Source organism: Ambystoma mexicanum, chromosome 1p (assembly GCF_040938575.1).
Source record: "Ambystoma mexicanum isolate Mex_15411 chromosome 1p, UKY_AmexF1_1, whole genome shotgun sequence".
NCBI lineage: Eukaryota > Metazoa > Chordata > Amphibia > Caudata > Ambystomatidae > Ambystoma > Ambystoma mexicanum.
Genome location: NC_090921.1, coordinates 720592008 through 720736186, shown reverse-complemented (window position 1 = coordinate 720736186; position 144179 = coordinate 720592008).

Genomic DNA, 144179 nt, shown 5'->3' with positions numbered 1-144179 from the left:
ACTGCCTCTAGAAAGCAACCTAATCAAGTTGAGGCTTGATTAACATATATCAGAACATTGCTCTTGCTTGATAAGGTGTTATTGTTAGGGAGATTTTTAATTTCTATGCCATATTCCTTCACTTGTGAGACCCCAAGCACATCTGGAATTTTTTGATCTGTCTCCTGAGTGAGTGGGAATCTTTTTCCCCACTCACTCACTCTTTTCCTCTGTTTGTGGGAACATTTTGTATCTCTTTCTATACTTGTACTTTGGAGTCATGTTTGCCTCTAAGTGTCTAGGGCATCTAGTTATTTATTTATTTAATTGTTTTTTGTATAACGCCTTACTACCCGAGTTTGGTTTCTAAGTGTGGATTCGGGATTCAAACCTCTCTTGCTTCCAAGACCAGCATGTTGCCCCTGTGTTATCCTCCATTCACATCTAATTTCCTTGTACAGCACACAGCACTTGTTGTGCAGTGTTGCTGGGAGCCCCATGGGCCACCCTTTGTATTTTCTTTTAGTTTCCTTATTTGAGCACAAGTTCCCAAGGTTAGAGGGATACTTTTTATCTTTTACATGTTATCTTTTGAGATCAGCAAACATAACCTTATGTGGAGTGCTTAGGGATTACATGGTATCCCCTTTTCACTGCTCCTGTAACATTTCTGTTACAGTGACAATCATACCTTTATGACTGGTGGCAGTGGATGTATTCTACTGACGTTTGTGTGATTTTTACTCGCAGGCTGGCAACCAAGCCCTAGTAATGCACAGAAGGGTAATCATTCATCTAGAACGTTGGCTGTATTTTTCCCCACCATTTTTAGTGTGCTTGTCCATTCATGGTCTTTCTTTTTCCATCCTGGAAGGGAGAGGTCCTAGTTTGATTTTTGTCTTCGACAGAAAGCCCGCTGAGGGTCCATAGTGTCTGGGAGGACAGGAAACAAGGGACGAGTCCGAAACTGCACACCCCTTGGTCTTCTGGCATGCCTGCCTGGAACCAGTTCCAACTGAGAGGCTGCTGTCCAGAAAGGAAAACCACCCCCCCCCAAAGTTTGAATGGAGCATGTGTGCAGATTTGCTCGGTTATTGGATAAATGGCTAGGATCTTGGAGCTGAAGACAAGCTAACCACTGGAATAGAAAAACCAAAGAGGAAGAAGAGGGAAGAGGTCCGCAGCCACTTCCAGACAACCAGCGATGTCTCCTGTGTAACCCCTGCTGCACGACCCCTCCTTCCAAGCATCAGGGGAACTCTGAAGATGAGGACTTCTTCCTTTGGGCTGATGAGACCAATCAGCTTTAAGGCGTCCTGCAAGACAGGCCATCCCATGATGTATGTGCTAAGACCTTCATGGGCTGCAATCCACAAATACCTTGGTGTTAAACGGGATATCATATCGTGCCTCCTTTATTGTATATATTGGCCTAAGCCCAGTCGCTCTGCGAAGAAAACCGGATTGCAAAGTTCCAATCTTAGATCAACTTTGCCGCCATTTTGGGTTCCTCCGCCATTTTGATTTCTATTCTAAAGTGATCCTGAGTTCTAAAATGGTGGACAGTGTTTCCCGCTTGTAACTGAGCCGTCCTGAACCTTGTACGTGAGTTAATGTATAAACTGTCCGTTGGCCGAATGTTTGGGTTGAGTAAAAAGACCTTGTCCCATGCCTGACTTGTAGACAGAGGATTGTCTGCGCCAACAAGTCTGATCCGCGGACATACATCATCTACAATGCTGGACAAATACTAAACGTGGACACTAGCTCAACTACATTGTATAGGACATGTGTTAAGGCTTATTGTTAAATCCGAGAATACACTGTTGCCATTGTGACTTGTTGATATGCAAACTGAAGATGATCCACATGCATAAAGTTGGACAAACTAGAAGTGAACTTGGCATGAACCCTAGACCGAGTATCATTAACCTGTAGAGGGGCTGGACATTATGATTGGAAATGTATAAAATGCACAACTGTTTAGACGTCCAGTACCACTCACTTCTCACAATGAAAGGGCTGGTATTCGCTGTGATGTACTGAGGGCAAGATAGCTATCTGATCTTTGTTTCTTTGTAAACTGTACAGTTATAGAATAAAGATCTGCAAATCTTTATAAACCCGTGTTTGGTGTATTTCCTTTTGGGTACTCAGCCTCGATATTTCCTTTTGCTTTTACATTGGGACTTCCAAACCAAGTGCAGTGCTTTGTCTTCTGAACAACAAATCCTCCTGACACTTGGTGAACTCCTGCTGGACCTCCACAAGAAGGATTTGACTTTAAAAAAGTCCCTCATCAGACTGTTGCAACAAGCAGGCGCGAAGAATCAATCAGGCAGTAACTGTTCTTGATCTGGTGTCATGGAAAAGGCACCAAAACCACAGATCCACATTGGAGTCCAAATAATCCTTTGCTGGAACCCCCCTCTATCAACTGCTAGTGTGAAAACCCTTCCCTTGTCCCTCCTTTTATCACCCCAACTATGAAACAGGCAACCAGGTCTACAGCGGCTGCATCTTGAAGGCACCCAGCTTCTACTTCTTCATCACACTTCAGGTACTCTGGGACACCTGAGAATACTTAACTAGAGTTATTCTACCACTCCTGTGTGGCTAGGGTTGTGACTTGTGTGTTTTGGAGTTTGCCCAGACATGTTTGCCCCGGCCTACTACTTAGTTGCATTCAGGGAGACTTCTCTGAAGTCCCTGATCCATTTCTTTCATGAAACCTGTTACTTACTGCTAACAGAAGATTTCCACAGGAACTCTTGACTTTTCCACAGCTTGTGTCTGCCTTTTGACATTCATTCTGACCCTGAAAGTGAATCAGAACTAGATAGGGAAGGACTCCTGAAGCCTAGGCTCTGTACAAAGATTGCTACAGTAACTTACCTTGTGTTGGTGTTGTTCTATAATCAGGATCTAGAACAAAAAGGTAACTAAAGTGATATTACTTACTTTGAATTGCTTAAGGCCATTCTGAAAAAGTCATTGCTGAGCTCTTACTTACCTTTGAATTGTTGATACCATTCTAAAAAGTAACTGTAAGCTCTGAAATGTGCTCACCTGCTTATGAAGGGCAGTAACCTAATTTTATTCCTGAAACAGAATATTCAGAGTTGTTCTAACAGTGTTGTTTTACTTATCTTTGAATAGTATTCATTCCATAAGTCGTGTTACACTGTGATATGCCCATGTGAATTATTGATTGGTTTTCTATTGTGTTTGCTGATTATGAGGGCACTTACCTTATTTGAAGAGGTATCTTTGCCTTGTATATATACATATGGAATAAACCATTATCTTCTTATAACTCTAGAGTGCTTTGTGCATGCTACAAGTTCTTTGTACCTTCCTACAGCTCCCCCACCTCCTTAAAATAAGCATGGCTGCTCTGCCACCTACCAGTACCTGGAGTGGTACTGGCCTATACTAAGGGCCTCATTACACGGTAGGCGGTAAGGGTTTACCGGTACCGGTAAACTCTTACCGCCTTACTACGAGGTCCCTTTGCGGGTTGGGGAATTTAACGCCTGCTTTTTACAGGCATTAAAAACCAACCCGCAAAGGGACCAGGGAGCTAATTACGGTACCGCAATTTGCGGTACCGTAATTAGCGCCTTCACCATTCCCATAGAGCCCTATGGGGCAAAAATGGGAATAGGGAAGGGCAATGGGGGAAGGGGGAATTACCGCCCCACCAACCTTGGAATAGGGCGGTAATTCCCCTTTCCACCAAGGCGGTGCCGGTATTTTACCGGCTTGGACCAAGGTGCTAATAGCACCTTGGTCCACCGCCATCCGTGTAATGAGGCCCTAATAGTTGGAGTTTCTGTATTGCCCAAGCAATAGTCTTATAAAGTCGCACTTAGGTGGACTTTAGAAAAACGATCCTAACAGTCATGAAGGCATGACTGTTCTTCTGCCTCTTCCATAACAATTTGAGGTGGCGATGGCAAAGCATTATTTGCAAAGATTGACAACTTTTGTTAGGGTCCACTTGTACCATAGAAACTGTTGAAGAAGCCCTCTGATACTTATTTTAACATTTTGATAAATGATAAAGGGTGATTTTAACGTATTCCCCACATATGTAAAACCATATCACTTTAGAGTGATGTTTTTTGTGGAATTGTCTGTAGTTTTTACGATTTGGAAACATGTTTAAGTCTTTGTAACTGCATAGAGATAAAGTAAAAGGGGTGAGTTAACAAAAACATTGTAAACAGGAAGAAAGTAATAGTGTGGCCTACATTCAGACCACAATCAGAGAAACAAATGGTGATTCACAGCACTGCTCTCATTATAAAAAAAAGAATGGCCCACGTTAGGGAGACCTTTCGACCGGCCTCTGCTAAGTTGATGTTAAAACAGGGTCCCAACCAAAAGGCAGACCAGACCCTTGCCTAATGGTTTCTATGGCAGAGCAGTCATGCTCAACTCCAGGAATGGAGGATGTAAGTACAGATATTCCCAATAGTAACCCTTAGAGAATACACCACACATATATACTGAATGGTACGCATTATGAAATCACACATAGAAAGTACTTGGGGTTACACAAAATAACAGTATGTATGAAAACATGAATGGTCATTCAAGACCTGCCCCATTCAAAAACCTAAATATGTGTCCCCTCGCTGGTGGTAGGCACAATAAATATGGTGAGAAGAAAAAGGGATTCTAGAGAAGAAAAAAAAAACAATTACAAAGTCATGATAAAGAGCTGAAATGAGCTGAAATGCCACACAGAACAGCCAATGCTTCCACATCACCTCTAGTAGATAGAATAAGTGACAAATGTACACTATCAGCCTCATCACGAGTTTGGCGGTAACCCTTAAATGCGGAGGTAATGCTATTACCGCTGCATTTAAGGGTCTGCCAAATCACAGGCTTACCGGATTTACCCCCAGCTCTGAGCTGGGGGCAAATCCGCCACGATTTGCCAATTTTCCGTGCTATTGCGGTAATAGCACCAGCAGTAATATCGCTGAACATTCCCCATTGGGCCCAATGGGAATTGGGAAATTCCCGAATGGGCACAATGGGGAATGTGGACTTACCGTTCTGCCAAACCAGTGATCCGGCGCAATTAGCGCTGGGGGTTTGGCGGTAGGGCTAATAGCCCCGGCGGTGTTAGCGCCCAACTCGTGATGAGGCCCATCTTAATGTAGCTCCTAGGGGGGGGAAATGGATTAATAGCCTACAGGTTGGCACGCAATTAGACTTAAGAGCACCAGAACCATAAGGTCTCACATTCCTAGAAATCCATTGATATAAAAGTACCCCAGACATTCTGTACAGCAATAACACATTGTTAAGAAAGATTTCTCTTTCAGTAGCTTTCCCTCTATAGTCTGTGGACACCCAAACCTGTCGCCTTTGTTTCTTAACCTGTCCAACTTTTTTTTAACAGGGATGTGAAGCCTTGCTCATTTTGTTATGGGCAATCTGATCAGTCCCCAGACTATCTTTTGGTAACTTTTTGACAGTGCACACCGCATCCCACAATGCAGTGCAGTGGGGATACGTTTGTGCCACCCAAATCTTCTTCATTCGTGATGTAGTGGTTACTTTTATATGTGCTTAAAGACAAGCTGGTGTCAGCAATTAACATTTTACCATTTATGCAGTATTTTTAGAGCACACATTCATGGCCAGCACCCCAAAATGGTTATGCCATGAGATCCTTCACCTGCTCCTTCAAGAAGTCCAACCAGAGAGAATGCTTCACTCGGTGCAGGCACTGGTGAGTCCATCGCTTGTTGGGTTTCCTGCCTCCTTTATTATTCTCTGCAGCCAGGCCCCATGTGGGCCTGTTTGAAATACACCCTTTTGGTATGATAATCTCTCCCACCAGCTGCAGGGTCTAAGAAAAGAGCATGGGGAAGGTTGGACTTCCCCCTTCCTGGAGATGACATTGTGTACTCTTAGCTGTCACATTCCAACTAAATATGACAGGGACGGACTGCGCTTTTAGGCTGTGTCCACGCCAGAGTACACAGGTCTATAATTTTGTCATGGAGTGAGCATGGGAAAATGTGTTTGGAGCGGCCCCACACATTTTCCCGAGGTTGGATGACCATCATTCCATTCAATTAAACATTTCAAAAAAGCCCTGGCGAGCGCACACCCACCGTGCGGATGGTCGAATTCCTCACATACACTGTGCCAAATCGCCACCCTAATGGTTCTGGAACACGCAATGCATGACGTCAATCTAGCTGTGCATCTGAGCTTCTGCTGAAATCAGTGAGGAGGAACATTAAGAAATGGCTAAATCTGTAGTTTTCCCAGGTAAAATGTATTTTAAATAGATGTTTGCTTTACAACAAAGACTATTTTTATTACAGGTGGAAACATTTATTCTTGAAGCTAAGTTCTTCAATACAGTTACCGAAACATATTCAATTCTGGAACGTCCAGGTTTATTTGGGGTAAGAAACAGTGTAGCATTAATAACAATAATCCATGCTGCTCACTGAATTTGAGAAGTTGTTCTTGTCCTGATACAGATTTTTTTAAATCTGGTTGGTAACCAGAAATATCTAAGAAGGTTCCTAGTTCCAGAGAAAAGCATTGGTTCCAGATGCACGTTACTTATTTCAATAGGGCATGGCAGGCCACTTAAAAGAAGGAAAAAGAAAAGTTCACCTGTGGCTAGATGTGCATGAATGAGAACAATGCAAGATATCTGGCGATACGTATCCTCTATAGATACCTCTCATGTACTTTTACAGCCCACTGTGGAATAAGAGTCTGTTCTGCCTTCAGATATTCCATGGTTGTGATGTTTGGGTGCAGGACAGGCTGCCGCTTATCAGACTGGGTCAGCAAATTGATGGGCACCACGTCAAAAGTAGCATGGTGCTCCAAACTGCGAATTATAACCCAGTTGGCTGGTCTTTAAATATCAACAGCTCCAAAGATGTATGGAAGAAATGACCCTCCCTTGGCCGATGAGAATCTCTAAATACAGGTTTGTTGGGGTGATTGCGTGCCCAGATTTATACCCAGGAAATGATCCAGCGTCTATAAAGAGAAGTAGGAAATTAACTTTTAGATTATTTTAAAGCATTTGCACAAACACGGGGAACACTCCCTACCTATTGACTAACCCTCAATTTCTCTCCACATTACTGACCACGCACATAGACAAACCAGCCACTTGCACGCAGCTTTTGTAAATTCTTCCCTAAACTTTGAACATCACAAATGTACACCTCTACCTATAACCAACATACTCATCCCCTGGCCAACGCATGCCCACACTATAAGCATAAGGCCACGCCTCTGTCTGGACACAAAACATGTGATGCATCACACACGTCTCACATAAAAAGCTTACAAGCTGGCCGAGGAGCACAGACCACTGCACTCTTGCCTTTCCCTCTCCTCCCAACTACCCAGACCCATCCGCTCTCTTCCACATGCGCCTGAGCGCATAAATACCATGCAAATGCCAGCTGTCCCTGCTACAAATCCTCATAACATAACGTAACATCAAGTGTAGTGGCGTTTATCTGCAGACTTTGAATTACAGTGAAGGAGAGGCGCTGAACCGCTGCATTCGTGAGGCGGGCTAACATGAGCAGGATACAACCGCTGTTTCCGTTTCACTTATATGGTGCCCCTGAAAGGCTTCACAGGTTGTTCCTAGCAGAAAACAGCAAACGTGCCAGATACCTGCTGGATCCTAGCTCCTGGAGCATACTCTCCAATCTCGCTCTGCACTACTCATTTATTCGAGGGCTGCAGGGGTGAACAAATAACTAAAAGTGGCCCTGCAAATGTTTTTCAAAGTGTCCGCATATTGCGTTGTACAAGCAAGCCCAACCACATTGAAGTAGGATTTGGGGAGATCTTACACAAGAATATTTGGTAGAAATTGAAAAGCATCTATTTTTTTTTCAAACTCTTTTTTTATTAAATCAGTTTGAACAAAACATGAGCAAGGATACAATCAATATAGATTCTGTATTCTATTATGAGGCAGTTAGATTCAATCAATCAAGTAGTGTAGGCAAGCACGTAATTAGTCAATGAGGGGCGTGTGCGGTGCCGTGAGTCTTGTAATTTCAGTTAGGGTTCGGTTTTATCCGGGTCAGATATAGGCCTCCAGTAGCTCCCAATAGCTGGCGGCTCCGGTTGGATTGAGGCTGGATTGTCTCTTAAAGGCCGCCCTTTCTAGTCTGCAAGCTTTGGCGAGTGAGTCCGACCACTCAGTGACCTTGGGTGGCGTTGCAGAGAGATGGAAGGTAGGATGGAGAGGTGCTTGGGAGAAAAGGAGTAAAAGACCAGGGTACCCATGCAAAAGAGGCCCACGGTGCAGAGGCCCACTGGGAAATCTCTGGAGTTCTCTGCAGGCCAGCCCACTCCTGGACGGCAGAATTTGCAGATTTCTCTCTAGGGCTAATGTATGTTGCCCTCTGCCAAGGCCAACCCTTTGGGACAAAAAAGCAGAGCTCAATAGGAGGTTTCCCCTTCTATGAAATGAATGCCTATCAGTGTGTCTGTGCCTCGAACATTCAAAGGAGAAACTGCTCTTCCCTAAATGAGATGAGAATGACGGGCAAAGCTGAAAGGCATCATAGTTATCAAGACTGTGGATCACGACCTTAATAATTCGAGAATACGGATAAACCATTGGCTGCTTCTCATCATCTTCCTGGGGGGTCTTCTAACTAAGGGCCCTCATTCTGATGTAATCACTAAGAGAAAGAGCTACAGAGGATGAATATTTGCTTTACTTGCAAGATTCTAAGAAATGTGCAAGTTGGCCATATTTGCAGAGGTGACCTGGGCATGTCTTGCGAGCTGTGCAACAGCATAAATGATTCGCTTGCCAGCCACCGTGCATTCAAGAGAGATGGGAGCACGGACGGGATGCATTACTTGTCCTCACACTTTGAAGAGCATCCCGTCTTCTATCCCAGAGTTCACTCAAAGGCGCAGAAACACACCCTTCCACTCCTTGACTTCTACAGTTGCATGCGCCTGAGGATGCAGCCGTTTGTGCATTGTGCACAACTTTTGTTAGCACCAGTGAAACCGATGCACAAGTGCTTCCCATCAATTGCACCAAAAATGTTTTTGGAAAAGGGGCCCGCAAATGAGGTTGAGCAAAGTGGAAACATCGTTGAAGGAGGGTATTTAACTCGATTGCAGTCTACAGACTGCCGGCTGGAGGGCAGTGCAAAAGAGCGGTGTTGTAGACCGATCCACACCAAGTCACGCTTCAACCGGGCAGTTGGAGACTGGAATCGTTAAAAAAGCCAGGACCTGGGGTTGTGTTTAGGGAAAGGAGCGAAGGAACACAGGGGTGGTCCGAGGTAGGAAGGTTGGTGCATGGTGACCCCCGAAACTGAACAGGTGGAGGGAGTAAGAGAAAGAGCAGCCTTGCGGGGTGCAGCCTTTACTGGGCAGGCCTCTGCAACGTCGCTCTTTGGACATTCAGTTTTAGATCCATTTAACATTTAACTCATCATGGATTTGACCTTGATTTCTGACCCCCAGTGCCTGCCTTCCCCCCATAAACCTGTCACCTCCCTTCTCTCTCATCCTTGAATGATTCTGAAAAGTCATAATGAGAAATGTGTTGACATCTTTTATAAACAAATTAAAATGTTCAGTAGATGTTCAGTAGATGTGGGTGTGAGGACACTAACAGAGATCACCTGGAACATTTAGTAAGGTGTCAGCGGTGCAGTGACGTGGCAAAGCGCGCTTCCTTTTCTTTGCACGCTGCAGGTAGAAGAGGTGCCTCACTGTCCATTTGCTTGAAACAAGCTGGTAAGGCCAGAATAGCTGGACTCACAATCTTGGAAACACAGCAGTTGACATGTCAAAGAAACACCAGATGTTGGTCAAGGGTACATGTCATGTTTCATGAGGTTGTGATTATACAGGTACAAGAGGCACACATTCTAGGAGTGCCCTCGGACCAGCGGATCTACATGCATGCCTGCAATGCACTTCGACCTGGTGCTGGGGGGTGGAAGGGGACGTCCTTATCATCCTCGAGGCTGGACTTCTGCTTAGAGCTTTGCCTGCTGCGGCTGTTAGGGTGCTTAGAGATGCCATTTGCTGCTTGATGCACTCTGCACTGGCTACCAGAGAGGTGCGCCTTGCAGGATAGGATAGGATATGATTGGTTATTTATAACGTGCTTAATACCAAGAGGTTTCTAAGGGCGGACCCGGGGATCAAACTGTGGTGCTCTGTGTCGTCTTACTTCCAAGGCGAGCACGTTGCCCCTGAGCTATCCTCCCGAGACGAGACTACTACCAGGAGATTCAAGGCACCACAGAGCATACTCTGAAAGTCTTTAGGGCTGGGTCAGAGTCTTTGTCTGTGTGTTCTTACCCGGCCATACGTGCATCACTGATTGAACCTCTTTAGAGGTCAGACCCTAGGTCACACCCCAGGCTTTATGTGGTCATTTTGTCTTGGGTTTGGTTTGAGGGGAGGCTTACTCGAGTGCATTACGAGCAGTACTCTCCTCCCCGCCCACATCTCCTGCACTCCCCCCTCAGGACCACTCTTTAATTTGTAAACGTGCACAGAGACGTCATTTCAACAAAATGCCAGTGGTCGCGTAAGTGACATCACATGACCCTTGACCTCTGATGACATCACAGGAAGCTGTTCCCCCGTCGTACTCATGGGCATGCATTAGACCACGAACTTCTGTCCCTACGCCAAAGGAATCAAGACCTATTAACATACATAGCCACGTTCAATAGACTCGCAGTTGAAGCAGAATGGCCAGTGGGGAAGAGAACCATGTTATTTCATCGGGGGTTGTGGGGGAAGCTCAAGGATGTTCTTGCACAAGTAGTGAACCCCCCGAAAGACTGCTCAGAATTCATTGACCTTGTTGTTCAACTGGATCATAGGTTGCAGGACCGAAGAGCAGATCGAACCAGACTGGACCCTCGCCCTATGTATGTGTGTTCAAAGGACAATATTGCCCGCCCAACTGAAGGTTCAGGAGAACCAATGCAAATTGGGGGGGGACAGATCCCCCTTGACTTAAGCGCAAAGGGATAAAAGGAGACAGCAGCAGTTAAGTCTGTACTGTGGAAGTCAGGTAATTTCCTTAAAGAGTGCCATGTGAAGCCACCGAGGAGGACGGTAGGGGCCACGGACAAGGAAGATACCATCAAGGAATCAGAAAACTGCCCAGCCCGGAAATTGTAGGGGTCCACCTGTCGAGTGAAGAAAGTAAACTACAGACCTACCCTTTTGCACTATCTGTGATCTTGATCAATTGAGCGTACATTGACAGTGGAGCCATTGGGAATTACATCGACCAGGATCTTGCGGCAAAGATGGCGCTTCCGTTACGTCCTAAATCAACCACCGACACTGTTACCAATGTCGACGGCACCGAAATAGCTTCTGGTCCAGTATCCCAATGCACTGCAGCTTTAACCCTTCTGTACCAGGATGGACACCAAGAATCTATCGTTTTCGACCTCATTAAGGCACCACAGTTCCGGTTCATTTTGGGAATGCCATGGTTGGTAGCCCACAATCCTCGAATTGATTGTCGAGCAAAAGAATTGGCCTTTCCCGAGACTTGCGCTCACACATGTTATCGCCAAGAGAAACAACCAATAGACACCAGAACCTCCACGCTTGCGACTGTGGCAATCCGCACCCTACCAAGTGAATACCAGGACTTTCAAGATGTCTTTCAGAAAGAACAGGCTAATACCCTGCCACCGCATAGACCATACGATTGCCAAATCGACCTGATTCCCGGCGCACAAATCCCTTGTGGGCGAATTTACGCACTCATAGAACCAGAAAACCAGCACCTGAAGGCCTATCTTGACCAATACCTGGTCAACGGGTTCATCCGTCCCTCAAAGTCTCCAGCAGCCAGTCCTCTATTCTTCGTACCGAAAAGTAGGGGGACTTCAGAACATGCATCGACTATTGCGCACTGAATCAGATTACCGTAAAAAAATGCTACCCCCTGCCACTGATCCCTGAATTGCATGATCAAGTCAAAGATGCCCAAATCTACACAAAACTAGACCTGAGGGGGTCATATCACCTTGTTCGTGTAAAACAGGAGGACGAATAGAAAAACGCTTTTCGCACCAAATACGGCTTGTACGAATATCAAGTAATGCCCTTTGGCCTTTGCAACGTGCATGCAGCATTTCAATACTTCATGAACGATGTCCTACGGGAATTGATTGATGTCTGTGCTCTAGTGTACATCGACGATATTCTAGTATATTCTGCATCAAAGCGGGACCACGTTAAACACGTCCGATCCATATTGGAGAAACTCTGTCAACACCAGCTCTACGCCAAGCTCGAAAAGTGCTCATTCTACGGCTCTGAGGTGGAATTCCTGGGCTTTATTCTCAGCCCGAATTGAATCTGAATGGATGTACACAAGGTAGATGCTATACTGAACTGGCCATCCCCAAATTCATTCAAGGGGGTTCAAAGTATGCTGGGTTTTGCAAACTTCTACCGCCGGTTAATCCCAGGTTTTTTGCAAATCGTGCATCCCATCACGTCATTGCTAAGGAAAAGCAACAAAAAGTTCCAGTGGACAACAGAAGCCGAGGAAGCTTTGCAGGTACTCAAAGCAAGATTCACATCTGCCCCAATCTTACGCCACCCTCGCCCTGATCTTCCATACCTGGTGTAAACGGACGCCTCAAGCATGGCTATGGGAGCCATACTCTCACAAAAGGACCCGGGAACGGACCAGTTACACCCTGTTGCCTTCTGGTCGCGTAAATTCACACCCGTTGAACTCAATTACGCTATCACAGACAAAGAACTCCTGGCCATTAAGTCAGCCTTTAAGGCATGGCGGCACTACCTCTTGGGTGCCGGACACACAATCACCGTAATAACTGACCACCGGAACCTCCAGTACCTAAAAATGGCAAATAGCCCAATCCTCACGACAACTACGTTGGGCTCTTTTTTTTGCTGAATATGACTATGTGATTACATTTCAACCAGGGGTGAAAAACGGGAAGGCCGATGCCCTTTCCTGTATGGGGGTGGAAGAGCAAGGGTATCAGACCCTGACCCAATAGCAATCATCCCGAGTGACAAGCTCCTAGGAATCACAGCAACTATAACTCAGTAAGAATTACATGAAGAAATCCAAAACCCGATGAGTCCGGAGCAATTACAAGCGTGGAGTGCACAAGGAGAACATTACATGATAAAAGATCAGTTGCCCTACTTCAGGAATTGTTTATTCTTACCAAACCAAGAACTATGAGAACAAGTCATGTCTGGTTATCATGATTCCTTGATCGAGGGCCACCCCGGAATTGCTAAAACCCTAGCCAAGGTAAAACGAAATTATTGGTGGCCCACGTGGCGTAAAGACATTATCCAATTCATCCTATCTTGTGGAGTGTGTGCTCAAAACAAGTCATCCAAGCAGAAACCAGCTGGGTCATTAGAACCATTGGAAATCCCACCAGCACCCTGTCACACGTTGTCACTCGATTTTATTACTGACTTACCACCCAGTCAAGGGTTTAACACTATTCTTGTGGTCGTGGCCCTATTTTCAAAAATGGCACATTTCATTCCTCTTAAGGGGCTCCCAAATGCTTCCACTCTGGCAAAGGTATTTCTTGAAGGCATCATACAGCTCCATGGCTTTCCTTCAGTTTTAGTCTCAGACCGAGGTACTCAATTCATATCTAACTTCTGGAGAAAATGCCCAGATCGATATCCGGCTATCCACCAGTCACCATCCCCAAACGGATGGTCAAACCGAGAGGACAAATCAGACGCTCGAGCAGTATCTGCGTTGCATGTTACACCAAGCTGAAGGAAGCTGGTTTGACCTATTATGGATAGCTGAATATGCTTATAATAATTCCCTACACACCAGCACTGGGCAGACACCCTTTGATATCATGTATGGCACCCACGTACTTCTGAGTTGGACGTTCCTACAACCCTGGAAATGCCAGCAGTCAAAACCTTGCACACAACCATTTCTCAAACCTTTCAAAGGGCAGCTGAACACCTACTTCAAGCTAAGAATCACCAAAAGAAGTTTGCTGATCAACACTGAGCAAAGGCCCCCAACTAACAACTGGGAGACAAAGTCTGGCTGGCGTCTAAACACGTGTCCATTAAAGGAACCCAAACTTTCCGTTCAAGATACCTGGGTCCATTCACCGTCACCTCCGTGATAAATCCTGTGGCGGTCAGACTAGCTTTGCCATCAAACATGCAGATTCATCCTGTGTTCCACGTGTCTCTCCTTAAACCTGTTCAACCTGGGACCCGGGTTGCAACATCACCGCAGCCAGTAGTAGTCGCCGGGGAGCCAGAATTCGAAGTCAAGGACATCCTGGATTCAAAGTATGTCAGATCCAAATTATACTACTTAGTAGAATGGAAGGGGTATGGTCCACAAGATAGGACATGGGAGCCTTGTGGGTACATCCATGCACCTTGTTTGCTTAGACGATTTCATCAAAACAATCCAAACAAACCAGGACCAGACAGAAGAGCCACCTTGAGAGGGGCCTTGGGGGGAGTGCTGTCATGATTCCTGCCCCTCATGTCCCCAGCCCTGCAAGATGTCAGACTGGAGCCAGGCCATGATCACCTACATGGCCCTCAAGGGCCTCTCCATCCCTCCAAAGACCCACTTGGAGTCAGACTTGGCACTTGTGGCACCAGACTCACTCACTCCCATAGGATAACATTCAGGATTTGACTTGTAGTGCATTGATGGAGACAAGATGGATGCCCCTACATATTTCGGTTCCCAGAACTGCATGTGCAGTCTAGTCTTTTGGGTGTGGTTCAGCCCAGAGACACCTGGGATACCCAGAGAATATTTAAGCCTCACCCAGGATGAGGCACATGCTTTGTGTTTTCTGCACCTGCAGCGTGACACACACTGTGTTCGGATCGGTCTGCAGTAGGCCTGCATCTTTCTTCTGCGCTCAGCTCCTGCAAGAACAAGAACACAGTTAGGAACAGCCTTACCTTGCGGCGCTTCTGCCCATCATTCATCACTTCTTCTGTTCTGCGGGCATCTTCGGCGGTGTCATTCCCATCCCGGCACGCCACTTCCTAAGGAAAAGGGAAAAGAACAGAAAAAAAGGCATTAGTAAGCATTCAGCAAATCTTCGCTTATTTCTAGAGACTGTACGAGCTTCAAACGCTTACCTGAATCCCAGCCGCTCTAGGGGAACTCTGTCTCCAGAACTTCTCATCCATCTACAAGGGGGAAAAGAGACTCCAGGTTAGCATGGAAACATCTAGAGGAGCCCCATACCACGCTTACTCACCGCATTTCTTCTTCATAACCGGCATCCACGCTGAAAATGTTGCGGCACCTAAAAGACACAGAAAAAGAACTCAGTTCAATACAAATACGAAAGGGTTGCATCGCGCTCTCACTCACCTTCAGCGCTACTCATCTCAGCAGAACATCGCCATCCCCAGACGCCAGCCCTCATCTAAGGAAGGAAAGGTACAAAGTTATAGAACTGTTCAAAAGACTCATTATACTCACCTGTCAGACTCTTGCCAGTGAAGTAACTAGGCAGCAACGAGCCCGATTCAATCAACGCGCCCCTGCGCAGAAAGCAGATGGAGAGCACACTTTCCACGAAAACAAGGTGAGCTGTGGATCAAAGGGAAAGGTTGGATCCCGGGGAAGAAGGGGTTCAAGCACACGGAGGCTATAGGGAGTTAAACTCTACCAATCCTGTGTTTCAGGCCCAGGCTCCAGTCGAGTAGACTCCAGGGAAGGGTTTGAGGTCGTAAGAGGTCAGAACAGGCTGAGTGACATCCCCGTGGATACCAGGTGAGCGTTACATACAGTCACGGGTCCCCTCGTCCACAGGTAGAGGAGTGCCAGATGACGTGGACTTCTCCCCTACCTGCGGACGGGCCTGGGATGGGGCATCCCTTCTGGTGCATGGTGGTGCAGTCACAGTGTCAGGGACAGTGACATGCACAGGCACCTCAACGGTGACCTGTGCTGCCTCCTGCCCCAGCCCCTGGACTGCACCACTTACACCAGTGGTACCAAGCCCACCAGGCCCGAGGTGCGGCTCAGTAGAGGCCTCTTCCTCCTCTGTGCACACCACCAACCTGGATGGCTCCACACCGTCTTCCGCCGTCGCAAGCCCCTGTGGGGGCTCACCCGCACCTTCTGCTGCAGCCTTAGTGGCAGACGCAGCATCAGTCCCCTCACTCCCGGATGATGGTAATTCCTGGGAGGGTGACTGGCCTTGCGTCGCCAGCCGGTGGAGGCATCCCCGCCGCTTTGCTCCATAGCGCCGCCTCCGCCCTCTTCTTCACTCGCCGCTGTGTAGAGGGAGACATAGAACACAAGAATCAGGGTACTGTACAATAGCCCCCTAGACAGGAGGCAATAGCACATGAGTGGCACTGTCAAACATCACTTCCATCATGTCTCCCAACAACACATGGGTCAGTGCAGGCAACACACATGCAGGAACCGGCATGGCACATGCAACAAAAACTTGCATCCATGTCCACCGCACCATAGATACATTGAATGGTGGGCTGAAACCACATGCATCATGGGACATACTGATCACATGCACATGCATCACTGGAGGGTCATGCATCTGGCCCCGTATGCACACAGACACAGTGGATACCAGGATGAGTAGGCTGTATCAGTGATTCAACACATTGACATGGACATGTGTCATGCATCCATGCTGCACACACTACTCTGACACATGGACATGTACATCATGCATGTCTATGGCAGCAGCACACATCTATCACACCACAAACATGTCAAGGTACAGACACAGGCATGCATACATGTGTGCATTCCGCATGCTGCTCAGCATGATGCATTGTAACACATACACCATCGATGTGGGTCACACCTGACTAGACTCACATGCAGCACCATCATTTCCCTGCACACACACATCCATACATGACCAATGTCACACATGCAGCCAAGTAGCTAACTAACACCACGCTTCAACATGCACTGTTTCAAACGTGAATTCATGGCCACTTACCGCTCGACTCCAGATGGGCCTGCATCCTGAGGATCTGGTGGTGAAGCACTGGGCAAATGCGCTCCAGGACCCTCATCTGCTGGGTGGTAAAATGGGCCTGGTTCCCCACTGCATCCGCTGCCTCCAAGAGACACCGGGCCTTTTTGAGGGTCCTGGATTTGTAGTCCTCCCAGCGCTTCCGGACGTGTATGATGTCACGGGGTGCCACCCCTCTGCGTTGATGGCACCCACTATATCCTCTCAGATCCTCTCCCGTCCTTCCTTGTCGGCACGCAATGGTGTGAAGAGGGCATCATAATGCCCCAGAACTTGCTCCACCAGGATACCAACTTCCTTGTCACTGAAGCTGGTAGCCCTCTGCCTCTCTGGCTGGGGGTCGCCAGTGGTCTCTGATGGTGTTTGCCCCGACATGGCGACTTCCAAGGCAGGTGTGGGTGGGCAACTGGGTCCTGGGGCTGGGCTGTGGAGTAATGGAACACCAGTCGGGAGTCTTCTGTTCCAGCAGGGTTGATCACAGCAACTGGACCCCTGCAGATGGCAGATGTGCAGGCACCAAATGGCAGGGCACGGTGGCAGTAGGCAGGCAGCAGCAGTTGGCTTGTGGGAGGCTGCTCGGGGTTCTGGGGGCAGTAAGTCGCCTTTCTGGGCAGGAGCGTGGTCTTCCATGTTTTGTTATGTGGCCAGCTTGATACGGAGTGATTTGGCACGTGAAAAAACTGTACGTCAGCGTGTAATTCAAGGAAAGGCCCTTAGTGCATAAGCGCGTATGTGACGTAACACATGTGGGCGTTTCCCTGCAACGGGTTGAGGGTCCCACGTGGGTTTCCATCGCTCTGTACGTGCTTTCCGTGGAAAGCGGTGCATGTGTTTTCAAGGCTTAGGGGTTCACACGCGATTACTTCACAGCGGGTGGGTGTTGGCTACGTGTTCTTCTTCTACACGCAAGGCAGACGGTGAGTCGCACACACTATTTTCCCACTGCGGGTGTCCCTGTTTGTCGCATACCCCTTTTTTTCTGCCCATACTAGCCTGCGTGTTGATCACGTAAGTATTTTTGGGGTTCCTGGCTGCCACAGCGTACTGCTTATGTTTTTCACACGCACGTGGGCTACAGGGGTCGCTTCCCTCTTTTTCTTGCTTTTATGGGATGCCTGTGCGTTGCATGTCACATCATTTCTCCTAGGGGGCCACAGAATGGGACATTCATGTAGCTGTATATACGTGTTTGTTGTTTGCGCACACTTTTGTTATGCACAGGGATGCTACCACCTGCCTTCATGTGGCGGACATGTTTAGACCTGTGCGCGTCTTTTTTGGCGCACAGGTTTCCCCTGTCCGACTCCATGAATACGTGTTGTTAGCGTGCGTGTGGGCGTAGCGAGCATTTACCTCCCGTACTTCCCCTGTAACACCCACATTTTCACGCGTTGTTCCCCATTCCACGTGTTACGCCCTGTGTTCCGCCCACTTTTCATGTGCGCGATACACGATGTGTGCTTTCCCTGTGCGCATCGCACAGAGCGTTTAGTGACATGTGCGCCCGCATGCGCCACCCACGGATTTGGCACACATCCCAGGTTTTACATGCGCAGCGCGTTCCATGAATCGACGAACGGCTGCATGCGCTACTTTAGCATGCATACGCTGCAATTTTCATACTTGCCATCGCCTTTTCATCGCACATGTATTCCTTGAATTACCCTGTATATTTCCAGCACTTCTCCTTGTGCAGTTTTGTCTGTGACTCTTGGCATGTTAATTCAAAACGAGCATTTGCTATAATTGATATCACATGGCTTGCTGTACAATCATTTCCAAGCCAATCTCTGTGGCACAGTCAGTAAGTTTTGGGACTTGTGCCTGAAAGCTCGGGGGCTGGAGCCAATCCTTCAACTTCAAAATTCTCCTAGTGTTGTGAAAAATATTTGCAATTTTAATTACCGTAGCCACCCAACCATGCAAACCCCGAATGGGGTTTCTAAAATGAAAAAGCAACCGGAACCCAGGACCGAGGGTATTTCCCCGGACTGTCCCGGGAAAACCACGACGTCTGGTCCCCCTAGATGGCCTCACGCTGCACATGTTAAAGAATATGCTTATGTGCTCCAGCCTCTGGGCCTGACTGTTAACCTTTCATCCCCTGATGACATCACTCAACCAAACAATGCTCTCTTGTAAAACTAAGCATCCTGCCCTGTGGATCCCACCGCCCCTGTTGCCTTTTGTGTTCAAAATGACAGTCTGTTCTTCAATAAATACAACGGACGTGCTGGTCAGTGCCTCCGGTCTCCAGGAATGCCAGCCCCTTTGCAGATCTCACGCCTTCTTCCCACTGCATTTCCCTTCCATCTTTTCTGAAGCATATTCCATGTTTGTACTCTCCCACTGTGAAGCCCTGTGATGCTCCTTTCAGCGAGGTCAACGATTGGAGCAATAAGGCCAGCGTGGTCATTTCGCTTGGAGACCCTGCGTCTGCAGGTCAGTGCACGTTCTCTTCTGCATCCCATTTCCGCTCTGCCGGGTTGCATTATTGCTCGGCTCTGCTGCCTTATTTCACTCATGGGATGCATTACTTTACTGCTGGGTTGCATTACTTTTGGCTGAGATGAATTACTTCTCTCCTGGGCGCATTATTTCTCTGCCGTGGTGCGTTGCTCCTTAGACAAATGCGTTATTACCCCAGTCTTTCTACGGTGCATTATTTCCATGTTTAAAATAAATATTTCTTTACTGCAATGTATTGGTTGCCCTACGTTCTTCATTATTTTTCTGCTGGGTGCCCAATTGCCCTGCGACGAGCATTACTCTACTTAATTGTATTACTACTGCGCTGGTGTGCATCACTCCTCTGATGGCGTGCATCACTCCTCTGCTGATGTGCATTGCTTCTCATCTACTTGTGGTATCACTCTTCCACTGGTGTGCATCACTCCTCCGCTGGTATGCATTGCTTCTCATTTGCTTGTGTTATCACTCCTCTGCTGGTGTGCATCACTCCTCCGCTGGCGTGCATCACTCCTCCGCTGGTGTGCATCACTTCTCTGCTGGTGTGCATTGCTTCTCATCTGCTTGTGTGTCCCTCCTCCGCTGGTGTGTCACTTCTCTGCTGGTGCACATCACTCCTCCACTGGTGGCATTGCTTCTCATCTGCTTGTGGTATCACTCCTCCACTGGTGTGCATCACTCCTCCGCTGGTGTGCATTGCTTCTCATCTGCTTGTGGTATCACTCCTCCTCTGCTCTGTATCACTCCTCTGCTGGTGTGCATCACTCCTCCGCTGATGTGCATTGCTTCTCATCTGCTTGTGGTATCAATCCTCCGCTGGTGTGCATCACTCCTCCGCTGGTGGGCATCACTCCTCCACTGGTGTGCATCACTCCTCTGCTGGTGTGCATTGCTTCTCATCTGCTTGTGGTGACCCTCCTCCACTGGTGTGCATCACTCCTCCGCTGGTGTGCATCACTCCTCCGCTGGTGTGCCTCACTCCCCCGCTGGTGTGCATTGCTTCTCATCTGCTTGTGGTATCACTCCTCCACTGGTGTGCATCACTCCTCCGCTGGTGTGCATTGCTTCTCATCTGCTTGTGGTGTGCCTCCTCCGCTGGTGTGTATCACTCATCCGCTGGTCCGCATCACTGCTCCACTGGTGTGCATTGCTTCTCATCTGCTTGTGGTATCACTCCTCCGCTGGTGTGCATTACTCTTCTGCTGGTGGGCATCACTCCTCCGCTGGTGTGCATTGCTTCTCATCTGCTTGTGGTATCACTCCTCCGCTGGTGTGTATCACTCCTCTGCTGGCGTGCATCACCCCTCCGCAGGTGCACATCACTCCTCCGCTGGTGCGCATCACTCATCCGCTGGTGTGCATTGCTTCTCATCTGCTTGTGTTATCACTCCTCTGCTGTTGCGCATCACTACTCTGCTGGTGCGCATCACTCCTCCGCTGGTGTGCATCACTCCTCTGCTGGTGTGCATTGCTTCTCATCTGCTTGTGGTATCACTCCTCCATTGGTGTGCATCACTCCTCTGCTGGTGTGCATTGCTTCTCATCTGCTTATGGTGTCCCTCCTCCGCTGGTGTGTATCACTCCTCTCCTGGTGCTGATCACTCCTCCACTGGTGTGCATTGCTTCTCATCTGCTTGTGGTATTTATCTGCTGGCTTGCATCATGTTTATATTGCTGGGCCTTATGTCTCTGCTGAGTGCTTCAATTTTTCCCTGTGGGGCTTCACTGCGGTACATTATATCTCTACTGCAGTATGTCGCCATCATGGTGCTTAAAGACTACCAGGGTGCATTATAGATTTGTTGTGGAGCATTGTTTTATCTGATAGGTTTAAATATTTCTCTGTCAGGGTTTTATTTGTACGTTGGAGTTCATTTTCCTGTTTCAATTCTATCATTGTCTTTTGGGGTGATATAGTACTCATTTGGGTAAAGTATACGTCTTCTAGGGTTTAGCATTATTTAGCTTCTAGATATTCTACTGCTGTAGGTGTGCCTTTACTGAGGTGCATTACGTCGCTCCTGGAGCAATATTTCCCTGCAGTTGCACCTATTTCTCTTTGGGGTGCCTTTTTTCTCTGGGAGAATAATTTCTCTGATAGTGTGTATTTTGTCTCTGCTAGGTTGCAATATTTCTCTGATTGTGTGCATTGTTTCTCTGAGTGCATTATTTCTGTGCTGGCTGCATCATCTCCCTGCTGAGGTGGATGATTTCTCAGCTAGAATACATTGGGCCTCATTCCTAGTCAGCTGGTCCGGTATCAAAGTGCCGGTATTCATGGATACTACCGGACCAACCAACTGCCGGTTTGCCGGTGGGGCACCTGAGTTACCTACAGCTAAAAGCTAAAATCTGCAGGTAAGGCAGGTGCACTACCAGAAAAAAAAGTCGTCATTACCGGCACCGGTATTGCCAGTAATGATGGCAAATCCCCTCATGGAGTCATATGGGGCTCCACGAATGGGGATTAACACTGTCACTCCGGCACTCGTAATCCATCAGCAATGCACTGGACCGAGTACCGCCAGGATACCGACAGGGTCGGAATGAGGCTCATTGATTCGACCCTGGACTGGAGTATATCCCTTCTGGGGTATATTATTTACCCACTGAGTGGCCTCGTTATAGATTTTCCGGTATTCTGGTGGTAAATCCACCAGGATACCAGCTAATGCACCTACCATTTCCGTCTCCTTATATCTTGGCCAATACTGGGATATTGCAGGCGGCGGAACAACCGGTTAATCCATATGAATCCATGGGGGGATTTGCCGCTATTCTTGGCACCAGCAATACCAGAGCCGAGAATGTCAGCTGGTTTATGCCAGTGGGGCCTGAATTACCGCCAGCACTTGGCTGGAGGTGAGTTAGGTTACCCCCAGTGGCATGCTTGTACTCTGCTGGCCCAATAAAGAGCTTGTGTATGTTAATATCAGCACTTTATTACCACACCAGACGGGTCATGATGAGGCTTGTTGGACCTCATTGTGAGCTGGGCGGTATTCCAGTTTAAATCCCCATTTGTATGAGTCCATAGGACCCTATGGGGCTTTTTGGTGTAATTACTGCAGTGCTAGAGTTGGAGGATTCACTTCCAGCACAATGCTTGAGGTAAATCCTCCACTCCAGGGCAATACTCATAGTATGCCGGAATGTGAACATTGGCGGTAATTCCCTTCCCGCCAATTCTTTCCCGCTCCACCATACTCGTAATGAGGCCCATTGTCTTTACTTTACTGGGGTGCATTATCTCTGCTTTGGAACACTACTTCTTTCAGGGTGCCCTATGTTCTGAGCTAATGAATTATTTGCTGGTGCACACAATTTCTCTGATAGGGTGCCTTATTTTTCTGATTGGCTGCATCATTTCTCAGCTAGGGTACATCGTTTCATGTTGGACTGGATCATATCCCTCTTGTGGTACATTAAGTGCCTGTTGGGTGCCTCTTTCTCTTTAGTGGGGTGCATTATCTCTGCTTTGGTGCACTATTTCTGTCAGGCTGAACTATTTCTCTTCGAGGCGCACTACGTCTCTGGGGGAAATATTTCTCTGCTGGTGTATGCAATGTTTCTGGTGGGGTGCATTCTTTTTGGGATTGGTGGCATTATTTCTCGAGTGACATCGTGATATCCCTGTTGATTTTCATGGTTTCTCTGCTAGGGTAAAGTGTTCAAACACTGCCTGCATTATTCATTTTCTGGGGTCCATTATGATTCTGCCCAGCAGTGTCAATACTCTGCCTGGTTTCGTTATATTTCTGTTGGACTGCATCATTCCTCTGCTGTGATGCAATATGTTCCTACTGGGCAGCATTATTTCTCTTGGGGGGTGCATTCTTTTTCCGCTGGAATGCATTATTTCTCTGCTATCCTGCATTCTATTCCTTCTATGATGCATTATTTCTCTTCTCTACTGCCTCATATGTCTGCCCGTCTGTGTCAGTACCTGTTTTCTTTATATCTCTGCTCGGGTAATTCATTTCTCTGCAGTGATACATCATTTCTGGCAGTGATGCATTATTTCTCTGGTAGGGTGCAGCATTCGTCTGCAGGGGTGCATAATGTTTTCTTCTATAATGCATTTTTTCTCTCATAGGAAGCATTATGTCTCTGCTGGAGGGCATTCTTTCTCGGTTATGATATATTCTTTCCCTTCTTTGATGCATTATTTCTCTACTGGGCTGCATTGTATCTCTGCTGGAGTGCATCATTTCTCTGCTGTGATGCATTAGTTCTCTGGTAGGGTGCAGCATTCGTCTGCAAGGGTGAATAATGTTTTCTTGTCTAATGCATTTTTTTCTCTTCTAGGATGCATTATTTCTGTGCTGGGGTGCAATCTTTCTCTGTAATGATGCAATTTTCCCTTTTTTGATGCATTATTTCTCTACTCGGCTGCATTGTATCTCTGCTGGAGTGCTTCATTTGTCTGCTGTAGTGCATTAGTTCTCTGGTATAGTGCAATATTCCTCTGCAGGGGTGCATTATTTTTCTTCTATAATGCATTTCTTTTCTCTTCTAGGATGCATTATTTCTCTGACAGGGTGCATTATTTCTCTGCTGGGCTGCACCAAATTCCTGATAGAGTGTTTTATTTTTCGGATTGGGGGCATTATTTCACTATGACAGCACGATATCTTTGCAGAGCTGCATGAATTCTCTGTTAGATTAGAATGTTCAAACACTGCCCTGGATTATTCATGTTCTGGGGTCCATTATGATTCTGCCCATCCGTGTCAATACTCTGCCTGGTTTCAAAATATATCTACTGGGCGACATTAATTCTCTGGTAGGGTGCATTATTTCTCTGCTGGGCTGCATTCGTTCTCTTCTATAATGCATTATTTTTCTTCTGGACTGCATTATATGTTTGCTGGGGTGCATCAATTATCTGCTGTGGTGCATGATTGCTCTGGCGAGGTGCATTATTCCTCTACTTGGTGCATTATTTCTCTTCTGAGATGCATACTTCCACTGGTGAGGTGCATTATTCCACTGTGGGGGTGCATTATTCCTCTATTGGGGTGCATTATTTATTTTATGGGATGCATTATTTATCTGATTGAGTGCATCATTTCTCTACTGTGGTGTATTATTTTTCTGGCGTGGTGCATTATTGTTCTTCTATGATACATTATTTCACTTCTGCAATGCATTGTCTCTGCTGGGGTACTTTATTACTCTAATACGGTGCAGTCTTTCTTTTCTATAATGCCTTATTTCTCTCCTGGGCTGCATTACATATTTGGTGAGAGGCAATGTTTGTCTGATGGGTTACATTTGTTCTTCATGGGGTGCATTTCTTCTCTGCTGAGGTGCATTTTTAATATTAATGTACAGACGTTCATCTTGCTTGAATATCAGCCGGTTCGGTGAATGCTTTTTCTGTTTCTAATTATCTAGTGAAGCCTAAATAGCTAACATTGAGTTTTGTGAAATTGTGAGATGCATAAAAAAACATTGTAGTAGCGAAATTAGCATTTTAAAACCTGACCTGAAACTGATGTTTGTTAAAAACTGGCTACTTTACTTTCTGCTCCCAATGCTTTTATTGTATGCATTTTGCTCATGCAAAGAAAATGAATACAATAAACACTGGAAGCAAAAATGAAAAAAAGCATGATTGTTGGTGTTTTTATAAATTATATTATTTAAGTTTGGGAGTTTCATATCTTTTTGGCATTAGTCAGCATTTGCATAAATAGCAAATGTGCTCCGCGGTCACTCCTAATGTACACTCTCATGGACATGATTCCTGTGTTGGTGTGAAAGGTTTCTCTGATTTGTGCGTTACTTCTCTGCTGAGGTGCAATATTTCTGCATTGCGATGCATTATTTCTCTACATGTGTACATTACGTTTCTGTGGTGTATGATATGATATGATATGATATGGCATTTATAAGTCACCTATACACAAGTGTTTCGTAATATGTATCTGCAGAAGCCTATCATTTCTCTGCTAAAGTGGGGTGCAGTATTTCCTTACTGAGGTGCACAGTTTCTTTCGGGTGCCTTATTTATCAGCTAGGGAGGCATATATCTCTTCTGGGGTGCAGTATTTCCCTGCTGAGGTGCATGGTTTCTTCGGGTGCTTTATCTATCTGCTAGGTTGGCATGTGTCTCTGGCGGGGTGCAGTATTTCCCTACTGAAGTGCACAGTGTCTGTCAGGTGGCTTATTTATGTGCTAGGGTGGCGTGTGTCTCTGGTGGGGTGCAGTATTTTCCTGCTGAGGTGCACGGTTCCTTTCGGGTGTCTTATATATCTAATAGGCAGGCATGCATCTCTGCTGGGGTGCAGTATTTCCCTGCTGAGGTGCATGGTTTCTTCGAGTGCTTTATCTATCTGCTAGGGTGGCATGTGTCTCTGCTGGGGTGCAGTATTTCCCAGCTGAGGTGCATGGTTTCTTCAGGTGCTTTATCTATCTGCTAGGGTGGCATGTGTCTCTGCTGGGGTGCAGTATTTCCCTGCTGAGGTGCATGGTTTCTTCGGGTGCCTTATCTATCTGCTAGGGTGGCATGTGTCTCTGGTGGGGTGCAGTATTTCCCTGCTGAGGTGCATGGTTTCTTCGGGTGCCGTATCTATCTGCTAGGGTGGCATGTGTCTCTGGTGGAGTGCAGGATTTCCCTGCTGAGGTGCATGGTTTCATCGGGTGCCTTATCTATCTGCTAGGGTGGCATGTGTCTCTGGTGGGGTGCAGTATTTCCCTACTAATGTGCACAGCTTCGGACAGGTGGCTTATTTATCTGATAAGGTGGCATGTGTCTCTGGTGGGGTGCAGTATTTTCTTGCTGAGGTGCATGGTTAAGTTTGGGTGCCTTATATATCTACTAGGGTTGCCTGTCTCTCTGGTGGGGTGTAGGATTTTGCTGCTGAGGTGCACGGTTTCGGACAGGTGCCTTATTTATCTGCTAGGGTGGTATGTGTAGTTGGTGGCGTGCAGTTTTTCCCTGCTGAGCTGCACGTTCTTCGTAAGGATGTCTTAATTATCTGCTAGGGTGGCATGTGTCTCTGTTGGGGTGCAGTATTGCCCTACGGAGTTGCACGGTTTCATTCCGATGTCTTATTTATCTGCTAGGGTGGCATGTGTCTCTGTTGGGGTGCAGTATTGCCCTACCGAGTTGCACAGCTTCATTTGGATGTCTTATTTATCTACTAGGATGGCATGTGTCACTGTTGGGGTGCAGTATTGCCCTACTGCGGTGCACAGTTTCTTTCCGGTGCCTTATGTATCTGATAGGGGGGCATGTGTCTCTGGTGGGGTGCAGTACTTCCCTGCTGAAGTGCACAGTTTTGTTCAGGTACCTCATTTTCTGACTTGGCTCTCGATACCATTACATACGGTGAGTAGAGGCCCTTTTTTGTGTAATTTTGTGAGCAAACTATGTCTCCTGAGTCCTTATCCCCCAATCCATTCCTCCTCCTTAGCCCCGTTCTCCCTCCTGCAGCCCTCGTTCCCTCCACACTTCCTGGTCCTTGCAGCCCGCCCACCATGCCCTGATTGGCCCTCTGGCCTTGTGTGTTTGGGTCTATCGACCCGTGATTCCTCCGAGGTCCCACTTAGCTCTCGATACCATTGGGTGAGTAGAGGCCCATTTTTGTGTAATTTTGTGAGCAAACTATGTCTCCTGAGTCTTTATCCCCCGATCCATTCCTCCTACTTAGCTCTGTTCTCCCTCCCGCAGCCCTCCTTCCCTCCACGCTTCCTGGTCCTTGCAGCCTACCCACCGTGCCCTGATTGGCCCTCTGGCTTTGTACCCAGGCCATTACTACCCTTCCCAGGGCAGCCCTCTGCCTGTGCAGCCCTGCGGCTAAGGGCCCGAGGCAAAGGGCGGCTCCTTCAGTGACAGCTCCAGATCGTATCTGCAGGTATCCACAGGAGAAGCAAGGTAGCCCGTAGCCTGCCATCAACCAGCACCAACCAAATAGTAAGTGTGGCAAGGATGGGGACTGACGCAATTACTTCATGCCGGAAAGCCCTACCACCTTCACTTAATAAACCTTAAACTTTTTAAGGTTACATTGTACAGCCACACAGTAGGTTTAAATGATTATTCATAGCCTAACAACATCACTATATTGAACCTTGCATGTAGACTGTGTTCCCAACATCATCGATTTTGCCTAATAGCATCAAAGTTGAACCTACAAAGTGTGCCTAATAATGTCACTCTGCCAAAGTTGAATTTAGAAAATCTGCCTAATAGAGTCACTGTGCTAAAGTTGGATTTAGAAAGTGTCCATGATAGCATCACTGTGCTAATGTTTAATTTAGAAAGTGTGCCTAAAGCGTCACTGTGTTAAAGTGTTGAGTTGAATTTAGAAAGTGTGCCTAATAGCATCACTTTGTTAAAGTGTTTAGTTGAATTTGGATAATGTCCCCAACATCACTGAGTGTGCCTAATAGCATCAAAGTTGAACCTACATAGTGTGCCTAATAGTGTCACTGTGGTAAAGTCAAATTTAGAAAGTGTGCCTAATAGCGTCACTGTGTCAAAGTTGAATTTAGAAAATCTACCTAAGAGAGGCACTGTGCTAAAGTTGAATTTAGAGAGTGTCCCTAGTAGCAACACTGTGCTGATGTTCAATTTAGAAAGTGTGCCTAATAGCGTCTCTGTGTTAAAGTGTTGAGTTGAATTTAGATAGTGTGCCTAATAGCGTCACTGTGTTAAAGTGTTGAGTTCAATTTAGAAAGTGTCCCCAACATCATTGAGTGTGCCTAATAGCGTCAAGGTTGAACCTACATAGTGTGCCTAATAGTGTCACTGTGCTAAAGTTGAATATACAAAGTGTGCCTAATAGCGTCACTGTGTTAAAGTGTTGAGTTGAATTTAGAAAGTGTCCCTAATAGCATCACTGTGCTAATGTTGAATTTAGAAAGTGTGCCTAATAACGTCACTGTGTTAAAGTGTTGAGTTGAATTTAGAAAGTGTGCTTAATAGTGACACTCTGCTAAAGTTGAATTTAGAAAACCTGCCTAATAGAGTCACTGCGCTGAAGTTGAATTTAGAAAGTGTCCCTAATAGCGTCACTCTGCCAAAGTTGAATTTAGAAAGTGTGCCTAATAGTGTCACTGTGTCAAAGTTGTTGAGCTGAATTTAGAAAGTGTCCCCAACATCATTGAGTGTGCCTAATAGCGTCAAAGTTGAACCTACAAAGTGTGACTAATAGTGTCACTGTGCTAAAGTTGAATTTAGAAAGTGTGCCTAATAGTGTCACTGTGCTAATAGCGTCAAAGTTGAACCTACAAAGTTTGCCTAATAGTGTCACTGTGCTATTAGCGTCAAATTGAACCTACAAAGTGTGCATAATAGTGTCACTGTGCTAAAGTGTTGAGTTGAATTTAGAAAGTGTGCCTAATAGCATCACTGTGCTAAAGTTGAATATAGAAAGTGTGCCTAATAGTGTAATCTCTAGTAGATCGAGCTGATGGAGTGGATCGAAAAGATGGAAAAGGGATGGAAAGGAAAGAAAGGATGGAACGGATGAATCGGATGGAATGGACCGAATGGATGGAACGGATGGAAAGGATGGAGTGGATGGAGCGGATGGAGCGGATGGAACAGATGAAGAGGATGGAACGGATGGAGAGGATGGAACGGATAGAGTGAATAGAGTGGATGGAAAGGACATAGTGGATGGAGTGGATATATCTCTGTATCTCCTATTTATGCTATGTATATGCTATGTTCTTGTATCACATGTTGACCCTGTCCATCCTGTCGCTTTATATATGTATACCGCTGTGTAGGCCTCCTGTCCTGCTCTTCGTGCTTGGTCGCAAGTGCTTTACTGATAACCACCATATCACACTACTACGTTTACACTCTCCTATACACCATCATTCAGCTAGAACACAGCTACACTATGACACATTCAGCCTAGCTGTTCTCATACTAACATGACCCCACGAACACCTCATAATCCTAATAAAATACAGCTGAGCACATATTGGCTAGCTTAGGCGTCCCCTCAGGCCTAACACAGCCAGAACTCAATCTGGGTGTCCACCCTCCAGACTGAACACATCCAACTGATTTCCTCAGCACCACACCTACCGCTAAGAAGCAGCTATCATGCAACAACCACACCAGCTGCACACATATCTGGTGTGTCCGCGCACCATACAACACTCTCTCTCTCCACTGACTTGAACTGCCGTTCCCGAGGGCGTTCCTCCTACCAGCATTTTGAGGTCATACCAATGACACATAAGGCGCTATATAAATTCCAAGTAACATAACATAACATAACATACTAGGGTGGCATGTGTCTCTGGTTAGGTGCAGTATTTCCCTGCTGAGATGCATGTTTCTTTTTCGGGTGCCTTATTTATCTGCTAGGATAGCATGTGTATCTGGTGGAGTGCAGTATTTCTCAGCTGAGGTGCACAGTTTCCTGTCTGTGCCTTAATTATCTGGTGTGTATTCAAGCTGTGCTCAGCTGCATATTATCTCTGCTAGGTGCATTATTAGTGTGCTTGGGTGCATTCAAGCTGCGCTCAGCTGACTGCTATCTCTGCTAAGCACATAATTTGTGTGCTGGGGTGTATTCAAGCTGTGCTCAGCTGCATATTATCTCTGCTCGGTGCATCATTAGTGAATTTGGGTGCATTCAAGCTGTGCTCAGCTGACTGCCATCTCTGCTAAGTGCCTTATGTGTGTGCTTGGGTGTATTCATGCTATGCTCAGCTGTCTGTTATCCCTGCTAAGTGCATCATTTGTGTGCTGGTGTGTATTGAAGTTGTGCTCAGCTGCATATTATCTCTGCTACGAGCATTCTTAGTGTGCTTGGGTACGTTCAACCAGTGCTCAGCTGACTGCTATCTCTGCTAAGTGCATTATTTGTGTGTTTGGGTGTATTCGAGCTGTACTCAGCTGCATATTATCTCTTCTATGTGCACCATTAGTGTGCTTGGGCACATTAAAGCTGTGCTCAGCTGACTGCTATCTATGCTAAGTGCAACATCTGTGCGCTGAGGTGTATTCAAGCTGTGCTCAGCTGCATAGTATCTCCACTAGGCACACCATTAGTGGGCTTGGGTGCATTCAAGCTGTGCTCAGCTGACTAATATCCCTGCTGAGTGCATCATTTGTGTGCCGGGGTGTATTAATCTGTGCTTAGCTGCATGTTATCTCTGCTGGCTGCATCATTAGTGTGCTTGGGTGCATTCAAGCTGTGCGCAGCTGACTGCTATTTCTGCTAGGTGCATGTTTCACTTGTGTGCTGGTGTGCATTCAAGCTGTGCTCAGCTGCATATTATCTGTGCTAGGTGCATTATTGGTGTGCTTGGGTACATTCGAGTAGTGGTCAGCTGACTGCTATCTCTGCTAGGTGCATCATTTCAGTTCTGGGGTGCATTCAAGCTCTGCTCAGCTGCATATTATCTCTACTAGGCTCATCAGTAGTGTGCCTGGGTACATTCAAGCTGTGCTCTGCTGCATATTATCTCTGCTAGGCACATCATTAGAGTGCTTGGGTGCATTCAAGCTGTGCTCAGCTGACTGCTATCTCTGCTAGGTGCATGCAACATTTGTGTGCTGGTGTGTATTCAAGCTGTGCTCAGCTGCATATTATCTCTGCTAGGTGCGTTATTAGTGTGCTTGGGTACATTCAAGCAGTGCTCAGCTGACTGTGATCTCTGCTAAGTGCATTATGTGTGTGCTTGGGCACATTAAAGCTGTGCTCAGCTGACTGCTATCTATGCTAAGTGCAACATGTGTGTGCTTAGGTGCATTCAAGCTGTGTTCAGCTGACTGCTATCCCTGCTAATTGATATGATATGATATGATATGGTATTTGTAACGCGCCTATACACAAGTGTTTCAAGGCGCGACGAGGCAGGGAGGGAGGGAAACAAGGGGAAAACAGACAAGCGATCCTACTAGGCCAGGTGTCATTCAGATCGCGCAAGTGCAGAGGTAAGGGGAAAAGGAGGAAGTGCAGGGGGGAGGAGGTGGGGGGGGAAGTGCAGTACAAGGTAAGTAGCGTAGAAAATAATAATAAATAATAAATAGAAAGGGCCAGCTGGTGGCAAGTGCGAGGTAAGTGCAGAGCAAGTGCTGGGAAAGGGGCTGTAGGGATACAGTGACAGTCCCACAGTGCAGGGGGAGCCGGGGAGGCAGTGCAAGTGGAGAGTGGCTGGGCCCTGGACCGAGGTTGCTGAGAGTGGCCCAGATGCAGGTTTAGTGCTGAATTCAGTGGGGAGTTAAGCAGGATTAGCAGGGGAGAGGGAGAGAGAAGGCAGAAGCGAAGAGGAAGGTTTTGAGGTGCTTCCGGAACCGGAGATGGTTCTCCTCAAGTTTCAGGGAGGCAGGAAGGCTGTTCCAGAGGGAGGCCCCAGCTGCGGAGAGAGATCTACCCCCAGCTCGTTGCTTCGAGAAGCGGCTGACCATGAGGGAGTTGGAGACGGATGAGCGAAGGGCTCGTGAAGGAAGATATTTAGGAAGAGAGAGTTGGAGGTATTTAGGTCCCAGGCCCCAGAAGGCCTTGTGGACAATGCAGAGGGTTTTGAACTTAATCCTCGCAGCCACTGGGAGCCAGTGAAGAGATTTCAGTCCTGGAGAGATACGGTCCCTGGGCTTGAGGCCAAGGACAAGTCTCGCAGTTCTGTTCTGGATAAGTTGCAGAGGGCGGAGAGTGGAGGCAGGCAGATTAAGATAGAGGCTGTTACAGTAGTCCAGCCTTGAGAGAACCAGGGCTCGAGAGACAGTGAGCTTCTGGGGGAAGGAGAGGAAGGGAAGAATACCTCTGAGGAGGTGCAGCTGGTAGTGTGACTTCTTAGAGACGTCAGATATATGAGGAGAGAAGGAGAGTGTGGAGTCGAAGATGACCCCGAGGTTTTTAGCCTTGCAGGTAGGGGCAGGAAGGGGGCCAAGGGAGGCCGGCCAGAGAGCTGCAGGGAAGGAGGGAGTGGGTGTGCCGATGAGTAGAATCTCAGTCTTACTGGCGTTGAGGCAGAGGTCATTGGCGGCGCACCATTCATGGATAGCAGACAGACAGTCGGAGATGAGGGAAGGAGAGGAGGAGGCTGAGGGTAGCCTGAAAATGAGCTGGGTATTGTCTGCATAGCACTGGAAGTGGGGGCAGAGAGCGGCGATGCGGTGGGCAAGGAGTGCCAGATACTGGTTGAAAAGCCAGGGAGAGAGGTTGGATCCCTGGGGGACACCACAGGTGGAGAAAAAGATGTCAGAGAGGAAGGAGCCCATTTGGACCTGGGAGGGTCGATCGGAGAGGAAAGAAGTCAGCCAGGCCAGAGCCTGACCAGTGATACCCAGGTTATCACGGAGACAGTTGAGCAGGATGGCATGGTTGACAGTGTCAAAGGCAGAGGAGAGATCGAGCAGAATGAGAACACAGGGAGTGTTGGTATCGAGGTTCAGGAGCAGGTCCTCACGGATGTTCAGGAGAGCAGTTTCCGTGCTTCTGGCAGCTCTGAAGCCAGATTGATGGTCATGAAGATTACCAACAGAGTCAGCATGGGGGTTAAGCTGGGAGATGGCCAGTTTCTCCAGGAGCTTACCCAGGAAGGGAGTAATGGAGATTGGGCGATAATTGGCCGGGCAGGAGGGGTCGGCAGAGGGTTTCTTGAGGAGGGGGTGCACAAGGGAGTGCTTGAGGGGGGATGGGAAGACTCCAGAGGCGAATGAGTGGTTGCAGAAGTCAGCCAGGACAGGAGCCAGGGAGTCGATGTGGTCCTTGATGGTTTTGGAGGAACAGGGGTGAACCTGTTTAGACGAGGCTTTCATAGATCGGACTTGTCTGGAGACCTCATCAGCAGAAAAAGGTGGGAAAGCAGAGAAGGAGGGTGGAGGGGTGGCTGCAAGAGAGCAAGAGGAAGAGCTGGGAAGAGAGGGAGGGAGGAGAGAGGAGGAGAGCGAGGACAGGATGTCCTGAGTTTTTGAGGTGAAGTGCGAGGCCAGTGCAGTGCAGAGGGCCTGGGAGGGGACAGGAGAGGTAGAGACTGCAGCAGGGTTGGCCAGCTCCTTGCAGATTTTAAAGAGTTCGGCCGAGTTGTTTGATGCCTCAGAGATGCGGGCTTGGATAAGGGCTCTCTTCTTGGTGAGAACGGAGAGCCGGTATTGCCTTTGGAGCAGGCGACAGGCCAGTTTGTCAGAGGATGAACATGAAGCACGCCATTTCCTCTCTGCCACCCTACACTTGCGTTTTAGGGTGACGAGATCCGAGTCATACCAGGAGTTACATTTGGCTTTGGGCTTCAGGCGGATTCTCATGACAGGGGCAAGGATATCGAGAGTATCAGATATAGAGGAATAGAGCATGGAGAGGGCTGTGTCAGGGTGGGAGTCAGCCGAGGGGGGAGGAGGGGGCGAGAAGGTAGCAGCAAAAGCCTCAACTGACACGCGCTTCATGGGTCGGATGACCGAGAAGGTGGGTGGCAGTGAAGAGGGTGGCTTTGCCTGTGGGGTAGGGAGGGAGAGGTGGGAGGATAGGAGAAAGTGATCACTCCAAGAGAGAGGAGTGGAGAGAGGAAGGGAGAGGGGAAGGTCAGAAGAGATCAGAGCATCAAGAGTGTGCCCTGCAGAGTGAGTAGGCCCAGACGGGAGAATAGAGAGTGAGAGAGAGTTACAGAGTTCGCGAAAGAGACCAGTGGGGGGGGCAGGAGGCATCGAGGTGGATGTTGAAGTCACCGAGAAAGAGGAGTTGGGTGGTTGAGGACAGGAGTGAGGAGGAGAGGTCAGCCCATTCAGAGAGGAAGGAGGAAATTTGACCAGGTGGCCGATAGATAGTAGCCACGGTAAGGGAATGGCTAGGAGAGAGAGAGAGTCGGCAGACAAGGCATTCAAAAGAGGAGTAGGTCTGCGTAGGAGTGACAGTGGCAGGAATCCACTCAGGGAAGATAAGGGCAACACCACCCCCTGAACGGTTGGGCCTGGGTGCATTCAAATTGCATCATTAGTGTGCTGGGGCTATTCAAGCTGTGCTTAGCTGCATATTATCTCTGCTAGGTGCATCATTAGTGTTCTTAGGTGCATTCAAGCTGTGCTCAGCTGACTGCTATTTCTGCTAGGTGCATGCACCATTTGTTTGCTGGTGTGTATTTAAGCTGTGCTAAGCTGCATAGTATCTCTGCTAGGTGCATTATTAGTGTGCTTGGGTACATTCAAGCAGTGCTCAGCTGCCTCTGCTAAGTGCATTATTTGTGTGCTTGGGTGTATTCAGTCTATGCTCATCTGCATGTTATCTCTGCTATGTCCATAACTCATGTGCTTGGGTGCATTGAAGCTGTGCTCAGTGGACTGCTATCTCTGCTAAGTGCATCATTGGTGAGTTCAGCAGAGATCAGTCTCTGCTGAGCTGCCTGCTATCCCTGCTGAGTGCATCATTTGTGTGCTGGGGTGTATTCAAGCTCTGCTTAGCTGCATATTATCTCTGCTGGGTGCATCATTAGTGTTCTTGGGTGCATTCAACCTGTGCTCAGATGACTGCTATTTCTGCTAGGTGCATTCTTCACTTGTGTGCGGGTGTGTATTCAAGCTGTGCTCAGCTACATATTATCTGTGCTAGGTGCATTTTTGGTGTGCTTGGGTACATTCAAGTAGTGGTCAGCTGACTGCTATCTCTGCTAGGTGCATCATTTCAGTTCTGTGGTGCATTCAAGCTGTGTTCAGTTGTATATTATCTCTGCTAGGCTCATCATTAGTGTAGCTGGGTAAATTCAAGCTGTGTTCAGCTGCATATTATCTCTGCTAGGCTCATCATTAGAGTGCTTGGGTGCATTCAAGTGGTGCTCAGCTGACTGCTATCTCTGCTAGGTGCATGCAACATTTGTGTGCTGGCGTGTATTCAAGCTGTGCTCAGCTGCATATTATCTCTGCAGGGTGCGTTATTAGTGTGCTTGGGTACATTCAAGCAGTGCTCAGCTGACTGTGATCTCTGCTAAGTGCATTATTTGTGTGCTTGGGCACATTAAAGCTGTACGCAGCTGACTGCTATCTATGCTAAGTGCAACATGTGTGTGCTTAGGTGCATTCAAGCTGTGCTCAGCTGACTGCTATCCCTGCTAAGTGCATCATTAGTGTGCTGGGGTTATTCAAGTTGTGCTTAGCAGCATATTATCTCTGCTAGGTGTATCATTAGTGTTCTTAGGTGCATTCAAGCTGTGCTCAGCTGACTGCTATTTCTGCTAGGTGCATGCACCATTTGTGTGCTGGTGTGTATTTAAGCTGTGCTAAGCTGCATATTATCTCTGCTAGGTGCGTTATTAGTGTGCTTGGGTACATTCAAGCAGTGCTCAGCTGACTGTGATCTCTGCTAAGTGCATTATTTGTGTGCTTGGGCACATTAAAGCTGTGCTCAGCTGACTGCTATCTATGCTAAGTGCAACATGTGTGTGCTTAGGTGCATTCAAGCTGTGTTCAGCTGACTGCTATGCCTGCTAATTGCATCATTAGTGTGCTGGGGTTATTCAAGCTGTGCTTAGCTGCATATTATCTCTGCTAGGGGCATCATTAGTGTTCTTAGGTGCATTCAAGCTGTGCTCAGCTGACTGCTATTTCTGCTAGGTGCATGCACCGTTTGTTTGCTGGTGTGTATTTAAGCTGTGCTCAGCTGCATAGTATCTCTGCTAGGTGCATTATTAGTGTGCTTGGGTACATTCAAGCAGTGCTCAGCTGCCTCTGCTAAGTGCATTATTTGTGTGCTTGGGTGTATTAAATCTATGCCCATCTGCATGTTATCTCTGCTAGGTCCATAACTCGTGTGCTTGGGTGCATTGAAGCTGTGCTCAGTGGGCTGCTATCTCTGCTAAGTGCATCATTGGTGAGTTCAGCAGTTATCAGTCTCTGCTCAGCTGCCTGCTATCCCTGCTGAGTGCATCATTTGTGTGCTGGGGTGTATTCAAGCTGTGCTTAGCTGCATATTATCTCTGCTGGGTGCATCATTAGTGTTCTTGGGTGCATTCAACCTGTGCTCAGATGACTGCTATTTCTGCTAGGTGCATTCTTCACGTGTGTGCGGGTGTGTATTCAAGCTGTGCTCAGCTACTTATTATCTGTGCTAGGTGCATTTTTGGTGTGCTTGGGTACATTCAAGTAGTGGTCAGCTGACTGCTATCTCTGCTAGGTGCATCATTTCAGTTCTGTGGTGCATTCAAGCTGTGTTCAGCTGTATATTATCTCTGCTAGGCTCATCATTAGTGTACCTGGGTAAATTCAAGCTGTGTTCAGCTGCATATTATCTCTGCTAGGCACATCATTAGAGTGCCTGGGTGCATTCAAGTGGTGCTCAGCTGACTGCTATCTCTGCTAGGTGCATGCAACATTTGTGTGCTGGCGTGTATTCAAGCTGTGCTCAGCTGCATATTATCTCTGCAGGGTGCATTATTAGTGTGCTTGGGTACATTCAAGCAGTGCTCAGCTGACTGTGATCTCTGCTAAGTGCATTATTTGTGTGCTTGGGCACATTAGAGCTGTACGCAGCTGACTGCTGTCTATGCTAAGTGCAACATGTGTGTGCTTAGGAGCATTCAAGCTGTGCTCAGCTGACTGCTATCCCTGCTAAGTGCATCATTAGTGTGCTGGGGTTATTCAAGTAGTGCTTAGCAGCATATTATCTCTGCTAGGTGTATCATTAGTGTTCTTAGGTGCATTCAAGCTGTGCTCAGCTGACTGCTATTTCTGCTAGGTGCATGCACCATTTGTGTGCTGGTGTGTATTTAAGCTGTGCTCAGCTGCATAGTATCTCTGCTAGGTGCATTATTAGTGTGCTTGGGTACATTCAAGCAGTGCTCCGCTGCCTCTGCATTATTTGTGTGCTTGGGTGTATTCAATATATGCTCATCTGCATGTTATCTCTGCTAGGTCCATAACTAGTGTGCTTGGGTGCATTGAAGCTGTGCTCAGTGGGCTGCTATCTCTGCTAAGTGCATCATTGGTGAGTTCAGCAGTTATCAGTCTCTGCTCAGCTGCCTGCTATCCCTGCTGAGTGCATCATTTGTGTGCTGGGGTGTATTCAAGCTGTTCTTAGCTGCATATTTTCTCTGCTGGGTGCATCATTAGTGTGCTTGGGTGCATTTAACCTGTGCTCAGATGACTGCTATTTCTGCTAGGTGCATTCTTCATTTGTGTGCGGGTGTGTATTCAAGCTGTGCTCAGCTGCATATTATCTGTGCTAGGTGCATTTTTGGTGTGCTTGGGTACATTCAAGTAGTGGTCAGCTGACTGCTATCTCTGCTAAGTGCATCATTTCAGTTCTGGGGTGCATTCAAGCTGTGTTCAGCTGCATATTATCTCTGCTAGGCTCATCATTAGTGTGCCTGGGTACATTCAAGCTGTGTTCAGCTGCATATTATCTCTGCTAGGCACATCATTAGAGTGCTTGGGTGCATTCAAGCGATGCTCAGCTGACTGCTATCTCTGCTACGTGCATGCAACATTTGTGTGCTGGTGTGTATTCAAGCTGTGCTCAGCTGCATATTATCTCTGATAGGTGTGTTATTAGTGTGCTTTGGTACATTCAAGCAGTGCTCAGCTGACTGTGATCTCTGCTAAGTGCATTATTTGTGTGCTTGGGTGTATTCAAGCTATGCTCAGCTGCATGTTATCTCTGCTAGGTCCATCACTAGTGTGCTTGGCTGCATTCAAGCTGTGCTCCGCTGACTGCTATCTCTGCTAAGCGCATCATTTGTGTGGGTGGGTGTATTCGAGCTGTACTCAGCTGCATATTATCTCTTCTAGATGCACCATTAGTGTGCTTGGTCACATTCGAGCTGTGCCCAGCTGACTGCTATCTCTGCTAAGTGCAACATGTGTGTGCTTAGGTGCATTCAGGCTGTGCTCAGCTGACTGCTAGCCCTGCTAAGTGCATCATTAGTGTGCTGGGGTGTTTTCAAGCTGTGCTTAGCTGCATATTATCTCTGAGAGGTGCATCATTAGTGTTCTTAGGTGCATTAAAGCTGTGCTCAGCTGACTGCTATTTCTGCTAGGTGCATGCACCATTTGTGTGCTGCCGTGTATTTAAGCTGTGCTCAGCTGCATATTATCTCTGTTAGGTGCGTTATTAGTGTGCTTGGGTACATTCAAGCAGTGCTCTGCTGACTGTGATCTCTGCTAAGTGCATTGTTTGTGTGCTTGGGTGTATTCAATCTATGCTCAGCTGCATATTATCTCTGCTAGGTTCATCACTAGTGTGGTTGGGTGCATTCAAGCTGTGCTCCGTTGACTGCTATCTCTGCTAAGTGCATCATTTGTGTGGTGGGGTGTATTCGAGCTGTACTCAGCTGCATATTATCTCTTCTATGTGCACCATTAGTGTGCTTGGGCACATTAAAGCTGTGCTCAGCTGACTGCTATCTATGCTAAGTGCAACATGTCCGTGCGTAGGTGCATTCAAGCTGTGCTCAGCTGACTGCTATCCCTGCTAAGTGCATCATTAGTGTGTTGGGGTTATTCAAGCTGTGCTTAGCTGCATATTATCTCTGCTAGGTGCATCATTAGTGTTCTTAGGTGCATTCAAGCTGTGCTCCGCTGACTGCTATTTCTGCTAGGTGCATTCTTCATTTGCGTGCTGGTGTGTATTCAAGCTGTGCTCAGCTGCATATTATCTGTGCTAGGTGCATTATTGGTGTGCTTGGGTACATTCAAGTAGTGGTCAGCTGACTGTTATCTCTGCTAGATGCATCTTCTCAGTTCTGGGGTGCATTCAAGCTGTGCTCAGCTGCATATTATCTCTGCTAGGCACATCATTAGAGTGCCTGGGTGCATTCAAGCTGTGCTCAGCTGACTGCTATCTCTGCTAGGTGCATGCACCATTTGTGTGCTGGTGTGTATTCAAGCTGTGCTCAGCTGCATATTATCTCTGCTAGGTGTGTTATTAGTGTGCTTGTGTACATTCAAGCAGTGCTCAGCTGACTGTGATCTCTGCTAAGTGCATTATTTGTGTGCTTGGGCACATTAAAGCTGTGCTCAGCTGACTGCTATCTATGCTAAGTGCAACATGTGTGCGCTTAGGTGCATTCAAGCTGTGCTCAGCTGACTGTTATCCCTGCTAAGTGCATCATTAGTGTGCTGGGGTTATTCAAGCTGTGCTTAGCTGCATATTATCTCTGCTAGGTGCATCATTAGTGTTCTTAGGTGCATTCAAGCTGTGCTCAGCTGACTGCTATTTCTGCAAGGTGCATGCACCATTTGTGTGCTTGGGTGTATTCCATCTATGCTCCTCTGCATGTTATCCATGCTGGGTCCATAACTAGTGTGCTTGGGTGCATTGAAATTGTGCTCAGTGGACTGCTATCTCTGCATGTGCATCTCTGCATGTGCATCATTGGTGAGTTCAGCAGAGATCAGTCTCTGCTCAGCTGCCTGCTATCCCTGCTGAGTGCATCATTTGTGTGCTGGGATGTATTCAAGCTGTGATTAGCTGCATATTATCTCTGCTGGGTGCATCATTAGTGTGCTTGGGTGCATTCAACCTGTGCTCAGATGACTGCTATTTCTGGTAGGTGCATTCTTCAATTGTGTGCGGGTGTGTATTCAAGCTGTGCTCAGCTGCATATTATCTGTGCTAGGTGCATTACTGGTGTGCTTGGGTACATTCAAGTAGTGGTCAGCTGACTGCTATCTCTGCTAGGTGCATCATTTCAGTTCTGGGGTGCATTCAAACTGTGTTCAGCTGCATATTATCTCTGCTCGGCTCATCATTAGTGTGCCTGGGTACATTCAACCATTGTTCAGCTGCATATTTTCTCTGCTAGGCACATCATTAGAGTGCTTGGGTGCATTCAAGCTGTGCTCAGCTGACTGCTATCTGTGCTAGGTGCATGCAACATTTGTGTGCTGGTGTGTATTCAAGCTGTGCCCAGCTGCATATTGTCTCTGATAGGTGTGTTATTAGTGTGCTTGGGTACATTCAAGCAGGGCTCAGCTGACTGTGATCTCTGCTAAGTGCATTGTTTGTGTGCTTGGGTGTATTCAATCTATGCTCAGCTGCATGTTATCTCTGCTAGGTTCATCAGCAGTGTGGTTGGGTGCATTCAAGCTGTGCTCCGTTGACTGCTATCTCTGCTAAGTGCATCATTTGTGTGGTGGGGTGTATTCGAGCTGTACTCAGCTGCATATTATCTCTTCTATGTGCACCATTAGTGTGCTTGGGCACGTTAAAGCTGTGCTCAGCTGACTGCTATCTATGCTAAGTGAAACATGTGCGTGCGTAGGTGCATTCAAGCTGTGCTCAGCTGACTTCTATCCCTGCTAAGTGCATCATTAGTGTGTTTGGGTTATTCAAGCTGTGCTTAGCTGCATATTATCTCTGCTAGGTGCATCATTAGTGTTCTTAGGTGCATTCAAGCTGTGCTCCGCTGACTGCTATTTCTGCTAGGTGCATTCTTCATTTGCGTGCTGGTGTGTATTCAAGCTGTGCTCAGCTGCATATTATCTGTGCTAGGTGCATTATTGGTGTGCTTGGGTACATTCAAGTAGTGGTCAGCTGACTGTTATCTCTGCTAGATGCATCTTCTCAGTTCTGGGGTGCATTCAAGCTGTGCTCAGCTGCATATTATCTCTGCTAGGCACATCATTAGAGTGCCTGGGTGCATTCAAGCTGTGCTCAGCTGACTGCTATCTCTGCTAGGTGCATGCACCATTTGTGTGCTGGTGTGTATTCAAGCTGTGCTCAGCTGCATATTATCTCTGCTAGGTGTGTTATTAGTGTGCTTGTGTACATTCAAGCAGTGCTCAGCTGACTGTGATCTCTGCTAAGTGCATTATTTGTGTGCTTGGGCACATTAAAGCTGTGCTCAGCTGACTGCTATCTATGCTAAGTGCAACATGTGTGCGCTTAGGTGCATTCAAGCTGTGCTCAGCTGACTGTTATCCCTGCTAAGTGCATCATTAGTGTGCTGGGGTTATTCAAGCTGTGCTTAGCTGCATATTATCTCTGCTAGGTGCATCATTAGTGTTCTTAGGTGCATTCAAGCTGTGCTCAGCTGACTGCTATTTCTGCAAGGTGCATGCACCATTTGTGTGCTTGGGTGTATTCCATCTATGCTCCTCTGCATGTTATCCATGCTGGGTCCATAACTAGTGTGCTTGGGTGCATTGAAATTGTGCTCAGTGGACTGCTATCTCTGCATGTGCATCTCTGCATGTGCATCATTGGTGAGTTCAGCAGAGATCAGTCTCTGCTCAGCTGCCTGCTATCCCTGCTGAGTGCATCATTAGTGTGCTGGGGTTATTCAAGCTGTGCTTAGCTGCATATTATCTCTGCTAGGTGCATCATTAGTGTTCTTAGGTGCATTCAAGCTGTGCTCCGCTGACTGCTATTTCTGCTAGGTGCATTCTTCATTTGTGTGCTGGTGTGTATTCAAGCTGTGCTCAGCTGCATATTATCTGTACTAGGTGCATTATTGGTGTGCTTGGGTACATTCAAGTAGTGGTCAGCTGACTGTTATCTCTGCTAGATGCATCTTTTCAGTTCTGGGGTGCATTCAAGCTGTGCTCAGCTGCATATTATATCTGCTAGGCACATCATTAGAGTGCCTGCGTGCATTCAAGCTGTGCTCAGCTGCATATTATCTCTGCTAGGTGCGTTATTAGTGTGCTTGGGTACTTTCAAGCAGTGCTCAGCTGACTGTGATCTCTGCTAAGTGCATTATTTGTGTGCTTGGGCACATTAAAGCTGTGCTCAGCTGACTGCTATCTATGCTAAGTGCAACATGTGTGTGCTTAGGTGCATTCAAGCTGTGTTCAGCTGACTGCTATCCCTGCTAATTGCATCATTAATGTGCTGGGGTTATTCAAGCTGTGCTTAGCTGCATATTATCTCTGCTAGGTGCATCATTAGTGTTCTTAGGTGCATTCAAGCTGTGCTCAGCTGACTGCTATTTCTGCTAGGTGCATGCACCATTTGTTTGCTGGTGTGTATTTAAGCTGTGCTCAGCTGCATAGTATCTCTGCTAGGTGCATTATTAGTGTGCTTGGGTACATTCAAGCAGTGCTCAGCTGCCTCTGCTAAGTGCATTATTTGTGTGCTTGGGTGTATTCAATCTATGCTCATCTGCATGTTATCTCTGCTATGTCCATAACTAGTGTGCTTGGGTGCATTGAAGCTGTGCTCAGTGGACTGCTATCTCTGCTAAGTGCATCATTGGTGAGTTCAGCAGAGATCAGTCTCTGCTCAGCTGCCTGCTATCCCTGCTGAGTGCATCATTTGTGTGCTGGGGTGTATTCAAGCTGTGCTTAGCTGCATATTATCTCTGCTGGGTGCATCATTAGTGTGCTTGGGTGCATTCAAAATGTGCTCAGATGACTGCTATTTCTGCTAGGTGCATTCTTCATTTGTGTGCGGGTGTGTATTCAAGCTGTGCTCAGCTACATATTATCTGTGCTAGGTGCATTTGTGGTGTGCTTGGGTACATTCAAGTAGTGGTCAGCTGACTGCTATCTCTGCTAGGTGCATGGAACATTTGTGTGCTGGCGTGTATTCAAGCTGTGCTCAGCTGCATATTATCTCTGATAGGTGAATTATTAGTGTGCTTGGGTACATTCAAGCAGTGCTCAGCTGGCTGTGATCTCTGCTAAGTGCAACATGTGTGTGCTTAAGTGCATTCAAGCTGTGCTCAGCTGCATGTTATCTCTGCTAGGTTCATCACCAGTGTGGTTGGGTGCATTCAAGCTGTGCTCCGTTGACTGCTATCTCTGCTAAGTGCATCATTTGTGTGGTGGGGTGTATTCGAGCTGTACTCAGCTGCATATTATCTCTTCTATGTGCACCATTAGTGTAGTGTGCTTGGGCACATTAAAGCTGTGCTCAGCTGACTGCTATCTATGCTAAGTGCAACATGTGCGTGCATAGGTGCATTCAAGCTGTGCTCAGCTGACTGCTATCCCTGCTAAGTGCATCATTAGTGTGTTGGGGTTATTCAAGCTGTGCTTAGCTGCATATTATCTCTGCTAGGTGCATCATTAGTGTTCTTAGGTGCATTCAAGCTGTGCTCCGCTGACTGCTATTTCTGCTTGGTGCATTCTTCATTTGTGTGCTGGTGTGTATTCAAGCTGTGCTCAGCTGCATATTATCTGTACTAGGTGCATTATCGGTGTGCTTGGGTACATTCAAGTAGTGGTCAGCTGACTGTTATCTCTGCTAGATGCATCTTTTCAGTTCTGGGGTGCATTCAAGCGGTGCTCAGCTGCATATTATCTCTGCTAGGCACATCATTAGAGTGCCTGGGTGCATTCAAGCTGTGCTCAGCTGACTGCTATCTCTGCTAGGTGGATGCAACATTTGTGTGCTGGTGTGTATTCAAGCTGTGCTCAGCTGCATATTATCTCTGCTAGGTGTGTTATTAGTGTGCTTGGGTACATCCAAGCAGTGCTCAGCTGACTGTGATCTCTGCTAAGTGCATTATTTGTGTGCTTGGGCACATCGAAGCTGTGCTCAGCTGACTGCTACCTATGCTAAGTGCAACATGTGTGTGCTTAGGTGCATTCAAGCTGTGCTCAGCTGACTGTTATGCCTGCTAAGTGCATCATTAGTGTGCTGGTGTTATTCAAGCTGTGCTTAGCTGCATATTATCTCTGCTAGGTGCATCATTAGTGTTCTTAGGTGCATTCAAGCTGTGCTCCGCTGACTGCTATCTCTGCTAAGTGCATCATTTGTGTGGGTGGGTGTATTCGAGCTGCACGCAGCTGCATATTATCTCTTCTAGGTGCACCATTAGTGTGCTTGGTCACATTCGAGCTGTGCCCAGCTGACTGCAATCTCTGCTAAGTGCAACATGTGTGTGCTTAGGTGCATTCAAGCTGTGCTCAGCTGACTGCTAGCCCTGCTAAGTGCATCATTAGTGTGCTGGGTTGTATTCAAGCTGTGCTTAGAAGCATATTATCTCTGATAGGTGCATCATTAGTGTTCTTAAGTGCATTAAAGCTGTGCTCAGCTGACTGCTATTTCTGCTGGCGTGTATTTAAGCTGGGCTCAGCTGCATATTATCTCTGTTAGGTGCGTTATTAGTGTGCTTGGGTGCATTCAAGCAGTGCTCTGCTGACTGTGATCTCTGCTAAGTGCATTATCTGTGTGCTTGGGTGTATTCAATCTATGCTCAGCTGCATGTTATCTCTGCTAGGTTCATCACTAGTGTGCTTGGGTGCATTCAAGCTGTGCTCCGTTGACTGCTATCTCTGCGAAGTGCATCATTTGTGTGGTGGGGTGTATTCGAGCTGTACTCAGCTGCATGTTATCTCTTCTATGTGCACCATTAGTGTGCTTGGGCACATTAAAGCTGTGCTCAGCTGACTGCTATCTATGCTAAGTGCATCATTAGTGTGTTGGGGTTATTCAAGCTGTGCTTAGCTGCATATTATCTCTGCTAGGTGCATCATTAGTGTCCTTATGTGCATTCAAGCTGTGCTCAGCTGACTGCTATTTCTGCTAGGTGCATGCACCATTTGTGTGCTGGTGTGTATTTAAGCTGTTCTCAGCTGCATAGTATCCCGGCTAGGTGCATTATTAGTGTGATTGGGTACATTCAAGCAGTGCTCAGCTGCCTCTGCTAAGTCCATTATTTGTGTGCTTGGGTGTATTCAATCTATGCTAATCTGCATATTATCTCTGCTAGGTCCATAACTAGTGTGCTTGGGTGCATTGAAGCTGTGCTCAGTGGACTGCTATCTCTGCTATGTGCATCATTGGTGAGTTCAGCAGAGATCAGTCTCTGCTCAGCTGCCTGCTATCCCTGCTGAGTGAATCATTTGTGTGCTGAGGTGTATTCAAGCTGTGCTTAGCTGCATATTATCTCTGCTGGGTGCATCTTTAGTGTGCTTGGGTGCATTCAACCTGTGCTCAGCTGACTGCTATTTCTGCTAGGTGCATTCTTCATTTGTGTGCTGGTGTGTATTCAAGCTGTGCTCAGCTGCATATTATCTGTGCTAGGTTCATTATTGCTGTGCCTGGGTACATTCAAGTAGTGGTCAGCTGACTGCTATCTCTGCTAGGTGCATCATTTCAGTTCTGGGGTGCATTCAAGCTGTGCTCAGCTGCATATTATCTCCGCTAGGCTCATCATTAGTGTGCCTGGGTACATTCAAGCTGTGCTCCGCTGCATATTATCTCTGCTAGGCACATCATTCGAGTGCCTGGGTGCATTCAAGCTGTGCTCAGCTGACTGCTATTTCTGCTAGGTGCATGCAACATTTGTGTGCTGGTGTGTATTCAAGCTGTGCTCAGCTTCATATTATCTCTGATAGGTGTGTTATTAGTGTGCTTGGGTACATTCAAGCAGTGCTCAGCTGACTGTGATCTCTGCTAAGTGCATTATTTGTGTGCTTGGGTGTATTGAAGCTATGCTCAGCTGCATGTTATCTCTGCTAGGTCCATCACTAGTGCGCTTGGCTGCATTCAAGCAGTGCTCCGCTGACTGCTATCTCTGCTAAGTGCATCATTTGTGTGGGTGGGTGTATTCGAGCTGTACCCAGCTGCATATTATCTCTTCTAGGAGCACCATTAGTGTGCCTGGGCACATTCAAGCTGTGCCCAGCTGACTGCTATCTCTGCTAAGTGCAACATGTGTGTGCTTACGTGCATTCAAGCTGTGCTCAGCTGACTGCTAGCCCTACTAAGTGCATCATTAGTGTGCTGGGGTTTATTCAAGCTGTGCTTAGCTGCATATTATCTCTGATAGGTGCATCATTAGTGTTCTTAGGTGCATTCAAGCTGTGCTCAGCTGACTGCTATTTCTGCTAGGTGCATGCACCATTTGTGTGCTGGCGTGTATTTAAGCTGTGCTCAGCTGCATATTATCTCTGATAGGTGTGCTATTAGTGTGCTTGGGTACATTCAAGCAGTGCTCTGCTGGCTGTGATCTATGCTAAGTGCATTCTTTGTGTGCTTGGGTCTATCCAAGCTATGCTCAGCTGCATGTTATCTCTGCTAGGTCCATCACTAGTGTGCTTGGCTGCATTCAAGCTGTGCTCTGCTGACTGCTATCTCTGCTAAGTGCATCATTTGTGTGGGTGGGTGTATTCGAGCTGTACTCAGCTGCATAGTATCTCTTCTAGGAGCACCATTAGTGTGCTTGGGCACATTCAAGCTGTGCCCAGCTGACTGCTATCTCTGCTAATTGCAACATGTGTGTGCTTAGGTGCTTCCAAGCTGTGCTCAGCTGACTGCTAGCCCTGCTAAGTGCATCATTAGTGTGCTGGGGTGTATTCAAGCTGTGCTTAGCTGCATATTATCTCTGATAGGTGCATCATTAGTGTTCTTAGGTGCATTGAAGCTGTGCTCAGCTGACTGCTATTTCTGCTATGTGCATGCACCATTTGTGTGTTAGCGTGTATTTAAGCTGTGCTCAGCTGCATATTATCTCTGTTAGGTGCGTTATTAGTGTACTTGGGTACATTCAAGCAGTGCTCTGCTGACTGTGATCTATGCTAAGTGCATTCTTTGTGTGCTTGGGTGTATTCAATCTATGCTCAGCTGCATGTTATCTCTGCTAGGTTCATCACTAGTGTGCTTGGGTGCATTCAAGTTGTGCTCCGCTGACTGCTATCTCTGCTAAGTGCATCATTTGTGTGGTGGGATGTATTCGAGCTGTACTCAGCTGCATATTGTCTCTTCTAGGAGCACCATTAGTGTGCTTGGGCACATTCAAGCTATGCCCAGCTGACTGCTATCTCTGCTAATTGCAACATGTGTGTGCTTAGGTGCATTCAAGCTGTGCTCAGCTGACTGCTAGCCCTGCTAAGTGCATCATTAGTGTGCTGGGGTGTATTCAAGCTGTGCTTAGCTGCATATTATCTCTGATAGGTGCATCATTAGTGTTCTTAGGTGCATTCAAGCTGTGCTCAGCTGACTGCTATTTCTGCTAGGTGCATGCACCATTTGTGTGCTGGCGTGTATTTAAGCTGTGCTCAGCTGCATATTATCTCTGTTAGGTGCGTTATTAGTGTACTTGGTACATTCAAGCAGTGCTCTGCTGACTGTGATCTCTGCTAAGTGCATTATTTGTGTGCTTGGGTGTATTCAATCTATGCTCAGCTGCATGTTCTATGCTCAGCTGCATGTTATCTCTGCTAGGTTCATCACTATTGTGCTTGGGTGCATTCAAGCTGTGCTCCGCTGACTGCTATATCTGCTAAGTGCATCATTTGTGTGGTGGGATGTATTCGAGCTGTACTCAGCTGCATATTATCTCTTCTAGGTGCACCATTAGTGTGCTTGGGCACATTAAAGCTGTGCTCAGATGACTGCTATCTATGCTAAGTGCAACATGTGTGTGCTTAGGTGCATTCAAGCTGTGCTCAGCTGACTGCTATCCCTGCTAAGTGCATCATTAGTGTGCTGGGGTTATTCAAGCTGTGCTTAGCTGCATATTATCTCTGATAGGTGCATCATTAGTGTTCTTAGGTGCATTCAAGCTGTGCTCAGCTGACTGCTATTTCTGCTAGGTGCATGCACCATTTGTGTGCTGGCGTGTATTTAAGCTGTGCTCAGCTGCATATTATCTCTGATAGGTGTGCTATTAGTGTGCTTGGGTACATTCAAGCAGTGCTCTGCTGACTGTGATCTATGCTAAGTGCATTCTTTGTGTGCTTGGGTCTATCCAAGCTATGCTCAGCTGCATGTTATCTCTGCTAGGTCCATCACTAGTGTGCTTGGCTGCATTCAAGCTGTGCTCTGCTGACTGCTATCTCTGCTAAGTGCATCATTTGTGTGGGTGGGTGTATTCGAGCTGTACTCAGCTGCATAGTATCTCTTCTAGGAGCACCATTAGTGTGCTTGGGCACATTCAAGCTGTGCCCAGCTGACTGCTATCTCTGCTAATTGCAACATGTGTGTGCTTAGGTGCTTCCAAGCTGTGCTCAGCTGACTGCTAGCCCTGCTAAGTGCATCATTAGTGTGCTGGGGTGTATTCAAGCTGTGCTTAGCTGCATATTATCTCTGATAGGTGCATCATTAGTGTTCTTAGGTGCATTCAAGCTGTGCTCAGCTGACTGCTATTTCTGCTATGTGCATGCACCATTTGTGTGTTAGCGTGTATTTAAGCTGTGCTCAGCTGCATATTATCTCTGTTAGGTGCGTTATTAGTGTACTTGGGTACATTCAAGCAGTGCTCTGCTGACTGTGATCTATGCTAAGTGCATTCTTTGTGTGCTTGGGTGTATTCAATCTATGCTCAGCTGCATGTTATCTCTGCTAGGTTCATCACTAGTGTGCTTGGGTGCATTCAAGTTGTGCTCCGCTGACTGCTATCTCTGCTAAGTGCATCATTTGTGTGGTGGGATGTATTCGAGCTGTACTCAGCTGCATATTGTCTCTTCTAGGAGCACCATTAGTGTGCTTGGGCACATTCAAGCTGTGCCCAGCTGACTGCTATCTCTGCTAATTGCAACATGTGTGTGCTTAGGTGCATTCAAGCTGTGCTCAGCTGACTGCTAGCCCTGCTAAGTGCATCATTAGTGTGCTGGGGTGTATTCAAGCTGTGCTTAGCTGCATATTATCTCTGATAGGTGCATCATTAGTGTTCTTAGGTGCATTCAAGCTGTGCTCAGCTGACTGCTATTTCTGCTAGGTGCATGCACCATTTGTGTGCTGGCGTGTATTTAAGCTGTGCTCAGCTGCATATTATCTCTGTTAGGTGCGTTATTAGTGTACTTGGTACATTCAAGCAGTGCTCTGCTGACTGTGATCTCTGCTAAGTGCATTATTTGTGTGCTTGGGTGTATTCAATCTATGCTCAGCTGCATGTTCTATGCTCAGCTGCATGTTATCTCTGCTAGGTTCATCACTATTGTGCTTGGGTGCATTCAAGCTGTGCTCCGCTGACTGCTATCTCTGCTAAGTGCATCATTCTTGTGGTGGGATGTATTCGAGCTGTACTCAGCTGCATATTATCTCTTCTAGGTGCACCATTAGTGTGCTTGGGCACATTAAAGCTGTGCTCAGATGACTGCTATCTATGCTAAGTGCAACATGTGTGTGCTTAGGTGCATTCAAGCTGTGCTCAGCTGACTGCTATCCCTGCTAAGTGCATCATTAGTGTGCTGGGGTTATTCAAGCTGTGCTTAGCTGCATATTATCTCTGCTAGGTGCATCATTAGTGTTCTTAGGTGCATTCAAGCTGTGCTCAGCTGACTGCTATTTCTGCTCGGTGCATGCACCATTTGTGTGCTGGCATGTATTTAAGCTGTGCTCAGCTGCATATTATCTCTGTTAGGTGCGTTATTAGTGTACTTGGGTACATTCAAGCAGTGCTCTGCTGACTGTGATCTCTACTAAGTGCATTATTTGTGTGCTTGGGTGTATTCAATCTATGCTCAGCTGCATGTTATCTCTGCTAGGTTCATCACTAGTGTGCTTGGGTGCATTCAAGCTGTGCTCCGCTGACTGCTATCTCTGCTAAGTGCATCATTTGTGTGGTGGGATGTATTCGAGCTGTACTCAGCTGCATATTATCTCTTCTAGGTGCACCATTAGTGTGCTTGGGCAAATTAAAGCTGGGCTCAGCTGACTGCTATCTATGGTAAGTGCAACATGTGTGTGCTTAGGTGCATTCAAGCTGTGCTCAGCTGACTGCTATCCCTGCTAAGTGCATCATTGGTGTGCTGGGGTTATTCAAGCTGTGCTTAGCTGCATATTATCTCTGCTAGGTGCATCATTAGTGTTCTTAGGTGCATTCAAGCTGTGCTCAGCTGACTGCTATTTCTGCTAGGTGCATGCACCATTTGTGTGCCGGTGTGTATTTAAGCTGTGCTCAGCTGCATAGTATCTCTGCTAGGTGCATTATTAGTGTGCATGGGTACATTCAAGCAGTGCTCAGCTGCCTCTTCTAAGTGCATTATTTGTGTGCTTGGGTGTATTCAATCTATGCTCATCTGCATGTTATCTCTGCTAGGTCCATAACTAGTGTGCTTGGGTGCATTGAAGCTGTGCTCAGTGGACTGCTATCTCTGCTATGTGCATCATTGGTGAGTTCAGCAGAGATCAGTCTCTGCTCAGCTGCCTGTTATCTCTGCAAGGTGCATCATTGCTGAGTTGAGACAAGTTCAATCTCTGCATCATGTGTGCTCTGGTGTGCATTTAAGCTAGCTGTGCTCAGCTGCATGTTATTTCTACTAATAATAATAATTAGCATTTATATAGTGCTATAAACCCTCAGGCATGTGAGTTCTTCTTATTAGTACCCACAGTGTGTTGTGCTCATTTATCGACATTGGACGGATGAAAGGCTGAGTTTGGTCCTGACGGGTTTTCTAACCTTCATCGGCAGGCTCTGCACAATACCAAAGGGAGCGCTCTACTCACTGCTCTCTCTCACCTGCTAGGTGCTTCATTATCATGCTTGGGTGTATTCAAGCCGTGCTCATCTGCATATTATCTCTGCTAGGCGCATCATTAGTGTGCTTTGGTGCATTCAAGTCGTGCTCATCTGCATATTATCACTGCTAGGCACATCAATGGTGTGCTTGGGTGCATTCACGCTATGTTCAGCGGACTGGTATCTCTGCTAGGTGCAGCATTTGTGTTCTGGGGTGCATTCAAGCTGTGCTCAGCTGCATATTATATCTGCTAGGTGCATCATTGGTGTGCTTGAGTGTATTCAAGCTGTGCTCATCTTCATATTATCTCTGCTTGCTATATCATTAGCGTGTCTGAGTGCATTCAAACTGCTCAGTGGACTGCTATCTCGCATAGGAGCATCATTTGTGTTCTGAGTTGCATTCAAGCTGTGCTCAGCTGCATATTATCTCTGCTAGGTACATCATTAGTGTGTTTGGGTGCATTGAAGCTGTGCTCAGCGGACTGGTGTCTCTGCTAGGTGCATCATGTGTGTGCTGGGGTGTATTCAAGCTGTGCTCAGCTGCATGTTAGCTCAGCTAGGTGCATCATTATTGTGCTTAGGTGTATTCAAGCTGTGCTCAGCTGCATATTATCTCTGCTAGGTACATCATTAGTGTGCTTGGGTGCATTCAAGCTATGTTCACCGGACTGGTATCTCTGCTAGGTGCATCATTTGTGTTCTGGGGTGCATTCAAGCTGTGCTCAGCTGCATATTATATCTGCTAGGTGCATCATTGGTGTGCTTGAGTGTATTCAAGCTGTGCTCAGCTGCATATTATCTCTGCTAGGTACATCATTAGTGTGCTTGGGTGCATTGAAGCTGTGCTCAGCAGACTGGTATCTCCGCTAGGTGCATCATGTGTGTGCTGGGGTGTATTCAAGCTGTGCTCAGCTGCATGTTAGCTCAGCTCGGTGCATCATTATTGTGCTTAGTTGTATTCAAGCTGTGCTCAGCTGCATATTATCTCTGCTAGCTACATCATTAGTGTGCTTGGGTGCATTCAAGCTGTGCTCAGCGGACTCGTATGCTGGGGTGTATTCAAGCTGTGCTCAGCTCCATTTTATCTCTGCTAGGTGCATCATTTGTGTTCTGGGGTGCATTCAAGCTGTGCTCAGCTGCACATGATCTCAGCCAGTTGCATCATCTGGGGGATATGAAGGAGGATAGCTCAGGGGCAGCACACTGGTCTTGCTGGTCTCCGCCATTAAGCATGCAACAAAAGGTTATTTAATTGATTAATCATTATTTTTAATGTACGGTAAAGGGTCTAGTATAGGGCATGACTGCCATTTAGGTGTCCTCGCTGCACGTGGTCTAGCAATAAAAGAGATCAACTGAGGAATACTACTGGAATAGAGGAAAAGGCAGATATGAATCCTGTGGTACTGGTGTGTAAAAGACAGAAGTGCCCCAGTTCAAGACTACTTATAGCAGTGGGATCTGGACGCACCTTGTGCCTGAAAAAAAGGTTGCTGTCTACACCATTCATATAGGCAGCGCTGATTTCCTGGAACTGCTCAATACCTCATTCAATGAAAAGACAGGGCGGGCTAATTGTATTCATAAACGTCTATTGGAAACTGAAAACACAACCAAATAAAGTTTTCCTAGCAGAATAGAATCAGTGATTGACAAGGCTCACACGATGTATGATATAAGGCACAAAATAATATGTGGGGATCTCAACGCCATTTGCCCCGATACTGGAGAATGAGAAAATCAAGTTCGAAAGTCTAATATAGGCAATAACTTTAACAATTGAGGACCAAGAACCGGGGTCATGAATGGTCAGACTTAATGGAAACCAGGGACCTCTATAATTTCCACTCAACTAACAAGCCAAGCAAATCCTGCATATCAACGTGGGAAAAGGATTAGTTTGGAAGGACAATCGACCATATCTATGTCTCAAAAGATTTATTTGCATTGATAACTTCACTTAAAGTGCAAAAAACCCATGAAAGTGATCATAATATAGTGATATCCTCGTGAAGAGCCCCAGGACCTGACAGCTTTTCATCAAGGCTTCAATAGAACTCTGTGGTCAGAGCACACACCTAAGATTGACCAAAGAAACGATAAGCATTATTACTAAGCAATATGTAGAAGCGAATAATTTAACAACACATCACTTAAACCTTTCTATGGTGGACTATCAACCACTACTCACCCTCTATCAACAACAAAGAAAAACTTGGAGTAATCCCTGTGATCGACATCTTCACACCTACAATTCAACCCTATGGGAAAAGAGAAAAATAATGCAATGAGCCAAGAGAAGAGCAAAAAAACAACCGACCATGGAAAACAAGAAACTAGCCACAACAGCGAAAAAGCCCAATAAGACTTGGCAAATAGGATACCAGCAAGTACTTTATCAAAGGGACACGGAAACAGTGCTTCGCGCTGTGTGCAGTAGACAATCCAGGGACTTCTGGACATTAATAAAATCTATGCCAAAGACCACTGACGCACTCATGTTAAACAATGTTAGTGAGCACAAATGGATAAGCCACTTCACTGACCTCTTCGACCAATCTTGTGGGGCCCTGGAATTAAGTCAACACCCATTGACGGAACCATGGGATTTTGACTATGACAAAGATCTGTTTCTGAGGAAAATAGCAAAGCTCAACAGATCAAGAGCTCCAGGGCCAGATGGGATTACGAAAGTGGAACTGAAATCCAACCCAAAGGAATGGGCCGACTTTACCTTTGATATCATCAAAAGATGCATTGCCATGAAAACAATACCAGGTTGTTGGAAAACCGCAAACATAGTTCCGATCTTCAAAAAAGGCGATATAACCTGCCCAAAGAATTACCGCCCAATAGCCCTGTTGGACGTGGTGGGTAAACTATTTGGCTCATTACTCCTGGACAAATTTCTAGCTTGGGTAAAAGATGTAGGTTGCCAAGACTCTTATCAATCAGGATTCAAAAAAACTTAGGCACCACAGCCAACATAATGTTGATTAGTGTACCAAAGGCTAAAATAATGCAGGGCCACCCAAGAGTCTTTGTTGCCTTCATAGAGCCAGTACAGGCCTTTGATCAGGTCAATCGAGAGAAACTATGGTCAAAACTCTGAAAATGGAATTGCCCAAATTGACTCATGGACCCCATAAAAACCCTGCATTCAAAACATCATTGAGAGTAAGGCTAAACGGAGCAGGACAACTCTCAGAATCAATTAAGACCACCAGAGGGGTTAAACAAGGGTGCCCACTGGCGTAGCACTCTATAATGCCTATAAGGGAGACTTCACTGAGTTAGAAGAAAACACAAGATCTTTTCCGCTAAGCATAGAGGAAGAAAAGATCACATGTCTCCTATATGCGGACGATATCATTCTATTGGACCAAACTGCAATTGGCCTGCAACGCCAGTTAAACACCTTACTTCAGTACACGAAAGACAATGACTTGGAAATCAACACTGAAAAAAATAATTATCTTGGAATTATCTTGGAAAAACATCTAAACGTACTGAAAAACAACAGTGGTACATAGAGGGCACACACCTAGAAATTGTAACAAGCTTCAAATACCTTGGAATAACATTGAACAGGAGGCCTATTGAAACCCCTATGCAGGTGACATTGTTCGCATAGATTAAGACCTTAACTGCGCAAACTAAGGCAACAGAGAAAAAATTAGGACGATTTTCTCTATGGGGTAGAGGCTATGCCAGGAGTGCCTGACAAACTTTGGAATAAACTTGAAGGATATTACTGGTGCAAAGTCCTGAAACTCCCAGTGTCCACACCAATAGCCTCAATTAGAAGCAAATTAAGTCTGTTCCTGGGAATCATTACCAGGAACTCACTTCTCCTATATGGTAAAATACAGCGAACCCCACGCCCAAAAGTCTTCAAAATAATCCAAAAAGAAATGGCAGTAGAAACAGGATGTTGACCAATTGGGAAAAACAGAACAAAAACCTATTGGATGAAATCGGTAGTTCAGGGGAAGAATTGGCAACCCTTGAAGTGACACTGAAGAACAAGTTAACATCACACTTACCACCGAACACAAAAAAAATAAACAAAGTCAGGAATTATCTGATGCAATTCCCAGACAAAATCCTGTGCTCTACATTCCTGAAAGCTCGCCTGTACGTCCTCAAAACCAACTAGATTCTAGCTATCAGAGCACTATCAGCATCTTATGGCTGTCGACATTGTAGAACAACAAACAAAGTTGAAACAATCAGACATCTTTTACTGACATGCCCTGTACTAAGAAAAGAAAGAACCATCTACCTGGGGCACCATTTTCAGGCTTCAAACATTAACAAGGAAGAGGAATGGTGGACCAGAATGATAAGTGGCGAAAAAACGGCTTTGGTCATAGCAACAGCATCACTTCTTCTGATTATTGGCTTGGAGCAAGAGACAGGAATTCTGATTCGAGCTGGGGAGAATAGCTGACTTCTCCTTGAACTCTGAACTTTCAATTGATTTTGACCAGGTCCGCACAGGAAAATTACCTATTCCATTTTAACAGAAATGTCATGATGAATTGATGAATGGAAATCCTTGTAAAAGTTGTCAAGTGACAATTAAGTCAAGTAATTAAAAAAAGAAGCCCCCATGCCCTGAGTGCCAGTGCTATTCTAAGTCTCTTGTGGTGCAGACGCTTAGGTGTATGAGTCATCCAGGTGGCAAAGCCAAGATCGATTGGTTGAAGTTCATGGTGGAGTTCCTGGTGAGCCGGTGGCATAGTGGGTGTGTGACAGGGATAGAGAAGTGCACTGCGGTATGTTCATAGACATTATGAGCAAGGGTTGATTGTATGAGTTGTGGACGGTGGTGCATAAACGGTGATGCATAATGAAGACATGAGATGGTTTGGGGGGGGGGGAGGGACATTAGTGAAAGTGCACCTTTAAAATTCAAGATTCTTTTTCCAGTTTCATTAAGGGAACATGGTGACTGACCTGTGTGAGCTCAATGTCCCCTGTTCTTGGCTGAAGCTTTGTGTGTGTTTAACCCCTGTTTTCAGCCCAAACCTAGGCCAGGGAACACTCATTCCTTGCCCAGATCAGGGACAGTCCCCAGCAGAATCACCACCCCTACACACCAGGCCAGCTCAGTAGGGAGGGGTACTACATCTGAAAATAGAATTGCTGTTAATAGGAGATGGATTACACCTCTACCTTACTAATAGACACAGACAAGGTGAATTTTATAGGGTTCCCAACAGGGACACCTTTTTATTTGTAACAACACTTAAACTTTCTGAAACATTTCTAATCGCCTTCCTAACATTCACCTGACGTGAGTGCCATCTAAATGTGGATCGGCTACGTCAATCCTCCATTCCTTGGAGGGCTCTAGGGGACCAATAATTTGTATCTGACGCAACAGACCCCTTCCTTAACTCCAGGTACCAACTACATGGAGTGCAAGGCCAGACGATGCCCTCTGTAACTGTCCACCCCCTATGTAGGCAGCCTCAGGCAGGCCGCCACATAATCCAACTACCTCATGCCATGGTATCTCGCTTTTACTCCCTTATATTTACTTAATCCTACACCGACTTAACATTCTTACTTAACATTCCCTCTACCAATTTTCCCATTCTACTTCCGCTCTGCTTAACATTTACTATGATTTATAAATATATACTACACTACATAACATTTACAGTATACTTAACTATTTATATACATAAATATACCTAACACACAATGACATACAGCATATAAACCTATAAAACACACTATGTCACAATAGGGGTGAACTGCAGAAGTACCAGTCACCCCTAACAATACCATAGAGCTCTGTCTCTGGTGGTCAAATGAATGGGGCCAGGCCATTTAGGATATATGGCCATGACCCCACTTCTCCTCTTTCTTCTGGGCGTCCTGTGCATGACATGGTGCTTCCCACGATCACCACGTGGCCCTCACTCAGTTAATGTTCTTGGGCAGCCTCCTGCGTGCATGGAGGTCTGCCCATCCCTGCTGCAAACCTGCAGTGCCAATGATCTCCTCAGGGTAAGCCTCATAGGCTGGGGACCCACTCACACTCACTGCCACTCCATGTGCCCATTTGCAGTCTTCAGGGAGGCCCTGCTGCTGTGGGGACCACCTGAGTCACCCATTCACTTCAGTGGAATCCCACTGGCATGGGGATGCTGTCACACTCAACGCCACACCCCTGGCACAATCTTAGGTTCAGCCGGAGTTCCCATGATAAAAGGGATGCCACCATAGATCATCGTCGGGCCTGTGGGATTCCTTTCTTCTCGGCCCGCCCCCTAGCATTGCATCGCAGAGACTCAGGGGGAGGACAGCCAGAGCTTCACCCAAGCTGCCGTGAAAGCCTGGGGCTTCTCTTCATCCAGGCTGCCACAAGGAGGTAGCCCATCATGACTCACAATGGGCTGACTGGGCAGTCCATCTTCGGCTTGGGAAGGGTCATGCCAAGCAGCTCGGCAACACGGTTCACTCTCTGGGGGTTCCCCACAGGTGCGCGTGACACCCTAATGCCTTTGTGTCCTGGGGCACTCGGGTCACGTACCTCTTTCCCCCAAAGAGTACATTTCTTTTTTTTCTCCACTCTCCTTCTTTCTTCCTTCTCTTACTGTGTCTCCTTTTCTTGAACTGTCTTTTCAAATGTAATTTATTTTCAAGCTCTCTGTTAGATTCTTTTCTCCACTGTCTAATCCATTGTTGGGCAGGGTAATTCTGTTGCTTTGTTCTTTTCATTTTTCACTTCAACATTCCATTCATCCCCTTGGTGGGCTAGTTGGATTATCCCAAACTCAAACAAACACATTTAATGGAACCTTATATTGCACCTTGGTGTCTGTGTCTTTATTTCAGCGTGTTCGCTTTGCAGAAAAGCCTGCAGCTCTTACTAGCTGGAATGATGGTAGATCAACCTCTGGAAATTGTGTGGAAGTTCATCCGTACACATTATCCTATGCTCACCGCATGACATACACATAAACGTGTCCACCTGTCATATTTATTTGGGATCTGACAGGTGAAGTACACAATGCATCTCAGAAAGGGGAGGGCCAAAACATTCCTCCTGCCCCTATTTAACTAGCCAAGGCTCCATGGATCTGCCCTGTCTGTTTGTTTACTCTCTGCAGATGGTGGCAGCAGTTAACATAATTAACATACTAATAGAGTATTCTACAAACCGGCCCACATGGGGTGTTAAGCGGCTTCACTTCAACACTACAGCTAAGTCAATGCTTAGTCTGGGATGCTGAGGAAAACCCTTATTGATATATTTTTAGGTCCAGTTCATGTACTCTGGATGACAACACTTATATAACACCCCTCTCTTAGAATACCCCTGACCCCACTGAGCCAAGAAGTAGGTCTGTTTTGCAAATTTAAAAAGTTTATTTGAGAAATATAACAATATATATCTATCACACTTTTATAATACATTAATATTGGATATCACACTTAAAGTATGACAGTGATCAACAATGGATAATGTTCTACTGGTAAACTGATTTGGTTACTTAGAAGTAGTATAGAGGATGAGGTAGCTGAAATGCTTTATGGTTTCAAGGAAATGCAAGGTGGAATAAATGCAGTACAGAAAATAAACTGATATGGTTTCACAAGAGATAATATGTTCACTTTTCCCCTGGTGGCAATTCACCCCCCCCCCTATATGCAATGCAAGGAGATGGAAGTAACACACACAGTCTTCAGGAATACAATCAAATACAATAAGGAATTCAGTTCCCCCCCCAGCAAGCTTAGAGGAAACAGGTAGAAGTTTGAAACACAGGCCCAAAATGCTTTTAAATGTGATGGCAATGGTTGGGAAAATGTGCCAACTGATTTTAATTCCCTCTAGAGATTCAGGGTGAGCGAGAGATGCTTGTTGGTATTAGTTCAGGCTCTCTTTAGCAATGCTCTATGAGTTATTACCAGGTTGCAAAAGGATTTTAACAAAGGAAGGAATGGAGCTGCTATTTTGACAAGTGGAGAAATTGAGCCAAATTGCAAATCGCGGTAAATTTTGCGAGTGCGTAAATCGCGATTGCGGTAAAAGTATAAGGAGTAGGAAGTCGGTTCTAGGCTTGTTGGAAAGCTTAGATTCTAGGAAAGTTAAATCTCGTTCCTAGGACAAACGGTTCCAGAGATACGGACGATTTAATAAAGGTAGATTTTCGGATTTAAAGTAAAACTCAAAATGACAGGTGACAGCTTGCAGCTGCAGAATCGACAGGTGACAGTTGTGCAGCTTTAAAAATGACAGATGACACGATTTCTAGGAGGCTGTTCTAATTAGGTTAAAATAGTTTAGATTAGATTATTTTAACTAAGAGATTGGGTTCCGCACAGTTCTGGAGGAGACTCACTCCTAATTTTGAAATTAATGGGCCTCGTCACGGATCTGGTCAACACGTCCAGCGGCGGTTCTCTCTGCTTGGCGGGTCAATCTGGCACCGGTTCTGCTCACAGCGATCCGGATCTCTGGTTCTGCTCACAGCGGTCTGGGTCTGGTCTGCGGTTCCGGCAAAAGTTCTTGGCAAAGAATTCAAACAGCTCGCCCGGCTGTTGAATAGTTTGGTTAGGTTTGCTGGATTCTGAAGGCCTGCTGAGAATACTTTTGCTTGCAGTGGGCCTTCTAGGTTCAAAGTTCTGTAGTCTCTGTTTAGCTTGGGAGTCTAAGTGTTGGATCTCTGGATGTGAAGTCGTCGGTCAGCATGCTCCGCAGCAAATGGAATTGAATGTCTCTACCTGTCCCAGCAGTCTCTTTTTATGTGCTTTGGAAAGTGGGTGTGTGCGTTGGTCATATCTAAACCTGGCCCTCTCACTTATCATTGGCCAATTCCTCCTCTCTCACTTGATTGGGGGAAGGAAAGGTGAGTCAGAGTGATGCTATAGGTTTTATGGTCAGAGGAACCTCCCCTTGTCAGATTGCACACAAATCTATTTCTGACCCAAACACATAATTATGTATGTAACATTTTTCTAATATTATAGGTCCAGTTAACATATTTTCTGTAGCACCAAACCATACAATCCCTGTCTTTGTACGATGTTGTGTCCACTGATGACAGAATTCTCCCCTCTTCATCCAGATAACAACCTCTAAACCTTTCCAGATTTTACACAAATGTGCACCAGGGATATGGGTTACAGATGATAAAGTGTCAGATTTTTAACATGCATACATTTGGAGTAACAACCTTTTTTCCGCTACTATCCCCAGGAACATACCACAGGGTCCTAACACCTCTTAAAATGAGCATAGAAAAATCACAAGAATAATTATATTATTTATATAATTTTGACCAGTCCGCACTATGAGTCATCTATCTTTTTAAAATTATGCCCTGGTCAAAAAGGGGTGTGGCTTCCCACCTCACATGGTGGAATAACTGGTTTATCCACTTCCCCCAAGCTCAGCTGGCTCTCACAGGCACTGCCCCTCCCAGTTTCTCCCAAGAGTAAGCCATTTTACGACCCCCCAATATAACATTTGCCTGAGCCAAAGAAGGCCCATTGTTCAGTTCCCTGCAGTCCCCAGTCGCCACTCCCCTTTCAATCAACAGGGCCATGTGATCTCCTTTTGGTGGGGCCAGCAGGATGCAGCCAGGCCTGGGAAGAGTTGGTGAACCAGTTCAACTCCTGTCGGGGGTAGTTGCCAGGCAGAATTCCACTAAATGTCACTTTAGTTCCCAGTTTTCTACATTCAAATCCAATTTACATGCAGCTATTTTTTATATATACATTAAATAATTACTTCCTTCAAGTCATTTCAGAATATAGTTTGACATTGTATCCACCTCTTAGCAAGTCTTTCCTTGGCCTGGTTTCGGTTCATTTGTTCAGTTTTACACACAAGTCTGGTGGTTTTAAAACGCCGGCTTTCTGATAGTGGTGAGCACTGGTACTGCATCCATTTTTGACATTAAGAAAATGAATTCCCCACAGTTCTGGGTTGCTTGTGGCAATCAGCATTGCCATTCCCAATGGTTTCAGGCTACTGTGTGTGTAGCGCAATGGTGGTTTTAGGCAGTGCCCTCCTGTGCTCACAACATAGGCAATAATGGGTGGCAGCCTATTCTTCATGTTTTTCCTGTGCACTCTCTGGGGAGTTCTGGCCATCATGATGTTTTCCATGCCAGTACTGCACCGTTTTATGGTAGGGCTTGGATGCATGGGTAAAAACATCGCACAGGGGCCTGGCTGCAGAGGCTAAAACAAAGGAGACAGGAAACCCCAAAACCCCTTTCATATGCACTGTGTCAACATGAAGCCAGCTACCGCCACTCAGTATCAAGGGCAGTGACCTGTCATGTCTGGGACTAAGCATTTTAGAGTAGTCATCCCAGCAGAGTGACCCCATTTAGAAGGTATGAGTATGTGGTTTGGCGGTGACCAAAACTCTTGTCTCGCAACAGCTTCAAGGGAGACCTGCCGCTTTAATCAGGAACCACAGAGAGCTCAATTAACCAGAGAGACCCTGTGATCCACAAAAGACAGGAAGATTGGTGGGATTTAGAATTACATGTTTTCACCTCTTTACCTTTTCTGTTGCAAAGCACTCTGGTTATGACCTCATGCATACAGGAGGTTGTTGGTGGAGACCCAGGATTGGTCATTAAGGTAGTCTTAGCCTACACCAATAACTGTGGCCCATTTGGCTTTAAAAGAAGGTCGAGCCCCTTTTTTGGGCAGATCTGAGGACTTTGCAAGGAGTAATGAGAATAACTCTTTGGACCATGGCTGAAGGTACAATCTGCCTTATAGCTTTTCCACCAGTGAAGGAAGGCCAGGATTTCCAAAGAAGGAAGCAAAATCCCTCCCCTAAACATCTCCCAGGGAACAGAGGGAGATATTGAATCAAGAGTACCCTCCATCAGCTCCAGAACCAGTACCCGGCCAACACACAGCATACCCTGCTAGGCTTTGGAGCAAGCTTCTTAGGAGGGAAGTGCCAGAGAGTCTCTGTACCAAATCAAGGACAAGGCAGTTGCCTGCAAAGCTCTCCTCTGCTTTGGGCCGTCCGCCTTAAAGGACGATGAACTGAATAACCTCAGCCCTTTAAGATGAGTAGCAATTACCCTGCAGATGTTTGGGGATTTAGATTGTATTCATATATCAATAATCAAAACGACTCGGGTAGTTGGCAAAAAGGATAACTGTTTTATTATCAATTATCTAAAACAGTACAATGAACATCAACAAATTTGCTCAGTACTAGTTTCATAAAAAACTGAGCTTATACATCAAATACTCATCATCATTGACGTTGACCTATGTTACTACCAACGTCATCCTACGTGGAAAACTACAAAAACCTATGAGTAACTGTGATAGGCTTTTAGTGAACATCTAAGTATACGATCTATACTTCCCTAAAAAGTATGAATATGTGATTGGTTACTTATCATCTGGTGAGGCAACTAAGACCTCCCTCTAAAAATGACCACTTATGAACGTCACTAAACATTCAACGTCCCATGGACTACACAAACTATAAGACCCTTAATTATGCGGTCCCCTACAATTGGTTGGCACTCTAACCTTTGTCAGTACTTTTCCACCCACGTCTAGCAGCACGCAGGCTGGCCTTTAAGGTGCTGGTGAGCTCGTCTTAACAATAGCTTCCCACCAATTAGCATATCAATCCATCTTCACCTCAGTGATCTGTTTAGTCAAATGGGCTTTGAAGTTCGGCCTTGAGTTTGTTCTGTACTGTGGAGAATTCAGGGGAGTGAAGGCAAGCTCTGCCCTCATGCGTAGGTGTGAGCATCTTGCTCGTCCAACTTCATCCTTCCACGTGACTGAAGACCATGATTTTGAGCTTTCACTGTCTTTAAAATACTATTTTTTAATAGACCTCTGACGTCTTCCTCGTTTGTTCATGTCTTTTGAACAGGAGTTTTGTTCTTTCCCACGATTTGTATCCAATGTTAGTTAACTTCAGCCTGATAAGACCTTGGCTTCTGGACTTGGCTTCATGGCTCATCCAACCTCTCCTTTTCGAGATTCACTTTGTTATTTCAATTTTTGTTAGCTGCAACACATTAGAAATGAGGCCTTCTTTCTAGAGTCTAGCACTGCTACAATACGTAGTGGGAACATCTATTGTTCATATGCATATATATACGTTGGCGCTTGCTGCAATTTATTCACTATTAAGATAGCCTCAGGATTACTTTGTCTGCTTGCATTTCTTTTGCATCTGTACACGTCTAAACTGACTTGATATCTTGATCCATTTTGTGGCATAGGTTTCTTCACCTTGCTCCCAAGATGTCACTTCTCCTTGATACTTTCTTGATGCCTTATTGAATATCTGCATTCTCTAGTCTCTGCATCTTTTCCATGCACGCCAGCTCAGCTCTGTATGATGTCGCCATTAGTCTTTGCCATTAATTTGCTCTGCTTCTTATGGGATTTCCTTCAAATGATCATCTTATTTTCTTGTATGCAGGATCGGTTTTCTCAATAGGAACCTTGCCTCCAGGATTCTCCTAGGTATTAGTATTCCCACTGGTACTGCACGGTTTTTGCATTCAGGCTCCCAACATATAGGCAATATGGTTGAGGTGGGGCTACTTGGCTCCTTCTCTAAAACGACATGAACCCAGTGAAGAAGCTAGGAGGAGTGCATCGACATGCATCAACCAGCGCCTGCATTCAAATACATTTTCAAGCCAGCCAAGCCCCTTGAACTGCAACCGATTGCACCGCTGACTGGTGTCACACTGCAATCGCTAACATTGTCCGAGATGCTTTGACCAGTGCTCCAGACCTGCCAAGCAACACTGAGACAGCGATTCCCGACCCCGAGCCGCCATGCATGCCAGCCTGCAGCCATCCAGCCTTGCTTGCTGTACTGCCGGCTGCTCGATATGCGTAGTTGTCTTCGATTTTGTACTCTGTCTCAGGAGCTGCAAAGTGCCCTGTAACCGACTCCACCCTGTCGAGCACCAAGAACTTCTATCAGTGCAATGTACATTGTGGTTCTGTCCCCCTGGTCCATCTTTGAAGACCCCTAGTGACATTTCACGACCCATTGCTCCTTTTGTGCATAAACCAAGTATCCTTGAACTATTGTAATTAATTACTTTACCAACTATCCTCCTGTCAGTATCCAGAGTGCATCTCTTTCCCTCTTGAAACTGTCTGTACTCTGCATTCCTTTACAGGGCGGGTTGTATTTTGTAGTGTGCTAGAACTGTCTGTGCTGATAATAATTAAGTAGATATTTTTATACAACCTTGACTGGACAGTCCCTTTCATTATTGGGTTATAACTGTATTTTCGCTGTGTTGCAACTAACCAATGATCCACGACCTTGCAGAGATAAGCCTGCCGTTCCATCCATGTTACCAAAATTGGACAAGGAGGTTTATAATTTGCTTGTGCTTCCAATATGTCCTTATCTCTTCTGGTGTACTAGAGGTGTGGGTTGATTGATGGTTTAGAAACCGATACTCATCCCTGGACCATAGGTGCCCCTGAATTTGATTTGTCACATTGGTGGCAGTTGGTTGGATCTAGTTGTAGCCTTGCGCACAGCTTAGTCACCCAATGATAAAAGTACTGTTGCAGGCAATGTTTAGAACACTGCTCCGTATTTGTAATAATCATGGTTCTTGACATAGAGTCCAAGAGAGAGGACTTCTCCACAGCACTAAGGCTAATACACCTGAGTTACTGATCAGCCTCCAAGCTTGGGTAAAAGTGAAGGCGGTTGGGGAGAAGACCCCAGAGGACGGGCTAGGCCCTGTGTGCCAGAACGGAAAAGACCCTCAGGAGGGGGAAGTGGAAAATGACGAGGAAGACAGCAAGAGCAGTATTTCTCGCCAACTATCTGGCCAGGGGGCAAGGGTGGTTTCTCAGCACTCTAGAGTGTCAGTGAGGGCAGGGGCTAGTACGGCATCCTCCTGGTCCCAGGCCTCAGCACAGTCTGTAAATGGCACATTAATTGTTTCCGGCTGCTATTGAGGTAGCTGCTAGAAAGCTCCTACTGGAGGAGAGGAGACTAGTGATAGAGGACCAAAAACAGCAGAAAAAGTGGGAGAAGGTCACCATAAAGTGTGACAGGGACACCAAAAAGCTACACAAGCTGGCACTTGAAGAGAAGGACTAGGCCAACAGATCCACCTCTAGTGAAAGCAGCAGTAGTGGCTCAAACCAGAGTGCCTGGGATAATCCCAGATGGCACATGCCAAAAGACTAAGTGTAGCCTTACCAAGTGGGGAAGCATATTTTTGACTGGTTTGAAGTTGCCGAGCTGGCTTTTCAGCTGCAGGAGGTGCATGAGGTACTGTGGGGTGCAACACTGATTAGTAGCTTACTGACACCAGAGACTAATGCAATTCTTCAGGAAGTTCTGTAAAACCCCAGAACAGGATCTCAAGAGGTTCAGAGAGCTCTGTAAGAAATGTGGGCAGACCTTTGAAGCATTAACACACTTGTCATTGAAATATTTGTGCCGGTGGGAGGCTGCTAATAAAGTTGACACACTAAAGGGATGTACAATTTGACTGTTTGTGAGCATGCATTGAAGAATCGTACTGTTGACCTACACCATCATCTTGTTTTGTAGACTATCACAGACCCTAGGGAGCTTGCAAAGGCTGACGACAGGTTTATGAGTACTCAAGTCCAGAAAAAGGCTCAGGCGAGCACATCCAAACCAGAAGAATAATCTTCAGAGGAAAATGTAAACAAGCATGGGAAGGACAAAGGTCCAACCCTATCCTCTTCGAAGTCGGTCCCCAAAATAATGAAGGGAAATACCAAAACTTTAGTTCAGCTTTACACAGTGAAAAGAAGAGTGCAGGCACCCCTAATACTGTGACACCTGTGTTCTCACCACCCAATGGTTGTTTTGTGTGTAAGGATCCGGGTCATAGGAAAGGGGGGTCCAGCTTGCAAGGGCTTAACCAAGCAAGCCATAGTGAATGTTGGACTCATGGAAGATGCCATCATTAGTGAGGGCCTCCTAGAGGACGACTTCCCATAGGCCAAGGAGTGGCCGAATGTGGATTGGTTACACTGAGTGGAAACGGTACTGGGTCTCCAGAAGAGATTCCAGTTCCCAATAATACTCAACTCTTTTTGGAACATGTGCATATCAAAGGACACAAAACTCCTGCGGTCTGAGACACCGCAGCTAGAATCACTGCCGTCACCCGGCAGTGGGTACAGCCAGGCCAGTATATTGATGGGCCTGTTTGTAGCATCAGTGGGTTTGACGGAAAGAGTAAGTGCCCATTGGCGATAGTAGAGTTCAGCTGGTGAGGTGAAATGACCCAGCGCCGTGTAGCAGTAAAAGGCTCCATCCCTGCCCCATGTATGTTGGTTAATCATCTTCCTGATCCAGAGAAAGTCGCAGCGAATACCCGATCGAGGGCCAAAGAGTTTGCCAGATTGAACACACTCAGAGCCTTATGGCCTGAAGTGCTTACAGAGGGCTTGTTGGAGAGACCGGGCTGGCCGGTAGCCCTTAGTTCAGTTTCACAGTCTGCTGAGTCACCTACATCTGCGGGAGAGGGGCCAGTAGCTACTGAGGACCCTGGTTTGATAGCAGGGGACGACTCAGTGACTACAGAGTTGCCTGGCACAGCGCAGGAAGCAGAGATAGAGGAGCAGGTGAGCTCAGATCTGAAGGGCCTGCCCAAGCTGGATATGTTTGAATCAGCTCGGGGCCCAGATCAGACTGACTTCATCAAAGCCCAGAAAGAGTGTCCCACTATGTCAGGCCTGCAGAAGCAGGCAGAGGAGAAGGGTAAGGGCGAGGCTGATGGCCTGTTCAAAGTATACTGGGAGGATGGACTCCTGTACAGTAAGCCAAAGGACTTTGATGACGAGGGCACCAGAAGGTTGGTGATTCGCCAGTGCCACAGAAAGTTCCTTTTGAATTTGGCTCACCAAATTCATTTAGGCGGCCACTTGGGAGTGACTGAGCCACAGTTTGGCGTAAAGGTTAAGGAAATGTCAGTTCCTGCCCAACTTGTCAGGCTTCTGGCAAGTCAGGTGGTGCCACAAAGGTGCCCTTACTTCCACTACCTATGGTTGGGTGGCCTTTTGATAGAATAGGCATGGATATTGTGGGTCCTTTGGATCCTCAAACCAGCTCAGGGAATAGATACATCTTGGTGGTGGTAGACCATGCCACAAGGTACCCTGAATCTGTCCCTCTGAGGAGCATCAAAGCCCCTGTGGTGGAGAAGACTCTGATTCGGGCATTCTCCCATGTTGGATTCCCCAAGGAAGTCATTTCTGACAGGGGATCAAATTAGCATATATGAAGGCTATGTGGCAAGAGTGTGGAGTCACATATTGGTTCTCTACATCCTTCCACCCACAAACAAATGGCCTTGTTGGGTGGTTCAACAAGACCCTGAAAGGCATTATAGGTGGCTTGGAAGAGCACCTGAGGCGAAAATGGGATATTCTCCTGCCATGCCTTCTGTTTATATACAGGGAGGTGCCACAGAACTCAGTAGGATTTCACCCCTTTGAGCTTTTGTTTGGAAACCATGTACGAGGTCCCCTCAGTCTAGTGAAAGAGGGATTGGAGGGTAACCCTTCATCACCTACATGAGATGTGGTAAACTATGTACTTGGCCTTCGGTCTTGAATGGCAAAGTACATGGAACAGCTAGTTCCACGTTCAGTATTAATACAACATTGTGGTTGATGTATGTCCGCGGATCAGACTTGTTGGCGCAGGTAATCCTCTGTCTACAAGTCAGTCATGGGACAAGGTCTCTTTACTCAACCCAAACATTCGGCCAACGGACAGTTTAGACATTAACTCATGTACAAAGTTCAAGACGGCTCAGTTACAAACAGGAAACACCGTCCGCCACTTTAGAACACAGAATTACTTTAGAATAGAAATCAAAATGGCAGACAGTCCTAAAATGGCGGCTAAATCGATCTAAGATCGGAACTTTGCAACGCGGTTTTCTTCACAGAGCGACTGGGCTTAGGCCAATATATACAATAAAGGAGGCAACCTATGATATCCTGTTTAACAGGATGTCTGATAAGGTCAGAGACACCATCAAGGAGGAAGTTTCCAAGATGTTGTCCCTAGGAGTGATAGAGCCATCCAACAGTACCTGGGTTAGCCCAGTGGTACTGGTCCCTAAAGTTTGCATTTATGTGGACTACAGGGGGATAAGCTCTGTCCTGAAGACAGATGCTCAGCCCATTCCTTGGGCAGATAAGACCATTGACAAGTTTGGTGCTGCCAAGTACATGAGTACCTTTGACCTCACAGCAGGGTACTGACAGGTCGGCTTGACAGATGGAGCAAGAGAGTGGTCAGCATTCTCAACTCCAGAAGGACATTATCAGTTCACTGTGATGCCCTTCGGATTGAAGAATGCCCCTGCCACTTTTCAGTGGGTGATTAACCAGGTTTTGCCTGGGCTGGAAAACTTCAGTGTCAACTATTTAGACGGCATTGCTGTTTTCAGACACACCTGGGAGGATCACTGATCCCACCTGAAACACGTGCTTCATCTGCTGCAGAATGCAAATCTGACTATCAAGGCCACAAAGTGCCAGATAGCACAGGGCACAGTGACTTATCTAGGCCACCTGGTTGGTGGAGGTAAGAAAAAACCTCTCTAAAGCAAAGGAAGAAGCTGTCAAGGATTGGGACGTCCCCACGACATAGATGCAGCTGAGAGCCTTTCTAGGTCTCACCGGGTACTACTGGTTGTTCATCAATGGGTATGGGACCCTGCAATGAAGTAACTTTCCATGTGGGTTATAAAGAAGCTGAAACCCTACATCTTTGGGTTACACTTTACTATCCAGACTGATCACCGGCCTCTTCAATGGTTATTGTCCATGCAAATGGAGAACCCTTAGCTTCTGTGTTGGACGTATTGCTACAGGGATTAGATATGGACATCCAGCAAAACCCAGGCTCCCAGCATGGAAATGCAGATGGACTCAGCTGGTACTTTTGCCTTGATTACAAACCAGACCCTCAGTATGGTGGCGGTTGACATGTGGTGGTCGGCCTCAACATGCGGTCGACATGTTGAGGCCGGGGATGCATGTGAGGAATTCGAACATCCGCACGATGGGTGTGCACTCCCGCCTCTCAGTATCAAGAGTAGCAACCTGGCATGCCTGGGACTATGTATTTACAGTAGACATCCCAGCAGAGGGACCCCATTCAGAAGGACCGAAGACATGTTAAAAACCTTAAAATCCATTAAATCTATCACGTGCACTGAAAATATAATTCCACCAAACTGATCCTAGGGAACGCAAGCATCTTCGCCCCCCTACTCACCAAGATGGTGAATGCTTCCTTTCGGGATGGCCATGTTCCGACTGACATCAAACCAGTTCACCATTAGCCCCTACCAAAAAAACCTGAATTAAATCAAAGTGATCCGGGCAATTTAAGACCCATCACCAACTGCAATTTCATACTTAAGGTACTTGATAAGATTGCCACATACCAACTACAGGCATTTGTCGATGAAAATGACATCTTGCATAGCCAACAATCGGGTTTCCGTGCTGCACACAGTACCGAAACGGCAATGCTTGATCTTCAATCCCACATGTTCAACATAAAAGAGTGGGAAAGCTGGGCTATTGGTGCTACTAGACTTGAGTGCAGCATTCGACCTGCTGGATCATAACCAACTTATATTTGCACTAGAAAAGGGTGCCAATTGTTCCCAACTGGCTCTCCTAAATTCTTTCGGACTGGAAATCAAGGGTTCACTGGGGACAGCTTCCCTTTCGAGGAAAATATCAGCTGTGGGGTACTGCAGGGATCTAGCTTATCGCCACTCCTATTCAATCTGTACATCAGGTTCCTTTGCATAATCCTGGAGAAAATTGGCGTATTTTTCACCAATTACGCTGATGATAACCAGTTGGTCATTGAACTAAGCGGCAACAACCCCCTGGACAGCGCTAACGTGCTAAAACTCTACAAATCAATCGAGCTTTGGATGACAAACAATTGGTTATGTCTTAATGCGAAGAAGACAGAATCCAACACAGCCAGGGCCAAATTGAAGCATCTGTATTATTATTTCTACATCAAAAAGTCCCAAATAAAATTCGTACAGAAAGTCAAAACCTTGGGAATGTATATGGAAGCAACTTTAAGCGCAGAGGCTCAAGTTACGCAACTGAACAAAAGCTGCTCCTACTACTTGAGATTCTTACACAGAATACGCCCCTACTTAAGCGAGGAAAATTCTGCCACAGTCGTAAGAGCAACCATATTGTCCCGGTTGGATTATGGCAATGCTCTTTATTAGGAGCAAACAGGGCATATTGCAAAATGCCAAAAAATCCAAAACAGGGCGGTGAGAATTATCAAAGGAAAAAGGAAAACGGAACACATCAGTGAAGACAGGAGAGATTTACATTGGCTAACCATCGAAGACAGAATCCATTTCAAGGCCCCGACTTTAGCTTATAGGTGTGTGCATGGGGAAAACCTTGGCTTTTCGCAAGATGAAACTGGCTGCCTACGTGCCAGGTCGTGCCCTCTGATCCGTAGCTCAGGGTCAACTTGCAATCACTAGATTTAGAAAAGCAAATGGACTAGGCAAAGCATTCCATACCAGGGCAGCGGTCCTATGGAACAAGTTTCCGTTACCAATAAGATTAGAGCCCTCCTACAGTATTTTTCGCAAAAAACCCAAAACTCACCTGTTTAGATAAATCCCCAAATCAATTCTAGACCCTGCAATAATTTTCCGTTCTACGTTGTCCCGTAGCATGTATGCCTGCGGACTCTGGTGCGGTAGAAATAAATAAATAAATAAATAAATAAATAAATAAATAAAGGAGCGAGTGTGTTTTTGCAGCGGCCATAAGTCAGGTCTCGCCACAGCTTCAAGGGAGGCCTGCTGCTTTCATCAGGAACCAAAGAGAATTCAATTAACCAGAGGGATGCTTTGATACACTACTGACTGGAAGATGGGTGGGACTTATTATTACATGTTTTCACCCCTTTACCTTTCTTTTGCAAAGCACTCTGGTTATAACCTCATGCATTCAGGAGATTGTAGGTGGGGACCCAGGATTAGTTCATTAAGGTAGGCTAAGCCTACACCAATCACTGTGGCCCATTTGGCTGTAAAAGGGGGTTCAGCTTTTGGACAGATCATCTGAAGACTAGGCAAGGAGTAACAAGAACTAATTTGGACCCTGGCTGAACGTACAGTCTGCCTTACAGCTTCCGCCAGTGAAGGAAGGTCAGGATTTCCAAAGAGGGAAGCAAAATGCCTCCCCTAAACATCTCCCAGGGAACAGAGGGAGATACTGAATCTAGAGGACCCTCCAACAGCTCACGAACTGGTACCCTGCCAGTACACAGCATGCCCTGCTAGGTTCTGCAGAAAGCTTCTTAGGTGGAAAGTGCCAGAGAGTCTCTGAACCAAAACACGGTCAAGGTTGTTGCCAGCAACACTCTCTGCCTTAAAGGACGACACGAGCCCAGTGTAGAAGCAAGAAGGAGTGCATCGGCAAGCATCAACCATTGTCCGGCTTAAAGGAAATTTTTGAGCCAGTTGAGCCCTTCAAGTTGCAACTGACTGCACCGCTGACTGTTGTCATGCCGCAGTTGCTAACGTCGTCAGCAATGCTTCGACCAGTGCTTCAGACCCGCCCACCAGCACTGAGGCAACGATTCCTGACCCCGAGCCGCCATGTAGGCCAGAGTCTGCAGCAGTCCATCCAACTTTTCTCGCTGAATTGCCTGCCGATAGCCGCAGCTGTCTCCCGTTTTGAACACTGTTGCAGGATCTGCAAAGCGCCCTGAAACCGACTCAACCATGTCAAGCACCAAAAACCTCTACAAGCACACGCTACATTGTGGTTCTGTCCCCCTGATCCTTCTTGAAAGCCCCTGGTGACATTTTACGACCTATTGCTCCCTTTGTGTTGAAACCAAGTATCCTTGTACTATTGTAATTAATCACTTTACCAACTACCCTCCTGTCAGTATCCAGAGTGCATCCTTTTTCCTTCTTGAAAGTAGATATGTGTATACAACCTTGACTGGACAGTCCCTTTTATCATTGGGTTATAATTGTCTTTTCACTGTGCTGCAACTAAACAACGATCCACGACCTCGCAGAGATAAGCCTGCCGTTCCATACCCTTTAACAAAATTGGACAAGGACCTTTATAATTTGCTTGGGTTTCCAATCTGTTCTTATCCCTTCTGGTGTACTAGCGGTGTGGGGCTCATCGATGGTTTATAAAACGATATTCCTCCCTGGACCACTTGTGCCCCGGAAGCTGATTCATCACACTAACTATAGCACCGGATTGGAATGCGTTGCATGCATGTCTGCATGCATGTATGGGATTTATATAGCAGGAACCATAAGCAGCGGAGTGTTGTACATGGGTAAAGCACCCAGTGGGGTATGAGTAAGGCGCTATAGCTGCACATTGCTGCCCTTTTGGGGTGCATGATCCTCTGCAGGGCTGCTGTATAATCCTGACCTGCGCGTCTCGGGTCACGCTGATTAATCAAAGGCCCCGGGGCGGCTGGTGACACTTCATCCGCGCGGCGGAAGATGATGGATAAACTCCCCTCAGACTCAGCCCCGAGCTGCGGCCAGAGCTGACCATGAAATGAGCAATCCCCCCCCCCCCCAGAGTAATCCGCAGAGCCCTGTGTCCGGGAGGCTTTTCATTTCGTTCTCGAAAGTCCTGGAGAAAGGGGCGGAGGGCGAAGGAAAAGGCAGCAGAATTGGAAGAAAAAAAATCCCCCACCAAAACGTTAATGAGAAGCCTGACGTTAGTGGAAACCCATCAATACTCCCCCGGTGAATTTATTCCATTTCGTTCAGCTTGACAACCGCTGCTTCTGTTTTTTAAAGCAAATCTGCCGTTAAGTAATTCCATTTTTGAAAGACACCCTTAGAGGCTCTCTCTGCTGCTCACAGGCGGGAAGCCACTTCTGGCAAAAGCAGTGCTGGACAATGCGTGTGAGGGAGGGGGACCACTTATTGAGGTATTTTCAATTGTGCAAACACGTCGCCCTTCAGCCACCTCAGAACGTTTCGGCGCACTGCTAGCACTCGATGCTGAGGGGCCTGTTCACACCCAGGGTCAAAGGTTGACCTCCTCCGGAGGTCAACACATGTAGTGCCATTGTATTGAGTAATAGCAGCACTTGATAGTTACAGCACAATATTTATTTATTTATGTTTACATTTATCGCAACGCACCAAGCCTTGAGACATCTAGACGCTAGTTACAGTATAAGTGCGGTATCACAGTCCAAGGTGAGCCAGACCAAAAATAAGGTTGCGACATCAGGTGGATAAAGCCCCACCTCAGAGTGCGGCGGTGCTACGTCGTGTTTGCAAATAGGCATAAATAAATGCAAACGCCGGTAAAAGCCTCTCCTCATGGTGTGGGGGGGGGCTATGTGGGGTGTGCAAATAGGCACAAATAGAGACATTACATTGGTGTGGATGCAAAGACCGGGAAAGCCTGACCTCATGGAGCAGGGGGCTACATTGGACGTACAAACAGGAAAAAAAAGAGACTTTACATTTGTGTGGATACAGAGACCATAAAACGCCTCACCGCATGATGAGGGGGGCTACATCAGGCATACAAATAGGCAAATGTAGAGACATTTGTGTGATTTCACAGCCCTGAAAGCTTCACCTCATGGTGATGGGGGCTACATAAGGCATACAAATAGGCATAGAGACATGTGTGCAGAAGCACAGTCTGGAAGACCTGTTACAGTCTGAAAGTAAAACACAGGGTAGGTAGTCAGACACAAGGTAACAGGTAGTTTGAAAGTGCATGATGCTAATTATTTTGTTTCAGGAAGGTTGCAGTTTAAGTAGTGACATATCAGTTGCAAAGATGTACAGGGCATATGAAATAAAAAACTATGTGAAACAATATGCAGCAGGTTGCAGGCTGGCAAAGTCGTGCCCAAGATGGCCGCCCGCACTTAGAGCACCAGCGTGCCAGGTGCCCCAAGCTGTAGCCTTGGATTGGTTGAAGCCACCATCCCCTGGACCTATTGCAAAGACTGCAGGTTTGGCTGGCCCTCCTCCCAAGGCCCACTCCTAAGGCCCCTGTGTGCTCAGCACAGCTCTCACTTCACCTGCTTTTGGCAGGTGTCACCCGCAAAAAGCATCCAGACACCCTCCCATCCGCCAGCTCATGTGTTTCACCCGCCTTGTAGCCACAGACTCTGATGCATACCTCACACAGGCGCAGTCTTACTAAATGACCCTGCGCAGTGGGCTGTGGGTACAGAAGAAAGCCAAACAGAAATGTAGGGAACAGCCAGAGACTCAAGTCTACTGAGTCAGCACTGATTACCTTCAACTTTCTATGTTGTGTTTATTTAGCCTCATGTGAGAGAGTATGTTTTAGTTTATAAATATAATACAAGATTAATTTGTAACAAAAACGTCACCCTCTTTACAATCAGCTGTCTCACTTGCCAAGCCCCCTATATGCCGATTCACTTCAATGGGCTCTCACCCCACCCCAAAAATAATCGTGTGTTTTCACCCGCCTTGGTGTCAAAAAAGGTTGAGAGATATGCAACAGTGCCCATGAACACATGGTGACTGATGTGACCCTGCACTCTCTCTGAGACTACTGAAAACACTGTGGCACTCTCATTTCATTGTGGATTAGTCTCCAATACTAAACTTCATCCCACCACTCTGTCTTTCACACCCTCGTTCATTCTCACCTGGACTTCCACCCTCACTACCTCTAGCTGTGCCCAGTGGCTGCATTGCATTTTTCATCTGTCCTGCTGGTTTCCATTCTAGCTGTGCCCAGTGGCTGCATTGCATTTTTCATCTGTCCTGCTGGTTTCGATTTTAGCTGTGCCCAGTGACTGCATTGCATTTTCATCTGTCCTGCTGGTTTCGATTCTAGCTGTGCCCAGTGACTGCATTGTGCTTTTTCATCTGTCCTGCTGGTTTCGATTCTAGCTGTGCCCAGTGGCTGCATTGCATTTTTCATCTGTCCTGCTGATTTCGATTCTAGCTGTGCCCAGTGACTGCATTGTGCTTTTTCATCTGTCCTGCTGGTTTCGATTCTAGCTGTGCCCAGTGACTGCATTGTGCTTTTTCATCTGTCCTGCTTGTTTCGATTCTAGCTGTGCCCAGTGGCTGCATTGCATTTTTCATCTGTCCTGCTGATTTCGATTCTAGCTGTGCCCAGTGACTGCATTGTGCTTTTTCATCTGCCCTGCTGGTTTCGATTCTAGCGGTGCCCAGTGACTGCATTGTGCTTTTTCATCTGTCCTGCTTGTTTCAATTCTAGCTGTGCCCAGTGACTGCATTGTGCTTTTTCATCTGTCCTGCTTGTTTCGATTCTAGCTGTGCCCAGTGGCTGCATTGTGTTTTCATCTGTCCAGCTGAATTTGGACTTAGCTGCTGCCAAGTGACTACAATGTGTTTTTCATCTGTCCTGCTGGTTTCAAATCTAGCTGTGCCCAGTGGCTGCATTGTGTTTTTCATCTTTCCTGCTGGTCCTGTCTTGTTCTGTCTCTTCTGCGTGCACCCTTCTGTGTTCCCGCTTGTGTCCCCACCTCCCTTCTGCCCTTCCCTCATTCCCCACCCACCCCACCTCCTCTCTCTCCTCTTCCCCCTATTCCACATCACTTATGGTGCTCTCTGTTTCCCCTATATTCTCCAACTGTCTCTCTATCTACTATCCAACCCTTCTCACTATGTCTGATAGGAAGATGTTCAAAAAGGATATCCTGGTCTCCAACCCAGGGCTCCCTATAGCTAATTCCTACACCAGCGCTTCCTCCAGACAAACCCTCACCAACACCCTCTTTGTTGTTCCTTTGCCTGACCTACGCACTCCACATATGGTCTTGGTGCTCTCTCCTTCCTCTTCCTCTCACATTAATGGTGGCACCCGGTGGGAGTCCCTCCTGGCTTCCTTCCTCTCATCTAAGCTCAACATCAATGTTTACCTGAATGGCACCCTCTTCATCCAAGACCCTCAGGCCAACCTCCATCTCTTTCACATATGCTTCCGGTGCCTCATCAATTTCCTTTCCTCTCCTGCTATCACTTCTCAACCTTCTCTCCCTTCCTCAGCTTCCTTGCCTCCACCCTCTGCCACTACTCTGGCACCCTCTTCCTCCTCCTTCCTCCTCCTCAGCTACCTTGCCCTTTCCTCCTACCTCCTCTGCCCACCCTGGAGCTCCTTCTACACCTCCAAAGTAAGTACCTCTGATTTGTAACCCTCCCCGGAAGTGTTTTAAAGACGGCAACCTTCTCCATATTGCCACTCTCAACTCTCGCTCAGCTGTCAAACACTCCTCGGACATATGCCGCCTCCTGGAGGAACTTGACGTCGATGTCTCAGTTTCACTGAGACGTGGTTCACGGCCAGCTCTGTCATGAGCTTTGACACTCTGCTTCCTGATGTCTACAAGATCCTCTCTGCACCTAGATCCAACCAATCCAGCGGGGTTGTATCCTTGATCTTCCCGGGGTGGATTCCTGCCTCTATCATTCCTATGCAAGCCTACTCCTGAATACCTAGTCTGTAGGCACTCTCTCCTGGCCAATCTCTCACAGTGGCTACTACCTACCAGCCAGCTGATCTGATCTCCCCCTTCCTCTCTGAGTGGGCGGACCTCTCTTCCTCCTTCCTGGCCTCGACCACTCAACTCTTCCTCCTTGGAGACCTCAACATTCACCTGGATGCTTCCTGTCCCGCCACGGGACTCTTTCACAACCTTTGTGACTCCCTCTCTCTCTCTCTCTCTCTCTCTCTCTTTTTATTCTTCACTCTGGCCCAACTCACTCTGTAGGGCACACTCTCGATTTTCTGATCTCCTCAGACCTCCCCCTCTCTAACCCTCTCACCACTCCTCTCTCATGGAGTGACCACTTTCTCCTCTCCTCTCCTCTCCTCTCCTCTCCTCTCCTCTCCTCTCCTCTCCTTTCCTCTCCTCTCCTCTCCTCTCCTCTCCTCTCCTCTCCTCCCCTCTCTTCTCCTCTCCTCTCCTCTCCTGTCCTCTCCTCTCCTCTCCTCGCTCTCTCTCCTGTTCAGGCTAAGCCTACCCCCCACACCGCCACCCACCTTCTCAGTCATTCGTCACAAGAAGCGTGTGTCAGTTGAGGCTTTAGCTGCCACTTTCTCTCCCCCTCCTGCACCTCTTGCTGACTCACACCCTGACAGAGCCCTTTCCATGCTCCGCTATCTCTGATACTCTCAATGCAGTAGCCCCTGTCATGAGGATCCGCATGAAGCCTAAAGCCAAGTGCAACCCCTGGTACAGCTCAGATCTCGTCACCCTCAAACACAAGTGTAGGGTGGCTGAGAGGAAATGGCTGGCATCTTGTACATCCTCTGACAATCTGGCCTGCCGGCTGCTCCAAAGGCAATACCGCCTGTCCTCACTAAGAAGAGAGCTCACATATAAGTCTATGTTTCTGCGGCATCTAACAACTCGGCCAAACTCTTTAAAATCTGCAAGGAGCTGGCCAATCCTGCTGCAGTCTCTACCTCTCCTGTTGCATCCCAAGCCCTCTGCACAGCTATGGCTTCCCACTTCATCTCTAAAACCGAGGACATCCTGTCCACCCTCTCAGCTTCTCCTGCTTCTTCCTCCAGTCTCTCGTCCTCCTTTGGCCCCCCTGTGCCCTCCCCCTACCGTCTCTGCCTTTCCTCTCTTCTCCCCTGACAAGGTTTTGAAACAAGTGCCGATCTATGAAAACTTCATCAAAACAGGTTCTTCCCTGTTCTTCCAAAACCATCAAAGACCACATTGATACCCTTCTCCAGCCTTGGCTGACTTCTGCAACCACTCTTCACCCCTGGAACCATCCCCTCCCCCTTTAGCACTCGATTGTGCAACCTCTTCTCAAGAAACACTCAGCCGACCCTCCCTTCCGGGTAACTATCGCCCGATCCCTATCACTCCTTTCCTTAGCAAACTCCTGGAAAAGTTGGCCATCTCCCAGCTTAATCTTCACACTGAATTTGTTGGTTGTTTCCATGGCCATCAGTCTGGCTTGAGTGCAGCCAGAAGCACGGAAACTGCTCTCCTGAACATCTGTTAAGACCTGCTCTCTAACCTTGACTCTAATCTCCCCTCTGTCCTCATCTTGCTTCATCTCTCCTCTGCCTTTGACACGGTCAACCATGTCATCCTGCTCAATCAGCTCTCTGATGACCTGGGTATCACTGATCAGGCTCTTTCCTGGCCGACTTCTTTCCTCTCTGATTGACCCTCTCAAGTCCAACTTGGGTCCTTCCTCTCCTCTATCTCTCTCTACACCTGCGGTGTTCCTCAGGGGCAGGGCTGTCAGAAGATGTGGTGAGGCCCGGAGCAAAACATTTGGTGAGGCCCCCATACAATATTTTGCACGCGGCCAGCGGCGGCACATCCACAAACAGGAGACTCTGGAAATCTACCCTAGAGTTTGTGTGCAGGATCCCAAATATGGTTTATTAATACAACCCCAAATCAACTACAGCAAAGTTAGATTTCTCCACTGAAGAAAGGTTCATGCCAGACTAACTTTTTTATCATATGAATAAATATATATAAAATGGCATGAGCTCTCCACTGCCCACCTCCAATTCTCTGATGGTCATTCACTTTTCCAAGCAAAGAGTTGAGGGCAGATCTCTTTCTTCGGCTGGGGCCTCCTCCTGGAAACAGCCTCCCGGCCTCGCTAACACTTGAGGAGAACCATCTCTGGTTCCGGAAGCACCTCAAGCCTGTCTCTGCGTCTGCCTTCTCTCTTCCTCTCCCTTGCTGATCACCTGCCTGATCCATGCACTGGTCACCTGGTCAAGCTCTGAATTTGGGCCCAGGTCCCTGTCTGTCCTGTTTCAATCCTGCACTGCCTCTTGGCTCCCATGCACTTGTGGTCTGTATCTGTAACCCTACAGTCCCTCTCTTGCACTTATTATCCACCCGTTGGCCTCACTTATGAGTATCCACACTTGCCACCCGTTGGCTGCACTCTTGTTTCTCCTTTGTTACTGCACTTCTGCATCCTACCCCACCCTCTGCACTTCTCCCTTCCCCCTTCCCTGTTCTTGCATGATCTGAATGACACAAGGCCTAGTAAGATTTATGTTTTGTCCTACTCTTTTTTTTCTCCCTCCTTGCCTTGTCCTGCCTAGAAACACTTGTTTACAGGCACGTTATAAATAAGATATCATATCATTAAGGAGCCCTCTGTCCCTGTGTGCACATTAAAACACACATCATACACAGTGACCAATGATGTACAGTGGAGGCTGGTACATTTCTGAACTTAAGAGGCTTAAATGTTTGTGCCAATTAGGCAGGATCAACAGAGCACAGTGAGGGAGCCCAAACCAAACAAGGGTTGCTTGAGGGGGGTTCTCACTCCCAAGAACATTTTGAAACATTGGGTTAAAAGTATGCATTTTAGAGCACTTTCATTGCAAAATTGGGTAGAAATCCATACAGTTTGCAATTGGTTTTGTATGGAAGTAGATGGAAATTCCCAATAGTTGCAAATCACACATTGTGCATAGGAACATTTTCCAATACATTTCATGCCGCCTTTCCACGCGAGATATGCTAGTATAAAAATATATACTTGCTGGTTGTTCTAATTATGTCTATGTAGGCTGCATCAATATATGCCATTATTACCATGTACAGACTCCAAGCAAGTAAAAATGCCATGCCACAGAAAGTATATCCAGGCTGACTGTGTACCATAAGTGTTATTATTGGCTAGATTGGGCTACATTCAATGTGGGCCAATTTAGCCAAGTAGTATGTTTACTTTAACCTTGATGCATAGTCCTGTGCATCAAGGGTAAAGCAAAAAGAGCACTGGCAATGCTAACAGTTTGGGCATTCGTGTAGGCATGGGAAAGGCACTTCTGTATTGGTATTAGCTGGCCATTGATAGTGCCAGTGCAAAATGGTTTGAGTACCTGAGCATCTAATAGCAGTGCCTGGTAAATGCCTAATACTTATTGCCAATGCTTATTTTTAAAAGAACTTCCGCGAAAGACATGCAGGGTGTTTTTAAATTGAGTGGCCAAAGGAAGACCTGATTAAGACATTTTTATTACACCAGTTGCATGTTTACAACTCCAATGAAGTCATGAACTCTCAGAAGACTCCTTTGAGGAAACACTTGCAGGCACATTGAGGGCAAAGTTTGATGGCAAGGCATGTTTAAAGCTAGCTCAAAGAGTTCCAGTGAGGAGGTGTTTTGAGTGGGGAGTGCAGGAACTCGGTGAGAATTGCCATAGGGATTAGCACGGCCATGAGAAGTCATTTCACTGTTAGCACCTGCATTCATATCCATACATTTTTAGGTAATTGAAATCGTGATGTGGGGTTAGCACTTGCATGCTAGGGGAGTGATTAGAAGGGAAGTGGTGACATGAGACATCTTATTCTCACAGCAGTCCTTAAGTGAGATGTTTCAGAAATGAAGGCAAGAGGTAGCTGCTTGTAACATTGAAGCTTCACCAGAATAGTCTCATTCAAAATGTGGAAATATGTTAGGTGCCCCCACACAAGGAAGTTTGCCCCTTCCTCACAGCCTCTGACGTTAGCGCCTCTCCCAAGATTTGAAGTGTTAGTCCCCTTTCCCCCTGACATTTTAGCCTAGATGCACCTCTGATGCCATGAACCCACTCCTTAATGAAGTGGCCCACAGGCGGCTACATTAAGGCGTGGTGCTGAACACACACTCACGAAAAACACTTTCACCCATGTATTCATCCACCAGTTACGCAACTCCATACATGCATGTATACATAAAACCAAACACAGCATTGACACAAATACCAACATGCACGCATGCATTCATACATACACATATACATACTAATTTAATTTAAATACACATATACACTTTTAATTTAAAATAAAAACAGTTACCTCCATGCACCCTTAAAAAGCATCCACACAGCCGACACGTAGACATGCGAACTCCTCTCCCATCAGTCAGCGTGATCATGCTGACAACATGAACACACTGGCTGACAGTAGAGGAGTCCTCTCCTATCAGTCAGCGTGGTCATCCTGAGCAACGTGAACACACTGACTGGCAAGAGAGAACTCCTCTCCCATCAGTCAGCATGGTCACGCTGAGCAATGTGAACACACTGACTGACAAGCGAGAACTCCTCTCACATCAGTCAGCGTGATCATGCTGACAACATGAACACACTGACTGACAAGAGAGAACTCCTCTCCCATCAGTCAGAGTGGTCACGCTGAGCAACGTGAACACACTGACTGACAGGGGAGGAACCCTCTCCTGTCAGTCAGCGTGGTCATGCTGAGCAACGTGAACACACTGACTGACAAGAGAGAACTCCTCTCCCGTCAGTCAGGGTGGTCAAGCTGAGCAACGTGAACACACTGACTGACAAGAGAGAACTCCTCTCCCATCAGTCAGTGTGGTCACGCTGAGCAACGTGAACGCACTGACAAGAGAGGACTCCTCTCCCATAAGTTAGCGTGGTCACACTGATAACATGAACACACTGACTGACAGGAGAGGAGTCCTCTCCCATCAGTCAGCATGGTCATGCTGAGCAACGTGAACACACTGACTGACAAGAGAGAACTCCTCTCCAATCAGTCAGCCTGATCACACTGACAACATGAACACACTGATTGACAAGAGAGAACTCCTCTCCTGTCAGTCAGCATGATCACGCTGACAACATGAACACACTGCCTGACAGGAGAGGAGCCCTCTCTCATCAGTCAGCGTGATCACGCTGACAACATGAACACACTGACTGACAAGAGAGAACTCCTCTCCTGTCAGTCAGCGTGGTCATGCTGAGCAACGTGAACACACTGACTGACAGGAGAGAACTCCTCTTCCATCAGTCAGCGAGGTCACACTGAGCAATGTGAACACACTGACTGACAAGTGAGAACTCCTCTCCCATAAGTTAATGTGATCACACTGACAGCATGAACACACTGATTGACAGGAGAGGAGTCCTCTCCCATCAGTCAGCGTGGTCACTCTGAGCAACGTGAACACTGACTGACAAGAAAGAACTCCTCTCCCATCAGTCAGCGTGATCACGCTGACAACATGAACACACTGATAGACAAGAGAGAACTCCTCTCCTGTCAGTCAGCGTGATCACGCTGACAACATGAACACACTGACTGACAAGAGAGAACTCCTCGCCCATCAGTTAGCGTGGTCATGCTGAGCAACGTGAACACACTGACTGACAGGAGAGAACTCCTCTCCCATCAGTCAGCGTGATCACGCTGACAAAATGAACACACTGACTGATGGGAGAGGAGTCCTCTCCCATCAGTCAGCGTGGTCATGCTGAGCAACGTGAACACACTGACTGACAAGAGAGAACTCCTTTCCCATCAGTTAGCATGATCACACTGACAACATGAACACACTGACTGACAGGAGAGGAGTCCTCTCCCATCAGTCAGTGTGGTCGGGCTGAGCCACATGAACACACTGACTGACAAGAGAGGACTCCTCTCCCATCAGTCAGCGTGGTCACACTGACAACATGAACACACTGACTGACAAGAGAGAACACCTCTCCCATCAGTCAGCGGGGTCACGCTGAGCAACGTGAACACACTGACTGACAAGAGAGAACTCCTCTCCCATCAGTCAGCGTGGTCATGCTGAGCAACGTGAACACACTGACTGACAGGAGAGGAGGTCATGCTGAGCAACGTGAACACACTGACTGACGGGAGAGGAGTCCTCTCCCATCAATCAGCGTGGTCATGCTGAGCAACGTGAACACACTGACTGACAAGAGAGAACTCCTCTCCCATCAGTTAGCATGATCACACTGACAACATGAACACACTGACTGACAGGAGAGGAGTTGTCTCCCATCAGTCAGCATGGTCACGCTGAGCCACGTGAACACACTGACTGACAAGAGAGCACTCCTCTCCCATAAGTCAGCGTGGTCACACTGAGAACATGAACACACTGACTGACAAGGGAGAACTCCTCTCCCATCAGTCAGCGTGGTCACGCTGAGCAATGTGAACACACTGACTGACAGGAGAGGAGTCCTCTCCTATCAGTCAGCGTGGTCATGCTGAGCAACGTGAACACACTGACTGACAAGAGAGAACTCCTCTCTTATCAGTCAGCGTGGTCACACTGACAACATGAACACACTGACTGACAAGAGAGAACTCCTCTCCCATCAGTCAGCGTGGTTACGCTGAGCAACGTGAACACGCTGACTGACAAGAGAGAACTCCTCTCCCATCAGTCAGCGTGGTCACACTGACAACATAAACACACTGACTGACAAGAGAGAACTCCTCTCCCATCAGTCAGCGTGGTCACGCTGAGCAACGTGAACACACTGACTGACAGGAGAGGAGTCCTCTCCTATCAGTCAGCGTGGTCATGCTGAGCAACGTGAACACACTGACTGACAAGAGAGAACTCCTCTCCCATCAGTCAGCGTTGTCACACTGACAACATGAACACACTGACTGACAAGAGAGAACTCCTCTTCCATCAGTCAGCGTGGTCACGCTGAGCAACGTGAACACACTGACTGACAGGAGAGGAGTCCTCTCTTCTCGTTCAGCATGTCCACGTTGTCAGCTGAATAACGGGAGTCAGCAGAGCTCACTTCTGAGCCCTGCTGTCTCCCATTCTTTTCCTGTTGCGCAAAATCATTGCACAGGCAGAACACTCCCCCGTGTGAATAAAGGACACGGGAGACTGTGCTCCCTTCCACTTAGGAGAGGGCCCGTGAGGCCCCCTGCGAGTGCGAGGCCCGGGGCAGTTTGCCCCCCCTGCACCCCCTCGTGACGGCCCTGCTCAGGGGTCTAACCTTTCTCCCTGGTTGTTCAACCAATACCTGGCGCTCTCACCCACTGCATTGCTGCTCTCTGCTTCAACTTCCAGTGCTATGCAGATGACACCCAGCTTGCTTTCATGCTCCCCTCTGCCGCCTCTTCTCCTTCTCTCATCCCGGATTGTCTGCCTGCAATCCAAGAGTGGTGCGCCGCCAATGATCTCTGACTGAATGCCAGCAAGACAGAGATCCTCCTCATCAGCACACCAGCACCCCTCTTTCCCTTCACTCTCTGGCCAGCCTCCATTGGCCTTCTTCCTGCTCCAACCTGTCAGGCTAAGAACCGCAGGGTTATCTTCGACTCCACACTCTCCTTCTCTCCTCATTTCTGATGTCTCTAAGAAGTCAAACAAACTACCAACTGCACCTCCTCACAGGTATTCTTCCTTTCCTCACCTTCCCCCAGATCACTGTCTCTAGAGCTCTGGTTCTCTCTAGGCTTGATTACTGTAACAACCTCTTTTTTAATCTGCCCGCCTCTACTCTCCGGCCATTGCAACTCATCCAGAACAGGACTGCAAGACTTGTCCTGGATTCAAGCCCAGGGATCGTATCTCTCCAGCACTGAAATCTCTCCATTGGCTCCCAGTGGCTGCAAGTATCAAGTTCAAGACCCTTTGCATTGTCCACAAGGCCTTCTGGGGCATGGGGCTAAAATACCACCAGCTTTCTCTTCTGAAGTATTTTCCTACTTGAGCTCTTCGCTCCTCCACCTCCGACTCCTTGAGGGTCAGTCGCTTTTCCAAGCAACGAGCTGGGGGCAGATCTCTCTCTTCGGCTGGCACCTACCTCTGGAACAGCCTCCCTGCCTCTCTGAAACTTGAGCAGCACCATCTCCGGTTCTGGAAGCAGCTCAAGACTTTCCTCTTTGCTTTTGCCTTCTCTCTTTCTCTCCCCTGCTGATCTCCTGTCTGATACTGCACTGGCTACCCTATGAACCACGGGCCGAGATCCCTGCCCTTCCAGTTGCACACCTGCACTGCCTTCTGGCAACCCTGCACTTGGGGCTGTATCTGAAACCCTAGATTAACCCTACCCACACTACCTAAGAATGCTGTCTGCACTTTACCCCTGCACTACCACTTGCTGGCCGCACTTCTTGTTTTGTTTTGTTTCCGATGCTTTGATCCTATGTCCTGCAATTGCTCCTCATCCCCTTCCCCCAGCACTTCTCCCCTATGCTCTCCCTTGCACTTGCACAATCTCAATGTCGCTGGGCCTAGTAAGATCGTTGTCTTGTCCCCCTTTTCCCCTCCCCTGCCTCGTAGCGCCTTGAAACACTTGAGTAGAGTCACGCAATAAATAAAATATCATATCATATCATATTAGAGGCTGGGGCTGCAAGTGGTGAGTGGGAACAGAGAAACATGTGACGAGTCAATGTTGAAAACGTTTACTGTTGAGGTTGTGTGGGCAAGCTGTTGAAGTGAATGAGAAAAGAGGAGGTGGTTGTTGGCACGGGTGAGTCAAGTTTTTATTATAGGTAGTGGGTCAAGAAAGAAGCATGAACAGGCAATAATAGTGAGCTAGTCTTGTGAAGTTTGGGCTCGGTAGGAAGACATAGAACGGTGTATGTGAAAGCAATGCAGCAGTGCGTAGCCGGCAATGGTTGGGCTTACCTTGGCTACGCCATTAGTAGGCAGGTATGTCTCAACGTGTGCTGACAGGTGCGGACAGGCAAGGAGATAACACACAGTGCAGTGGTAAGTGTCTGCCATTGCCTGTTCCCACCAGTTGCCATGCACCCAGTGGCATATCGAGCACACAGTGGTGGCCAGCATGTAGGATTGCAGGATTTAATTTGGTGAATGGCTCGGAGGTCTGCGGTGTGTGCTCAATGCTTGCATCAATAAGCAGTTCCTTCACCTACCGAGTGCCTCCAACCAGCTTTTGTTCAGTATGGCTTAATTTAAGGCCACTTTCAGCTCCATATGCACAGCTGCTGCATCACATGCACAGGTGCTGCCATCTATGTCTAGGGGATGCATCATATGGTGTGGTACCGCCGCCACAGACTGCCTCCTTTCAACTGGCACAACCAAATACACCATATCCAGGTCTAGGTGAAGTTTTACTTTGCTTCTAAGAAAATGAGGCCATATTGATAACTGGCCAATGTTTTGGCACTATTCCGGACAAGCAAACTACAAGTTTGTTGGTGGGGTGTCCTTATTTACCTCCAGCTAAAAGCTGGAGATATATCAGGTACCCCACCGGCAAAAATTCCAGTGTTACCGGCCCTGGTATTACCCGCGCCGGTAATACAGGCATTCCACCATGGAGTCCTATGGACTCTGCGGAATGGGGAAATACTTACCGTTGCCAGCACCTGTAATTTGCCGGTAATACCAGTAGATCAGGTGCTCGTAATGGCGGTATTACCACCAGAATACCGGCAAACATGTAATGAATGTCTTAAATTGAAATCAGGCTCAAATGGGTAACAAATGCAGCATCAACTGGATAAACTAAGTAAACACGTGGAGGAAAAACACAGCAAAGACGAAGATCCTAGTGTTGGAAAAATCGAAAAAGTAAAAATTAAATTTTGAGTGTAAACTAGACCAAAAACGAATTGAACGTTTAAATACCTGGGAATATTGAGGAACAGTAGCTACATCGAAACTCCCGTCACTGATTCCGTGTGGCTGAAAGCTAAATCTCTGGTATATCAGGCAATCATATTAAACAAGAAACATGGTCGATTTTCAATGGTTCCTGTCATGGATTCTTATCAAATGAAAATTGTACCGACTCTCACCTATGGCTCTGATGCAACATTGAGGATGCCAAACAGGATAGGGCCAATCTTGGAGGGCATCTTTTGAAAGAGAGTTTTTACCATTTATACGTCATTTCCTATTCAAATCCTGCGTAGAGAACTCTTTTTCCAATCCTTGAAAGCCACAGTGGAATGGAACAGACTGGCCTTATTTAGGAAGTGTCTCCTGGGCTTTAACACACCAATTATGGAACTTTTTCGCAAAGAAATTGCAAAAGGGACAAATGGGGCACTGTAAGCATGGATGGAAGGAAACCAGGCCAAACTGAGGGAACTTGGGTCCACTGAAGAAGAGATGAAAACAAATCCATCTAAGTTGAAAACTAAACTTGGGGAGCAGGACTGGATTGTGACCCTAAACGAGGCCTCTGCCTATAAATTGCACTATCACTTGGCTCACAGGGTATGGGCATTGGACGAGCTACCCAAATATTAGGGTTACATTTCCGTCCATATACCACAGGGACCGATACCGCTTGCTCAGGTTGAACCTGCTGCTGACAAATGAAATAATTGGGTCAAGGATGCCACCTAAATATCCGAAAGATTTCTGCTTGGAAAGGGGTCAAGCAGAAGCAGTAAAACATCTGCTGTTGTTTTGCATGGGGCTGACCAAATAAAGAACAAAGCATTTTAATCAGCATCTAAAAGATGAGTCAACTTTGACCTCGGATGGATAGTGGGCCTTTCTTTTGAGTGGGGAAAAGGTGTCAGTGCTACTAACTGCAGTAGCATTCATGAATGAGACATTGTCATGGTGGAAATGTAAGGAGTGAGTTTGGGAATAGCTGTGGGGCAACTCCATCTCCTGGCCCCGGATCAAGCTATTAATCAGTGTGCTCCTTAGGGTAAAGTGCCCACCCTCCCTCTCCTTTCTCTTTTTTCTCTTGTTTTCCTGTTTTAATGGACATGTCACCAGGAAGAGCTGGTCATTTTGCAAAAGTTTTGAAATTAATTAATGCTAATTAAATAAAAGAAAAATATAAACTAACAAGTGATGCATGAAAAGAAAATCTAGCGAGCAAATTCATGTTTATTGATTCAATAGCCAGCTTGGTGTTGAGGAGTTTCTGGAATTATGACTGGGAGACGCCTTGTCAAATTTGGCCCTGGCCTGGCCGATGCAATACTGGTTCTCGGATCTTATGTAACTGCCCTTGGAAGACCCACTCATCTTCCGCGAGGCTGAGTCTGCTAACAGACAGCAGCGTCAAAACCTGCATCATGGCCCAAGCTCCCTGAAGCTGAGAGCATGGCTCCTGAAGCCTGCCAATCTGGAAACATAGACATGTGTAAGGCGACAATCCAGTCTGAGGAGTCTAGGAGCTCTGCACACAAAAACAACAAGGGCATTGTATAGCTGTGCTTCCGAGTGCAGAAATTACATAGAAGCTGTTAAGAGAAAGTGACAATCATTTATTTTATTTTATGTTTTTAATCATTATGGGCCTGGTCCTTATACCACCTTCCAGCCCCTTGGTTTTGGTCTCCCCTTCCAAAACCTCAGATACCTGATAATGCTCTTTTTATTTTTGATTTTTTTATTTTATTTGTTTGAATTGATTTAACAATTTTTACAAAAAAGACTAAATCCATTTAAATCCGTCCATATCCATATTGATACCTAAAAAGAAGGGTGGGGCAAACTAACCAAGTCCTCCTCCCTCCCTAGTAAAACACGTAAACAGAACCCCTTGTTTACGTAGGTCCAGTCCCAAGCCATTTGACTTCTCTTCGATGATGATGATGCTGAGTCTCTATTTCCACCTCTCGAGTTATAATGAGTCATAATGTTTTTTTCTTTATTCACTTTAAGCTTTTGCTTTCATTATTTAAAACGGCTATAGGGCCCGCCTCTCCCAACATGTTTTTCAGTTTTGACCTTGGGGCGAGTTCCCTCGCCCTATCTGCCTTTTTGCTCCAGATCAATACTTTTAATAAAATAAGTTACCCCTATCGCGCATGGGGTATCATCACCACTTGTCAAGATTCTCCACCATTCTGTTTCTGTTAAAGTTGTGAAGGCTGACATTTTTGCCCCAAGGACGTCTTTCTGGCTTGGTAGGTTCCTTCGCAGCTAGCAGGAGATGCCTGCTTGATTCTACTTCCTGTTCCTTTTTACAGAATCTGCATTTATTCATAGAGGTTTGTTTTCTTATGAACAGACCTTCATTTGTTTTTAACTTCATTTGTTTTTCAAACGAAATCGTAGGAAGGTCCTACTACGGAGTTTATACGGGAATGTTTCCAAGTAACTTCTGATATCGTTTAGTCTCCTTTCCGTTGTCGGGAAGGAATTTGTTATTTCATAACCGTTTGCCGTTACACCTGTGGCAATCCAGTCCAGTTCCAAACGTTTTTTCGATACGCTATCCGGGTTTCTAACCAGCTGTTCTGTATTGACATCAATTCCCTTCAGTAATTTGATATTTAGATTTTTCCACTCATCCAGTTGTTTAATGCTGTTATTTTCCATTTCGCTTTCCACCAACTCCAGGACCTTTGGTTTCCTTTCCCTTCGGCGGGCTCAAAACACGTTTCCCAGCTGTAGGAAAACAGGGCACCTGTTAGTGTCACAGGCACAGGGTACTCTTTCTGGAGGTCTTTACCGGCCATGGCAACTCCCGGTTCCTTTGACCTGGGTGAGGATATCCATATGAATGTTTGTAGGAGCTCCAGCATTTCCCCACCAGGCCTTGATCATATGGCTGTCTTAAATCTGATGTTCTCTTGTATCCTTTCTTTGTATGAGCCCAGGTTTATGTCTTGCATCAAGGCTTCCTGTGAAGAGTTCACTTTGCTGGCTGTGAGCACGACACGTGGAAAGTGTAATTGAGAAAATGCCCTCCTCTGCATTTAGTTAACACTTATGGGGCTCCTCTAGGTGTAATGATAACAGCACACTGAATCGTGTGTGCTGACGGCACCTGCAGCCTCTGGGGCACTGTAGGGGGTTTTCATGACCTGACGCTTTGTCTGATCAGCCTACTACTGCAATGACCCTTATGGGGGTGCCATATCGGGAGATCCAGTGAGGTTGCCACAGCCAGGGAAAAAGGCGAGGAGCGCCCCCCCCCCAGTCATTGCCAGATCCTAAGAGCATGCCTTCCATCAATTACCCCTTCTCCATGCAACCTCAAAAGCTGAGGAAGCTGGTCCAGGCTCGTTGGGGAACATTATATCGAACCCATCAAATAATGAAATGGTGCTAATTTCATTGGCACCCACCCAGGTCCTCTCCTCAGACCCAGGTCCTCCACCTTCCAGTGTACCAGGTACTGAAGAAATCTTTGGCATTCAAGAAAGTCCAAAATGTCACTAATCCCATATTCATCTTGTAGGAGACAGTTATGCAGCAGCCATTGATGCAGGGAATTCTTTCCCTCCCCAATCATAGCCCCACACCAATATTCATTTTCAGTTCAATCTAGACCGTCTGTGATTCATATAGAACCACGTAGATCCCCCACCCTTTAGCAATAAGTAAGCCAAGAACCAGCCCAGTGTACAGGAAGAATATTTTTTTTTTTAATGAATAGAAAAATTAATATTTGGACAAAATCACAAATCACGGCGCCTCATTCCATGGCCCAAATGCTTTTTCTTTCCTACCAATTCACTTTTTTACACAAATTGAAAACACTAGTTGCTTCAGGATAACATGGATCACAAACTCGCTAACCCCACAACATGTACAATCAAAATACTTCGCAGAGGTTCACACATTTCCAGGGCCTCTCTGTTTTATCCAAAGAAACAGCTTTTTCCTGTTTTGCAAATGTTTGAAAATGAATTGCTGGCAGTCCAAAATGTGTTCAATGCTCTGCATTTTTAGGCCCAGGGTGGCCAGGAAAATTCACTTTTGTCTTGGGGCTGAATCTGAACAACAAAAATCCCTCCTGCCCTTTTTATGATGTCACTCCTAGGAAAGAACCGGGAAGAGTGTTTTTTTTCTCACAATTCAACTTCTTTGAGGGAGTGTGTCCCTCTCTCTTTTCCTCCTCCGGGAGAGGTCGGTCTGGTCTCCACCTCCTGATTTTGGGTTCCAGCTGTATGGTAATGGAACCCCTCCCTCTTCCCCTTTGTTCCTTTCCCGGGTGACAGGGGTTCTCCCAGAACTCCACTTCTTCTGGTCCGCAGGCTGGATGGAAGAGGTGTTAATGTTGTAAAGAGAGGAGTAAAAATAATTGTTAAGTACTTTTGTTCAAACCTTCATTCCCCGGATGACGTTTCAGAACAAGACATTATTTGTTTTTTAATCACAGACAATATTCATTAACAATCATGAATCATAAATTATCATTTGAATATAATTACTCACCTGCTATATATTTTAGTTTCCAATGCAGGGTTTTGATCTCACCTTCATTTCTCAGATGGTTCCTCTGGTCTAACTTCAGTGGGTTCCTCAATCACTATTAGAGCTTGTCTGTGATGATAGCCTTTTAAGTGATTGATATGGACTCACTTCTCTTCCATCTGTTCTCATTTTGGGATGCAGATCCTTTAGGCATTAGGTGATATTTTGTCCACAATTTAAAAACTACCATACCAGGGTGGAAGAAATGTCTGTTCCTTGGTCTGATTTCTCTGGCAATTGTACAGGTAATCCTTGTCACCTACCTTGTACTCTTTTATTGTGGTTTTCAGGTCATAGTATGAATTCATTCACTTCTCTAAGTTACACTGCAAATAAGCAAACGTGTGCTGGAGGTGCATCCTTAGGTTCTCAATTTAATCATGAGTGGTGGATGCATTTATCAGTGTCTGCTCCTGAGTTCTATAGAGCAGATGCTGAGGTAACACCATAATCTCAAATGGAGACATTTTAGTTGCAGAAGATGGTGTAGACCTAATAGGTATTAGGACAAGCGGTAATTGAATGTCCCAACTGGGTCCAGAGTCAGCCACAAACCTCTTCAGTATGCTTACAATTGTATTATTGTATCTCTCCACCCCTTCGCTCGATGCCAGCATTAGGCAATGTGGAATTTTCTTTCTACCCCTAGAATCTCCACATCTTGGTCATCACATCACTAGTAAAATGACTTCCTCAGGTCGGCTGAATTCTTGACAGGAGGCCAAAACAAGAGAAGATGTGGTTGATCATTAGCTTGGCAGCTGTATCAGCCTTACAATTCGGGGTAGGAAGACATTCTACCCACTTTGTAAACAAGCATATTATGGTCAACATGCAAATCTGACCAGGCCAGTGTCATTCCCCTTTTTTGTAGGGGAGCTCTGTGTGGGAGGGAATTTGGCTGAAATTATGCACACACCCCTTTAGAAATATGTTGAGGTCCTGGCCCATGTGTGTCCAGTATGCAACCTCATGCAAGATTTCCAATGTCATGTGAAAACCCCTATCACCAGCAGTGGCCGCGTCATGTGCATAATTCAACATCAGGCTCAGGAATATGCTAGGCACCCCCCACTGTTCACATACAGATAGGCATATCCGTAACAACAAACTATCTTGGATTCATAACAATTTGGAAAATGTCATCAACAACCGGAGATCTTCTCTACCTGTGTAATCCAATTCTGTTAGAGGAAAACACATGGGGTCTTCAGTGTGCCCATAGCATTTTCCAATAGTAGGGTCCTTTTTTGTGCAGTGATTAAATCTGCACCCGGGGTATCTTTACTCCACTGAGGAGTTGAAAGTTCACTGTTGGCATGAGTTTGAGACCTGGTCACCGCTATGACTTCGATTTCACCCAGCACGGATTCCGCCTCTATGAAATCCCCCTGCAGAGCTCCAGTTTTATCTAGCTGGTCAGCCCAGTCATTCCCAATCTTATCCGGCACCTCTATTTAAGAATGACCTCTTATCTTCTTCTAATAGATGGTAATCTCATTAGGGGACACCAGATCATCAACAAACTGAATCAATTTTCCATGTTTGAATGGTTTGTTATTACCACAAATCATGCCTCGATTCTTCCAGTTTATCTGGTGTTCCACAAACCCATTCTTGACATAACCAGAGTTGGTGATTATGACCAGTTCTTTGAGTTGGTGGTGTACTGCAGTGAGGATGAATTGATGTACTGTCATCAACTCTGCCACCTGACTACTTCAGGGTCCTATTTTAAAACCAGCAGGGGGCTCTAGGGTCTCATTCAGCCAGGCACTGCCAATGCCAGCCACTAGCTCTATTTTTCACGTTATTGCCAACATGGTAGTAGCACTCCTCCACACAAACTGTGGGTATCCCCTGGCAAGTGCCTTCTTCATAGAGGTTGTGTGGGGAAGTTAGGTACGCCTCCATATTGCTTTTGGTCCTTAGATGTTTGTCCCTGAGACAGTTTTCTTGAGCACAAACAGGCAATTCAGCCTATCCTTGCACCAGAGGGCTCTTCCTGTTTTGGCCATTTCTGACCTCCACAAGAAAGCCTAGCATGGACAGAATCCAAGAAGTAATTCTGCAATTTCTTGCATTCCACACCCTTTTCCTTTCAATTTGTAGGTACTTCAAAGGTTGGTGAGGAGTCTCTACGATGTTGTGCTCCCATGGATGAATGGTCGGTAGTTTTTCAATGCCATAACATTGCCAGGAGTGCCTTTTTCAAGTCATTGATTTTTTCTTCCACAGAGGACAAAGTTTTGCTCGCTATTGCGATAACTTTGTAAACTTTGTTGTTGATTTGGTACAATACCACTGTTAGGCAGGTATCTGAAAACTCTTCTTCCAAGATTATTCTTGATGGGGTAAGCCAGACAAGGAGCTTGGGAAAGGCTTCTTTTCAGTTAACTGCTTCAGATTGTTCCAGACCCCACTCCCACCTGACTGCAGCATTTCATAAATGGACCACGGTCGAGTGAACACTGCATCATTTTCAATGAACTTTTGACTATAATTGGTGAGTCCAAGAAGGCTTCTTGAATCTTGCAGAGTAGTATGGTCTTTTAATTTCAATAAGGCTAACACTTTGTTTGCCTGGGGGTTGAGACCCTCAGGGTTGATGTCATGCCCTAAGACGTTCACTCAGGTCTTACACTACTGTGCCTTCTGAAAGGCCAGTTTTGCTCCAACTTTCTTCAACTGGGCCAGCACATAGCGAATTTCTACAATATGTTCTTCTACAGTTCAGCTCTTGATAAATACATCATCTTCATAGGCCAGGTTTGCCCTTTGCCCAAGTCGGGCATGGCCAAATGCAGGAAGATATTGAACTCATTTCCAGAGTCTATGTATCCAAAGGGTGTTTGGGTCACTGCATATTGCTGCCCCCGAAAGGTAAAGGCAAGCTTGTATTGGTTTTCCCTACTCACGGGTACTGTCCAGTAACCATTGGTCAAAACAATGGATGTGTACACTATTTACCCTTGGATCTGCGCCAACCCTTGATCGATTTAAGGAAGTAGCCACCTAGTCATGTGGACTCATGTGTTTACCTCCCTGAGATCTGCACATAGTCTCAATTGAAAAGACTGCCTCCCTGAAGATTGTAAGAGACATGAAAGCGCTTGGAGGAGAGGAGCAAATGAACTGTAGCAGGTATATAAATCTGGGAACTAGAGTGCGCGCCTCACCCCCTCTTTTTTCTACATGCTCTCAATTGCCCATTTGGTTTTAGTATCCCCAGTACCGGGTTGTTAAAGGTACTGTGGATCAGATGAATTATCCCACGGTATTCCAAATTCATAAAATAATCTCTGTGAGTGACTCCATGGAAGCAAAAGGTACCCAGTATTGTTTAACAAATACTGGAGCCATCTCTGGGTCCGTGGGTATGGCAGTTTAATGGATAGATGTACGTCCAAAATCATTTAAATCTACTGAAAAGATATCGTCAAAGTCCAGGAACACCTGTTTCAGTTTTCGTCTTTGTTCCTCAGTCTCACAGGCATCAGAGAGATTGATCTGTTCCTTGACCATCTGCCTGAAACCTGGAAATACCTTGGGCTTTGCAATTTCAGTGGTATCCTCGAGGTGGATGGAGAGATCTCTTTTTCTGGTGTTCACCTGGACATGAGGTACCTTGGATTTGATTTTGTTGTTAACTCTAAATACCACCTTGTGCTTACTGATGTCACAAGGAACCTCTTCCACCCCATTTGGGCATGAATAGAGTACCAAGGAATTCCCCCCATGATGGGTAACAATATGTTTATAGAGGAATACCATACCTGACGTCAAATCAGTAGTGAGGAATTGTCACACTTATTTAATTACCTAAATAAACAGAATACTGTTGAGCATCAACTGCCATTCTAATATAGCTGTGCCCAATGTGATACTTTGGTGGTCCCTGTTTTCCACCAATATTCAAATTGTGTTGTGTTCTAGATCCCCTAAAGGGGTTTGATGTAGATATAAGCCATGTTGTTGGAGGTAAGAGTTTAAGTTTATATAGGCGTGCTTATATTTGAGGTTCTGTCCTCACTTAATTTTGAGGGTAATACTGAATTGTCACACCGGTCCTGGGATGGTAACCTCTTCTCCCCATTGTACTTCAACCACATAAGGCATTAATTGAGCTGACCGGAATGCCCTTTCTGTGTTGTAAAAACCCATGGGGTTACCCGCCAGTTATGACCATACTTTGTTGTTGATTAAATCCAGACTAATAGCAAATCGATTTAGTATGTCACTTCCCAAATTAAAGTCAGAAGGGACATATCTAACAACCCACCAATTGTGTTCTAGAATTTTGTTGCCAATGGAAATTTGTAGCATACACATGATAGTCAGGAAATGCATATAATTTGCCATTTCTAGACCCACTTTCCATTTATCAACCAATTTAAATTTTAAATATGGGAAAGTTCGGATCTTTTTGGAGTTTCATGAATAATCTTTCACTGATTAAGCTTTTTCCATTATTCATACTATACTGAAAGGTCAACCCCTATTCTGTCCAGGACCGGGGAACTATAATGACTACAAACAAGAATGTTTCCTGACAGGAAAGAAACTTAAACATACACTATTTCTTCTACACTATTTCTTCTTATTTACAAAAACCTCTCTGGTTGGTGCTCCAAGTTCTTACTGGTCCTAGTAGTCTTATTTCTACTACAGGATTCTGTCTTCTAACGTAGAAGAACCACGCATATGTACATCCATATGATTTTCTTCCTTGTATCTAACCAGGTATTTATTTTGCTTCTATTTTGCATGAAACTTTGAACAATAATAAAAATTATGAAAGACAGATAGTAATAACATAAACACTACATACAATGTAAATAATATATATCCTAAATGGGGAATGAAGACAGCACAGGTTACTACAATGTCAAACTAGAAATTATATCGTGCCTCCTATTGCTATGAATATATGTATATTGGCCTACGCCAAGCTGCTAACAAGCTGCTTATAAACTACATGTGAATAAACTCGCATTGCAAGGCCCTGACCTTAGAAACCATGTAAACTGTCATTTTGGATCAAGCCGCCATTTTAGGTTTTCTTGCTCTATAAAGTCACCATGTGAGCTAAAATGGTAGCCTATGTTATTCAGAACAGAACTTGATTGTCATGACCTCTGTACAGCTAATGTATAACTTGCCTGCAGGCCACTTGTTAGGGTCATGAGCTGAGACCTTGTCCTTCTGCTGACCTGTGTGCAATGGATTACCTGTATCACCGAAACTGATCTATAATTGAATGAGAACACCTGCTTAACTATATTGTATACATTAAGTCCTGCATTGTAATGTTAGGCCTAGAGCATACATTATTACCATTTCTTCTTGTTAATGTATAAACCTAAGATGAACTAGATTTGACCTGGCAAGGGACCCTAGAGCAGTAACTTATTTATGGAATGGTTAACCTGAAGAAAGGCTGGACAACAGGCTGGAGAAATGTATAAAAGCCTGACTGTTTCAATGAATATTTGCACTCACTGAGCACACCGAACCACGCCGGAGTTCGCTGTGTTGTACTGAGGGTCGATAGCTATCTGAATTTTGTTCTGTTCTTTTGTAACTGGATTCAGTATAAAATAAAGTACTTTGTATGTTCCTTTGTAACCTGTGTTTGGTGTGTTTCCTTTTTGGTTACCCTGCCTCATATTATTTCCTTGTTTTCACAGTTGGCGCCCGGAATAGGGACCCTCAAGATTGATACCGGATTATTGAAGGTTGACGCACGCTATCGGACCGGGATCGGACGGTGTGACATAACGGGCCCGACTGAACGAGACGCGACACCTCAACAGCGCTGCACAATCCGTTCCCTGGACGATAGCCGTGTGGTCTGAGACGGCATCTTGACGAGGGTCAACTTTTTGAGGCGGGCAGATTTGCTGAAATCACCATACACAAGGTCAAATTTGTTAGGTAAGTCCTTTGTAAACCGATCGGTCCTCCTTAGGTTTGGTCAGGTGAGTCGTTACCCGACTCTTAATTCAACCCTGACAATTTGAATTTGGCGCATTGTATCTGCAGACACAATTATTGACCAGGTAACACCGAGTATTTGAGAAATGCCTGGGAAATTGTCTAGCTGCTTTAGGGCATTATTCCGCAGCGATGGACAATCTTTGGAATTTAGCCGTCCGGCACCGCAGGAGGGGTCACCGGCATGTACTATGTACTGTAAGCATGGCATTGGAAGTGTAGTATTTAATAAAATTTGGCACAGACAAACCAGACATGCCTCTGAACTTCAGTGGCCAGTCAATGGTAGTTTTGAGATCCCTCGTATTGAATATTTAGAGTCAGTCTTGTTAAAAAAGAAGGCCAGACCTGCAGCATTTGATGTTTTGCAAAATTGGAAAAGAGAAGCGTTGCAGCAGCTTAAAAGTAGGGAAAAACATGTGCGCCGTCATAAAACAAATGCTGAAAAGGCGTTGTTATATGATCAGGACAAACAGTCTGAGTCGGTTAGGAATATGAAGAGGGCTTTCTTACTCGGTATTCAGAAAATCTATCCTTCTAAAGAACTTCATGTTTCTGATGAGTTTATCGACAAATTGTTAAATGAACGAAGGCCTGGTGCCTCTGCACCACCTCCGTATGTTCCTCTTCCTCCTGCTGTACCTCTTCCTGCTGTTATTCCTGCTCTTCCTGCTCAACCTGTTGTTCCTATTCCTCCGGTTGTTGTTCCTCCCCCTGCTCCTCTGCCTCTTCCCATTGCACCAGTAATAGTACCTCCATTGAATTTGCCTGCACCCTCACTCCCAAGTAGCTCTGTACCACTTGGGTGCGGGGTCGAGGATTGTTAATCGTAATACTGTTCCTACAGAAAAGAAACATGATTTGTTTGCATGGGCTAAGCATTGTATGGAGAGAGATGATCGAGCTAATGTTCTTGTCACACTTTCTAATATGGATAATTTTCCTGAGAAAAATGTTTTCATTGAAGGTTTAGAGATTCATTTATGTGTAATGTTGGGTAAATTAAATAATGCAGACCTCCCGCAAGGGTTGAGGGACCTGAATACTTTAGCGTTTTCAAGAGACACTGTGGAGAAGGTACATGAGCATGTTGAGAGGATATTTGAGTATAGAAAGGAGTTGGAAAGGTTACGGAATGAGGATGACGAAGAAGAAAGTATGTATGTGCAGAAACGATTTCTTCTGTGTCGTAAATCGACATCTGAGGAGGCGCGAATTTGTACAAAAGATGCGATTAGATGGATTTCAGACATATCGATAACTCCAGTTGAGGTATATGACACATACAGTCAATATACGCTAGAAATGCAGAGGAAAGTGATTACAGGTAATGGTAGAGTACCTGCAGGGTGAATGTTTAAAAAGAAAGGTTAGTTGTCCCACAGAGTTATTGAGCATTTATAAGAGAGCTTTTTCACTTGACACTTCTTCAACTGCTTTAGCGCTCGACTTAGCTCTGTTGCTTAGTAAGCGTCCGGAGTTGCCTACTTCTCAGTTGCCTATGAGAGAGGTTCCTCCGACATTTGTCCCAAAGGTTAAGATTCCTGCTAATGCTGCAGCAGGTACACCTGCTGTGGACATTCCTGCACATTATGTATCGCAGTTTGTTCACGTCCCGTTTTCACGACAGGAAGTGAATACTATTAGACAAACTATTCCTGACATTAGGAAAAATCCGACAGGGTTCTATAAAGAGATAGAGTCCGTTTTGCAGTCCTCAGTGTTTACCCTAGGCGACATTGATTTGCTATTCCCTGTACTCCTGCCTGTAGATTTATGGAAACAAGTTAGAACTATAGACGATGTACCAGGGTTGGGAGATACATGGGCTAACATAGTTAGGCTTGATGGGGAAAGGCCAGCTGGTGAGAGACCACCTCAGGTGATACTAACTTTGCCTGACAGAATCATTGCAAAACTGAAAACTATAATCCCCGAAAAGAGAATTATTTGGGACAAGCTTACGGCCTGTGTCCAAGGAAAATCTGAGGGTGCTACCAAGTTCTTTAATCGGTTCGAACAGGTATTCTCGGATTTCAGTGGACAAGACTTAGGCACAGAGTCTGGGAAAAGATTATTTGTGGACAAATTTGTACGTGGATTGCTGCCTGACATCCAGTCACAAATTATGTCTTCTGAGAGCGCTTGGCAGGCGAAATCCCAATCAGAAGTATTGCACATGGCTCAGTACTACGAGAACCGTGTCAATAATGAAAAAGATAGAGTCGAGAAGAGAAAAGGTGATTTGAAGACTAAAGTATTGTTACAGCAAATTGTTAGAGGCCCCAGAGGGGGTAGTTCGCAGATTAGAGGTCAGTATGTTCCACAAGGGAATGTGCCCTTGGGTCCTGTGAATATTAACCAGTGTGCCTATTGTTGCCAGGAGGGTCATTGGCGTGCACAATGCCCCGTCCTTCGACAGAGGTCGGATAACACATTTGGAAATATGGGTAGACGATCCAGAGGTCGCCCAGGTGTAGGGGGCCCTGGTAGAGGCCAGTTTTCACAGGATCCCCAACAACCTTTTTCACAGGATAATCAGACTTCGAGTGTGGATACTAGAAACATATTTGATCATCCTTCTGCTGCATATCTATCTGAAGAGCTTCCTTTTGGTGATATTTTGTTTCATTAGGATTGCCCGAAGCAGGGTTTGGAACCTACACCTATTCCCGTTAATCAGAAAGGTCCCTACGTTGAAATGGTAGTGGGAAATAGGAAACATCAATTTTTGATAGACACTGGAGCACAGAAGTGCTCCATTGATCATCCTCGGGTTCCAAACATTCCACTGTTAGGGCAAACCAATGTTTCTGTAGGGTTTTCTGGCACACCGGTTGTTTGTCCGGTTTCTTCACCGGTACCTATTTCTTTGGGTCCCTTTACGGACCACTGTCCATTTCTCTTAACTTAGAATTGTGGAGAGAATTTGCTGGGGTTGAATCTGTTGAAGGAATTAAATGCGGTAATTCATTGTTCTTCTGATGGAGTGCGTTTGACGATTTCACCACAGCAATGTTCTGTTTCGCAATTCTTGACTAGACCCTTGCCGCCAGAATTCAGTAATGTACCAGAGTGTTTGTGGGCAGTTGATGACAATGATGTCGGTGTTTTGCAGATTGAGCCTGTTAAAATAGTTTTGAAACATGGAATTAAGCTGCCCCATATTCCACAGTATAAGATCTCAGTTGAAGGCGAGCAAGCTTTGAAGAGCATTGTTTCCGATTTTGTGCATCGTGGGGTGATTGAGGAGATTGCAGGAAGTTTGTGCAATAGTCCGATTTTACCCATGTACAAAAAAGGTGATAGTGCAATTCCATTTCGTTTTATAATTGATTTACGTGCCATTAATAAAGTCGTCGCTCCACAATTTCCAATTGTGCCTGATGTGACGGGTGATTGAGGAGATTGCAGGAAGTTTGTGCAATAGTCCGATTTTACCCATCTACAAAAAAGGTGATAATGCAATTCCATTCCGTTTTATAATTGATTTACGTGCCATTAATAAAGTCGTCGCTCCACAATTTCCAATTGTGCCTGATGTGACGACAATATTAACCATGATTCCAGCTACGGCTACTCACTTCAGTGTTGTGGACCTAAAGAATGGTTTCTTCAGTATTCCTATACATGAGGATAGTAGATACTTGTTCGCGTTCACCTTAGGGGGACGCTTATTCACATTTACTCGTGCACCTCAAGGTTATACTGAGAGTCCTAGTATTTATAGTAGGGCTTTGAAAGAGCAGCTTGATACCCTTGGATTGCCCCCTACTTGTATGTTGCTTCAATATGTTGATGATTTGCTTTTAGCTGCTGACTATGAGAGCTCTTGTAAAGAGGGCACTGTGTTGTTGCTCATCCATCTAGCTAAGCATGGTCACAAAGCTTTGCTTAAAAAGTTTCAATATTGTTGCCAGGAGGTCGCCTATTTAGGCTATCTCCTGTCAAAGGAGGGAAGAAGATTGACACCTGAAAGAATAAAACACATTTCTGGCATGTCTGTCCCAAATACACAAAAGGAAGTTAGAGCCTTGATAGGTATGGCTTCTTACTGTAGGTTATGGATCCCAAACTTCTCACTAGTGATAAAACCGATGTTGGCCTTGACGAAGAAGGGTATTTCTTTGCCATTGCCATGGAATACAGAGCATCAACATTCATTCGAGTTGCCCAAGACTGCATTATGTTCTGCGCCAGTTTTGGGCACACCGAACTATGAGAAGGCCTTTGTGTTGTTTGTGCATGAATGTGATGGATGTGCTTTGGCTGTATTAACGCAGGAACATGGAGGGAAGAATAGGCCATGCGGTTACTACTCTTCCGCCCTTGATCCTGTTGCATGCGCTTTGCCAAGATGTTTGCGCGCTGTCGCTGCTGCTGCTGCGTCTGTAAAACAGAGTGAGGGAATGGTCCTAGGCCATGATTTAACCCTGATGGTGCCTCACTCTGTAGATATTCTATTGAACAAAACCCAAACGCAACACCTCACTTCGGCATGACTGACAAGATATGAATTAATCTTGTTTGCTCCCCACATTCAAATTAGGAGGTGCTGCGTTCTAAATCCGGCTGAACTCCTACCTTTCTCGCAAAATACTGTTTGCGGTGACGAAGAGTCACATGACTGCCTGTATACTACTGAACAAGATACAAAAGGCAGAGTTGATTTGAGGGACACTCCTTTGGATAACCCACAAGGGGAGCTGTTTTGTGATGGCTCCTGCTTCAAACTACTGGATGGTACATCCACAGCTTCTTATGCAGTCACTACATTAAGTACGGTTGTGGAGACCAAGAGAATTACGCATAACTCTGCGCAGGCCGCAGAGATTATAGCATTGACTCGAGCTTGTGAGCTTTCCGAAGGGCTAACAGTAAACATATATACTGATAGCCAGTATGCCTTTGGGGTGGCTCACAACTTTGGGAGACTTTGGTCAGAGAGAGGGTTTTTAACTTCACATGGCACCAAGATCCAACATGGCTCCCTGATAGTACAATTGCTTTCAGCGCTTGCGCTCCCTAGTCAGTTAGCAATCATTAAGTGCGCAGCACATCGCAAGATTATAGATGATGTAGGGAAAGGGAATGCTTTCGCTGATCAAATAGCTAGACAAACTGCCTCTGATCTCTTCACGGAGATGTATGTTTCAAGGGAGACTGTAAATGCCTATGCAATGGATGAGGGTGTTGGGTCTGTACGGGATATCCTAGCCGATGCCACATTAGAATAATCCAAGAGGTGGGCTGAGGGCTTGGGGAAACTCGATGTTGATGGGTGTTGGGTGGACATGGTTGAAGGGAAATGGTTGCTTCCTAATGCCTATATAGTAATGATGGTTACCATGGCACACGGTCCCACACATGTGTGCGCTCAACAGATCACAAGAATGTTAGAGAAAGTCTGGGTAAATGATAAGATTTCAAAAATTGCCCAGCATTATGTCCAAAATTGCATGATTTGCCTACAACACAATGTGAGAAAGGGGACAGCAACTCCAAGAGGTAGCTTTGGGCCTCCTTCTGTCCCGTTTGAAGTGATTCACTTTGACTTTATTGAAATGGAGCGATGTAACAATCTAAAATATGTCCTTGTGGTCATTTGCACCTTTAGTAAGTGGGTCGAGGCTTTCCCTGTTAAAGACGCTACAGCCATGACCACTGCAAAGACCATGTTAAAGGAATTCTTCCCACGGTTCGGTTTGCCGAGAGTTATCTGGTCGGATAATGGTCCACATTTTATCGCTGCTGTAATTCTAGAGATATGTACGGCATTCCAAATTGACAAACGATTCCATTCGGCCAGACATGCTCAGAGCGCCGGATTAGTGGAAAGACATAATGGTATCTTAAAGAATAAGCTTGCAAAAACATGTGCCGATACCAAACTGAAATGGCCAGATGCCTTACCTATTGTATTATTGGCTATGCGTACCACACCTCAAACTAAGACTGGGCTTTCTCCATTTGAGGTAGTGATGGGGAGACCTGCTAACATTTGGGGTCTCTCAAAACCTAAAGCCCTGAGAGAGGTGGAAAATGTATTGCTTGTAGACAACTGTAACCAGTTAACTAAAAACCTGTATTTCATTTATCACCAGGTATATTCAACTTTACCTGTACGGTTCACGGGCCCAGGACATGATATACAGCCTGGAAGTTGGGTCCTAGTGAAGGCCTACGAAAGGTCTTCCTGTCTCGCTCCTCATTGGAAGGGACCCTACCAGGTGCTGTTGGTCACCCGGACAGCAGTGCGGGTGGCTGGGAAGAAACACTGGATCCACGTGACGCATGTCAAGAAACTTCCTCACCCGACGCCACACGTTACAGAAGAAGCAGATCCCCTCGCTGATGCTACGGTCCCTGATCTTGGAGTAGCAAACAGCGCTGTGAGTGCGTCGGAGAATTTCTCTGAGCCCGTGGAGCTTGGGGAACAGTCCATTTCGTCTCCGCACTCTTTTGAAAAATCACTTCCGGAAAACACTGTTTCAAGTTCTGCGACTTCCGTCGCCTCCGATACGTCGCTTCCCTCAGGAAGTGACAACGCCTTGTTTTCGGATCAAACAATCTTGGGTACCACCAGGTACAACCTTCGACGAAGAAAATAGAACTACGGCACGGGTTTTTCCGTGCATTTGGGAAAGAGAAGTGATTGAAAGTTTTCTTTTGTATAAGAAAGTTTCTGTTGAACAACAGGAAGAAAAAGGGATTCTGCTGGCTAGGGTTGCGAAGGACTAAGAAATCGCGCGACCGTAGCGTCGCCAGCAACGAACATTGGGGTCGTCGATTGAGGAACTACAATGCCTGCCACGTCCACTGCTGCTCCCCGCACTGGACTTGTGAATAAGGGGGTGACCAACTTGGACAATGAACAATGTGCCTGGGCCCCGAAAACGTATTGCTGTGTTTTGATAATGATAATTGTTATTTTTGCAATTACTGTTGTAGGACTTTGGTACTTTGAAGAAATCTATCCTCTAAAACCTCTGCTACCGACCGAGATTGTACTGACTGCTTTGACTCCCTCTGTACACCTTCACACTCTGTCCCCTAGAGACTCCCAACATAGACAAAAGTATCATAATAACACTCTAATGGTAGTAATGAATGCAACGAATGCCATTTTTAATAAGAGTAATTGTTGGATTTGCACTCATTTACCGCAACATGGGAACAAGGGGCTAGGAAGGTATATTCACCCTTTACCTTTAACGACTGCTTGTTATGCTTCACTTAGAGCACTGTTCTTTGGCCGATGGAACGATAGCATCTCGGGGAACTTTGATGGCACTAATTTGAATAGTTTTGAGAAACGTGTTCTGACTCCCCTGGGATGCTCGCAAATAGGAGTAAGCTCAATATTGCTTCTATAAGGCCTTCTGATAGACTGTCTCGTCCTTTCCAATCTTTGATTTCCTTTAAAATGGCTCCGATAGGCAATAAGGACGCAATGCCTCCTTCTTACTCTATAAATCATAGCCCTGATTCGGTCCCCTTGTGTGTACAAAGAAATGGCACTCGGCCAATGGGAGATTTTGAAGGTTGTATGAACATTGTAAATTTGACTGGAGAAAACAGGCCTCTGTATTTAGGGGGGCCTGTTTATTTTGTTTGCGGTAATGTAGCATTTCCATGGTTGCCCAGGGATTGGCAGGGAACTTGTTATCTAGGAATCCTGTTACCTGGGGTGTTTATAGCAAGTACTGTAGAGGTTTCGAAGGCTCGTCCACGGCGGGACGAGAATGGCGACACTCCAGCACAGGTTTTAGGAGATGTAGTGAAATCATTCCTTCCATTCTTTGGGCAGATAGCGAATTCTGAGGATATCAGGAAACTAGCGAGAGTACTGGAGAGAACCATCAACCGGACCACAGTTATACTCTATAATATGACTTTAGAGCAGAAACCGATCAGATTGGTAGCGCTTCAGAACCGGATGGCATTAGATGTCATTCTGGCTGAACGTGGTGGAGTATGTAAACTAGTGGGGTCCGCTTGCTGTGTTTTCGTTCCGGATTCCTCCCCAACTATTTTTAAGGCAATACAGAATCTGCACATTCTTAGTTCAGAAGTGCATGTTCCCAAGGGAAATTGGGATCTTAGCGCTTGGTTCTGGGACTTCTTGCGGTCTTGGGGTTGGAAAGTGCTTTCAGTCTTGCTGATTATTTGGGGAATTCTGCTATTTCTTTGTTGTTGTATCCAATGTCTACCAAGTATATGTTCAATGCTAGGGGGATGTTGCGTTCAGGAGATAGGTACAATAGGACATAAAGTGTATGCCCCGGATAAAACCTCTAAGGAGTATGTACTGAAAGAGATCTTAGTAAAAGATCTAATGGCGATAGATATTTCTGACAGCTATTCAGGGTGTATGGACGATGACACATGGAGTTATTTGCAGGGAGATCAGAAGTAATTTAGCACTTGGCATAGGCCAAAAAGAGGGTTTGTCAAACTAGAAATTATATCGTGCCTCCTATTGATATGAATATATGTATATTGGCCTACGCCAAGCTGCTAACAAGCTGCTTATAAACTACATGTGAATAATCTTGCATTGCAAGGTCCTGACCTTAGAAACCATGTAAACTGTCATTTTGGGTCAAGCCGCCATTTTAGGTTTTCTTGCTCTATAAAGTCACCATGTGAGCTAAAATGGTAGCCTATGTTATTCAGAACAGAACTTGATTGTCATGACCTCTGTACAGCTAATGTATAACTTGCCTGCAGGCCACTTGTTAGGGTCATGAGCTGAGACTTTGTCCTTCTGCTGACCTGTGTGCAATGGATTATCTGTATCACCGAAACTGATCTATAATTGAATGAGAACACCTGCTTAACTATATTGTATAAATTAAGTCCCGCATTGTAATGTTAGGCCTAGAGCATACATTATTACCATTTCTTCTTGTTAATGTATAAACCTAAAATGAACTAGATTTGACCTGGCAAGGGACCCTAGAGCAGTAACTTATTTATGGAATGGTCACCTGAAGAAAGGCTGGACAACAGGCTGGAGAAATGTATAAAAGCCTGACTGTTTCAATGAATATTTGCACTCACTGAGCACACTGAACCACGCCGGAGTTCGCTGTGTTGTACTGAGGGTCGATAGCTATCTGAATTTTGTCCTGTTCTTTTTTGTAACTGGATTCAGTATAAGATAAAGTACTTTGTATGTTCCTTTGTAACCTGTGTTTGGTGTGTTTCCTTTTTGGTTACCCTGCCTCATATTATTTCCTTGTTTTCACAACAAGGCACAGCCTTGTATTGATCATATTACTTAAGGTATCCCCTTGTTATCACATGCCTCTCTATCTAACTATATATCACCATTAGCAACTGCAGGACAATCTTCTAGAGTCATTATTAAGTACATAGGTCGAAGGTCAACCTCATGAAATAATGTACAGGTTCAGAGGTCCATTATCCAGGCATACTCTGGTGAGTACTGGCTCCTCCCCCACATTTATCTGAATGGGGAGAGACAACTGTTTGCCCTTTTTCTGAACGTTGGTCAGGCTTTGAGCTGGTTTTTCATCTTCCTCTTTCAAGGGATTCAGTGTTTCTTCTAATTTGTGACTGGTATACAATTTCAAGGTGTTCCCTACCATTGTGGAATGCCAGTTGCAACTGAAAGGAAGGTTGATTATCAAGAGTTGAGAAGAGTTCCCATTCCTAGTTTGTTCTCCTACAGAAATTATTGTGATTTCTGGGACTTGATTGTTCTGAAAGTGAAATTCCAATTGATCGGTATGCCATTCAATAAGATGGCATGTGACATTCAGACTCACATAATTTGTGCTTTTCTGGAGTTTGATGGGCCAGTTAGTCTGGGTCCAGAGGTCCTAGTTCACACAATCAATCAGATGTGATAACCTCCAAAGGAAATCCTTCCTCAGTAAACAAGGAGTGCCCTCTGGCACCATGACTATCACAGGGTGTTTTAAATGATTTTGCCCAATTTCTTATCACTAGATCCGAAGTCCCTTTGACTGAAATTGAATTCCCATCGACATTTTGGAGTTATCTGGGAAGAGGTATGAGGGGAATCTATTGACTCTTCCCCCCTTCGCCGATAAATCACACTGACTCTGTACCTTGACCAGGGCATAACATCTGCCCTCTTTTTCCTCAAAGAGTGCAAAGAAAGTGTGAGTTATCTGTTAGCTCAGCTGCCATTTTCTTGATATTGAACTCCATCATGGAGTAATCTTGGGTGTTTTTTCGGTGTCACACATCAGGAATCTGGAGGAATAAAAGAACAGTTTGAAATTGGGGGTGTAGTAAGGAGATCCTCGTTCTCCCCAGATTCTTGGCGGTACCTCAGTATTTGAAGACAGTTCTCCTAACCTGTTTGTGAGGAGGATACCTCTTTCTTACCTGAATCCTCCAGGGATTTGTCTCTTTCAAATGGGAACATTTTATTTTCCTTCTCCACAAAGTAGGTTTTTCTTTGCCCACTCCTACTTATCCTCCTTTCTTTGGGTTTTAACTTCCTGGGGGTAGAAGAATCACTTTCAGGCTTAGCGATTTCCAAGGCTTCTGTTCTGGCAAAAAATAGACGCTTCCTCAGATCTCCCTTCAACCAGGGCCCCATCCTCAGGAACCTGTTGATTGTTGGGATTTTCCTTCATTAATTTCCCGCCCGGGGCATCAGACCCGGGTGTTGATGGGATCTGGAAAGCATGGATGGGTTGAGGGTTCAATTAAGCCCTCAGCATATGTTCCAGGTCATCAGTCAATTGCTGCACATGTCGGTCCAGTTGGGTAACTTTCTCTTCGTTATAAGAAGGTCTCTGCCCATACCTCTGGTGCTCCCTAAAACAGTAACTGTCACTTCTAGCGAAGTAGCTTGGGTATTGGAAAAGTGCCCCATAATTTTCAGTTCTGATTCTCCCTTCTTCTTGGTTCAGGGTTCTATTGTCCTGGAACCGGGGAGAAGGAGAAGTATTGTTTTGGACGTTAGGATGTTGAGAGTACCTGTTGAAAAAATTCAGGTTGGGAGGTGGAGTGGCAATACTATCCTGTCAAAGGTTTGGAGATAAATATCCCATGAAGTACCTGGTTTGCCCCCTCATTTTTTCTGGGGGAGTGTACATATTCCTAAAGATTGGTTTTGTACTCTTAAATCAAGGGTTTACCTAGGTGGAAGGGTCAGTGGGGTCATTTTGCTGATAACCTGCCTGGCTACCGTTCAATTGGGACTGGACAGAGGGTATCCTCTGTCTCTCATTCTGCTTATCGGCTCAAGGGATATTTATAGGCCCCACTGTCTCCAGGTCGAAATGAGGGATAGTTTGCACCTCTGCCACCTTGTCACCGGCAGGTGAGGTAGATGGCTTTATTGTTTTAGGATTGTTTTTACTGTCAGTGGATTTCTGAACGTCATATATCCTGGTCGCTTGATCTATTACCCATTCCAGTGTCCTGTGCTCATGGAAATCGCAAACTAGTGGGGCGATTATATATTTGGGAAGGGTGTTTTGAAGTATGTGATCAGAAATTCCCTGCTATTCGTATTCACCCACCTGGAAGTCTGTGCAAATGCATGTTTTAATTCTTGTGCAAACTCCCTAGGTGCCTGATCTTCCACCCCATTGTAAATTATTCCTACCTTTGCATGCCTCTTGTGGGTTCCTGTGAGTGGAGAAGTGTTTCAAAATGGCCACCTTATAGATGGTCCATTTGCAATGATCCTAGGCTTCAAGTCCCGCAAAGAGACTGGCGTACTCTGGGAAAAACGTCCATTTCACCAACTCCATGCAGTTGACATCATTTTTTATTTCAAATGATGACATCATTTGTTCATAGAGTTCCAAATGTTCCCTCACCGAAGACTTGGCATTCTTGTGGTATGGGGTCATGAAGCTCTTTATGGCCTTAATATGCCTGATTGGCTCTTTAACAAAACTCTTGCATTGTTTAGAATTTCTTTTTCACCCTTGAACCTGCATCCATTCACCTTCAGACTCAGTGCTCCAGTTGCTATCTCCTAAGTGCTCCCGATCTCTATGGCCTTAATCTGCCTGATTGGCTCTTTAACAAAACTCTTGCATTGTTTAGAATGTCTTTTTCACCCTTGAACCTGCATCCATTCACCTTCAGACTCAGTGCTCCAGTTGCTATCTCCTAAGTGCTCCCCATCTCTATGAGATTGGGATTACCTCGCAGAATCATAGCATCTGGATTCCTCCTTTCACCTTTGCAGCTGTGAACTCTCAGGGTCACTTTCCCTGATGTCACCATTTGGCACAGTATAGAACACAGTCTCTTCTTCAGACTGTTGTTAATTTGTACTATCCCGCCTCCTCCTTTAATGACTCCTACATCCTAAAAACAATTGATACTGAATGTTCTCTTTTTCTAATATAATAGAATGGCTGCTACTTTCTCCCTTTCCTGCATATCTTAACGTCACATATGCTTCATATATACTGCCATTATACTTGGGTGTGTCTATGACATGGGACCATAAAGCACATACATATTTTTGTTTTCCTTTAAATGCCCCATTTTATCATGGGTTTACATTCCATTTGTTTAAGTGTGCTTATTTTCTAAGTGACAAAGGAAACATTTTCTCTATGGTTGTGTCATTCTTCACACCAGTAGGGTACCATGGTCTCCTTTTTGATAATAAAAATAATAAAAGACAAAACAAACAACATAACAAATTCAAAATGTTTTGTTTTTTCAAAAAACAATGTAGTCTTCTTTAGCCGCTCCCTTTCTTTCTTCTTGGTGTATCCGTAGCTGATATGGTTTCTTGCTCCGTGTAGAAACCAGAGGCAAAGTCATGATTTCCTTAAAATAGGCCTTTGTTTTTCCTTTAACATGATGTTGTTGAGGTCATCTCTTTGTATCCTCAGCCCACTAAAATGCAGCATCACTTTCCCCAAAAACAAATGATGGTGCACTTTTAGTCTCTTTTGAATTGTCATGAGTGTAGTGACAGGCCTGTGTTTAATCTCTTCTGCTATGCTGAAAATGTTTGCTGTCCTTTTGAAGTCCTCCTTCTGATGGTGTGGGACTGTGGTCTCTTCTTTCTTTGCTGTATTTATTCTGTTGAGACATAATTAAAAAAATGTATTGCCCTTCATACACTAATCTTATCTACCCGTGGCATTTGAAAACAAGCACTGACCCTATTAAGTACATGCAAAGTCAACTATAGGCATACACTCTTTTGACTATCCTTAAAGTTTCCTGCATTTGCCAAATGTACATATTTGACATTCCTTATCATCGGGATTACAAAAATGTTACTCCACCTTTTATCCAACGGTCTTCTTCATTGTCTTCATTAGATATGGCCATACTCGCATATTTGTACTATTCTGTGCTCACACCTGTCATCACCCGTCTTGGGAAAAATGCAATCATTTAAAAAAGACTGTATCCCCTACTACCTTTTTTTCTTTACTCGCCTGGGTCTTCGTACTCCTAATAATGATCAGTAAGGCTTATACACACACTTACTGTGTCCTCTGGTACTTACCTTTTATTTCTCTACTTGTCCACTAGTTATTACTATTGTCATAATGTTTCTTTCCATTATATCGCCATACTCCACTAAGGGCATATAGACATTCCTCCCGTGCTCCAAAAATGTCAATTACTTCATCTAAAATACATAAATCAACATCTTCATATAAACACAAACAATGTTCTTGTTACTTACTCTCCTATGTTCTTTTGTATAATTCTACTAAAAGTTCTCTCCTACTGTTAGATTAATCTTGGCCATCCATACCTTCTTGGCCTTTCATTAATCACATTTTATTCTTTAGCAAATATAGTACGCTCATCAATTTAAACAAACACCATCAATTGCTTGTTTAGGCATATTTTTTTGTAATGCCTCTATGCTGTGCAGTGTGGAGATGCTGCCCCCCTCTGAAGCGTGTCTAATTTGCTGTGGTGTTGGTGCACATGCTTGAGTCTGCATGTGTAATATCCCTATGACTCTGTATTGTATTATGGTGCATATCCCATGCCTCCTCTCTCTGACCTTAATTACCAATATTCTCATTGTTCTGGGTATTTACAGCACTCTCCTGTGCTTTCATTTGCAACCTCTGCCTTACTTTTTCTCTCCTACTCATTTTGTGTCCCTTTCTCATTCTCCTTCTCTCTCGTTCTGTAAACACTTTCCTTCTGCTGACATACTTCCTTACCTTTTGTTTCAAATTCTATGAAAATAAACAGTGTGCATCTGCTCTTCCTTTTGGCAGCGCACTGAAACATTTTAGTGAAGCACCTTTCCTTTTTTTCCAAATTATTTTCCATTAATGTGTCTAGATTACTTTTTGTTGAATGGTTTCTTTCCATTGCCTTTTCCTCATCTCTGCAATTGGCACATGCATGCTTTATGATGTATGCTCTTTCATAATGTCCCATTTATCACTAATAAAAAATCCCTATATTGCTTTAAAATGACATGAACAAATCAGGGGTACTCTAGTGTGTGCCTATCGGAGAAAGTATATAACATTAACTCCAAAATAACTAACAAACCCCTTAAAATGGGTAGTGGCGTGTGTGATTTAAAAAAGTGATCTAATGGGACCTCCTTAGTTCACAAACTAGTATAAAATTGTAAACACTCAATATGGTTTAATCACAGATAGTTTCCTTAGCAAAACAGCAATCTTTCAAAATATATACCGTGGCTTAACTAAACAACCATGGGTTTAACTATCCCACAATGTCATATAACTCAATCAACTGCTTCTCTAGCACCTGGCTTCAATAAACATGCACAAAAAGTATACAAAAATGCTGTTCTCAAAACCTACTGAATTGGTAATTTCTTCAACTGGTGTCTGTCATATGGACCTACAGCTGAGCTTCCTTACTCAAAAAAACACGAGCATTGCATGTGTGCATCACAGAAATCCCTGAAAAACAAAAGTCAGTTCAATGAGTTCTGGTTTAAGGCTATATTTCCATACGGGTGTGAGTCAGCCGTGCCTCACTTACATTCTTTGTACACAAAATATGAATATTTCAACAATGCACAAATAAATCACTACTTGATCCAAGAAAACCAAAAACCACACTTTTTTTTCTAAATCTGTCTCTGTTATCAATGTATTCCATGCATGCACATACATGCATCAGCTCTGGCCCTATTCTTCATTCCCACTCATTTGGATAATATTTTAATGAATTTTTATTTATTTTTCTGTTTCAATATTAATACACATACATACATTTGTCATTTCTATAAATGTCCCATAATTTTGCTGGTGTTTTATAAAAGTATTGTTATTGAAGAAAACCATCACATTCCTCTTTCTTTATGCAAAACTGATTCATAGCCGCTTTAACTAGGAGGGCGATCTCATGTTTTTGAATACAAGCAGCTCTGTTTTTCTACAACTATTAATCACTTCCTGCTCCTTGTCAGCACTTATCTTAGCTTTGAAAAGGTGCCTTGGTTTACTTCAAAGGCGCCCCATGTTTTGAAACATAAATCTAACTCTGCATACTATTTGTGGTTTCTATCAACTATGCACATATTGTGCTTTTTAAAATGAATATATTTCTATCTTCTTTTCATTCTTAGAGCATGCCATGTACAAACTGTCTTCATTTGTTCAAACAAAACATGAAATAAATATTGTTTTCGCTCACAACCCGGCTTTCTGGAATGATTTCAATTGCATGCTTTGCTAGTCAGAAAAAACGATCACAAAATCTTGCACCTGTCTTATCTCTTCCTTCGTTCATGTGTTCCGCTAATCGGATGTATATCGTTTAAAGCTTTCCAATCGATTAAGAGCTTTATCTCTGTGCATATGTAATTTTAATTTCTCTTTAACCTTTTACTTGATTTCACTCCCTTGTTTAAAAAGTATAGGGGAGAGTCACAATTGCCTGCCTATTTTTTCCAGATCCTTAAATAAAGCCTCAATTTTTTAAACTTAAATCTTCACTTTTAACATTTTAAAACAACAAATATGAGCGAGCACCATCAATCGCTGCTCAAGCCTCTAATTTCAATAGCCTTTCTATTCTCTTGATTGGCGGCAATCACTTTGCTATACTCAATCACTGTTGCTTCTCAACTTTTTCAATTTCCTCACAACTTCTATCGCTCTTCGATATTTTTACTAAACAAACAACATATCAACTAGTCGACATTACACATTAATAAACATCATGATCACCTTTTTCTCTCTTGCTTGTATTTTATACCCTATGCAGGTTTTGAGAGGTTACCTTATGTAAACCTATTTACACATTATATGTTTCTACTCTACCCATGTTGGGATTTTAAACGTCTTCTTCTGAAACTCCCTTGAGCCAAGACTTCTAGGCACTACCTTTTCTCTTCACAATATTTCCTGTTACTCAAAAGTTATCACAATCCCCTTAATATGTACATGAACATGTTTTATTCATTTTTTGTTGCCTCTGTCTTATAATACATACCATAATTCATAGATACCAGGTGTGCTATGCTGACAGTCATGAGGAGACGCCCCTGATAGAAATGAGACCATACTGCAGTTTGTCATTCACCTTATCATCTTTGTCACGCATCTCTCCCTGTCCAGTAGCACATCACCATGAAGCCTGGGCCTTTTCCCTGAATCCATGAAAAACTATGACCCCATGTTGGCTGTGCCACTTGAACTGAGGGCCCTGGTCAGCATCCACCATCAAACACCAGGCCTCCATGAACATTCCTCAGAAAGAGAGAGAGAGAGAGAGAGAGAGAGAGAGGGAGAGAGAGAGAGAGAGAGAGAGAGAGAGAGAGAGAAGAGATAATGAGATGTCTGGGAGGTCGTCAGCAGTCTTTATTAGCTGTAGTTACAATACACGCTCTGGACACACTGAAAGACATTTTGCCTTTCCCTGCATTTTTAGTCTGGTGTACACCATGCCCACATTAGTCATAGTTGGCATCCACAATTTTCTCTGATGCACAAAACTGATAATGATATGATATGATGTTTTATTTATGAAGCGCCTATACACAATGTGTTTCAAAGCTTATTTTAGACTTGGCTGGACACATTTATGACAGTTCTCATCTTCTGCCCAAAAAACCTTCATCACATCAATGTTTGCTCTTTATCTGATTTTAGAGGTCCTGCCAAGTTAGTTAGGGCCTTATGCTGTTGGTGAAATAGATAAACTCTATTATATGGTGCCAAATAATACAGCCAGTCTCTCAAAATGGTCTGCATGAAGAACATTGAGCCCTCCTCATTAAGAACATAGATAAATGTATCCAAGTTTCACTTGCTTTATCTGGCTTCATCATTACTCTTGTCTGCTTTTCCTGCCAAGTTCCAATTTTAACCTCACAAACCAAATTACTTCACTGCAAGATGCTGATAAAAATCAGCCTCTGTGCTTGTCTGATAACTCATGGCATGACCCATAGTCTCTCACACCTGGAAACCATTTTGTACTGAGTTATCCATTTTGAAATGTATCTTTCTCTGACACTGTAATTATTCTTCAGAGAGGTACTATTTATTTATTTATTTATGTATCTCTCACTTTGCAGCCCTCATTCATAATAGATCTTTATACACTTATGGTATGTGTGTGATATTTAAAGCACCCTTCGTTTCCTGGGTCATCCTAACCCAAATATGTGCAGTGCCATATGCACCTTTTACCTTAACTAAAGGCACAATAATCCTGATTTCTGCAATAATAGAACCATGTGATCTGCCTATCATGTTATCTATACTCAGTTGAGGGGAGAGGGGTTGGCACTCCTATACAAGTCTCATAGGTTTATCTTGGAAATTTAAAAGGTATCGCTATAGGCAATTCAGTGTCAATGAGATAGGACATCAACTTTCACCTTCTGTTGAAGTTAAAGCAAGAAACTAAATGAATTCCACAGGTTTTCCACTAGATCATGACTTTGGAAGTCTTTAAGGACCATAGATTTCAATGGTCAGTGCTGACTGACATAGGATGTCTTTCTCGCTCAATTTGATGCTGCCAGTTAACATGTGTCTCTTTGATAGCAAGCAAGCCCTTCTCACAAATAGTGTAGTTGTGATCAGCAGAGTATAATGGTTTCTGGATCTTTCTGAATGTACAAGTCTCCTAAAGCATAATTCGACCATCTGCTTCAACTATGTAGTTTGGCAGATTTAAGACCAGGGCTGTGCTGAATAGGGCTTGGAAGTCCTCTTGCATCCCATGGCTCCAGCGAAATGGGTTCCCTTGTTTGCAGAGATTGTCTAGATGCAAATGAACACAAGAGTACCTAGGAATTTACAAAGCTGATGAATCTTTGGAGTTTTTACATACCATGAGCTAGGACATCTGATGACTGCAATTAGCATTTGAGAGTCCATATCGATGCCATATGGTGTCAGAATGTATCTCACGTCTGAAATCCTTTCTTGATGGAATGCACATTTCATTGGCTTCAGGTATAGTCTGCCGGGATGAAGATGTCATAATACTTCTCTCACATGTTTCACATGATTGTTCTAGATATAAGGGCAAACCATTATATTGTCTCACTATATGGCATACACATTAAATATTGTGTAATTTAAGAAGTGTTGCAATGCTGCTGGGGCATTGCCCAACTCAAAAGGCATTACAAGGTACCCATAATGCCCAAAATGGGCATGCAAGTCAATCTTCCATGCCTCTCCTGGGTATATTCGAACAAGGTTGTAGAACCCTCCCTCCCCACAAGGTCTAGTTCAGTACAAATCAGGTTGGCTCCAGCCTGAACAAGAAACACTTACATCACAAGTAGGGAGTAGCTGTTCTTCATGGTGATAGAATTATGCTGCTTAGAGTCTGTAAAATGCTGAAAGACTTTTGAAAGAATTGAAATGTAGCACATTAATAATGCTGCAAGATATATGTTTATGTGTTTTTTTAACATTGGTGTATTTTGAATCTTGAATATAATTCGTGTTTATCAGTTTTCGATTGTTATCTGATCAGAAATGACATAGAGATCACACTTTAGTCCTTCTGTTGGCCACTATCCATACCCTATTGTGTAAAAGGGCGTGGTAGCCTGTACTTACATGTATGTTTTCAATTTGACTAGTCCCTTATGAGTCAGGCCCCCGATATAAAAAAATAGGGTCTTTACCCATATTATTATTGACATTCTCCACACCAATGCCACGTTCTTACCAAAGGTTGCAAAGTTCTTTCAACTCAACCAACCAATCATACTTCCAATGTTCTTTGATAAGCACACCATGCCGAGAGATGCCTCCACTCTTTGGACATCAAAGGGGCTTTGAAATACTATATTTAAAAAACTAAGGGAAAACTTTGGGTCTCGCAAAGTTCGGCCCTAATAGAACTGCAAAAGAAATCTGCAAGGCAGGCATAGCCAGGTGGATATCGGCTTGCATTGCACTGTGCCACAGAAAGTCCCCAAAGCCTCTGCCAGGAAGAACAAGAGCCCGTTCTAGCAGAGCCATGTCTTCCTTGACTGATTTGCTTGCGGGTGTTCCATTGCACAGTATCTGCAAAGTGGCTACACCTTTCACAAATGCTACTTCACAGACAAGAAAGCCATAGAGGTGTTGAGGGATGGCAGTTCTGCACAGCTGGTTTTCTTAAGACTTTTGACGCTCATTCTTCTCCATCACCCTTGTGGGATGGTTTCTTTTTTGTTAACTGCTTTGTATGTTAACCTATGAAAGAGCCAATGTGGAAGAAGAAACTGTTACTTACCTGTAACTACAATCTGCAAGCATTGATATTGCTGCTATATTCACATGCAACACCCTGCCACCCCTTACTGTCAAACCCCATATGAGACTCATCATTCAGATATTCTCTGTGTATTATTAGAATCTGAAGATGGCCTCCCGGGACAGAGCTTAAAGTCTACCCACCTCATTGGCTAGGAAGCAAAAGGACCAAAATGAACTGGACAGATCACTGAAACAAATGCTGTATTTTGCTAATATGTTTGTAAAACAAAACTGTGTTGTTAATATACTGCATAGTCCCAACCTGATGATGGGGGATATTCAACAGCATGTGACTCTATGAAAGATATCAATGCTGTGCAACTGTAGTTACAAATGAGTAACCTTTGAGCACAGACTGCAGGTACTAATGCTACTGACACCTTTTAGGCATATTTATCCCTTACAATTGGAATTTCTTGTCAAACAAAAGCTTTAATAACAACCAGTATCTTAGCATCAATGTTAGAGATACAAAATCCATAACTTGTAGCAATAATGTCTAGTAAATATTGCCAAAAAATGTGGAATCTTCTCCATGTCTAGCAGAGATTGGGATTGCTTTAGTTAATGTAGATGGATCGCCTTATTTATGCTCATTCTACTCCATGGAATGCAGCCATCCAATGTTGTGTTTTGTCTATGCTCATCACACTGTATGGAATGCAATGAAAGCCAGAATACTAGTCCTTTGTTTGTGTTTACGACGATTGCAAAATCAAAAAAAGCGTTGGATGTTAAGGATGTGCAGGCATCACACATTGTATTTGTCTATGTTCTTTGCATTGCCCGAATGAGCACAGAAGTATTATTAGTCACTTTTTAGAGTGTAATGTTGTTGCTAAATCAGCATTGAATTGTACCATAAATATTTGTAAAGCTACCATGAGTAACTTTAGCCCTTTTTGCTCAATATCTTGCAAGCATCATTTTAAATGTGCGCACTCTTACAAAACCATGTACACAGTTGTAATCCTCCTGGCTACCACACACATTCAAATGGACTTGGAACTGCAATAGTTTAATTTGACTACAAAAACACCTGTTTTGGGCATTAAAACGCGTCAACACTCTTAGTCATCACTCTTAAAAGTTATTTTAATTCATACCAATGTAATAAAGTTGCTACTGGGAAACGTCTAAAGTGTAGCATTTACATTCTTCGATAATGTTATGTATGGCGCTACAGCAGTTTTGATCTTCATTATTCTATGAAGCCACACCAATTGCAGCTTTGCAACACAGAAACCCGCTGCTTCAGACTAGATAATCTCGTCTCATGCGCAGCCCTCCCCACCCAACACATAGCAATTGCTGTAGTGTTGCAGTAACATTCATTTGTGCAAAGCAATTGCTATTTCCCTGCAGTGTCACATACATTTCATCGTGTTATTTGCCTACAATGTAATCTACATTGTATCCTGTAATCACAGAGACCACAACTGCACAGATGTTCTTTAGGATAGCTAACCACTTCCCAGTGCCCTTTGCGTGCTGGAACTTTTTTGTGAGCGTCCCCAAAATAGCTAGCCCCTTCCCAAACTTTGATTCCCCTGCCAGCAAACACCAATTTACTGGCATGGTCAAAAACACAGCACATTCTACCCAACACACACAGCACATTCTACCCAACACACATAGCACATTCTACCCAACACACACGGCACATTCTACCCAACACACACAGCACATTCTACCCAACACACACGGCACATTGTACCCAACACATATAGCACATTCTACCCAACACAGACAGCACATTCTACCCAACACACACAACACACATAGCACATTCTACCCAACACAGACAGCACATTCTACCCAACACACATAGCTTATTCTACCCAACACACATAGCACATTCTACCCAACACAGACAGCACATTCTAGCCAACACAGACAGCACATTCTACCCAACACAGACAGCACATTCTAGCCAACACAGACAGCACATTCTACCCAACACACACAACACACACAGCACATTCTATGCAACGCATACAGCACATTCTACCAACACCTCGTACTGTTAAAGGTAAAGTTCCAGTATGAGGCAATCATTCGTTAAAACTTGTAATCATATTCACCATAGCAACTCTTTAAAGTACATAGTATAACATGACATATTAAATAAAGACAGATACCATAAAAATGTACCACACATAAAACCCCAATCTCATAAACCTTATAATCATTATATCATAATATTGTGTGTAGTATATCGGAGTTAGAGCGCCCTTCTGACACACATGTTCAAAGATGAAGACACCATCAGTTCATTACACAAAAACATAAAATGGAAATCCGAAGTACGTTCCCGTACATTAATAAAGTATTAGTCATCTCTGCCGAAGTCGTTGTTATTTATTTTCTTATAATGTAATCTACAGTCCATCATGTAATGTTCAGAGTACAGCATGCCGAGTTCCCAGACAACGTGCATCGCTTAGGATCATAGCAATGGTAGTGAGACACTGTACAACTATAACAAAGCCCGTACCCAGTCGTAAGAGGAGGGGGGGCTGTGGAAAACCAGTAGATGACCTCCCCAGGCCAGGAATACATCCTTCTTCACCACCACCCATCGGCTTCCTACACAGGTAGGTGGGGCGGGAGTATAGGTACCAACCCCCTCTGCCGGGGCTTCTAAATTATCGCCATGACTCACCACAAATACCCCCCCCCCCCGCCTCAGTTCAGTTGATAGTCATATTAGGTCAATCTGTTGCCATGTGAATGTCACTGCTAAAAGCCCTGCTAGTGGCATGCCCTTATATGCCCCTCTACAGCATGGCAAGTGGCAGGGACTCAGATGGTGGGTGAGGAGTGGCATGTTGGTACAGGTGGGATATCCTCATGAGAAGAAAAAAAAGTAATTCCACCACCCTTTGTACAGCTGCATGATGACATTGAACAATGCGTAGTCAAGATGGCCGTCAAAGACCCAAATGTATTCTCTCTCCCTTGCTCTCACCTTCACCTATCAAGTACAGGAAAGAGTTAAGAGCGATGTTGCTCCTTAGCTCTAAGCAGACACGCTATCTGAAGGATTTATCTGTAATTGTGGCGTTGTCCTTGCCTCCGCTTCCTGCTCGTCACCTATCGCATAATCTGTGCTGCATCTCTGTAGCCAACATGCTTGACTCTTCTGCACTGCCAAGCAGCCTCGGGGCGTCTTGTGATTCTACACAAAACGCAATCATTAAATGAATATTGCACTATACTGGGTTTGGCACCGAGTGGAACAAAGATTGAAGCAGTTGTAGAAAGAATGGGAGTACGAGTATACAGTTGGGGGTACGAAAGCATGTTTCATTAAACACTTAGACAGTTGTGCAGCAACTCTTAAATCGTTTTAAATATAGTCAAATACGTTCTTAAATATGTTAGGATGTGTTCGGATATGTTTGGACATTGCCTCTAAGGAAGTAGCCATGGTGATGATGATGATGAAATATGATGATTTTTCCTTTTAGCGAGAAATGTATGTAACCATGGGCGCAAGATTATTTCATGTAATTGTTGGGTAATACTACGGATTCTTTTTATAGAACATTCATACATCGTTTTTGAGACTCCCCCTTTTATATATGTGTTTTATATATGTGCTAGTATGAACTATGATTATTAATTGTTAATTGTCAATATATGTAAAGTTTTTGTTGAAGTTATTTTAGAACTGAAAACAAATAAAAAGAATACAAATTACTATATATGTTTGGCAGGATAACTGTGCAGATTAAGTGTTACAGAAATACATTGCTGTTTTTAATATTGTTATAACATTTTTTTTAAAAAACACGCCATAGTCATACTGTTTAGAATAATATGGAATGCACACATTATGCACTCTTGAGCAGAGTCATGTCACGCAAAGGGAAGTGAGTATAAAGGGTGCCTAAACCGCTGGCAGCCCTAGATCCATGACTGCTCCCTTGCTCAGAAGTGGCATAAATGGCATACAGCACTGTCTAGCAGCACCTATACAAGATGCCCCATCACATCTGCCTGCATTTCAGCAGTTAGGTAAGCGTGATAGTACACAGTCTACCAGTGCATAGAATGTATGCAACAAGGTTATATAAAGGGATTATGTCGTACCATGCCTTTCCTCTTGCTAGGTGCAGAAACGAATGCAACATTTTGTAAAGGCTGGAGTGCTACATGTGGACAGCTGTGGCTACCCAGGTGCTTTGGACAATGTCTCCCATGATGCCTCACCCTTAACTATGCTGGCTAGAGCTGATGGGAGGTGTAGTACAAAACATTAGTAGAACCAACTTTGCAGATTCCTGCAAGTAAAGATAGTTAATATGCTCTGGCAAGATACAACACTCAGGGAAAGGGGCAGTGCTAGGGTTGGTTTTGGGGAGGCGCTTGGTTCCACTATGGCCCTTTCAGCTCCTAATGTGGACGAAAAGGAGTGAAATGTTACTGTTTGTGTTCCAGAAGGCCTACCACGCCTCCTCTGCCACTAAAGCTCGCCTCCACCACCAGCAGCCGAGAAACTGTTCTGCTGAAAACTGTGAGTAGTGTCCTGCAATCGGCTCCTCACAATTCCGACTGCATGCGATGTCTCCCCCCATGGGGATTGGCTGACAGTTTTGAAAGCTAGTCAGGAGTCGGGGCATTAGCCCGTTGGCCTATCAGCCCCTACCCCCTTCCTCTGAGCCCAGGAGGTTGAATCACTATTAAATCATTGTGTTAGGCCATTAGATTCATTGTAACCCCAATTCTGTAGGTATTTAGTTTCACAGTTTAGTTTACTATCAAAGCAATGCTTATCGTGTGCAATCTAAAAGCTAAGCACAGCATTGTGGGAGATTGGTTCAAATACAAGTCACTGGGTTGATTACTTTACTCAAGGCTTTATTCAAGGCAGGTCTGCTTTACAACTTAACATGATAAACCTCATCTTGTAAACCCCTTCAATTTTGTGATAACTTTCTTCCCCTTTCCATTTCCTGTTGAGCCCCACCATTTTCTATCACTTCTTCCCTGCTTGTTTTCCCCACAGCCTTGTCTCTCTTTGTTCTTTGGCTTTCCTTCTGTGCTCCCCTCTTTCTCTTTTCTTTCTCGGTCGTACCTGCCCTCAATAGGACCAAATACTGTTGTCCTTCTCTGTTTCTTTTACTAAACCCATCTATTCTCCGTTGTCAGCTTTTAAACTCCCACTTTGTTAACCTTTCTTTACAGTTTTTCTCCTCTTTGTTCCGGCACTCAGCGAGACTCTCCCCACATGGTGTCTCGCCACCCTCCCCAATCTTCCTACCTGCTTCCTTCATAAAGCTATCCACCACATCCATCAAGTTCATCAGGTATATTTCTGTTCTCAGAAAAGACAGTAGCACTCTGTCCTGCCTAAAGTACACTGGATCCTGGAATCTTATTACTTTATGCCCAATATCACCATATCTACAGCCTTGCACAAGTCTGACGCTTCCCTGTTTATGTCCATCCCCACTTTATCAATAGCTGCTGGTTTTCTAGCCCCCCCTCCAAACCCTCATTGCGAGTAACTGTTTCCAAATTATCTTAGTTGCTGTCAATAATCATCTTATAATGCCCAATTCTTCATAATCATCTTAATCAACTCTAGCCCAGTTCATTGCATCAAGTCGTTTTCCACCCCACATGAATGGCCAACAAGTCTGCCGCCCGTTGCTTAGCCCTTAGTTCAGATAGCATTGACAGCAACTGCCCCCATTGCACCGCTCCCAGCCCCACCATACCAGCTCTGCATCGCTATAAGCTCTTCCAAAATGTTTTCCATACATCCTTGTCTCCACCTGCCGCCCGGCCCATTTAACAATAGAATTTCCACAAATCCAAATTTCTTTCGGCACTTTCGGCACGATGGGTGAAAAAACACACAGCAATCCCAGTTCTTCTTTTACATTCCTTTGCCCAGTTTAATAACATACCCTTAAAAGCAGTGATGGAAAAGTGGAAAAAAGAAACTGGTGGTACTCTAGCTGCATCCAAAAAGGAGGGCGTGTCTTAAGGTAAGGTCAATGAGCACACCAACACGCAAGGACTTGTCATCCGAGCACCGCTGTTGGTTGACTTTGTGGAAGGGTGGAAGACGGTGGTATATAGGAATGGCAGTGATTGTGGGCTGGGGGGTGTACTCATGCAGGAAGAAGATGGAGAATTGCATACCTTCACGTTTGCCTCGAGGATGCTTAAGGAGGCTGAGAGGACATACTGTGTGGTGGAATGTGAAGCCCTCGCATGTGTGTGGCACGTGTGTGGGCGATCAGCATTTCAGGGTGTATCTGTGCGACCAGATTTCAGGGTCAGGACAGATCACAAGCCTCTAGTGAGCATATTCAATAAGCGTGCCTGTGAAATTATGGTTGATGTTGAAATATGCTGATTAGGATCATGCTGTTTTTGTGATTGCTAGGGTCATGTTAAAATTGGAATACAGTTATTATGTTTAGTAATGTTAAAGGATTAAACGTGGCCATATAAATCCAAAACAAATATGTTTGTGTTTTTTTTCCTCCGGTCTGGCTGGTAGTGCCTCCTTGCTGAGCCCACTTGATTCTTCCATTCACGCCTTGCTTTGTTCCTGCTCCTTTTCCCCACCCTTTCCCATGCCAGGACCATTCTTCCTTGTCACCCTCACTCTCTTCTCCCTCGCTCGCCACTTTTTTCTATTCATATTGCTAGTACCTGCCGATCTGGGACTACACCATGACTGTGCCCTGTCTTCTGTTCTCTTTCACTCTTGACCATCACGTCTCTTGCTCTCCATTTCTCCACTGTGTGCTGATCTCGTTCAGGACCGCCCATTCCTGCATGTTCTTTGGCCAATTCCCCAGCATATCCCACCAAGCTCTTCCAGCATCTCCTTTCTCTGCTGCCTCTGCAGGTGACCACTGCCCCCTTCTTCTGCCATTGCCCAGCCTTTTTTCGCAACTCATCATCTTCTTCGTCCTAGCTTGCTCCTCATCTTCTGATCCTTCCTCCACTATTTGCCATGTGCTTTCCCCCACTTTTTTCATCTTGTCCTTGCCGTTGCACTATATTCCTGTGGTCCTACATTCTGCCCTCTCCTCCTTCCATCTTACTTTTTCGCCCATTTCGTGCCCACGCGCATATTCACCAACTACTTTACTTCTAGGCTCTTCCCCTTTGCTCATATTCCCTTCCAAATCACCTCTTCCCACCAGTTTCTCGTCCTTTTATTCATTGACGTCCACCCACTCACCTTGTGCCCCTTTCTTATTTATTCTATCTTGTGTCCACTCGGTCCTGGCACTCTTTTCTGTTATGCTATCTATATTTTCTATTGTTTTTTTATTTCCCTCCTTCACTTTCTTTATTTTGTCCTCCACTGTCTTTGCCGCCACACCCACTTCACCTTCTCTTGGGTCTACTACAGGCCCAAAAGGCTGCTGCCACCCCAGCTGAAGCTACCCTTCGCTGTGGCCTTCCCCTCTCTCCCCCAACCCGATCCCATTTTGTATACTTCCTTTCTCCCCTTCATCTCCCATCCCATTCGACCTGCCGCTTTCAATATTTTGATGGCGGCCGCAATCTCCTCTTCGGAGGGAGCCGCAGCTTGTGCTGCATTACTGCCTCTCCATCTATTCCCACAGAGGACGTTCCTTTCCTCTGCTTCTGCACGACTCTGGGCCTGCAAGTCAAACAGTGCGGCCGGGTGCTGTGTGTACTGCGTTTTGCCTTCCACTTCCTCCCACCATGACCCTGTGGACGGGATTGTTACTTCCAACCCACGGGGCCCTCTTTGGCTTCATCATGGGGAATATATTGATATTGCCTGAGCAGCCTTTTGTTCTCTGCCTTGGTGCATTTGCTACTGCTGTTTCTGCACTCCCAGATGAGAAATTTGACAGGCCCTCACAATTGCACACCTTTGCCATGGTAGCCCAAGCCTAGGAAACACAACAGAGCGATGCCTTCTGCATCAAAGTAGGAGGGGAGAGACAGAGCCCAGGCAGGAATAGGGAGCAGGACAAGGAAGGGGAGGAGTTAAGGGGAGAATGGCAGTTGGAAATGTGTTAGGAGAATAAAGAAGATGTATGAGAATCCCTGAGGTGTTGCATCATTTACTTGGTGCCTGTGGCACTGTCAACAACTGGCGACAAGGATCATCGCTTGCACACCGTAGTCCTCCGCAGTGGCCCAGTGATCCCACTGTGCCCGTCCATCCCTCCAAGGTGATCCCGCCTCCGCCATCCGAGTCTCGGATGCCGGCGTTCCCGCTGCATGCCCGCCTCCCAGTGGCTGTACGCCACTCCCTCCAAGGTGATCCCGCCTAAATTACAGCAAGTCCGATCCCGGGCATCCTGTAATTGGAAGGTGCCAGACGATCCCGCTAAGGCACACAGAGATGTGTCATTCTGCCACTTAGCCACGCGCAGTCTGCTAGTGGCCCGTGCAGCAGAAGACACATGGTAGCAGAAGACGCTGCATCCAGGATGACAAAGCAAGACAGTTAGTGCAAGCGCACCCCCCTCCTGACCAGAAGTGGATGGCAATCCCGCCAACACTCCCCACTCCAGCATTTTGCTACCACCTTATGGTGAGCACACTAGACTATACATATATATATATACGAAAGAGGAAAGTGAAATAGGGACACCACGGGAGGAGGAACAGCTCATCCCTCCATCTCAACAAGGGCCCAAGGCCCCCCATACAAGAACCACAGGGAGGCACACCTCCCATAAGGCTCAACTACCACATCTCTGGGTCCCTGGAAGTGCAAAGAATAGTGATTGGCACAGGCGCCACCACAGGAAACAATGCTAAACTCCTCCAACAGCACAGGCACACCAGCCAAACTACACAGCTAGCCCAAGGGGGTGGCCCATACCACAACCCAATACCCCGTCAACATGAGTAACCCAGGAACACTGCCTCCCACCCCCACGTTCAAGGCAGCCCTGTTGCGCAACCCACTCCCATTCACCATGACTCCCCAAGATGACAAGGGCCCTAGGTGGATTGAATGGGTAGAAGACTTCAACCACTTCGTAAAGGCGGAGGGAGAGGACAAATCTTAGAACCTACACAACATGTTTATTAATCTGGTGGGCAGCAAGATAAAAAATCATTGTCAAGACCATTCCCTCAGAGGACTAAATGGATTTTACCACGCTGGTCGGCTCCTTTAACAGAAAATTCATCATTGAACTCAACCGAGACTATGAAAGATATATATTCAACCAGGGCATGCAGGTAACAGAGGAAACCATCGACAAATTCATCCCCGCCTCCGAGTGAAGAGCACCCATTGCCAGTTCCACGCATTCTCCACTGATGAAGCAATGATACTGCATGTGATAGAAGGATGCCTATCGCCTGCCCTCAGGAAGCAAATGATGAAGAAACCCCTCTCCATTGATGAAGCCAGCAAGATGGTGAGAATTTTTGAGAGGGAAGACGCACAAGCAGCCTCCATAACGGGAAGCCATACCACGAAGCAGGAGAAGGGAGAGACTATCACTGCCATCCAGCCAACACCTCAACGGCCCAGGGACAGAAGAACCATGCCCAACAGAGAATCCAACCAAATGGGCCTCAGGACACAGAGACAATGCTACTGTTGTGGAATGAATTTCCCACACTCAGGGACGTGCACAGCACTGTCACAAAGATGTGCCAACTGCGGCAGTGAAGGCCATTTCCAGTCAGTCAGGAAGGGAGACCATTCCCCACCCCAAGAATGAACCCGCAGCCACAAAACAGGACATATGGATGCTCGCACCCCTAACCCCCGGCCTTCCAGAACAGGGCCTACTACCAGGGACAACGACGGTATGTCAGGGCAGTAGAGGAGGCCCACTCACAAGACTATGACCAGAGTTATAACCAATACAACCAGTACTCCCGGTTCATAGAAGAATATCATGAACTCCCGAATACACACCTGGACTATGGAGAATACCAACAGAACACCTCATATCGTAGAGGAGAGGACTACAACCAGAACTGTTTGGCTGAATATGTCAACCTTATCCAGGACGATCATGAAGAGAAGGAGGCACCCAGAATAGCGGTCAACCTAGGGAACAAACTATTCTGAATATTATGGGGGAACAAGAATTCCTGCAGATGCCCCAGAGGCCAGAGCTCGAAAGAGCCAACTCAAGGATTTTTCAATGGGGAGCAGCACTACCCCTACACTCAATCAAACGATTTAAGAAATGGCTAACACACAATGGGCGAACACTAGACACCACCATTCATGTCATCCGAAGCCCGACAAAAGGTTGCTGCCTCCTCAGCTACCACACAGTATGCTGTCTGGGCCTCATTGATGTCCACTTCCAAGAGGGCGAAGTGGTTCAATCATCTGCATTCGTACGAAACAACGGGGAGCAGGTATATGCAATCAGCGCTACCCAAAAAGGACATCACAGAGGATACAATTCTAGCTAGGTTCTTGCACATATGCAAAGGGCTAGGAAGACTCAGAGAGGCACGCGTCAGACTACATATTTACAAATCCATTAGACTGATCCCCCAACATCCCAGGAGAGTAGGCTTCCACCTGAAAGAAGCCATCTCGAAAGAACTTGCCAACCTACTCAACAATGGCATCATTGAGCCAGCGACGGGTCCCACTCCATGGGTATCCCCATTAGTCATCGTACCCAAAAAAGGAGGACGTCTATGCCGTTTGTGTAGACATGAGGATGGCCCACACCACCATACAAAGGGAGCGTCACCCTGGCCCATGCATTGAGGACATGATCGTGCTACTAAATAAATGTACAATATTCTTGAAAACTTGATCTCATTTAAGAGTACCACCAGCTCGAACTTCACCCAGAGTCGAGGAGTATCATACCTTCGTCTCCCACAAGGGTCTATTCCGCACAGGTGCCTAAACTTCGGCATCTCATCCACTACAGAAATCTTCCAGGAGGCCATAAGAAAGATAATTAGAACAATCAAGGGTGCACTAAACTACAGCGATGACATTCTCGTGTTCGGCACATCACAGGAAGAGCATGACACGGCACTGCTAGAAACATGTGCAGCACTACACAAGTCCGGCCTGACACTCAACCTGAAAAAGTGCAGGTTCAGCAAAAGCAAACTGACATTTTCTGGGCATATCTTCTCTGACGAGAGCAGGACACCAGACCCAGACAAAGTCAGCACAATCACCAACCTACAGGAACAAGCACAGGCAGCAGATGTGCGATCATTCCTTGGGATGGCCGGGCACTGCGCATTATACATTCTCTACTATGTCTCTCTTACCGAATCATGAGAAGGTTGCTGCAAAAGACTCAACATTCCAATGGTGAAAGGACTGCCAGGTAGCATTTGACTCCATCTAGGCGGCCCTAGCTGAGGCTCACCGCCTGGAATACTTTGATCCCATGTGCAAATAACTGTTGACGCCAGCCCAGTGGGACTTGGCGCCATCCTGGTGCAGACGAGCGGAGCTAATACGCACCCCAGACACATCATCGCAAATGCGAGCTGAGCTCTGTCAGCCACGGAGTCGGCATACCTGCAAGATGGGCCTGCAGACATTTCCACAATTTCATCATTGGAAAGAAATTCACACTGATTACGTACCACCAGGCACTGCTTTCACTCTTTGGCAACCCACACACAAAAATGCCACCCAGAAAAGAAAGATTGGTTATCAGGTTGCAGGAATACGATTACACCATCATCCACAGGCTGGTGGGAGATCAAAATCTGGCAGACTATCTCTCCCATCACCCAGCTGGGGCACCGACCACCCGGAAAGGTGCCGCAGAATATATTAACTATGTGCCTGTCAACGCCCGACCACCCGCAATTTCCCTAGAAACCATTGCAACTGCATCTGCCTCTGACCGATCCATGGCATAAGCTATCAGCCTGACATTCAACAATAAATGGAAAGACTACCGTTGTGCAGTCCAAAACCACCCAGGGGTGTGCAAAGAAGAAATTGAGAGACTAGCGAGAGTGCACACAGAGTTAGCACTCCATTCTGCTGAGAGGGTGCAGACTAATCATTCCCACGATGCTCAGGGCCGAGGTAATCAAAATGGCACATGAAGGACACCGGGGAGCCGATAATATGAAAAGGCTGCTGAAGTGCCACGTATGGTTCCCATTCTTGTACTCACTTGTGGACAGCTGGGTCAAGAACTGCCTGCCATGTCAATGCACAGTGCGAGCGGGAGCTCCCGTCCCATTACAGCTGACACACATACCAGATGAGTATTTGAGATTTCCCATTGTTGAGAGGATGACGACGACAGCATACCCCCAAGTTGCAGCAACATTCGACGAGGTAGTCAGCAAATGAGGTATCCCACGATACATCAAATCTGACAAACGGGCGGCCATTCAGTAGCCACGAGTTCACGGCCTTTGCAAAGCACATGGGTTTCACGCCTCAAAAGATCACCCCCAGATGGCCTCAAGCAAATGGAATGGCCGAGCGATTCATGGCGTCAATCAAAAAGACAGTCCAAAGAGCTCGCATAGAAGCCACCAGCCCGCATCAAGTTCTCTTTAGGCTACTACGCAACTACAGCAACACGCCCCATGAAGCCACCAATAAGACACCTGCCGAGCTAATGATGTGCTATCAAATCCACACCCGCATTGTGAGAAACACCAGTAAGCAAGAGGAGGAATACATTGAGATCATAAGGAGAGACACTGAGAGAAAAGAACATGCAAATGCAGACACAAACATGTGAAGGAGGGCAGTACCTAAAGACTTCTAAGTCGGAGACAAAGTCCTCATCCGGCAAGCCATGACAAGGAAAACCGATGCGAGATACTCCGAGAAACCGTTGAATGTGGTCGCCATCAAAGGGACCATGGTGACAGCCCAGAACGCTGAACGTGAAATCCCAAGGATCAGTTCACAGTTGAAACACCTTATCAAAACAGAGGAACCCGAGTTATTCCCGCCGGGAACCAGATCCTGAACTCCGAGATCCGCAAGATGACATGTGGTCTCCGCCGTAAGGGGATCGACATCTAATGCAAGATTTGCTTGAGCCTCCAGAGCCCTCAAGACTCTGTGAGAGGAGTACATAGCCCCAGCATGTGACCAGAAGATTTGCACACCTGTTGGAAGAGTGTTGATCCCGCCATCAGAACATTTGTCCGGGGGTGATGAAGGTCTCTGCGCCTTTAAGGGAGAGACAGAGTCCAGGCGGGAAGCGGTAGTGGGCCAGCATTTTACCCAAGTGAAATGTCAGAATAAATGTGCATAATAGTACCTGCCAGAATGGTTAAACAGATACCTTCAAATCTTGCAGAGGGATGTGCGGGAGACTAGAGCAGTAAATGTCATATAGGTTCAAGCACCGTGATCCTGCCAGCAGCTACTGCACCACAGAAGGCCTCGCCACCCAATCCATGTATATGCTCCTGTTGGAGGAAGTGCAGGGATGTTATTTCACCAAAATGCCATGGGCTTCGGAAGTGACATCTCATGGCCCCTGGTGACATCACAGGAAGTGATGTCATTGGCCCCGCCCTAAGGGACATCACAGGAAGTGATGGCACACCACCTTCACATGCGTCTAAAACCGTGTGTTCACTCAGAACATTCAAACACACACAATATCACATTTCTTCTCATTCACCCGCCACTCACTGACCCATAGCACAGCATACATCTGACACCACTTCACACATGCAAAATACACATCACATTTATTTTTTTAAATCCTTCTTACCTATTTTTCCTGCTTCGGTCCGTCACTCCAATCCACCCTCTGCTCCTCTGTGCTGCTCACAAACAGCAACCAGTAAGCTGGTAAAACTTCCCGATTTCCTGTTTATGTGCCACGAGGAAGCTTGAGGAGAAGGGGTTGGGGCTGAACGTGGCATGTGGCACGTGCCACATGTCATGGTCAGCTCACCCTACTGTGCACTTCCTTCTCGTGCTGCAAAGCCCAGCCTTCACCACGATGGGTGAGGACTGGGCCGGGCTCACCTACTACAGTTCCTGGGGAGCTTCTATTTTATTTTTAAACACTTTTTTTTAAATACAGGGTTGCAAGGGAGACCGCAGGGGTGGCAAGGGAGAACACAGAGGTCTGCGCGCCCCTCTGTGCAAGAATCTCAGGGAATATGAAGCCTGGGATACTCGCGAGCAGTAGGGGCGCAAAGGAAGGCATAGGGGCTGCAATTGCCATTGTGAGCCTGGGACAGAAAATAGTCCAGGCTCCCAAAATATTGTGCTCTCATTCACAAATCTACCAGGTGCATATTTTTCTTTCGTGGAATTGTGGGAAATGTAATTCCATACACCAAGAGCCAGTAGCATTTGTTAAAGCTCCAATCAGCGCACTGCACTGTGGTCATATTGTCTGAAAAAACGTGCTCGTAATATTCTGTCAGACAGCCATTCGGACAATGGCCTATGGGTCAACTTGGCAACTGCGAACCTTGCTACCCATTATTTTACATCTAGTCAGAGGGTCAACCTTTCATTCTTCAGAGGTCGAAAACAGCATTACCAATTAGATAGATTATAATAGCCAGTAAACTAACAGTGCATGCCCTTGCTGAGCCACTTGAATGTACTGTAGTCTCAGAGACATTCCGACCTCAAAAGAGCTCTGCTCTTGCCTGCCTTCTTTTGTTTGTTTGATTTGTTTGTATTTGAGCTTATAAAAGTACAGTAAAGCGTAAACGGCTGCTGAAAAAGCAACACTGTATGGCTAAAAACAGTTGCTTTTTCTTTCTTCTTGCCCTTCCTGGAAGCCAAGCATTTGCCATGCCCTTACACCTTACACCCCGTAGGCATGGTGTGTGGAGGCCTGGTACCTGTTATGAGGGAGGAAGAAAGGAGTATGAAGGGTTAAGGAATGGGAGGCGGGATCAGGAAGGGGAGGAGCACGGCCACTTAAGGAAAAGCAGTAAATGAATAAATGCAGAATCAAGTAGACATGTGCTGTCGTACTTCCATCCCGCATGAGGGATATTCTCCCTACAACAAACGGAGACGAGGATGAAACTAAGAAAACCTTTCTGCCTTCGATTCAGCACAATGCTGTCCTTTTTGACTTACTGCACAAAAACCCAGACTCGTTAGAGTGGAAAAGGTTGCTTTAATGTGACAGGTCAAAGCTTACAAATAAAACGCTTACCTGGCTCCCTGGCCTTACAAACTAACAAACTATTTAAACAACCAAACAACAATTACAATTTTCATTTTCCCAACAATTAAATAATTAAATAAAGAAATCAACTTCCTCCCTAAACATCCCTTGGTCCCAACAGTCTCCTAACCACTTCTCAAGGCGTCCCATTTTTCCCCTGGGGCCATGCCCCTTCAGGTTCAATACCTGCTCCCCGGGGTAGCCCGCTTGTGCAAACAGCACCACCCCATCCTTTCCCGCGCCATTCCCCCATTGTGCTTCCCTCCCCCCACATCAAAAGGGGCCATGCCCCCGCCACCACAATTTCCCATACCCATCCAGACTCCCCTCTACACCAAACTCCTCTTTCCTATGACCTGCCGCCAGTCTGACCTGCCACATCAGCAACAAATAATATACATCACACAAATCTAATGCCCCAACCTGTCACATAAAACTACCAAAACAATACCAACTGAAAATGGTACCAAAAAGCCCCCCAGGAACTTATTACAGAAAATTGGTCCCAAAGACCCCAACATTAAGCGATGGAACACCCCTCCCAGAAAACTAGAACCTGATACCATAACCCAAGAACAAAGGGGGCGGGCAGGCGGGTCAAACCAAAGTCCCCAACCGTCGCCTGCTTCCCAAACCTTCCCTGACCCTTAAATACCCCTGCTGACGCTCTGCACACGGCCACCTCACTGGCCTGTGCAGCGTCAAAATAACCCCGGGGGGAAACGCTTTGCGTTCCACCCGGTGCCCCCTTTCTGCATGAGTCGCATGCACACCGCTGCCATCTGGCGTCCTTTGACCCGTAGGGCCGTCCTTGCAATTACCCGGCCAGCCTCAGCTACAGCGCTGAGAAAAAAGGAAATCAAAAGAAGCATCAGCGCAGCTCCACAGAGCCCGCAGTGAATACAAAGCCCACAAGCAGTGGACTGTGTAACACAGCAGGAAGGCCGGCACCGTTAACATTTGGGAACCACTGCACTGGCACCGTTATGTAAGCGATATTCAATCAACACTACAGCTAAGTCAATGCCTAGTCTGGGATGCTGAGGAAAACCCTTATTGATGTATTTTTATGTCCAGTTCAGTACTCTGGATGACAACCCTTGTATCACACCCCCCTCTTAGAATCCCCCTTACCCCACTGAGCCAAGAAGTAGGTTTGTTTTGCAAATTTAAAAGGTTTATTTGGACAATTCAACAATATATATCTATTACACTTTATAAATAAATTGATAACTGATATCACACTTCAGAATATGACCGTGATCAACAATGGATAATGTTACAGGGGTACACTGATTTGGTTACTTAGGAGTAGTGTAGAGGATGAGGTAGCTGAAAATGCTTGATGGTTTCAAGGAAATGCAAGGTGGAATAAAATACAGTACAGAAATAACTTGTTATGATTTTAGCAAAAGGTAATATGATCACTTTTTCTTTTGACAATTCACTCCCCCCCTATGCAATACAAGAAATGGAAGGAGAGAAAACAGTCTTCAAGAATCTCAACAAATCACACTTTATAATGCAATACACAGTTCCAGTTCCCCCAGCAAGCTTAGAGAAAACAGGGATGAGTTTTAAACACAGGCAAATTAATTTAATGTGGTTTGCAAGGAAGTGAAAAGGTGCTAAAATTGCTTTTAATTCCCTCTAGAGGTTCAGGGTGAGTGAGAGATGCTTGTTGGTATTAGTTCAGGCTCACTTTAGCAATGCTCTATGCTCTATGAGTTATTACCAGGTTGCAAACGGATTTTAACAAAGGAAAGAATGGAGCTGCTATTTTGACAAGTGGAAAAATTGAGCCAAATCGCAAATCGCAGTAAATTTCGCGAGTGCGTGAATCGCGATTGCGGTACAAGTATAAGGAGTAGGAAGCCGGTTCTAAGTTCGTTGGAAAGCCTAGAATCACAGCTTTGAAATGAAAATTTCATTCCTAGCCCAAACGGTTCAAGAGATACGGACGATTTAATAAAGGTAGATTATCGGATTTAAAGAAAAACTCAAAATGACAGGTGACAGCTTGCAGCTGCAGAATTGACAGGTGACAGTTGTGCAGCTTTACAAATGACAGATGTCACGATTTCTAGGAGGCAGTTCTACTTAGGTTAAAATAGTTTGGATTAGATTATTTTAACTAAGAGATTGGGTTCTGAACAGTTCTGGCGGTACTCACAATATCTCAAAATGGTCAGGTTTTGGACTGGACTCCGGTGCTGGTCTCGGAACTTCACAGAGATCTGGATCTCTGGTTCTGCTCACAGCGGTCCGGGTCTGGTCTGCGGTTCCGGCACAAGTTCTTGGCAAAGGATTCAAACAGCTTGCCCGGCTGTTGAATAGTTTGGTTAGGTTTGCTGGATTCTAAAGGCCTGCTGAGAATACTTTTGCTTGCAGTGGGCCTTCTAGATTCAAAGTTCTGTAGTCTATGTTTAGCTTGAAAGTCTAAGTGTTGGATCTCTGGATGTGAAGTCGTCGGTCAGCATGCTCCGTAGCAAATGGAATTGAATGTCTCTACCTGTCCCAGCAGTCTCTTTTTATGTGTTTTGAAAATGGGTGTGTGCCTAGGCCTAGCTAAGCCTGCCCCTCTCTACTTGTCATTGGCCCAATTCTCCCCTCTCCCATGATTGGTGGAATTGGGTTGTGAGTCAGAGTGATGAGGTCTGTTTATGGGTCAGAGGATCCTCCCCTGGTCAATTTTCCCACAAAACTATATTTGATTCAAATACATATTTCCCAGGTACACAGTTGTTTGACATCACATACACACATCATATATTACTAAAGATAGTCCCTGTCCTGACTCTGGCATATCTAGGAGCTTGCATTAAAAAATGGCAACTTATTTTCAATTTTAGTGGGTTTTGCAATATGGGATTTTCATCAAAAATTATACAAAGGTACATTTCCCTTCCACAAATATCCCAGTAACTTTCCATGTCTCTAGCTTAAACACATTGTCTGCAATATTCATAATTAGTGGGGTTTGGCCCCAGAACATGGTACAAATTGGAGTTTGGACTCGAATCGTGAGGGCATTTTTCAAACTAAGACTCTCAAAGTTGTACATTCCTGTCATTTGGTTACAATAAATTATCACTGTTTCTATAAAATATATATTTGTTGCAATTCAACTCCCCAAAGTGTTTGGGTCCGCCTCCAGGAGTCTGGGTGGGTCAGTGATCACATGTCTCTCCTTGCTGGCAGAGGGCTGTTGACAGGAAACACTCAAAATTAACATACCCCATTCAACAGAAAGAGCCTTTTGTGTGGGCTCCAGCAGGCTGCCTGGAAGTCTCTCCTCAATCAATCAACAGGGTCATGTGATATCCTGCCTCCTGGTATGGAATCTCTGAGGTGTTAAGGTTTCCCAGCCTCGTGGCCTCTGGGAACACCAGATTTCCAATTAACCAACAAGCTTTGAAGTCCCTGCCTCTCTTGCAACTCCTAAATACAGTTTCCCTGTCAGAGTTTAGACCGCTAGCGCCACCTTGGGGAATTTGTCAGTACTGCATCCTTTTGCTTGATAGTATAGGACCCTTGCTTAACATTGTTTTAATGGCATCCTTACAGTAGAGTGGTGATGTGGAACCCCCAACAAGAAGGTTGTATCTTTGGAGTGGCCTCGTGCCAACTGCGCAGTTCTCTTATTCTGGTGTGAATGTGGGCGGCGATAGCTCATCCCCACATCCACCCAGTCTATTGATTTATTTTGTTCTGGGATAGAATAATGGGTGGCGACAGCTCATCCCCACATCTACCCAGTCTATTGATTCAACATGGGTCAAAACCCTTGACAAAACCCCCCCGCACAACTACGCTTTGATTCAAGTCGAGGGGAAGTCGGGTGCAAAGGAGGTTTTGAGCCCTTGCGCTGGTATGTCCCCATTATCTTCTTCCAATTCCAAAAATGGCACAGTTCAGCATCTTTTCCTCCATCAGGTTGGATCGATTGGTCCTCCTCGCCGGTCCTGATGGGAATATTGGGCGGTACCCCGGGCCCCTCGGGTCTCTGCTCCCGGTCCCCGGATTGTCCTCCTTGGCCAGTCTCCAGGTTTTCTTTCTCTTAGGACGACAAAGGAAAGCGGCAATACCTATTCGTAGTCATTTCTTCCCCACCATTGATATAGTGGGGTGGCATATACATTTTATAGTCAAAACATTTGCGTTCTTATTTTAACAAAAAACAAGATACAATTATAAGACATTTTTTTTTCAAATCATAATATTTTAGAGACTATATGTGGGATATTTTAGGGTTGGAATTGAATTACTCTGGAGCGATCCCCTCTGGTATTGCAGAGGACTCCTCCAGTTGTTGCAGAGTGTGCCTGGGATGGCAACACTTTAGCTGATTTATATGGACCCACTTATCTTCCTCCTCTGCCAAACTGCCTTTGGGTATGCAGATCTTATAGGCAACAGGGGAGATCTTGTCTATAATTTCAAACGGTCCCTTCCATGTAGGCAAGAATTTTCGCTGTTTGGCCTGGTTCCTTTGGAAATTGTATAGATAGACCCGATCACCCACCTTATATTCCTTTCGGGTAGTTTTTAAATCATAGTGGGTCTTCATGCTCTCGGCTGATCTTTATAGATTCCGCTGAGCATAGGCAAAAGCATGCTGAAGGTGTTTCCTTAAATTCTCCAAATACTCATGAGTTGTGGAGGCATTTATCAACGTTTGCTCTTGGGTTCTGTAGAGCAAATGCTGGGGAAGCACCATCTTGCGTCCGGTCATCCACTCAAATGGTGACATTTTAGTTGCAGATGAAGGGGTAGATCTGATGGCCATTAGGACCAGAGGTAATCGGATATCCCAACTTGGCCCAGAATCTGCCACAAACTTTTTTAATATGCTCACAATGGTTCGGTTGTATCTCTCCACTGCTCCAGATGAAGCTGGCCTGTAAGCAATGTGTAGCTTCCTTTTAACCCCCAGTATCTCCCACATATTTGTCATTATTTCATTGGTGAAGTGGCTACCTCTGTCTGACTCAATCCTTTGAGGTAAACCAAAACGGGAAAAGATGTGGTTAATCATCAGGGCAGCTGCTGTTTCTGCCTTGCAGTTTGGGGCTGGGAGACATTCCACCCACTTGGTAAACAAGCATGTAACGGTCAACATGTACTTGTTTTCTCTAGACGAGCGAATTACAGGGCCTACAAAGTCGATTTGCAAATCTGACCATGGTAGTGTCATCCCCCTCTTTTGGAGAGGCGCACGGTGTGAGAGGGATAATGGCTGAAATTGTGCACACACAAGACACCCCTTCAAGTATTGTTCGAGGTCCTGCCCCATGTGTGGCCAGTATGCAACCTCTCTTAAGATTTCCAGTGTTGTGTGAAACCCCCTATGACCGGCGGTGGCCGCATCATGGGCGTGACTTAACATCAGGCTTCGGAATGAAGTAGGAACTACCCACTGATCATGGGCAGCTTGGGATTTCCTTACCAACAAACCGTCTTGGATTTGGAACATTTTTGGACATTTCATCAACACTCTTAGGTCCTCTTTCCCAATGTAATCGGTATCCATCAGGGGAAAGTTCTCAGGGTCCTCAAGGTGTTTGTAAAACTTACCAATTATGGGATCCCCCTTCTGAGCTGTAATCAAATCAGCATCAGGGGTCTCATTACTCCATTGTGCAGTTGAAAGATCATTGTGAGCATTGGTCTGGGACCTAGTGATGGCAGTGACCTGAATTTCCCCCAACAGGGACTCTATTTCTTTTAGATCCCCTTGGATGGCCCCGGTTTTGGCCAGCTGATCAGCTAAGTCATTTCCAGTTTTGTCTGGTCCCTCTACTTTGGAATGACCCTTGATTTTTTTCCAGTAGATGGTCATCCCATTCGATGTGACCAGATCATCTATGTTTTGGATTAACTTCCCATGTTTCAGGGTTTTGTTATAAGCACATAACATGCCTCTGGTTTTCCAATTAACCAGGTGCTCCACGAACCCGTTCCGTATATAATCCGAATCTGTGATTATGACCAGTTCGTGGAGTTGATGTTGGACAGGAGTGAGGATGGCCTGATGCACAGCCATCAATTCTGCCACCTGACTACTTCGGGGACCAATTTTGTATCCAGTGGAGGGTTCTGGAAACTCCTTCACCCATGCATTCCCTACGCCGGCCACCAGTTCTTTCTCCCCGTTGTTGTCAACATGGTAAGAGCATCCATCCACATAGACAGTGGGCATTCCCTAGTTCCTGTCTTCTTCAAAGACTTTGTGTGGGGAATTGAGGTATGCCTTCATGTTGTCCTTGATTTTTAGACTTTTGTCCTCGAGACAGTTTTCTCTGGCACAATCATGCAAGTCAACCAGACCTTGCGCGAGGGGGCTCTTCTTGTTTTGGCCATATCTGACCGCCACAGGAAAGCCTTGCATTGACAGAATCCAGGAAGTAATTCAGGAATTACTCACATTTCTGGCCCGGATTCTGTCACTTTGGGGCATAATATCTTCCCTCCTTCTCCTCAAGGGGGCACAGATAATGCACATTTTTGGACAACTGGTAGGCTAACTTTCTGGTTTTGGACATGGCGAGAGAAGAGATTTGGGCAGAATTCTGTGGAGAGTCTCGGGAATCTAAAAGAAAAAGTTGGCAACTGGAGATCAGAGCCATTGTGGGTTCCCCTGGCTCCAGTTCTGGGCCACCCCCCCTTTATGGAGGCAGTCACCAGGATGGGTTTGAACCAGGGGATTTTGGTATTATCGGTTCTGGGATGAGATGATGGGCGGCGGTAGCTCAGTCTCCACATCTCCCCAGTCTGAATTGGCATCCCTTGGGACCCATTTTTCCTTGGGAGGAGTTCCCCCATCTCTGAAGGAGAAGATCCTTTTCCCAGGATCTTCTGAGGATCCCTCTCCATCAAATTGGAAGACCTGTACCTCCTCCACGAAGTGGGTCTGTTTGGGTCCTTTGTTTCTCCTACCCCCACTCTGCTCCTTTGGAGGCAGACTTTCAGGGGCAGGAGATTTTGTTTCCGGTTCCTTGTTTTCCAGGGGCTGTTTACAAGTTGGGAAGGAAGCTTCCTCCAAGGCTTTACACCCCCCTTCCCCTTGTGCCTCCTCCCTGGGAACCGGTGGGTTATCGGGGTGCTGCCCTGTCATTGTTCTGGAGCACCAGGTCCAGAGTTTGGGGCATTCTGCGGTGGCATGCTCATCTGAGGGTTCTGTTGAGCCCTCAGTATATGACCCAGATCTCGTGCCATATTTTGGACCTGGCGCTCAAGTTGTGAAACCCGCTCAGGCTGATACGGGGCTCTATTTTCTCCCCTGGGCTGATCCCGGGAAGGGTAGCTATCCCTTCTCTGGTAATACCCCGGATTGGGAAGATTTGGGTACCCCTCCACCCTTGGCCTCCCCTCTCCCGGATTAGGTTGTCTGGGCTCAGGAAATTGGGGAAAGAAGGATGGATGATTTTGGGGCTGGAAATTGGGTGGATACTTGGGGAAAAAGTTCTGCCCAGGATTTGGTGAATTTCTGCCCTCCTGGGGGAAGTTAGGAGGGAAGTTCCCCGGGTCAGGTGCTTGGCTGGATCCCCCCCCTTGGGCTGGAGGAGTCCACACATAACCCAGGATTGGTCGGTTTCCCTTGTAGCGGGGATTTACATAGTCAGGGGAGCGGGGGACCCCATTTGTAGGACTACCTCCTCGACTCCCTGTCTGTGACTGGCCCGAGGGCCTTCTGGGCTGTGAATTATTTGGTGCAGGCAGGTTTTTAGGCCCCCCATCTCCAAATCTAAAACAGTGGCAACCTTTACCTCTGCCACCTTGGCAGCAGCAGGGGTGCTGTTGGTTTTGGGGTTTTTCGGCGCATTATTTTTATTTTCGATGGGCTTCTGCACCTCATAGATCCGGATAGCCTGTTCAATGACCCAGTCTAAAGATCTTTTCTCATGAAAATCTCTCACGAGCTGGGTCATTATGTATTTGGGTAAGGCATGGAAAAACGTATTGATAAATTCTCTGCTATCTGTGCGCACCCTTCTGGTGGTCTGCGCAAAAGCACGCTTTAATTCTTGCAAAAACTCTTGTGGGGCCTAATCCTCCCCACATTCCAAATTGTAGGCTGCCTTGCGAGCCTCTTGAATATTTCTGTGCACAGAAAAATGTTTCAAGATGGCCGCCCTGTATGTGGACCACCTTGAATGGTTTTGATCCTCCAGCCCTGCAAAGAAACTGGAGTATTCTGGTGAGAAGGTCCATTTGACGTACTGGATGCAGCTACTGCTGTCCTTCAAATGGAAAGTCTCCATCATTTGCTCATAGAGCTCCAAGTGTTCCCAAACAGAATACTTGGCGTTCTTATGATAAGGCGTGATGACACTCCTTATTGCCTTTATTTGTTTCAATGGGTCCTTAAGCAAGGCCCTTTTTGCCTTATTGGCCTTTTTGGTTCGGGTAACCCTGGTCTATTCATCCTCCTACTCAGAAGCACTTCTCTCAGAGGTGCCCGTCTGATCTTCCAGGTTTTCCCGGATTCTGCGAGCCAGGGAATGGCTGGCAGAATGTGGGGACCTGGTCTCCTGTGTCCTGTAATGCTCAGAGGAGTCTTCAGATCCCCCCTTGCTGCCAGGATTTGATGGGTACCCCCCCACTGACCTAACTGTGCAAAGTTTTTCAGGATGCCCTTAATGGGCCTACTCTCCTGGGGTTCCCCACTAAATTGCACTGTGCTTGGGTGCCCATACCCGGAAGCCCGCCCATCCATTCCTGGGAGGTACTGGCCTATGAGCCCCATACTTCTAGCTGGATAGTAATCTGCCATCCCCGTGGCCCTGGGCTCATGTGCGCGAGGGGACATGGGGGTGGCAGAGTCCAGGGACAGGGAGAGATGAAGGCCTCTGGTACTAGGGCTCCTGAGGTTATGCTCAGGAGTTTTTCTTTCCCAGCGGACCTCATCTCTATCCGCCTCTGCTTCCTGTTGCAAAGCAAGAGCCTGCGCTTTCAGTTCCTCAGTTAAGGCCTTACTAGACTCTATCAGTCTCTCCTGCATCGCTACCTGTTGCTGGAGCCTATCATTGTGCTGGCAGAGAGCCTCATTCTCTCTCTGTGCCTCCTGATTCGTCCTGGAGTACTGGGCCAGTCTTTGCTGCAGGAGGGTTACCTCCTGAGCTGTGTCCCTATTGGCCTGCTCCTTTCTTGCCAGAGCATCCTCCACCCTCCTTGTGTGCTCTAACAAGTTCTGGTGTTTTTTTTTGGAGGTCACCCAGTCCCTGGAGGGCCAGGTGATTTTCTTCATTTTTCCTTTTTAAGTGGCAGACTTCCTGGCCTAAGGTATCCCTTTCCTGACTAAGAGCCTGCATCTGTGCTGCCAGGTCGTCCCTTTGCTTTTGGAAGGCACCAGCTTTCTAGTGTTCTTCATCAAACTCTGCCTGGGTATTCAGGTCTTTCAAAATCAATTTATTGCTTTCCTCTTTCTCTCTGTCTAGTTGGATTTGCAGGGTGGCTACCTGCTCTGTGCATGCCCTATTGAAATTGATCTGTTACTCCAGCTTTTTCTGGCTCTGCAGTAAGGAGTCCAAACTGTCTTGGTGCTCCTTCTGCAAAGCCAGAATTCTGGTATCCTGGTCTGTCTTTTCCTGTTACAGTATATCCATGTCCTGTTTTATTTTAATGATATACTGCCTACTATCATTTTCTGACTCCTTGCTCCTCTGCAGCCTCTGCTCAGAAGAGACCAGGTCAGATTGGGCCTTTTCTAACGCCATCTGTTGCCTATTTGCCAGATCTTGGCCTTCAGCACATTTGTCCTGCATGGCTCCTATATATAGATACAAATATGCCGCTATCCTAACCATCTTGTCGTGTTCATCTTTAACTTTAGGAGCCATGTATAATTCACTCAGGGCCACATGTAATTGACCCTGATCTCTCCATGTATCTGACCCTGTTTCAGTGACCTGTTGTGTGATTGCCTGCAACCAGACCGTTTGCTCCTGATGAGTCCACTCACCTCTCACAAATAGCTTATGTAAGAAGTGCTCTCTGGCTATTTTCATATCTACCAAGGTCGTCATTCTGGAATTTGAGTTCCTTCCTGACTTACAGAAGTTTGTATTTTATTTTGCAAAACAGACCGTTTCCTTAGAGCGTTCCTTTGAGGGATGCTTTCACAGTGTAAAACAGCGTGGTGATCTAACCGGATATGTGTATCTGGTCAGTTGGCACACTGTATTAATCTGCACAAGTGGTAAATCTAACCCAGAATATCCCGGACGAGCCCCCACTTTTGTAAGCGATATTCAATCAACACTACAGCTAAGTCAATGCCTAGTCTGGGATGCTGAGGAAAACCCTTATTGATGTATTTTTATGTCCAGTTCAGTACTCTGGATGACAACCCTTGTATCACACCCCCCTCTTAGAATCCCCCTTACCCCACTGAGCCAAGAAGTAGGTTTGTTTTGCAAATTTAAAAGGTTTATTTGGACAATTCAACAATATATATCTATCACACTTTATAAATAAATTGATAACTGATATCACACTTCAGAATATGACCGTGATTAACAATGGATAATGTTACAGGGGTACACTGATTTGGTTACTTAGGAGTAGTGTAGAGGATGAGGTAGCTGAAAATGCTTGATGGTTTCAAGGAAATGCAAGGTGGAATAAAATACAGTACAGAAATAACTTGTTATGATTTTAGCAAAAGGTAATATGATCACTTTTTCTTTTGACAATTCACTCCCCCCCCCTTATGCAATACAAGAAATGGAAGGAGAGCACACAGTCTTCAAGAATCCCAACAAATCACACTTTATAATGCAATACACAGTTCCAGTTCCCCCAGCAAGCTTAGAGAAAACAGGGATGAGTTTTAAACAGAGGCGAATTACTTTAATGTGGTTTGCAAGGAAGTGAAAAGGTGCTAAAATTGCTTTTAATTCCCTCTAGAGGTTCAGGGTGAGTGAGAGATGCTTGTTGGTATTAGTTCAGTCTCACTTTAGCAATGCTCTATGAGTTATTACCAGGTTGCAAACGGATTTTAACAAAGGAAAGAATGGAGCTGCTATTTTGACAAGTGGAGAAATTGAGCCAAATCGCAAAATCGTAAATTGCGGTAAATTTTGTGAGTGTGTGAATCACGATTGCGGTAAAAGTATAAGGAGTAGGAAGTCGGTTCTAGGTTCGTTGGAAAGCCTAGATCACAGCTTTAAAATGAAAGTTAAATTTTGTTCCTAGCCCAAACGGTTCAAGAGATATTTGTCATTGGCCCAATTCTCCCCTCTCCCATGATTGGGGGAATTGGGATGTGAGTCAGAGTGATGAGGTCTGTTTATGGGTCAGAGGATCCTCCCCTGGTCAATTTTCCCACAAATCTATATTTGATTCAAATACATATTTCCCAGGTACACAGTTGTTTGACATCACATACACATATCATATATTACTACAGATAGTCCCTGTCCCGACTCTGGCATTTCTAGGAGCTTGCATTAAAAAATGGCAACTTATTTTCGATTTTAGTGGGTTTTGCAATATGGGATTTTCATCAAAAATTATACAAAGGTACATTTCCCTTCCACATATATCCAGTAACTTTCCATGTCTCTAGCTTAAACACATTGTCTACAATATTCATAATTAGTGGGGTTATGCCCCAGAACATGGTACAAATAGGAGTTTGAACTCAAATCGTGAGGGCATTTTTCAAACTAAGAATCTCAAAGTTGTACATTCCTGTCATTTGGTTACAATAAATTATCACTGTTTCTATAAAATATATATTTGTTGCAATTCAACTCCCCAAAGTGTTTGGGTCCGCCTCCAGTAGTCTGGGTGGGTCAGTGATCACATGTCTCTCCTTGCTGGCAGAGGGCTGTTGACAGGAAACACTCAAAATTAGCATACCCCATTCAACAGAAAGAGCCTTTTGTGTGGGCTCCAGCAGGCTGCCTGGAAGTCTCTCCTAAATCATTCAACAGGGTCATGTGATATCCTGCCTCCTGGTGTGGAATCTCTGAGGTGTTAAGGTTTCCCAGTCTCTTGGCCTCTGGGAACAGCAGGTGGCTAAGATTTCCAATTAACCAACAAGCTTTGAAGTCCCTGCCCCTCTTGCAACTCCTAAATACAGTTTCCCTGTCAGAGTTTAAACCGCTAGCGCCACCTTGGGGAATTTGTTGGTACTGCATCCATTTTTGAGTTGTCTTGAATTACTGCATTTCAATAGAGGGGTCTTTTGCTTGATAGTATAGGACCCTTGCTTAACATTGTTTTAATGGCATCCTTACAGTAGAGTGGTGATGTGGAACCCCCCCACAAGAAGGTTGTATTTTTGGAGTGGTCTCGTGCTAACTGCGCAGTTCTCCTATTCTGGTGTGAATGTGGGCTGCGATAGCTCATCCCCACATCCACCCAGTCTATTGATTTATTTTGTTCTGGGATAGAATAATGGGCGGCGACAGCTCATCCCCACATCTACCCAGTCTATTGATTCAACATGGGTCAAAACCCTTGACAGTTAGCTACACGCTACCCCCAGACAAGGAAAGAGATACACGG